Source organism: Clarias gariepinus, chromosome 17 (genome assembly GCF_024256425.1).
Source record: "Clarias gariepinus isolate MV-2021 ecotype Netherlands chromosome 17, CGAR_prim_01v2, whole genome shotgun sequence".
NCBI lineage: Eukaryota > Metazoa > Chordata > Actinopteri > Siluriformes > Clariidae > Clarias > Clarias gariepinus.
The window spans coordinates 12,588,276-12,701,684 of NC_071116.1; the positions used below are offsets into that span (position 1 = coordinate 12,588,276).

The 113,409-nt window shown below is 37.4% G+C and overlaps 4 protein-coding genes across 19 annotated transcripts; 2 read left to right on the forward strand and 2 right to left on the reverse strand.

Moving 5' to 3' along the window:
• Positions 1–10,028: 10,028 nt before the first annotated feature.
• Positions 10,029–15,166, forward strand: rfc3 (replication factor C (activator 1) 3). Its single transcript, XM_053476382.1, has 9 exons — positions 10,029–10,203; positions 11,432–11,569; positions 11,722–11,789; positions 11,892–11,989; positions 12,183–12,364; positions 13,081–13,217; positions 13,414–13,512; positions 14,728–14,797; positions 14,904–15,166. Exons 1-9 carry the CDS (start codon positions 10,117–10,119, stop codon positions 15,093–15,095), a joined length of 1,071 nt encoding a protein of 356 aa, XP_053332357.1. The 5' UTR covers positions 10,029–10,116; the 3' UTR covers positions 15,096–15,166.
• Positions 15,167–15,267: 101 nt separating this feature from the next.
• kl (klotho) lies at positions 15,268–27,097 on the reverse strand. The gene is made up of 5 exons (XM_053476381.1): positions 26,345–27,097; positions 21,995–22,505; positions 20,068–20,336; positions 17,028–18,150; positions 15,268–16,626 (listed from the first exon to the last, which is right to left on the reverse strand). Exons 1-5 carry the CDS (start codon positions 27,083–27,085, stop codon positions 16,301–16,303), a joined length of 2,970 nt encoding a protein of 989 aa, XP_053332356.1. The 5' UTR covers positions 27,086–27,097; the 3' UTR covers positions 15,268–16,300.
• A 9,906-nt stretch (positions 27,098–37,003) lies between these two features.
• zar1l (zygote arrest 1-like) lies at positions 37,004–38,731 on the forward strand. Its single transcript, XM_053476150.1, has 4 exons — positions 37,004–37,642; positions 37,739–37,831; positions 38,255–38,329; positions 38,487–38,731. Exons 1-4 carry the CDS (start codon positions 37,010–37,012, stop codon positions 38,628–38,630), a joined length of 945 nt encoding a protein of 314 aa, XP_053332125.1. The 5' UTR covers positions 37,004–37,009; the 3' UTR covers positions 38,631–38,731.
• A 1,534-nt stretch (positions 38,732–40,265) lies between these two features.
• fryb (furry homolog b (Drosophila)) lies at positions 40,266–112,213 on the reverse strand. 16 transcript variants are annotated; one of them, XM_053515864.1, is made up of 63 exons: positions 112,135–112,213; positions 109,947–110,008; positions 92,018–92,208; positions 89,147–89,200; positions 87,192–87,331; positions 86,870–86,960; positions 86,669–86,748; positions 86,463–86,543; positions 83,079–83,247; positions 82,755–82,847; positions 81,957–82,055; positions 81,233–81,334; positions 79,721–79,824; positions 79,484–79,592; positions 79,218–79,304; positions 78,648–78,819; positions 77,865–77,997; positions 76,162–76,269; positions 74,199–74,433; positions 72,645–72,818; positions 72,417–72,503; positions 71,838–72,097; positions 71,070–71,259; positions 70,743–70,870; positions 70,175–70,232; positions 69,990–70,081; positions 69,709–69,881; positions 69,071–69,231; positions 68,414–68,524; positions 67,934–68,088; positions 67,674–67,773; positions 67,348–67,519; positions 66,997–67,253; positions 66,482–66,628; positions 66,140–66,308; positions 65,954–66,041; positions 65,706–65,788; positions 62,648–62,798; positions 61,081–61,184; positions 59,641–59,826; positions 57,979–58,180; positions 57,346–57,500; positions 56,747–56,934; positions 56,569–56,663; positions 55,710–56,320; positions 54,878–54,975; positions 54,603–54,779; positions 53,299–53,439; positions 52,351–52,533; positions 51,091–51,255; positions 49,994–50,068; positions 49,659–49,826; positions 48,744–48,944; positions 48,504–48,647; positions 47,828–47,991; positions 46,844–47,066; positions 46,234–46,383; positions 45,974–46,072; positions 45,768–45,851; positions 42,976–42,993; positions 42,672–42,782; positions 42,280–42,479; positions 40,266–41,804 (listed from the first exon to the last, which is right to left on the reverse strand). In XM_053515864.1, exons 3-63 carry the CDS (start codon positions 92,132–92,134, stop codon positions 41,546–41,548), a joined length of 8,931 nt encoding a protein of 2,976 aa, XP_053371839.1. In that variant the 5' UTR covers positions 92,135–92,208; positions 109,947–110,008; positions 112,135–112,213; the 3' UTR covers positions 40,266–41,545. The 16 variants fall into 16 exon arrangements, with proteins under 16 accessions (XP_053371839.1, XP_053371835.1, XP_053371833.1 ...); XM_053515860.1 differs by lacking the exons at positions 109,947–110,008; positions 112,135–112,213 and adding an exon at positions 105,935–106,411 and having other exon boundaries at positions 57,349–57,470; positions 70,743–70,867; XM_053515858.1 differs by lacking the exons at positions 109,947–110,008; positions 112,135–112,213 and adding an exon at positions 105,935–106,411 and having other exon boundaries at positions 57,346–57,470; positions 70,743–70,867.
• Positions 112,214–113,409: the final 1,196 nt, after the last annotated feature.

Below are 113,409 nucleotides of genomic sequence, written 5' to 3' on the forward strand. Positions count from 1 at the left end.
TGCCTAATGCACATTCACGCAGATGAGCAGGGACCCTGGGCATCTTTCTTTGGGTGTTTTTCACAGTCAGTAGACAAGTCTCTTTAGTGTCCTGCGTTTTTAAAACTGTGACCTTAAATGCCTACTTTCTGTAAGTTGTTAAGGTCTTGACAACCATTCCACAGGTGCATGTTAATCAATTGATTATGGTTAATTGAACATGCTTTATTCATTTAAAATGTATTTAAAAATAGAACATGAACGTTCTGCACAATAAAAAGATAAATATCAGAAACCACCAGAATTAACTGTGGTACAGGACTTCTGATTAGTGCTAGTATGTCTTGTACATTTCATGCCTGAACTATAACCATACAGAGGTACAGTAATGTGCACAGCGCCCCCTGTTGGTATGGTCATGTGTAGTTCTGGTTGTAGAGGGGCTTACCAGAATAGAAAGTAGGTCTGCTGTGAAAGAGATGAAGTCAGAAAGAGTCTAATGACTCTGAACAGACAAGTCCTCAAAGGAAGCACAAAAAATATTATTATTCAAAAGAAACTTAGTTAATCTAACATTTGAACCACTATTATAAAAGCTCAAGAAGACAGAGCTAAATGGATCAGAATTTAACATTAGCTCAAGTTCACCTCCAAGGAGGTTTAACTCAAACTTGAAAATGAGTAATAAAAAAACATATTACATCTATAATTACCTCTGTATTAGTTTGAATATATGTCCCGGTGAGGTTTTAGAATTATAACAGAGTCCTCCACCCAAACAGCACGATGGTATAAAATACTGTTCTGTAAAGTAACCTAAACACATGTTTTCAGGGAAGTTTAATTAATCCCACGAATAAGAGCTACAGCCTCAAATCAAACCCAAAAAAACAAAGGGAAAGCCAACTGAGCTTTAACAGTCAATGAAATGTAACTACATAACCAAAGAACATTTAGCGCACCTGGTCGGATTTTACACAAAATTGTATTATGCAGCTAGTTATTCGCACATACTCTAGCTACAGTACCACATGAGTTTACCATCATGCATGCTCTGAATGCTCACACACATGGTCCTGAATATTACATTCATGCACTTATTAAATTTTTATTATTCAATTACTATCATTAGTACCTGTCGTGGATGGAAAAAGAGTTTGTAGAAATAATTATAATGTTAAAGTTAAAAAATGAGCCTGTCAGCTTTAATGTAATCATTGATATTATTATTTCAGGTTTAAGCCTCGTATTGTACATGCCTTACTGCAACAAAGATGAATTTAAATTTTTCATTTGTAATTTCACAAAATGTTGTTCGGTGTAACAACATTATATCTTATTGGTTTCCACTGGACTGGTGGCTAAATACTATTGTACAAAATTAACCTTCTTATGGAGGGATTTAAAATCTATTGTCATTTCATCTTATTACAATTAAAGAAAAAAGGAAAATATAGAAAGGTTTATGATTAAATTTATGATGACCTTGTTTAAACTAAGTTGTATTTCTTTCATTGTCAGGTAATTACACTCCCTGTTTTGTAATCAAAGAATGAATTACAGATGAGAAATGAGAAAACAGTAGATCGGATAAAAATTAAGTTTGTCTTTGTTAAAATTCACTTATACCAGTTGCATGCTGTTATTTCAGTGGCGAAAATATTAACTAATCCCAGTTAAATATTCAGTTTAGTTTTTTAAATTAATATCTATTGGTGCAGGTGTTTGTTTTCATTAAGATATTAGTAGCTTATTTTGAAGTAAATTACTAAATCCGACACATAAATGTTATATATGTGTATGTATGTATATATACATAATGTATATATGTAAACAGTATTGTTGTAGAATGTAGAAAATAAATCACTAAACAAAAACCCAAAACTTTTGAACGGTAGTGTATACAGATATAAAATCTGAGACTGGTTTTATATCCTCCAATGTATAAAATTTATAGATATCATTGAAAGAGTTAGTTCTGACCAATGTACAGACAAAACCTTTCTTTTATTTATATACAATAGATGTAACTCCTAACCAAATGCATTTATTTAAACATAAATCTCCATGTGTTGCTAACAATATTAAACAAAATTTCATACAGTGATATTGGAATGATCCTTTTCTAACATGACACATTTATAGTTTTTATAGAATTTGTCAGAAAACCTTTCATACCATCTTAACTTATTTATCTGCTTAATATCTACAGTAGATCATATCCTGCATTTTAGTTAAATGTCTTGGTACAGTACTTAGTGTGATGTATTGTTCTGTTAAAAAATAGTACTGTGGTGTCTGTACCACCATCAACAATGACTTAACCAGGACAGGAAACAAAAACATTACCAAAAATAAGTGTAATATAACGTTTTTGCAGTGCAAAGACTCTCACTTGGTCCACCTTGCATGTAATGCCACCCTTCTTAACCTCAGGGCTTGTAATCTCCTGTTTCCACCATGTCAGAGGGTAAAGAGCCCTGTTCTTTTCTTGATCTTCTTCTTTTTAGCCTGGTGTTATGCATACTTTTGCGTTTCTGACAGATGATGAATCGTCCGTGCAGCCCAGGGGAAATACTACCAACATTCTTATTACTGTTATTATCATTATCACCCTGTCCTGATCCTGACCCTTCATATGAACTGTAACTGTCTGTATGCTTAGCTCTGACATGATCATTGGCAGCTTTCTTGATTCATTACTGTCTGAGAAAACCATTGAGCCTGGTTTGTATTTTATAATGCGCAGAAGTGGTCGTGAAATTTCTGCAACAAACTTTCTTGCGTCATAATGTTTGCTAAAGTGCCAGAGTGATTTAGAACCCATAGTCTGGACATAAAGTTAGATGAATGGGGGCATATCTTGCTTTTTGTAGATGGCAAGAGACTGATCCTGGAACAATCCTGGAATTTGTTGTAATTAGTAGAGTCACTACAGAGCCCCTAAAGCCATACATCCTACAAGTTCAAAGTTAGTTCTCACATTAAAGCTACAAAACACCTTTCAAATGAGAGAAGTTTATTTAAGGATCAATTAATTTTTTCCCATACGATTTTGGAAACCTGTAAAAACAAAAGGAAAAAAAGATTTTCGAAAAAGTTTTTTGCATTTCCTTTAATCCCAAGTTCAACATAAGCATATTGTAAAAAGCTAAATTTACATTCTGTTGGAGCTCTTATTAGACATTCTGCTTGCAATTTTATTTAAAAATTAACAGCAAAAATTAACCAATGTAAAAACCTCACTCCGCATTCAGCATCACCAGTATACCTAATCGTCTGTCATAATCTGCACCCGATTCTCACTGGTTCATGGCTGTAGTTAGATGTTTTCTTAGGATTGAATAATTTATACCAAACATTTATCTGAAACCAGTCAGGTACTAGGACTGGACTGAAAATAAGGACCAAAAAAAGGCCCTCAGGAAGCCTGGAGAATTATTCCTCAAGATTACAATACTGTACATGAAAGTCTGACTGTTTGAGCCAAATACGAAAAAAGGAGTGGTATTATGACTGTTTAAAATGAAAAAAAAAAAAGTAATAATGCAATATGAAATAATAATATGCAACAAAATGCAATACATGCCTAGTCAACACTCATACATGAAAGTACATTTTAACAATGACAATGATATTAGTGCCATGTAAGAAAGAATGAGAATTGGTTACCTTAATCCTTAACAGCCCAGTGAGGTGATATGAAGAAGGCCAACCAGGCAGAAACCTTTACATTCAAATATCATTTTGTACATGCAGGGTTTCTGAAACTATCTGTGCTAAAGCAGTCACTTGGACTGTCTGTAAATACCTCTGTAGATAGGTGGAAACTCTTTCAGGTAAAGAAGCAGAGTCTCCTTAAGCAGAGAGACAAGGAAAGATGGGGTGGTGATGCTAATTCATGTATGTTCTGATGTTCATAGGCGCACAGTTATGCGAGTCAAGCAAGCGAAATGATAACATGTATTTATTAGAATGTTTTTGTAGCAGTATTTATATGGAATTAGTATCAGGGCAAACATTTCACATGCTGTAACTATGCATAGTGTTGAAAACTGCTCACTTTCCTAAAATGAAATCAGTTTCTAGTTTGCAATAATCACAACTGCAAAAAAAAAAAAAGTTTCAAAGCATTTGAAGGGCAGATAACCAGAAAATTAAAAAGAGAGTTTATTAAAGAAAAGATTATTAAGGAGAGATTCTTTTAATCTGTTCACTGTTTAATGCAAATTAAAGTTTATCCATTTTAACTAAAGGACACCGAAACACTAGCTGTCTAAAAGCAACTAATATTAACTGAATTTAAATTGCAATAAATAAATAGTTAAAATATTAAACAGGGTGAAACATTCTGACCATACTTACACAGCTGTGTTTTTTTAACTTACTTCTCATTTGACCTACATGATCTTTGTAGAAAGCACAGGCCAGTAAAAATATTTTGGTAAAAGATATTTATGCTTCGTCACAACTCTTACTATGTTAAATATGATCCAGACTCTATATGATTCTAAATGATTCAGACTGTTGAAATTCCTCTGCAGAAGCCTTCCTCGGCCTGAAAAGCATTCCTCTGATGCTTGGGCCTTAAAACAACACACACTAAGAGATTTAGTAGCAGCAGATGTTGACCAATTTTTTTTCAAGGATTTCTAAAAAATGTCCATTACACAGTAATTCCTTACACACTACGTATAACACACTTTAGAGTTATTATCTGCTGAAAAACTTTACTGTTTATTAGAACGATGATATGAATAATATCACTTTCACTTTATCTGATGGTTCTCCACCACACCACTCACATACATACAGAGAGAGAGAGAGAATACCTGCCCTACATTATGCATGCTACAGTATTACAACCTGCTGCAACATGTATTGTAAGCGATACATAGGAATTATCCTGCATGCATTAGTACACGTCTAACAATCTGCATTGCACTTCAACAAATCTCTTGGTCGTTTATTTTATTTCAGTCTATTTTAAAATAACATTTACATATACCACTTTCAGTCCCACAAATTCTGCTTCATTTATGCTATAAATGCTACACCATAACATAAGAGAAGAACCTTGAAAAAAAAAAAACTCCTTGAATGTAAATGCATTTACGTAATTCAAGGCCATAACTTTCAAGCAACCAGTCAATCTGTTATAATAATAATAAACTATAAAATATATATCTTTTCTAGTTTTGTCAGGTTGGATGCTAAACGTTGGTAAACAGCCATTTTTGGGTCTCTCCAGAGATGCTCAATTGGGTTTAAGTCAGGGCTCTGGCTGGGCCATTCAAGAAGAGTCACAGAGTTGTTGTGAAGCCACTCCTCCATTATTTCAACTGTGTGCTTAGGGTCATTGTCTTGTTGGAAGGTAAACCTTCGGCCCAGTCTGAGGTCCTGAGCATTCTGGAGAAGGTTTTCATCCAGGATATCCCTGTACTTGGAATTCATCTTTCCCTCAATTGCAACCAGTCGTCCAGTCCCTGCAGCTAAAAAACACCCTGCTACCACCATGCTCCACTGTTTGGAATGTATTGGACAGGTGATGAGCAGTGCCTGTTTTCTCCACACATACCGCATGGAATTAAGCCCAAAAAGTTCTAACTTGGTCTCATCAGACCAGAGGATCTTAATTCTCACCATCTTGGAGTCCTTCAGGTGTTTTTAAATGTGTCTTGCACTAAGGAGAGGGTTCTGTCGGGCCACTCTGCCATAAAGCCCCGACTGGTGGAGTCCTGCAGTGATGTTGACTTTTTATAACTTTCTCCAATCTCCCGACTGCATCTCTGGAGCTCAGCCACAGTGATCTTTGGGTTCTTTTTTACCTTTCTCACCAAGACTTTTCTCCCCGATAGCTCAGTTGGGCCGGACAGCCAGCTCTAGGAAGGGTTCTGGTCGTCCCAAACGTCTTTCCTTTAAGGATTGTGGAGGCCACTGTGCTCTTAGGAACCTTAAGTGCCGGAGAAGTTTTTTGTAACCTTGGCCAGATCTGTGCCTTTCTGTCTCTGAGCTTTTCAGGGAGTTCCTTTGACCTCATGATTCTCATTTGCTCTGACATGCATTGTGAGCTGTAAGGTCTTACAGTATATAGACAGGTGTGTGGCTTTCCTAATCAAATCCAATCAGTATAATCAAACACAGCTGGACTCAAATGAAGATGTAGAACCATCTCAAGGATGAACAGAAGAAATGGACAGCACCTGAGTTAAATATATGAGTATCACAGGAAAGGGTCTAAGTACTTATACTCAGTTTTTCTTTTTTTAATAAATCTGCAAAAATGTCAACAATTCTGTGCATTTCTGTCAATATAGGGTTCTGTGTGTACATTAATGAGGAAAAAAATGAATTTAAATGATTTTAGCAAATGGCTGCAATATAACAGAGTGAAAAATTTAAGGGGGTCTGAATACGTTCTGTGCCCACTGTAGCTTTTAACTTAAAAGCTACCTGTTATGCAAAAGTCACTTTTTAGTTATTTGTAAGCATTCAAATGAGTCTTTCCTGACAAATAATATAAAATAAGAATTAGATAAGAATATAAAATAATAAATATCATTATTTATAAGAATATAAAATTCCTACCTGTTTATTCTTTTTTCCATATTTTTATTAGCTGGGGTTTAAACAAGCCAATTTGATTGTTTGCCTAATGTGACATCATATTAGAAGAGCCCCTCCCCAACTTGTTGCTCAATACCCTGCTGTTATTTTAAAACTGCAGTTTTACATAGAGTATATGATGAAAAAAATATATATTATTTCTGCTTATACTTGATTGTACTGTAGAATAAACTCATGCTTAATGTTCTCTACTGGTAGGTAAGCTCATACTTATGTGAATTGGTTATCATTTGTTTTGTATACATTAATCCTGTATATAGTGCCTATACTGTGCGCAGTGTGTAGTCTGGTATGTCTTGTTTTGACTCTGAACAGCAAAAGGTGATGAGTTATAGACAAAAATGCATTGTTGGAAAGGTCACTGTAATGGTGAAGTGTTATCTGTGCATAGACAAACACTTCGTCACCCTCTCAGTTGCTTAGCTCATTGCCAGGTGAGGTGTTGTGGACTGAACCGTGACTTAAACCCACATGAATATTTCTGCTCTCTTGTTTCAGCTGGCCCTGAAAAAAAGAGCGTATGTACTGTAGTACTGTGCCTCCCACTGAGAAGGTGACAGGTGTGTAAAGTAGTGATAAAACAGTCTATAGTAGTAGGTTTAAACGTTGTAAAACTACACGAAAAGTAGTTAAACAAAGCATGATCACAGGACTTCAACATTAGGGCTATAACTACTTTTTGATTTACTTTAACTGATTTAGTTAAAATACTATATATAATGTAAGCTCTGGGCAGTTATGGATAAGTACTTCTACACAGCAAATTTCCTAATGTTGAATTAACACTCAGGTCTATTTGGATTCATATGAACTCTGAAAGTATTAAATCAACACTGGGGATATTACTTTTTACTGCGAACAGAAAAAGGTTCTAGAAAAACCACTACTCAGGGCAAATACATAGCATGCAGATATGTGTGGTCATGAATATATAGTTTTGTTTTCTCCATCAGTACCAATGCATTACCCTGCAAACATCTTTACATTTTAATCAAGTATAATAAAATTGAAAAAGATATCCTTATGCATATATAAATATTAAATAAATCAATCATGAAAGTGTGTGACTATGACCAGAGAATGCTCAGTGAGATGAATGATGCAGGAAAAAAGTTTTAATGTAAGTTAATAATATTTTACTTTTCTAAAATTCTCATTTTCTATTTTTTCCTTCTATAATAAATCACACAGCATATACAAATACTTCGGGTTCTGGGCTTGAGCTCAGCTCTCTCTCTCTCTCTCTCTCTCTCTTACTTTTATTGCAGTTCTGCTACCATGCTCTTCCTTTTATTGTTTCCCTGCTCACTTCAAAAGACAGACCCTAATTAGTTACATTGTAATGATCTTTCCCACTTTCCTCCTTCTCACTCCAGTCACACAGCAGTGCTTGACTACACCCCATCACCACAAGTTTGCCTTTACATGTTTTTCTCAAGTTGGAATGGGTTTCCTATGGGTTCTTTGGTTTCCTCCCACCTCCCATAAAGTTCAGTTAGTAGTTTGGTGACAGTAAATTGCCCCTAGGTGTGAGTATGGGCATAGTACAGTACACAAGCATTCCATCTAGGGTGTATTTCTCCTTCCGAATGTCTTCGGAAAACAGCCAAATAGATTTGACCCCAAAATTCACAATGTATGCATTATATGAACACTCCAGCTGTGTCTGGGCAAAGATCAATGTAACTTGGTTCCACTTAAAAAAGGTGGTCTCGATCATGGTATTGTGTACTTGGGCACAGCTTGAATCAAATATGAATTTACTAAATATAGCATCCTCTATTCTTATCCTCAGAACTCCACAGTCATAACTGATATAGTAGTGAGCCACGCAAGAGGGGCGCTGTTGATGTTTTATCAATAATTTTAGACACAGGGTGAAGGATTAGTTTGTTGTACTCTTGCTCTCTTTGTGTTTATTAGCAGCTTCAAGTAGGAACACACTGCCATCTACTGTATTTAAATACAGACGTGTACGCTGGTATAAAACAGGGTTTGTGAAAGCTTGCCAGCTAGTGAGGAGGGAGGAGGTACTGTAAGAATCATTCCCAGGTATGGTACGAATTTATCATTCACCTATTGTGAAAGCGGCGTAAATATCAAATTATTGTGTTTGTAGCCATACAGATAATTAATACACTTTAACTGTGCAAAAACAGTACAACCGTTTTTGCATTTAGTAAATATTTCAGGAGTACAAAAATGGTGTGACTGTACAGTATGATAAAATAGTTTTTTAAATCATGCTAAAATAGAACCATTATATTAATTATATATATTAATCTACATTTTAGTGAAATTTAAATCATTTTATTGAAGCTACAAGCTGTGCAAAAGTATTAATTGCTTTGAATGCATTTTTTGTAGACTGTAGCAGCTAAGAAAAAGGACTCCAGCATTAATAGAGTACAAGTTTGTGTCACTTAATATACAACTTACATATTTTCATCTTATTCTCTTCTGACGAAATGCAGACTGAGAAAACCTAAAAATGGTTGGAAAATGCTTAATAAGAACCAGAACATAAATGTTTCCAGTCCCTGTGTTAGGATTTATGCATTTGGGGTAGTTCATTTAAAGCTACAGACACTGAAACAGCAGTATACAGAATACAGAGTTGTATTTGAGCTGGGAAATTAACAGACACATTTTGGAGGCCTTATGACTTATGCAAACCTGTGTTTTATTATTCACTCATAGTCCACTTAAATACGAATATCTGCACACAAACTTATTTAGGTAGTTGTTTAATCAGCCAAGCACATGACAGCAGCACTGTGCACTGGGCATGTCAAAAGCTTCAGTTAATGTGATTTCAGTGACGTTAACCATGGCATGGTTGTTGGTGCCATATTATCTTGTTTAAGTATTTCAGAAACTGCTGACAGATCAGCAATTTTTGAAACACTTAAGCAGAAACTTAAACACTTATTTGGCACTAACATCCATGCCATGGGTAAAGTCACAGAGATCAAACTTTTCCCCCCATTCTGATTAGTGGAAAAATGTGCAGGTGTACAGATACTTACCTTATCTGTAGCTTAAATTATATTATCTGCATTCCTATTAGAAGCATTTTGTAACAATGCAAATATTTAGTCTGTGGTGCTATGATTATAGAGAGTTGTTTATGTTCTTTAAGAAACAAATCATATTCTATTCTATTCTTTAAATCAGCTCCGCTCTATTAAGCTAAAATGTAATTCTATTGTATTCTGATAAAATTTTATTACATTCTATTTTTACAAATGTATTCCATTCTACAATAAATATTTGTGTTATATAAAATATCTTTCTTGTTTTCATATGTAAATAATCATAAAGATGTTTAGAATTAACTGAACAGACATGGCTTGTTGCCTTATTACAAAACGCTATTTTGTGTCCCACGGCGCTTTCCATACCGTTCTTGTGACGTCTGTGCGCGCGCGGATTTGTTGGATTTCGCGGGAGTCGCGCGCAGACAGAGCTGCTTAAAATTGTGTTTATTTTATTATTTTTTAAAACAACATGAGTTTGTGGGTTGATAAGTACAGACCCACATCTCTGGGGAAGCTGGACTATCACAAAGAACAAGCAAATCAGCTAAAGAATCTGGTAACGACTGCGTGAAGCCCATTATATTTAATTTAACCAGTTAGCTGATGTGTTAGCCAGCCTGTGTGTGTGTGTGTGTGCGTGCGTGCGTGCGTGTGTGTGTGTGTATTAGCCAGCCTGTGTGTGTGTGTGTGTGTGTGTGTGTGTGTGTGTGTGTGTGTGTGTGTGTGTGTGTGTGTATTAGCCAGCCTGTGTGTGTGTGTGTGTGTGTGTGTGTGTGTGTGTATTAGCCAGCCTGTGTGTGTGTGTGTGTGTGTGTGTGTGTATTAGCCAGCCTGTGTGTGTGTGTGTGTGTGTGTGTGTGTATTAGCCAGCCTGTGTGTGTGTGTGTGTGTGTGTGTGTGTGTGTGTGTGTATTAGCCAGCCTGTGTGTGTGTGTGTGTGTGTGTGTGTGTGTATTAGCCAGCCTGTGTGTGTGTGTGTGTGTGTGTGTGTGTGTGTATTAGCCAGCCTGTGTGTGTGTGTGTGTGTGTATTAGCCAGCCTGTGTGTGTGTATTAGCCAGCCTGTGTGTGTGTATTAGCCAGCCTGTGTGTGTGTATTAGCCAGCCTGTGTGTGTATTAGCCAGCCTGTGTGTGTATTAGCCAGCCTGTGTGTGTGTGTGTGTATTAGCCAGCCTGGGGATGATATCAGATTAAAGCCCTGCAACCCTGTCAATATTCCTAACTGTGAGGTAACTAGATTGCTGTTATACAAGTGTTTTGCGGTATTTTCTCACATTAATAATCTCACTGGACTGGACCCTCTGTTTAAACTCCAGCTGTCATATTAACACAGAAGGCGTGTGCGACTTGAGCATGGACTGTGTATTGGAACCAAAAATATAACTACCTGAGAAACACACACTCTTATACTTCCTTATTGTTTTGTAATACCAAATTACGCCGTGAATCTACAAAAATATGCACACAATTTTCCACATTGAATTGAGCACATATGTACTTTTTATACCTTGAAAAGATCTTGGAAACTCGATTTTCAAAAGCAAGTTATATATATATATATATATATATATATATATATATGAAATATCTGTCAAATATCTTGCCTGAAATGGCAAGATTTCCAATTAGCCTTTGTTTAAAGAACTGCATTTTTGTTCTCTAAGAACAAGAACTATGAGTTCAATATCAAAGTATTATAGTATCAGCTATAGAGTACAAAATGTTTCCATGTGCATATTGTTGCAAATGTATAAAAGTGTTTTCTTTCTGTAATGTTTATTTAGGTACAATGTGGCGACTTCCCGCATCTGCTTGTTTATGGCCCATCTGGTGCTGGCAAAAAGACACGAATTATGTGTCTCCTCCGTGAGCTGTATGGTGCTGGGGTGGAAAAGCTCCGGATTGAACACCAGTCCATTGTCGTAAGCACTTGTCCTTATTCTCTGAAAACAAAATATTAGTATTAAATGATTGAGGAAGTAACCAGGGATCTGTAAGTAAGCAAAAATTAAATACATAATTTCAGTGCAGGTTTCTGATTATTGCATTGATAAAATAACATTTTCCTGTATAGGCGCCATCGAAAAAAAAGATTGAAATCAACACAATTGCCAGTAACTACCATTTGGAGGTGAATCCAAGGTAAGCTGCCATGTACTGTACACAGTGTGCCAATATTTTTACCAACCCACCATTTTCATGGTTCAACTGGTGCCTGACCCACTGATGTGTCTGGTTTTGTAGTGATGCTGGGAACAGTGACCGTGTCGTCATCCAAGAGCTGATCAAGACAGTCGCTCAGTCACAGCAGATACAGTCCAGCACACAGAGAGAGTTCAAAGGTCAGAATGGAGTTTCGTTTTGATTGTAAAACAGAGAGTTATATATGCATGGGTTTTGGCTGTACAAATGTTTTATTTATTTTTGATAAGCTGTGATATCCGTGCCTTAATATCTAAAAAGGTTGATAATAGGTTTTTTTAAGTGTAATTTTTTATAAGTGAAGAATCTCTCATGTGCTGCTCACGACTGCAGTGGTGCTGCTGACGGAGGTGGACCGGCTCACCAAAGACGCCCAGCATGCCTTGCGTCGTACCATGGAGAAGTACATGTCCACCTGTCGCCTCATCTTGTGTTGCAACTCCACCTCTAAAGTGATCTCTCCCATCAGAAGCAGGTGCCTGGCTGTGAGAGTGCCCCTGCCCAGCACTGAGGAGGTACTACACCAACCCCTCTGACCATGAGAAATGATACAGGCTATTATCTTATTTGGAAAACCAGACAGGGTAGACTGACCAGCTGAAAGGTTGAACTAGAGTGAAATCAGTCTGATGAATATGCATCAGCATGATTAAATTTAATTCCAGTTAAAGTACATATGCAGCTTATTGACACTTTATCATTTTTGAGAGGCCATAAAAACTGAATTAAACAACATTGACACGTGCCTATATAAAAAGTTGGCCCCAAACAAAAGCTATTCCATATTAACTTATGATACATGTTGCTTAAATTTGTTAATCGGTGATTCCATGCGGAGGCCATGTTTACCGTGGGGTTGGTGGAGTAAGCATGATTCAAAATGGTACGATTGAACCATACTGATACACTAAATATAGCACATCTGCTAAACTTTAAAGTAAAAAGTTCAATGCTGAGTGTCCAAATTCACAAAGAGGTACAAAAATTTTTATTATTCTTAGCCAATTTGAGTCCAAATGTTACATTCATAATGCTCAAAACAACCTTTTCCCCCATCGTTAAGTTAACAGTATTTGACCGATTACATTATCCCTAGTCATTAATATAACCCAGTGCATTTAAATTTCAGCACATTATGCAGATACAGCACACTGGAGCCTAGAACACAGCTCGGCGGTCTGAAAGGTTTTGTGTATGTAAATTCTCAGCTTATCGTCATTATATTTTTCAGGTTTGCAGTGTTCTGATGAGCGTGTGCAAAAAGGAAGGGCTACTTCTCCCAATTGAGCTGGCCAAACAGATATCCGAGAAATCTGGCCGCAACCTGCGCAAAGCTCTTCTCATGTGTGAGGCGTGTCGAGTGCAACAGTAAGTTAGGGCCAGTGCCTGTGACAAATCAAGACAGGATGTAGCTCTTTGATATAAAAACGATTTATGTTTATATATTTCTCAAAATATATATTTTGAATAAACTGTGTTTATGTATTTTTTTTCTTTTTTGCTTTGTATAAACAATACTTGTTACAGGCAAAAGCAACTGATCTCCTTCTGCACCTCTCCTCAGGTCTTCTTTCTCTCCAGATCAAGACATACCTGAAACAGACTGGGAAGTGTACCTCAGAGAGACGGCTAACGCCATCGTCAACCAGCAGAGCCCGCAGAGGTTAGTGCTGTATGTTTAGGTGGGATGTCTCTGTATTGTTGTAACTTGCGATCATAAACCAAATACAAATATTGTGTGTTAATGTATCCAGGGTGAACAAATAATAAATTCACTCGCTAGCTCTCCATACAAGTAAAATTTGCAAAGCCAGGTAACTGCATTACTACAGACAAAAAGGAAACAAGCTAATGATTCATGATTGCACTGAACACCAAAAACAATAATGGCTCACATTTTGCTGTTCTGTCCTCACAGTGCACATCAAGGATTTTAATCACAACAGTTTTAAAACTTTTGTCCATCTGTGCATAATAATTATCTAAAAAATGTTCTACCACTAGCTAGGTCATTTCTTGTCAATGTAACTACCATTCCACATGAAAACCACATGCTATAAGAAAATGTTCACTGTATTCAGTAAGAAATTGTTTTATTTTCTTTCCCTGGTTACTCCCACTTGTTCATCAGGGAACTAGAAATAAATAATTCCTAGCTCTTGGATCTAACTGTTTCCTGTTAGCATCACCTGTGGCATAGCTGCAGTCTAGTAAAAGTATATAAATCAATTGCAGTGAATAGTATTACATATTATTGTCAGTGTAAAATGTTACACATAGAAGTATAGGTAGGATACTTTTAACCTCATGAGAACTCTACTGTTGTGTACATTCATTCATCTCCTTACTGTTTGTCTTTATTAGCTCCCAATTACTGTATGGGTTTGAGCAGTAGCTGATTTCATTTAAGGATAAAGACAGAATTTTCACTAGAATACATTAAACCAGTTGGAAATGTAAGCGATTTAAAGTGATCTTGTGTTTATTGCAAGCATTAATGTTCTGTCTTTGTCATCTAATGTTCAATTGCCAAAGAGAAAAATATAGCGGGGTTACATTTATCTGCACTATACTTTACTACATTTAGAGGTTGTTGAGCCCCTGACTGTTGTAATAGAGAATAGGTGGTTGTTAAGAAACTCATGAATAAAAAAAAATGCACAGTTGTATTTTGCCATAATTTAGTATATCGTAATATATGATGATGTTCTGACAGCAACATTAGGTGGCAGCATAGCACACAGTGGAAAGCGCTATCCATCCACATGAATGGCTAATGTTGCTTTAATGGACAGTTGCTTTTGCTGTGTTGAATGTTTATCTTTTTTATGTATATTATGTAATTAACTTAACCCTTAAAGTTTTAATTTCTTTCAAGACTTTTGGAGGTTCGAGCAAGACTTTATGAACTGCTAACTCACTGTATTCCAGCAGAAATCATCATGAAGGTATAGTCTCAGTGCATTGTGCTCACTAGTTCTGCTTAAATCCACCTAAGATCATTTTCTTCAAGCAGGTAGATTTGCAGTCATCTTGTGTCTGTTTTCTGTGTAGGGGCTTGTGACTGAGCTGCTCAGTAACTGTGATGGTCATTTGAAACCTGAGGTGGCTCAAATGGCAGCCTATTACGAACACAGGCTACAGTTGGGCAACAAGGCCATCTACCACCTGGAGGCATTTGTGGCAAAGTTCATGGCAATCTATAAGAAGTTTATGGAAGACGGACTCGACAATTTCATGTTCTGATTTCTCTGTAATGTAACAAATATCTGCTACTTTTCTTTGTAATAAACATAAACTTTTAGATTTTTCCTGGATTCATGTTTGTGTTCAATTAATTAATGTTTGTCAATAAAGAATATATTTTGGACACACAAGTTGTTAAAATTGGCCCTGGACAGATTGAGTGGATAAAGTGAAAACATTTTAGTCCAGTCTTTTCGTCTTGCCCTGAAAATGTGAATTTCGACATGAATCCATGTTTTTTTTTCTACTTTTAGTGGAGTGCAGGTCTTTATTATTTTGTTTTTATATAATTTTCACTAAATATATAATAAGACAAATACAACATATTTTTCATGTAATAAAGTACAGATATTCAGGTCAACAGATATAATTAATAAAGTGCAGCATGTTTTCTCTTTAAAATACACCAGCTATGACACAAAGACCAGTCCAAGAGAAAAGGGCAGAAATTAAGGGCAGTAGTGGTGGTGTTTTTTTGTTAAGTAGTCTGCAAACCTAGTGGCAGAACATCTGTGACATAATAAACACTTGCACTAATCAGCCATAACATTAAAATGCTAAACATTATACTTAACATGGGGCCTGCATGAATCGGACTTGTTTGTCCAGGTCATTCCATGGAGATTCGATCAGATTGAGATCTTGGAAATTTAGAGGCTGAACCACCAACCTTGAACTTTTTTCCTGCTTAAGCCTCGTGTGGCAGTTTGGGATGCACTGAATGTTCTGATACCTTTCTTTCATAGCCAGCATTGATCTTTCAGCAATTTGGGCTACACTAGCTTTTCTGTGGGATGGACCAGACAGGTTGGCCTTTGGTCCTCACAGGGTGTTATAAGCATTGGGTGCTCATGATCCTGTCACCAGTTTACTGATATATAATTGAAAATGTTATTCAGTTCACCTGGTGGTGGTGTAAAGGTGTTGTAGCTGATGGGTGCATGTCAGGTACTGGGCACTGGATTAGCTTGCAATACTTCCATCTGTTAGTTGTATATATACATACACCAATCAAAGAATTCTACATGTGTGTACACAAATATTCAACTGTAAAATACAAACAATAACAAGCTTCACATTTAAATCGGGGTTCATTTAAGTGCATATTTCTAATTCAGCAGCCAGCAATTGTGTAGCAGTAGCTGAAAATAAGTAGAACTAACACATCCTCCTAAAATCTACTAACCCAAATCAGAAACTTTAGGTTATTTAGGTCTTTTCATGCTGTAGTATATAATAACACCCATAGTAATGAGCATGGCAGAAGCAACCAAAGAGATAAAGCCCACAACAGGGCGCTTAGCCAGCACGTGACACACAGGTGAGTGTTCAGGCATGCGAGGACAGTGTTTCTGGGGGCTACCAGGGCCTGGGAACCCATTATTGTCAATAAGTTTTCTGTAGTGGGTTAGAGATGATTTTACTATGTCCTCCTCCTGCACATGGCCATACATGCCAAAGCCAGGGTCATGCCGGTCATTAAATGCATAGGCAAAGTAGCCTTTCAGATTGACCCCATCCAGTGTATATGCTGAAAAATGAAAAAGTTGAGAAATTACTGAGCATGGTTATATTGATGTAGCTGGATTGTTTTCAAATAACCAAGATAAGAAATCTACTAATACATAGTTAAGCAAATATTTTTCCTAAATAGGTCATGTGTCATTGTGAAATAGGTCTGTGAGGCTCACATCAATGTTCTGTTCTTCACTGAAGTTCAGTGAACTAAGCCTGTACTGTGTAATGATGCTGTGTAATGATTAATTGGCTTTGGTGGTATTTGTCTTCTGTGTACTCTAATACAGTACAATTGAGTGAACCTTCAATCATCAAACTAAGCCTTAAAAAGTAAAAACATATATTCTACTTCAATACACATTACACGATGAATATCTAATATTGGCAAACATTTCAAAGTAGAAGAGATCTTACCTTTTAAAGCCTCATTGATATAGTTGTACAGATAGTAAACCCGGAGACTGTCCTTGAATCTGGCTACGTCTTCCTGGACACCATTAGCCATGACATAAATGGGTACACTTTTGTAATGTGAAGCAACCCAATTGAGGGCTTTGCGTAGACCCCAAGGAACCACTGGAGAGTTACGCCTTGGAGACATTATCCAGGTTACATCTGATATTAGTTGTACTTCTAATGTGTCCTTGAACAAGTACTTATCCTCCACTTCGTCATACACCATAGAGGTTGTGAAATGACTGAGGGCAAAGAAGTCATAGGTGCCTTTGACTAGTTGTTGATCCTCTTCACTGAATGAGGGTAAATGGTAATTGAACAGGTCTATAGTGTTTCGCTGCTGAAGCCACTGGCGCATTACTGGTGGATAGTCTCCACTGCCAAATATGGGTTCGGCAAACCAACCCACACGGAGATCCAAAACTCGCTTCGCAGGAGCCATGTCTTCTCGGTTAAAAGAGAATGCAGGTTCAACCCAGTCCATATGAAGCACCAAAGAGGCTTTACCACCTTGTGACTGGCGAAACTCACTGTCATATACACGCCAGGCTAGTGCATGAGCGCGAAGCAACTGATGTCCGACTGCATAGCCAAGGTCTTCATCATTGGGTTCGTTTAGTGTGATCCACAGCTTAACATGATCCCCAAGCCTTTGAAAACACAACCTAGCATAAGCAGCAAAGGCCTGCACTGTCTCTTCATTTTGCCAACCTCTGTTGGTCTCCAGTGGCGCAGGCAGACTGGAGAGTTTTCCAGTGTGGTGCCAAAGAGTGACCACTGGGGTGATGTTGGCCCTCCGGAGCTCACTAACAAAGCAGTGGTAATAGCTTAGCAAGGTGTTGTTAGCTTCTGATACATGGCCTGTAGGGACTATAGAGGACCAGTTGAGAGAAAAATGGAAATGGGAAACATGCATGTACTGAATATCTGATACTTGTTGACGGATCGCAGCAAAATCAGCACAGTGGCGTTTTCTGTGCATGGGGACTTCCACACCCTCCAACTTTTTCAGTTTTCCATTATTGGAGATGTTCCAGATGTAGACACTTGAGTCAACAAACTGCATAGGTGTGGTCTCCACCTGTTCATATATATACACATTGTCAAACCTCCTTAGCATATTCAATGGCATGTAATAATAATAATAATAATAATAATAATAATAAATCAAAAATTAAGGACCTGCCAATATCTGAATTTACATAAGATCATAAGATCACTGATAGAAAAAAGTGTAACATTAAATAAAGGTCTGTTATGGGGGTATTTTACAGACATGGTCTGGGTCACTGCAAATCAATGCACTTTTTCTGCCTGATCACCTTTATCTTAAGATAAAAGATTTATGTGTCCTCTTCCAAGAAGACATCTCAATGTACAAATTTACCAGGCACAAGGACTCAGTGATAAGTAAGTTTGATAAATATGAAAAATATGTAAATAATATGGTGTGGTCTTAACAAAAGGGGCTGGTATTGGTGTGTATGAGAATGTATAGGTTTGCTAACAAACTGCCAGAAATACAGAATAAAAAAAATAACTAGTGGAAAGATTTCCCAGAAGAGGCCTTGGTGTAACGCCCATGATTCTGGAAAGAGATGTTCAGCAAGCAGGTGTGCACCTTCAATTTGGGAAAACGTAATTGTGAAAAAGATATTGTGTTGGAAATCAAAAGTTTTTAACTAATATTAATATTATAGACTGTATAGGTCAGCGCTGCACCAAAGAAATTCATAACATTATAGAATTTTTTAATACAATTGATAGAACTCTTCAGCTAACTACAAGGCCTTGATGGATCAAGTGTCCTGTGTTAAACGTGCTCTGTATAGTATATAGTATATATATGTACAGTATATAGTGCTCTAAAAACAATAGAATTTATATACATGATGTATTTTATAGGACTTTGGCAGTGAAATGTGGTCACAGGTGAATGCTCCAGGATCATGCATGGAAGACTGGGTTCTGCTTTCTGACCTTTGAATCTTCCTACTCACAAAGTGTAATGACAAACAGGGTCAGTAAGGTGAATTTGGCAAACAGCATACTACAGGTGTCTGCATTTACAGTGAGTACTTTAGGTAGAAATAAAGTTTAGCCTGCCTCAGTAGTATTTTATATGCTCACTTTATATAACAGTCATAAATTAGGATTTTTTTTTGTTAATGACGCATAAATATAAACATTTTGGGGCATACATACTGTTAATTTAGGGGTTTTTTTGTTTGCAAGAGTAATCATATCTGTAGATTTGAAAGAAAAGTATTCAATATATGAATGTATATTATATAAGGATACCTGATAAGATTATAAGTGTATGTAAATGAGTTAGACAAATGATGTCTAAAATATTTAAATATTTGAAACGTTATGCATGCAAATCAATTCTGATACTGCCACTTGTAGGTAAACAAATGTGGTTCTATACCTGATTAATAGTTAAACTATTCTCAATCATTTTTGCAGTGTTTTTTTGCATGAGCATTAACCACCACCACAATCATAAACACCACCATTATGGAACACTGTTGTCCTGCAGTGTACTTGGTCTGCATTTCAGCAGTTTGTTCTACTGTGGCTCATCTAGGCTAGCTTTCACTCTCAATGCATCAATGAGCTTGACACTGAATCATGACTCAGTCCATGACCCTTAACCTAGTAATGAACAGATTACAGTTTTAATTTTAATTCATCATATTATGCAAAAGAAACATGTGCGTAGAAGCAAAACATTAAGTGGTCTCCTTTAAGGTACACCTAATCTAAATTAGTAATAGTTATAGTAAATAATCATTAGAAATAGTATGTGTAAATAAAGATATTTTTGTTTAAAGGTAAAAAAAAAAAAAAAAAAGGTGCCCCAGAAAACGCACTAATAAATCCTTAAGGGTTATTTGTTATAATAAAGGCATGATGGGTGAGCATACCTTTATGTTACCTCTGGTTTTAAAAGTAATTTGTTTTAACAGCTCAAATAAATAACATGGTTCTATACCTGTATGGAGTTCGCAGCCACTCCCCACGTGAAACCACAAGGAAAAACTCCAACAAGAGGCCTGTTCTCTGGGAGCTGGGGGAAGCCGTTCTTCTCGATCAGTTTACTGTAAAACATGGCTGAAGTCTTTGGCTCTCTCGTCAGGTGATCAGACTTAAAGTCTACATAGTAAAGTCCACGCCGTATTCCATACTCCCGATACCATTCAAAGCCATCGAGCAATGACCAGGCAGTGTATCCAAACACATTCACTTTGTCCAGTCGAATTGCTGAGAAAAGTCAGTAAGAAGGAGAAAGCACACCAGTATGTGTTCATTAATTAACTTGTAAATACACTGTTATATTTTATAGGACTGATCAAGTATACTAAGACATCAGCTATGACTGTTCATGTGTCTCTACTTGAAGTAGGTTTGTGTATGAAATTCATGTCTAAAACAAGGGTGGCATCGGGACTAGACGAGAAGAAAACCGTGAAAGATCTGAATATGAATTTGGTATGGGCTTTTTTTGGTATGGGCTTTTTAAAATATATTATTATTATTATATTTTTTTATCAATAATTAAACACAGTCAACACAGATAATTATATCAACACAGTCAACATTATGCATATAGGCACAAAACTGTACATTTACCGACTTAGATTATTAATACAGTGGTCCTAAAAGTCCTGAAATGTTTTAATGTTCAATTTTAATTTGCCAAACCCAATGACACAAAACTTCCTGTTAGTGATCATAATTTACTACAGCTAGTGGCTTCTCTATGCCAACATGAAAAGGGTTTTATTTGACCGCCTTCATTGGATTGACTAAAACACAGGAGAATGGAAACGTCCTCAGGGAAGACTCAGGAGAGCTCTAAAAAGGAGCTCAGGGCAGATCTGAGGAAGAGGATGGTAGATTTACACAAGACAGGAAAGTCTCTTGGAATTATTTCTAAATAACAGCAGATTAATAAATAAGTTATGATGTAGCCAAGATCTCAAAGAGGACCCAACCTGTCACTAACAAGCTAATAAGAAACTGGTTGGTAAAGTCAGAAACAGGAATTCCAATGTCACTGTCTACACTCAAGCAAGTTTTATATTGGCATGCACTAAAAGGCTGCAATCCAGCAAAGGAGAAAAAGACTTCCTGAGAAACGTTTGTACTGGTTTGCTCCCAGTGGAACTGGTGCATTGCACAAAGAGAATGGAATAATAAAAAGGAGGACTCCCTTCGAATCCTTCAGCATAACCATAACAATGACTCCAAACACATTAAAGCTAGTTGTGGAATTGAAAAGACAGACTACCATAAAGCTTTTGAAGCTGTAAACCTAATGGAAATGTGTAGATCATGCTTAAAAGTTAGTTCTATGCCAGGAAATGATACCTGTGAAGCTTGTGCATGGCTGCCAAAAGCATCTGCTAAAGATGAAACTTGAGCAATGAACAGATATTAGGTGTGATGTGCAGTATGTATATTTTTGATTTTAGATTGGTTTGTGCACCAATTCTTGGGATTTAATTCTAGTAAAGAAATAAGGCGTACAATCATTCTGCCTCAGAGAAAGACCAGTTTAATATTGCCATGCCATTTATCTTCATGATGATCGTGTGTTATGTATGTAGTTTTGTCCACAACTGTGAATGTAAAGCAACATAAATCATAGCAGTAATTTTGCTACTGTAGGTAGAATGTCAAAACCTTGACATCCTATGTCTCTCAACAGCTTTTTATCCAAGTGGAACCTTATAATAGTGCTTTGCAAGATGTTGACTGATCAATGTGGTCTTTTTTTTTTAGTTCACCTAGTGCCAGACTGAATCATTAAAGTGGAAATTTAATACTCCCTTTTTTTTTACTTTTCGGATCCCAAAAACTGGAATAAAGAGCCGTGTGTAGATTATTAAACTAAGTTTCCGCTTCGCTTCACCCACCTTTCAATGTCTCCGCTATGAAACGCTTAAGGTAATACATGTGCTTGGCATCCTTTGTTTTGGTATTGCCGTTGACAAACCAGCCACTTTCCACCACAAAGATGGGAGGCTTGTTGTACTCTGAGTAAACCCAGAAGAGCAGCATGCGTAGATCCAGATCCTCTGTCTGCCCAAAGCGCAGGCTGTCATTAATCAGCTGGAAACTGAGAGCAGGACCATGAGACAGAGCAAAGAAATCAGCAGTGCCATTAACATACTCCCTCTCTGCCTTTGTAAATGATGGGAGCCTGTGTGTGAGGTTGCGCTTCATGCATGGTGGGTAATCGCCATCTACAAACAGAGGATGAGCAAACCAGCCTAGCACGAATTCCAACGAGCACTGACAAGCCCTCCGGCTCTCCTGCCTTGTCCTGCTTGGTTTGATCCAGTGGGAAGCCAGTGCTATGGACACTCTTCCTCCCTGATGGGCACGATAGCGCTCATCATATACATGCCATGCTGCGGCATGAGCCTGGTGCAGAAAAGAGAAATGCAAATTGGTCAAAAGACAATTTATCAAAATTTATGGGGTATGGCATTCTAATAAAGAAATACTGTATGTGGTTTCACAGAGTGCTAATTGGGCATAAGACAAATTATTGTCCTAAATTTCACAATACCAGGTACTGATAAGATGAGTTTGCTGTTCATATCATGTATCTTAAAATTTCCATTTAATATTCATTAGGAGCTCAGGTCACGGCAGCAGCGGTAGCATAACAAAGCATTGTATTTAAATGGGAACATACCTGGCTCAAAGAAATTGTACTCAATAGTCCAAAAAGTTCAGCTAATAAGTGAGAAGCATTATAGTGTATGGATAGAGCCACGTCAAATAGCCGCGGCCGTGTGAATGGCGTGCGAATGGCGTACGGCTACCCTATAGACGGCGTAGTCCCCCCTCTCTCTACTGCCAGAAAGGCGTGTCAAGATTTTACAGTAAACACGCCCATTCAAGCCCTATTTGTTCATTTACCTAATTCCACCACTAGATGGCGCTTTGTTCACAAGCTAGCAATTTAGCTGCGCTAAGTTGCAATCACGTGATTTTAACAATTTTTTTTATAAAATTTGTTTGGGGTAGTTTACAGTTTATTTCCCAGTTTAGTTTTTTATTTGCCGTTTTGAAAATTACTAGCAGCACCAGCAGCGGTCAGATGTAACTTTAGATAACTTAATAATCTGTTTACCAAGTCTGGAGTTAACATTACAGCTTACTGTCAGTGTCACAAACTCACAGTGTCACTCCTCCTTTCCTCAAAAACATTCCAAAAACGTCGAAAAATATTATTAATGTCCCAATTAGAAAAGCAATTTCCCAATTAGGAAAGAGTGTTTGTGCTCTCTGAAAATATCTTTAGATTCTGACTGCGTGTTGTCTGGATAAATTCAGCATTTATTACCTTAGGTAAGAGTTAATCTGCAGGTTATTTCGGTGAATATAATGTGATGCAGTTCATGAAGGACACAAGCTGAGGATAGATGTACAGGAGCTAGCGAGCTAAGCGCTCATAACCGGGTTTATATTTTACCCACTTTGGCCGTGAGTTTGCACGGTAGCGCGAGCACTTAGTTACCGAGCTGGATTAAAACTCTGAAGTGTTTATCAGTTAAGGAGTGAGGGGAGGTGTTTGTGTGGGGGGAGGTGTGTGTGTGTATGTGTGGGTGGGGGGGCTTCAGGACACGGTAAGTTATAGTTTGGCTTCAGAGATGAACTAATGCTCATATACGAGAGTTTTATCGCTTAACTTATTTGTATGAAAAGTGCATTAAGTAAATTCTCGGTTAATTTAATGCAGACAATAATACAGACAGACAGTGGCTAACGCTAACAAAGTTCAATGGTTAACATTAGCGCAGTTTATTTACATTCCAGAATTCCCACAAACAGTATTTTTTCACACTCAGTGGTGTAGGTTTACTAATATATTTTATTTTTATTACAACTAGATATTCTGTAAAGTTTATTTATCTTTGTCTTCACTAAATTCTCCTGTTGTCTTTAATCAGAGCTCCGCTGTGGAGGATGGGATCAGACGGGTGACGGCTGGCCTTTTGGAGCTACTGGAGGGAGCTGTAGTAGGAATACCGTCACAGTACAACAGCTTTAGAATGATGTTTGGTCAGGTCTATATTCTAAACATAGAATTGCAAAACGTCTGATACTTTGGGGAAAACAAAGACTTAAACTGTTCCATCTTTAATAGTTTTTAAAATTGATATTTTAATATAAAAGAACGAGATAGATGTATGTGTGTATACTTAGAAAGAAATTATACCTAAACGGGCTGTTATACACTGTTGCTAAATATTTTTACAATGTCCATAATTTACAGTAGTGTACTATAGTAATATTTAGTAGTTACTATACATGCATTTTAAACAGAATCATGCTAAAATGTTCTCCGCAAGAAAAAAATCCTGAATGTAGTCCTATTACAATATTATAGCAGGCTGGAGCTAATCCGCAAATCCTGTGTAGGGTTGCATGGGGCCTGGAGCCAGCAAGATCACAGCACAAGGCAAGGGACACCCTGGATGGTGTGCCAACTCATCACTGGGCACAGGCACACACTCTCAATCATATACGTACCACAGGCAATTTGGAAACCACAGTTGAAATACTATGCATGTTCTTGGACTCTGTGTGTGTGTGGTTGCACCAAAAATAAACTAATTTCAAATTAGCAATAATTGCTAAAAATAGAATGATTTGGTCTATTGTAAATTTGTAATATAAATTACAAGATAATCCTGACCAAATTTAAGAATTTTTTGACTTGCTAAAATGTATTTTTCTTTACAGTGAAGTATTACATATTATACTAATACAGTATTATCACCATAATGCCATATTATTTAAATAGGTTTTTAAAGACAACTGCCTTTAATGTTTGAAAGTAAGCTATACTGGTATGTCATGTGTCTATTAGCAAAGTCCAATGGATCTTGGTCATAGATGTGAGTAGACCATTACAATATACATTACTCAGCACTTACGCTGCTTAGAAACTCCAAAGTGTCCCACTATAGGTTGTTTAGTAATCAGTGTGTCTTGAAATGCTATTTACAGTACATGCATCAACAAATATAATTAACTGGTAAATTAAGATATTGACTCTGCACTGATTCTTTTCTTAAATATGCTTACTTATTTTAAAAAGTACATATAAATATAAAGCACACATAATATTTTGTCTGACCACTTTTGATTAAGTTGTGCAATGTGGTGGCCAGTTCATGTGTGAAAATGATTCCTCATGCCACTCTTTCATGATTTGATTACTGGTTTTGGGGACAAATAAAATGCATTAGTGATAACCTGGTCATTCAGTACATTCAGGTCGTCAGCGGACTTAATTTTATTCCCACACATTGCTTTGTCTATATCTAACAAACTGAAGCCACCCCAAATCATCACACTGCCTCCAGAGGCTTGGACAATGGGCAGTAAGATGGGAGCATCACTTTATGGGAGCATCACTTCCCTCCTTACCCTGATGCACGCATAGGGTCAATCTGGACTCATCACACTACATTTTTCTTTTTCACTTGCTCCAACGTCCAATCTTTTTGCTGCCTAGCACATTAAAGCTTTATCTGATTAGTTTTACTAGCAAGTGGTTTTCTTATGGCCACAGAGCTGTTCATCCCCAAATCTCTGAATTCTCGTCACATTGTGTGTGTGTGTGTGTGTGTGTGTGTGTGTGTGTACATGCTCTTATTTCCATTATTGATTATAATATTTTCAAGATTATATCATAGCTGTTTATTTATTTATTTATCTCTAATCACACACACACACACATAGAGAGAGTCAGCCAAAAATACAACATACTTAGAGAAAAGAAAAATAGTATGCCGTATATTATATTAATATGATATTACTAACATTATCACATTATTATCATAACATTATTATATGGATCAACGTATAATGTATAGCAATAAAATTAGTAATAAAATATTTATAAAAGTTTTCCTTTTCCTGAAGTGTGTATACTGTTTCAAATTACTGTGTACAGTATATATACATATAAATATATATCTAAATATTTTTCTGACAACATTTATTCAGTGAAGATGATGGACCCAGGTGTTGAGCGTTTCTTAACCCAGTGCTACTTTTCACGTGACTGACAACAGAGGTCTGAATTCAGTTTATGGTTCAACAGCTGTGATCTTTTTTTATTGTACTGAAAAAGGAACCTCTCTAGTGAGTGCATCTCTATAGTGATGAGCACAGCATCCACAGATGATCTTTCATACTGATTTTGTACTGCAGTGTGTATTTTATTGCGTGTGTATTACCTTTAAAAGATTATGCCCAACCTTAAAAGGCATATCTGGGTCGTTTTTAATGCCAGGTGCCACAACTCCGGTACCATATCCGTGCCAGGCTACTACAAACGGGTTGTCCATTGTGATCCAGTACTTCACATCTGCGCCGAAGGTTTGGAAACAGAAATCTGCGTAGTCCCTGAACAGATCCACGAGCACCGGGTCGCTCCAGCCACCGTAGGCGTTTTGCAGGCTCTCCGGTAGATCCCAGTGATACAGAGTCACCACGGGCTCCACTCGGATCCTCTTCAGTCCACGGATGAGACTCTGGTAATATTCAACTCCCTTGTCGTTGTAAGTACTCCTCGTGCCGTTAGAGAAAATGCGCGGCCAGGACAGAGAGAAGCGGTAGTGCGTGACACCGAGCTGCTGGAGCGCGCGCAGGTCTCCCGCCAGGTTGTGATAGCTGTCGCTCCCCACGTCCCCGGTGACCACCCGGCTCCCGGCGCGTGTGAACGTGTCCCACACCGACTTGCCCTTGCCGTCCTTTTGCCACGCGCCCTCCACTTGATAAGCGGCAGTGCCCACGGCCCATATGAAGTTCTCAGGGAACGTGTCGTACAGGAAGGCTTTATCCTCTGGATAGGGCAGTTTGCCGAACCTGTCCCATGTGCGCATCCCGGCGCCGGTTCCCGCCAGAGTCTGTTTCCAAAAAGCGCACGCGCCGAGACACAGACACAGAAAGCGCATTGCGCTCCGGACCAACGCCATTCAAACAACACCTGCAGGATCAGCCAAGCGCAAACTCTCAGAGTTAATGTTCGCTCTGAGCTCTAATATGTGTGTGTGCGCGCGCAGGCTTTTCTCCCGCTGGTGAAGCTGTCAATCATTAACCTGTCCGCGCGCTCAGAAAGCGCAGGGAGAGTTCACTGGCCGACACCACATCCCTGCAGGCGGCATTTAAACAGCTAATGAAGTAATTACTAGGCATTGCTGCAAACAAACAAGCCATTTTGATCATTAACCGTAGCACTACTGCCAAAATAGATATGTCGCATTCATTTAATACGGTAATAAAGTCTTTACGGTGCTACTGGTCTGCGTGTACACATCCGTCTAACGCATAAATAAACAAAAGATTAAAAAAAATAACAGTCCAAAGACATGCAGAATAAGCTAATTGGCGTTCCCTTATTGCCCCTGTATGGATTGACACCTTGTCCAGGCGTACCCCACCTCGTCCCTTGTGGGGAAGTTTCCTGGAATAGGCTCCAGGGCCTCATAACCCTGTATGCAGTGAGAGAGTAAAAAAAAATATAGCATTTGTAAAGTGTACCAAAAATTATTAACAACTGAAAATACATGTGATTATATATATATATATATATATATATATATATATATATATATATATAGGTACATATTGGGCGGCACTGTGGCATCGTCGCTCGCACCTGATTCCCGCCTCGGGGTCTGTGTGCATGAGTGTGAGTGAGTGAGTGAGTGAGTGAGCCAGGGAGTGAGTGAGCTACATTGTGTTGTATTTCGATTTTTAAACCTGATAACACAATTTACATTTCTGCAGTGGCCGAGAAATGCAAAACAAAATAACAAAAACAAAAACAAAATAACAAATGCAAAAGCAAAATAACAAAAGTGAAAAACTAAATTTATTTTGTTTTTGTTTTTTTTGTTTTGTTTTTGAATTTGTAATTTGTTATTCTGTTTTCAGCAAAAATACAGGTTTCTTAATTTGTTATTGTTATTAAAATACTTGTTAAAAAATGGTAATTTTGTTTTCATTTTTGAAAATTTGTTTAGCATTTCTCGGCCACCGTACATCTCCATTTCCGCATAAATTGTAAAAATAATAATTGCACCTTAACAATTTTATACAGAGCCTGGGTTTATCTTGGTCCCTTTCCAAATGCCAAAAAAGGCTACTGGTTGTTTTTGCACCTCTATGCTAAATTAAACCATACTGTAGACAAATGATTAAAATCATATTTAATTATTATTTTTTAAATTTAAAATAAAGGTAGGATATGGTTTAAGGTTTTGTAGAAAGCATAGCCCTCAGCAACTGTAACAAGTCTGAATTCATTCATCCATCTTCAGTAACTCTTTTATCCTGGTTAGGGTTGTTGTTCTCGCCACACGAAATATTACACCTGTTATAGTAATAAATAAATAAAATAAATAAATAATATAGTTTCTATGTCGCAAGCTGATGTTGTATTCTTAGGCCAAATAAAGCAGGAAAGATTAACACTGTTGCATGTATAAAAAATAAAGGTCATAAACATCATGTTTCCGTTCATGATTTTATTAGACAGCTGAAGAGGAAAAGCTTGTTATCAGGGCAATAGGGTCATCTAACATTAGTATAGGCATTAGTAATGCGAACACCTGGGAGATGAGTGTGTATAATCTAATAGAGTATGGTGAATTGGCTATTATGAGTAATATTTGTCTACAGCGTTATCCACACAAGGTAAAGGCCAAGCAAACACTGGAAAAGAAATCATACAATAGTTTATTTCCATAGACTCTGCCCTTGTGTCATTAAGGAAATACAGTACGAGACTTTCTGATCAATGTATCAATACAGAATATGTCAAGACACAATCATCGTATTGTCACAACTGTCTTTCAGGTTTCTGCTGCTGGGCTGCTGATCTTAAAAAATAATGCAATTTCAAATAGTGTCATAAACAATCAGGTATTTAGACATTTACTCGTAATCAGAATTGTGAATTAAAGATAACATTCCTCATGATGTGTGGTGTAATTGGTGGCTAAGTGGGTAAAGATTTGGGCTACTAATCAGTAGTCAAAAAGCATGAGAGGGAGAGAGAGATATATATAGATGTATAGAGTATAGCTGTAATTTACAGCACTTTAGGGGTTTGTTTGCTTGTGAAAACTTTGATGTCTTTAAAAAGCTCTTCACCGAAATAGAACCTTTTAATACTAAGATTATTACTTTGCAGGAGTTTAAATGATCAACATGCCCTAATTGTGGATGATTTCTTTTTTTGTAATTTTCTGTCTTGCTCAGCCAAGACAGTGACAGTCTCAGTCAAGTGGAAAAATAAAAAGTAAAATAAAATTCTTTAACTGGGGTGACTACTCGGAGTCAACCACAATACAGTAAGTTCATTACACCCTTCTGGTCTATATGAGAAAGTGCACGTGTTTATTTCTCTAAATTTATGGGTTTTCAATTCTATTTTCTAGCAGGAAAAAAAAACAGAGAGAGAGCATTATGTTGATGAAAACCAGCTGACCCCAAATGGCCATTACTTTAGGTATAGTTCATATCCTATGGGATGTCTTGGTCATTCATTCATTAAGTTGGTTACACAACATTGTCAGTGTGAATTACTGTATTTTGTTTCATTGATTATTTACTTCCTTCAGGCTTCCGCTCATGTCAATAGAAAACCCAAGAGTCATTGTTAATGTTTAACAATTTGTCTGCCAGTAGAAAAAGAAAATATACTTTTATATTAGGTCATTTTAGATTAAAGCTACATTCATATTTTTTAACAAATATACATACCAAGGCTTTTTAAAGGTTATAAGAGCGGTAGTCCAGTTTTAGGACACACCTTAGCTGCTTTTCGCTGTGTACACAAAAAATTTATTTCTGCTGCTAAGTTTAAATTACAATATTGTAGATACACCCTTCTATGATAACAATATAACCTTTAGTATGACTGAGCGCATGCAGTAGGGTGCCTTTGGCTTCACTACATTGACACAGTGCTATGTAATTGCATTTGCATTTAAATCTCAAGCAATTAAAGCTCATAGAAGCTACCCTTTTTACCACTCACAGTTCCATACCTGAGTGATATTTGTTCTCTTCAATTGTAGTCAAGATCTGTGTAACATTAATTGCAGTACAGCAACAACAACAGGATCATGTCGATGTTGTTGATTACAGCGATTGATGATGGGGGACGCAGGTGACAAATCACACACAATCACTAAAAATGATATTTAAGCAAGTGAAAATATTCTGAATGTAGTCATAAGTGTCCAGTATTTCTTTATTTTTTATAAGATCAATATAAACGTATGACCTAAGATAAATAGCACACAGACAACCATAAAGGTGAAAGTTAACAGTGTTAACCACTGAACCACAGTAACCTGCTTTGTTCTGCGTTGATAGAGGTTATTGTAAGGAGCTCTTTATGAAAATTTTACATTATAGATGCATTATCTTTATTTTTCTTACGTCCTGTCTCACTAATTTCAAGTGCCACTTGTGTTACTGTAAACTACAAAACAAACCTTTATAATAAAGCTTGTGTTGAATACATTTTCCCTCTGTGACTGTCAATATTAATATGTTATTTAGCAGTTGGCAACATGTGAATTATCAAACATAAAGTAACTATAACTGTACTTATTTTATTCGTAACAATGGTCAGCGTCGCAAAGCAGCTTTACAGAATCAAACAAAAATTATGGAAATCTGTGAGAAATGTGAGGAAAAAATATATATACATACATATATATCTGCACATGATAAAACAGAAAGGCCATCCAAAGTTAATGTGTGATTAGAAAGCTTACTTCTAGCTGCATGTGGTCCTAGTACCAGTACTTCTGTCTTGTCAGGATTAATATAAGATATAATATATTCATCCCACAGAAAGGAAATTTCTTAGTTACAGCAACAAATAAAATGTACAATTAGAAAGTAGGGACTGTACAGTGTATAATTTAAAAAATGCACTAGGTTCAACAAATTTGCACAAGGGTTTCCAGTTTCTATTGCAAATAATTGCTCATGGGCAATATAACACAGTTTCAAATGGTGTTTCTATTCCACTTACGAATGATGGAGGCCACTGTGCTCATTGGGACCTTCAAAGCAGCAGAATTTTTCCTGTAACCTTCCCCAGATTTTTTCCCCAGAGACAATGTCTCGGAGGTCTACAGACAATTCCTGTAACTTCATGCTTGGTTTGTGCTCTGACATGAACTGTTAACTGTGGGACATTACTGTATATAGACAGGTGTGTGCCTTTCCAAATCAATCAGTCCAATCAACTGAATTTACCACAGGTGGACTCCAATTAAGCTGCAGAAACATCTCGAGATGATCAGGGGGAAACAGGGTGCATCTGAGCTCAATTTTGAGCTTCATGGCAAAGGCTGTGAATACTTATGTACATGTGCTTTCTCAATGTTTTGTTATTAATAAATTTGAATTTAATTCATTTTAGAATAAGCTTGTGACAAAAACAAAATGTGGAAAAAGTGATGCGCTGTGAATACTTTCCGGATGCACTGTAGATGGCTGAGGCTACAACAAAGTCAAAGGTCTTTAGTAGCGCTCCCCTCACTCCAAAAGACCTCCTCAGCAGAAAGAGTATGGTCTGTCCTTTATTTCAAATTGTGTGTGTTAAGCAGAAGTTAATAAGCATCCAGTCTTTTATGTCCTTCACATATTGCTCAACTTTACTAAGCTGATTTTTCTCATCTGGTTTAGCTGAGACATATAACTGTGTGTCATCAGCATAGCAGTGAAAACTAATACCATATTTATGAATTATTCAATTAAAGCAATTGCATAAAGAAGCTTTACATAATCAAAATTATAAAAGTTTGTATGAAATGTGAATTCAATTCAATTCAATTCAATTTTATTTGTATAGCGCTTTTAACAATTTACGTTGTCACAAAGCAGCTTTACACAATCAAAAGAATTAAGTTGTGTATAAAATTATCAGATTGTCCCTGATAAGCAAGCCGAAGCTGACGGTGGCAAGAAAAAACCTCCCTGAGATGGCAATATGAAGATACCTTGAGAGGAACCAGACTCAACAGGGAACCCATCCTCATTTGGATGATAAAAGATCGCAGGGATTGAACTGCCATAATACTGTGTGTTAGGAGGCTAGAAGTTTAATATAACAGTTGATATCTTTAGGTTAAAATAGAGTTATGATTACAGCTAATGTTGCCCAGAGAAGGCATGTAAAAAGAAAGTAGCAGTGGGTCTAAAACCATATCCTGTGGAACACCAAACTCCACTTAAGAACATGCAGAATAGTCACCACCAAAATCTACAAACTGATAATGATATGTCAGATAGGCTCTGAGCTAGGAGAGGGCTGTTCCCTTAATTCCTACTACATTTTCTAAACTATGAAGGAGAATACTATGAACAATGGCGTCAAAAGCTGCACTGTGCTGTGCTGTGCTGTGATGAGGCCGAAATCCTAATTGATGCATTTCATGTATGCTATTCCTGTGTAGATATGAACATAGCTGCTAGACTTCTACCTTTCCTAAGATCTTAGAGATTAAAGGTGGAAGGTAAGAAAAAAGAAAAAATCCATAGATGTGATAACCTGGTCATTCAGTAAATTCAGGTCATCAGCTGATTTCATTTGCTTACCACATATCGTTGTTGCGCCTAGACCTGACCAACTGAAGCAATGCCAGGTTATATCCCTGCTTCCAGAGACTTGTACAGTGGTCACTAGCTTAGTCTACTAATATCCTAGTCTCACCAACAAGTGGTAAAACACAGCTGTTTGGTCCCAATACCTATAATATAGGCGGCACAGTGGTGTAGTGAATAGACAATGAGGAGTGAGTAATGATTTATAATGTGGATTTTTTTTAAAGATACAACTTTACTAGCATTTAAGTGATCTTGATCACAGGCATTCATAATTTTTTTTTTCTGTCCACATTTCTTCCACGAGGTTGACAGTTCAGCACTATCCTTCGAGGTTTTAATAATCCCATGGATGGTTCTTAACCCAATTCCAGCAATTTTAATGTTTTCTTTGCTTGAACCTATAATTTAACCCTTCTGAAAAGCACCTTTTTTTGGCCAGTCAATGTATGTCTGCTTTAAGACCCATATGATTATAATACAAGACTACAATAACCACATTATGTGAATAATTTCATGCAGGCCACACACTACTTTTGTATATAAGAAGTTACATTGGAAGGATACATTTGTAAGCAAAATAATTTTTGTGTTGCTGTTTATCAAAGGTAAAACTTGGTAAAAATGTATTATTGTAATTACAGGACCAGTTGCATTAGAGGCTACACACATGCAAGACTTCATTTTGGATTCTTCTCCAAGTTAACACTTCGGTAGATTTTTTGCAAAATGTTTGTTAGACTGCATCGTTTAGATTAGAGATAAAAAAAATTCATTTATATGTACAGTTACTGTATATACAGTATTCTGTGGGAACGGATAATAAAAACATGCATGCCATTTTTTTATTTAAATAACTGTTATACACATGCCAAAAATATAAAATTGACTGAAAACAATTTTTTTGGTCAATCCTGATACGCTTACTTGGTTATCTTTATCAGTATTGCAATTTTTACAACTAATAAAGCTTTAAAATAAATGCATGTTTGACAGTATAGGAAAGTCAGATAATTTTATTTAGCTATCAATAATAAAATATTATGACCCCTACAAATGTAGCACTAAAGAAGTTCACAATTGTTAAAATAATCAAAAATCATGAAAATATATTGTCCATTCATTCACCTTTGAAGCACAAAATTCACTTGCAAATTACATCCATATATTGAAGCCAAAGTGTTTTACTGTGTGTGCAGTGATGTCGAAGCCTTAAACAATTGAAATGCTGGGAGTGAGAACTGGTCGACAGCTGTCAGATTCTTGTAAGTTAACTTGGTAACTTACACGTCCCATGAATGTAGTTTGTCTTTTAATTAAGATGTACTGGTTGATGGGATGCCATCCATAAAGCCTATTCCTACACTGACACGTCACCTGCACAGCCGATCCTCTTATTTCACCTAGGCTACTACTGGCTCATTAAGCTGGGGGTTATAAAACAGACAACATACTGTATCTTCATTGCTGCTTTCTCTGTTTAACTTTGTTAAGGAAAGCACCACGAACAATCATGTTTTATTACTATTCCATTACCTGTCTAGGATGAGGTAGGATTCAGGCCTAGCAAAGTGCAAGGGGAGTGGTCTCTGGGTCTAATGCCAGACTGCTGAAACACCATTTTGGGCATATATTAGATAGACAGTCTGGCATCACAGCTAACACTGGTGGCAACAACCGTCTTGGGGCACAGCAGACGATCACCAATAGGGGACACAGCATGGGAGCACAGCCTCTGCAAGCAGTTGTGGTCACTTTTGCTCAGAAGTGTGGCTCCGGTTGTTATCAATAGAGAACTTTGTCTGTTTGTTCCACCTGCTTCAATCATCAGTCTTCACATCACATTTTTTTGATGAGTTTGAGAAGAGGGAGCGGGATACAAACTCGATCAAAAATATGGTGACTATAAGTTAATTACCATATGTTGGTGTGATCTGAACACCTGTGGCAGTGGGGGAGTGGCGACAGACGGAGGATATTCATGGAAGCCCTAAGTTATAAACCTACACACAGTTTACCCAGGTATGATGACCGCTTATATGATGAATCAGAACAACAGTCATGTTAATGTCTTATCTGGGTGACAGAGCAGCCCTATCCATGAACAATGCCTCTCTCTTCATATGTAGGGGATAGAAAAAAGCATCACTAAAGACTGATTGTTCCATTTTAAGCCTGCTGGTATACCATGTACTACTCATCTTCCAGTCATAAGAAGGTAACAATGCCTTACATACTGATATTGGCTACACACTACTTGGTTGCAGTGACTGTTGTGAGCGCAGGACTGCCATAAGTACAAAAGAATTGAAATGGTATAACAGACATTGAGTAAAACCAGCCTCTTCCGGTTTGGAAGAGGTCTGGCTACACACTACTGTTTTACATAACCCTATGGAAAGCCATGACAAAGTTGGGTTCAAGATCAGTATCAGCTCTGATCAACAGACTTTGATCAAGTCCCCACAGCATCAAGCCTTGTCTAATGTCCTTGCAGCTAACCCTCAGTCAGAGCCAGCATGCCAAGCTGATCACTCCATACTCTTCAACAATGACAACAACAGAACAGGGAGGTCTTCTCCAGCAATAAAGCAAATGTCCACTTGATATAATTTATCAGTTATAAGTATGATGGACAAGAGATTGCTGTCAGATTCATGCATTTTTGGATCAAAATCTGACATTAAGAGAAAGTACCAGAGGCACAACCACAGAGGAATCTCTGTGCTGTCAAACACTGGGAAGATCTTAGCTTGGCTACCACTTGGACGGCTATATGTTCATGTTGAAGCAAATGACTTGATCCGAGAAAGCCATTGTGAACCAAAAAGTCACTACATGGCACTATCAAGAAAAATGTCATGAGCAACATCTACCTGTTTAAGATGTGTTTGTAGATCTGACCAAGACCTCTGGAAAGGCTCTGGAAAGTTTTCCAGAAAACAGATTGTAAACAGTTTCATTCAGACCTTCCATGATAACGCGCTGGCTCCAATAACTTAGTTTTTCTGTGCCAAAGAGTATGAATTGAAGTGGTGGATAGGTCATTCACTTTTTAGCATATTTTTAATTATGCTTTACACAGGATTCAATCATTGTAAGGGACAGTATCTATATATTTTTGAGCGGATGAAAATGAATCCAAGATGCACAGTGTTCTGCTTCACATCCTGATTGCTGATGACTGTGATTTGTTGGCCTTTACCCTACAGATCAGGTCAAGGTTCAATGCCACCCAGACAGGTTATATTTTTAAGGCATATACTGTATTATGAAACATTTTAAAGTATTCATTAGATTATGAAAAGTAATGTCAAATGATTATATATTTTTTTACGATCAGTGTATCAATTCAATGTAATCAGTGATACTATTATCTTAGTTTGACGCCCTAAGAAATAAACTTATACTACTTTAGTGCTGTTATTACAGCAGTGAAAATATTAATTAATCTCAGTAAAAATCTTCAGTTTCTATTTTCTAATTACCATCTATTGATGCAGATATTTGTTTACATTTAGCAAGTAGCTTATTAGTAGTTTATTTTAAAGTAGATCCGCCACATAACTGTTCAAACATTGATTTCACTCAAGATTTTAATTTCACTTATGGTGCAGGTTAAACTTCAGGCAGATATACAAGTAGTGCCCAAGTGTCATCCGGCCACAATTTGACGCATGCGCAGAACGCTGTCAAAACTTGTGGTTTATAATCTGGCACATAACTTCTCATAACTTAATTAGCTGCAATTCATTTATGGTGCAGGATTAAATTCAGGCAAATACCGAAAGACTGGCAAAGTTTCATTACATTTGGCTTATTCATACATATAGAGGATATTCAGTTTGAATAGATATTCTTATCATCACGTGCTCATATGGCGTCTTCTTTTAAAAAGACTTACACACAAGAATCCACTAATCTGTGCTTGCTTTAGGTTTTTAATTTTAAACAGAAGTGTGTGAGTTGTGTGAGACTGTACTGGCCTGGTGTCTCATCTGTTCCTCACAAAAATCGTGAACAAAACAGAGCTACGTACATCGTGACACCGGGGTATAAAATAATGGCTCATTTACCCCATCAAGTGCACTATAAATTCATTAAGGGGACATTTGGAATGGAGCCCGTGTTATTAGGCCTGGCTCATTACACGCCTCACACCTGCTGCCAATCTCCTCATCAGCTCATCACAGTCCCAGTCCACTTCCGCCCGCACGTGAGCGCTTGAGGGGGAAGCAATAAATAAGGATCTCTGTCAGCCCTGCATGTACTGTACGTCCACCGCGATGGAAGCCTTGACATTTTCTGCCTATAACTTCAGCGGCTATCCGGGTTATTTTCCGTTTTACCATGGGAACGCTAAATTCAAGCCCCAGAACTGGAACAAAAAGGGCGGTTTTGGGGTCATGCCCGAGCTCCCTGAGTATTTTGAAATCTACAAGCGCGCTCAGCTAAAAGCTATCTTGTCTCAGGTGAACCCGAATCTGACTCCACGCCTGCGCAAAGCCAACACCAAAGAGTTCGGGGTTCAGGTGAATCCGAAGGTGAACGCCACGGTGCAGTGCTCTCTCGGACCCAAGACGCTGTTTTATCGCGAAGACAAGTGGGACTCCCCGAAGACGAGCAGTCCGCAGAGACCGAGCCTCCCCAGCACTCCCGTGAACAATGTGCGCTTCTCCCGGCCCGTTGCCATTTACTCGCCCGTGTTTGACCGCAGGTTTTTCTCCATGCCAGCCCGCGCTGATGACCTGGACAGGGATGCGACGCAGGGCGGCTCTGAGGAGGAAGACCGCGCAGAGGAAACGGAGGCGCGCGACACCGAGGGCGGAAATGCGCGCGCAAAGGAGCGCCAGTGCCCTGCCTTCCAGAGTCGCGCGCCCACAAAGTTTAACTTCCAGGTAGGTTGAGGGTTTTTTTTGTTTGTTTTTTTTTAAACTGCTTTCTAAAATTGAAATGCTATTTAAGGTTTTTTTTTGTTTTTTTGTGCCGACTAGTTTCTGGAGCAGAAGTATGGGTATTACCACTGCAGTAAGTGCAACATCCGCTGGGAGAGCGCGTACGTCTGGTGCATCTCTGGAACTTGCAAGGTAGTTCATGTTACTTGGTCTAGACCCGAAATCTGCTCCAATCCATGTATCAACACTCAACTGCATGCATAGTCTTGGATATACACGCACCATGATGTGCATGCAAAGGCATCTCGAAACGAAGGAAATTCTTTTAATATAGCCGTGTTCTCCTGGGTGCTGAATTTATTTATTTTAAACTTGGGGGATGGGGGTGTGCTTGCAGTATTTGCTGCATACCCCAGTGCATAGGGAGAAGTTCTGTACATGATGCCATGAAAAAGAATCTCCAAGACCTGCCGTCCAGCATGCACTTTAGTCCTAATGCATTTGCAACAGGATATGAATCCAGTTTTGCCAAGCATCAAGTGTTTGCATATTGGCATTAAGTCTGTCTCTGGCCTATAAATACATGTAAAAATTTTGTGCTCTACATTCCATCAGGTTTACTTCAAGCAGCACTGCAGGAAATGCCAGACTGGACTGAACCCATATAGAGTGGAGTCAATTCAGTGTCAGGTTGGGTCATGCTTGTTTTAAGCTTTCTTTGATTTGCAAAACTTCTTAATTGACTCTGCTTAAAATGTAGCCTTTTATTATAATTTTACAATTTCAGTGATTCTACAAGCAACCCCAGCAGCTTTTCTGTTGGGCTAATTTTATTTTATTTACTCAGGTATGTGCACGGACACGATGCTGCTGTGAGCGGAAGCAGAGGCACATTGACATTCGGCGTCCTCATCGCCAGAACCTGTGTGGCCGCTGCAAGGGCAAAAGGCTGTCCTGTGACACCACCTACAGCTTCAAATATATAGTCTGATTGTCTCTATGATCTTTTTATAATGTTGATGAATTAACTTTTTTTTTTTTTTTTGTATTGTGTATATGTATTAAACTCAATAAAAAGGTACTGCAGCATTATCATGTCTCGTCTTAATGTTTTAATACTATGTCAAGACCAAAAAAAACATGGTATAGAGGGACTTTTTAATAATATAAACATAAACTGTTCTAAGTAATTGGGGAGAAACCAGAATGTCTTGTGTTGGGTTTTGTCCCCCCCACCTCTCTGCATGGTCTATCTAGAGCTAAATTAGCACATGCGTGAGGCTGCCAAATCCTGAGTCTTGTGATAACTGAACATTAGGGAAGGACAAACTTGGTTTGACTTGAGTATGATAACGTACAAGACATCTGAGGCTGAGCACTCATTTGGTGGGATGGATCAGGTCCTCTCTCATCAGGGGTTCACTTAATGATCCTCATTTTGGAGCTTGGACAGATACAGTAGCATTGAGTTATCCTGCATAAACAAACTGTGTGGTTGGGTGGCTTCATGTCTCGTTGAGGAAACACAGCTTTCTATTGTTGCCTAGAGGGAGATTGCAGTAATATGCAGTTAACATGGGACACTTTCCAGACCACATCAGTAATCAGGGTGTTTCCACAACCAGCCACCCAAAATCAGGTACTCTATATACTGTATGTGCTTTCATACACCCCACAACCACCAAGTTGCCACTGTTGGGCCCTTGAGCAAGGCCCTCAGATGTATACTCAGCAAAAAAGAAACGTCCTCTGACTTTCAACTGTTTTTACTTTCAGTAAACTTATTGTGTAAATATTTGTATGAACACTAAAAGAGTCAACACCAGTCTGAGCACTGATGGAGGGATTGTGTGTTCCTGGTGTGACTCGGGCAGTTGTTGTGGCCATCCTGTACCTGTCACGCAGGTGTGATATTCGGATGTACCGATCCTGTGCAGGTGTTGTTACACGTGGTCTTCCACTGCGAGGATGATCAGCTGTCCTTCCTGTCTCCCTGTAGCGCTGTCTTAGGCGTCTCACAGTGCGGACATGGCAGTTTATTGCCCTAGCCACATCAGCAGTCCTCATGCCTCCCTGCATCATGCCTAATGCACGTACACGCAGATGAGCAGGGACCCTGGGCATCTTTCTTTGAGTGTTTTTCACAGTCGGTAGACAAGTCTCTTTAGTGTCCTGTGTTTTTAGAACTGTGACCTTAAATGCTTACTTTCTGTAAGCTGTTAAGGTCTTAACAACCATTCCACAGGTGCATGTTAATTAATTGATTATGGTTATTTGAACATGCATGGAAAACATTGTTTAAACCCCTTACAATGAAGATCTGTAAAGTTATTTGAATTTTTACAACATTTTATATTGTTAAAATACACAGTCCTGGAAAATGGACGTTTCTTTTTTTGCTGAGTATATAATGAGGTAAAAAATAAAATAAAAGGAAGTTGCTCTGGATAAGAGCGTCTGCCAGAGCGTCAGCGTAGATTTAATGTAATGGAAGAGCCTGCTGATAACACGGGTGGAGCTTATATGGTCTATACCGGCTATGTTGCATTTTAAATTCAAACAATTTGTAAAAAATGACTGTCAAGTTTAAATATATGTAATTACATTTATTGAATTTGCACTTACGCTCATCAGGAGACCTACACAATTGCTGAAATTAAGTATTGGTAATGACTTGTGACTAAAAAGTAGTGTTATGATTCATATGATGCAGGTGACAAATTGTTTATTAGCTAATTTGTTTATTTTTTTTACATGACACTGGACGGCACGAAACATAATTACATCACAAAAGCTGTAAAAGTAACTATATACACAGTGTAAAATCCCTAATCTAAGACTTTTTCTCCCTAAGGAAAACAATGTACAATCTCTGCTGGCATGCACATTTTTGAACACAAAACAACGGACCCGCATGAGAAGAGCTCCCTTTTGGACTTTGTACAAATATTTGTGTGTTTTGTTTTAAGTTAATTTAACTGGTTTAAATAAATCATAAGAACAACAATGCATGCTCGGCAGTTTTTAACGACACGTTATAGAACAATTTCTTATGGTAAAAATGCATGTTAATATATCTTGACAATACAACTGACCAAGAGGCAAGTCTGTATACAGTAGAAAGCGACACATTTAAAAAATAAAGGGCCTAATAGTGCCACTAACTTTAACCAACACTCGAATACGTTGATATTTACCAGCTTACTGGTTTTTGTTTTGTTTGTATGGCAGCTAAATGTCAGCATGCCTGTGTGTGCGTGCATATAAATATTAATTTCAGTGTTAAATAGTGATGAACAGGCTCATAAACACAGTTACAAAAAGAAAGGGCTCTCTAGTGTGTGTAATTCACAGACCATTCTAAAACAGTATCAATAGAAGGCATCCAGTTCAGTTTATCCTTCATTGCACATTTCCCAATGAACAATATACAGCGCAGTCACATTTAGTACAAGTTCCAATCAGCTTTGCTGTTTCCTTATAAAAAAAACGCAGCATTGTCATCAGTAGCAAACACAATCTAGTCTTCCTTTGTGATGTTTGATGTTGAAAGCTCAACATAGTGCAATTACATAAACATATAAAAATGTGACAGCGTGACTTAATCTGAAGCGTCGCACAGTAGCAGTTCTGTTTCTCCAGAATTGCTACACATTTGAGAGCCTGAAGACAAGCTCACTCTCAGGACCCCCTTCTTCCTATTCAGTGCAATCAGTGGCAATTCTCGGATTTTTCCTAAGTAGTGGCCAAGTTTGTAGGACAGAGCCGTGAGAGGGCTGCAGCACTCCCACACAGCGCAGTAAGTACGGCCTGGATCGGGTGGGGGCAGTAATGAATGAGTGAGGGAGAGGGGGCGAGTGTCTAAGGGGGGATCCAGCGCTGCTTTGGGGTGCTGCACACTTCCTGTCAGAGACTCACTGCTGAAGCGCTGGAGTCCGGGAGGCATGATGAGATTAGCCGGGAATCCTGAGCGCGCCGGATCATATCCCGGATCTCACTGTTGAGCTCCATCAGCTCGGAGCTGACCAGCCCCATGTCCTGCTCAGAGCCCACCAGGGCAAACATTCCCGTCTGGCCAAGAGACTGGTGGCGGAAGTGGATGTTCAGCAGAGTTTGGACTTCATCCTCTGAACTACTGCCAAAGATGTCACTTGGCCAGAGCTGTCTGTAGAAAGAAAGGAAAAAGACAATATATAAATGTATTATATTTCCTGAGTTCAGGACGCTAGTACTGAGAGTATATTAATAATGCACTTACACAAAATTACATTTTTGGTTTTGTTAATAAACAGCTATTTGTAACCATGCATTGTTTTAATATGTAGGTGCTTGAAGATGTGTCTAAACGGTTTATGGATGTTTTCATTTAAAATAAGTGTGTGTATATGAATGGCATTTTTATGTAAATAGCACTATACACTGTTGAAATTCATATATTCAGGTTCTCTAATGAGAAAGCTGAAGCTCACGGTTCCAAGACAAGCCCCTGACAAATACAGAAATGTCTGATAGATGTGGAGATATTGGAAAATGGAGACATTTAGATGGTAACCCCCCAAAAATTGATAATTTTACAAAAACCTCTATTATATTAATCTTATGTTTTCTTTTATGTCTGTGTGTGTGAGTGTGTGCTCAACCTGCACTGGCGGATGTGACAGATGGCTGTGGTATACTGCCTGTTCTTTAGGCACTCGAGCAAAGCTTGCACTGCTGCCTCAGAGCTGGTAAAACTGGGCTGAATTCTGGGTTGTTGTTGGCTCTCCTGATTATTTACTACTCCTGCTGCCAATCGCAGGCTGACTTTCAGCTCGCCGAGCTCACGGGACATGTTCAACAGCTGTTTGGCAGAATAAGATATCAAATTGGGTATAAGTCAAAGTGCTACTTGTAAACTGTCGCTTGATAATCACATATCCTTAACAGTTATCTGCACTATGTCTGAACAGATGTACTGTTCAGCATTAAATTCAACATGCACATTTGATGTATGCTAGAAACATATACAGTAGTTTAGAAATGGTCACAGTACCTCTGGCACAGCACTGATAGCACTGACTTTACTAATCAGTTTGCAGTAGCACTGAAATAGGAGCAGGAGCTGAAAGTGTAGTTTGTACATACGCTGACACAATTCCATTTGCTAAAGAGAAAATAAGATACAGAAATACCAAATGTAATACAGAATCAGACATGCACAATATTTGTTCACATATTCTGAATAAAAATCAATGTCAATATCAAATAAACTGCGGTGTATTTGGTGTACACAGTCTTTAACAGACTGGGAATGTTAACACTGCATATGAGTGAACTTGATCTTGTTGTGGACTTACAGCCAGTGTTTCCATTTGCTGCATGTAAAGCATGTCAGAAGACAAGTTGAAATTGAGAGAGGAGAAATACAAGGTGTTAATAAAAGAGCATGCAAACAACAAGATTTAACCCAGCAGTATAAACTTATCTTGTGATTAGAAAGATAAAAGGACGCAGGTGGTAAAGGAGAGAAGAGGCACAGATGCCCTCAAAGTAGAAACAAGGGTATAGCATTATTTACTGTAACAAGATGTTAACACTCTGTTCGTAGCTGAATTTGTGGCATTCTTGTGTTATCTGCTCGTTCCATAATCAGCTCACAAAGACTTGAAGATTAAAAAGCACAACAAAAAAAAACCCACAACTGACTATAACTATCATATTGAATATCATTAATATTGTACTTATAGATATGCTGCTACTTATGTTAGTAGAGTGGAACCTTGTATTATGAGCATCATATTCCAAAACGCTAATCAAAGCAAATTTCCCCATAAGAAATAAAGGAAACACAAATTATTTGTTCCACAGCCCAAAAAATTACTAAATATAAAGTAAAAATAAAACAAATTAACCTGCACTTTACCTTAAAAAAAAAGTAAAAATAAATCCCGACAGGAAATTGTTTCCGTTTATGCACGCAGGCGCTGTGTGGGTGTATTTGTGTATGTGTGTGTGAAGTAAGAGGAGGAATCAGCCTTCTCATCTTACACAGTAAACTTTTTTTCTCTCTTATTTGAATTTCACACACACACACATACACACACACATACACACACACACACACACACTAAGGAAAGACTGTTTTGTCGGAAAATTAGCAAGGAACATCACTAATAACACTCGCGTGAGTGATTCACTAACATAATCACTGCTGTAAAGTATGTGGGGGTGTAAAGGTAAGAGTGTGTCAAATTACGCACACACAAATGTCACACACGACAAAGAGGGAGAAAATGGATCTTTAACCTCTCTAATGAGACTTAGTACTTTACAGACGCACACATGTTATAAGAAACAGTACACGCGCTGTACACGCGCTGTACACACGCGCTTACAAACACAAAATAAAATATTTTATTTGTTTTACACACACACACATGGTCACAGTGTTATAGTAAACAGTAAACATGTGCACGGATGTTGATTATACCAGTAAGAGACGCGCACTAAGACCCAGCTGGGGAGACGATTACCCACAATTCCGCAGCACAAGAGAGAGAAAAATCATTGGCTTTGTTGTGATCACATGATGCTCGGCATCTTGTTAAAACAAGAAGCACATGCATGATATATAATACTTGGTACGCGTAAACCAAGACTTGTTCGTTTTTCAAGTAAAAATTTATTAAAAATCTTTGCTCATCTTGCGGAACACTGGTAATACGCATGACTCGCAATCCGAAGTTTCACTGTACTGTTAGTTTTAATTCCACAATCCACTGACACTCAGAATAAAACATTTCCTTTTCAGGCTTCTCATGTTTTTTTTCATGCCATCACAGGGAAAATGTTCTTATCACTATGTGTCAGCTTCAATTCTAGATCTACATCTGAATTTTTGTAAAGGTGCTTGGTTTAAACAAATAAAACTGAATACTTTGATACAGTAATTTGCGTGTGGGCTAAGTAAGTAGAAATTCAGTTGTATGTGGATCATAGATGATTCATTTGCATAGTCAATACTAAATAAGTGGCTTAACCATTTTTATAGATTTTACAGAAATTCAAAAAGGCAGCACATTAGGCTAGTTTTATGAATTTTCTCATCCTCTTCATTTCTCCGTTTTTAATAACAATTAAAATTAAGCGCAGGGATAGTGGGGGATAGAAACATATACAGCATACATGTAATTTTCATTGCATCTAGTTCTGGTAGTTCTGATCAGTTATGATGGATGGCATTAGTCTCATGTTCGTATGTGGAAATACACACTGCCTGCCTAAAAAAAAGTTTGGCCATTGATCTTTCACCTTTAACTTTGATTACGACACATAAAGTGGTTGCCAGTTCATTTGTAAAAAAGATTTTTCACGCTCCCGTAACCACACTTTCACAGTTGAGTCCTGGAATATACCTGCGCCATGAGGTAAGAAAAACCCATTAGAACCTGGTACATTCAGGTTGTCAGCTGAGTTAATTTTATTGCCATATAATGTTGCTAAGCCTAGACCTGATCAACTAAAGCAACCCCAGATCATAACAGTGCCTCCAGAGGCTTGTACAGTGGGCACAATGCATTATGGGAGAATCGCTCCATGCAATCCCTTCTTACCCTGATGCACTTGAAAAAAATCGATCGAAATTATTCAGACCACATGAGCTTTTTTCATCAAGACTAATCTTTTTGCATAAAGACATGTGGTTTACACAGGTGTTTAGCCTCAAAGCTTTGAGTTTACTTCAAATTGTATGCATATGGAAATCCTTCTTTCCTATTCAACACCGCTATGGTTTTTACTGTTGATTTATGACCATGCAACTTCACCAAGTTTTTAAGTAATCTCCACTGATGATTTTTTCAACAACATTTCTTTAACAAAGTTGATGGTTCAGCATTCCAGATTTTTGATAAAAGTTTTAGTTATTTCAAAGCTCCTTAGTTGTTTTCTTTGCTTAAGGTAGCCCAGTAATCTGACCCTTCTAAAATTATGCCTTTTTTGGCCAGGCAGTATATAAATGCTGTGGTACTTTGATGTATGGAACAAAACTGTTTGCTGATTATGTGTGTTTATGTGTGTTATGTGTGAAAATATTCTTGACTGGTCTAAGACCCGAGTGAAAAAAGCTCATAAGGGATATCTTGCAAACCTTCTCTTCTGTGTCTCCAGGTTGGCATGTTATCACTCCATCATCAGGACACCTGGGAAACGTGGACTTACAATTGTGAAGCCACTAAAGGAGACAGACATTAACGGGTCAAAGTAAAGTTAAAAAAATAAGAGCCCTACAATTGTTAAGCTAATTACACTTTTCTAGAAAAGTGTGGTTTGACCTAGTGCGTGGTTTCAACTTACTGTGATGGCTGCATCTTCTCTGCTATTGTAAGTGTCCAGATATTCCTGCAGCTCCAGTACACTAAACTTCAGAGTCTCCAAAAGTCCACAGGATATTAACTACAAACCAAAAAGGGTCAACCAATACGAGGAAAAAAAAAATAAAAATAAAAAATGCTGTACTTTATTTTCTGAGAATAATATGTCATGTTTATTACACAATGATAGACACAATATTAGAAAGTCAGACAATGTATCCAATCCTGTCTTCTGATACTTACCGTATCAGCATCGACAAAAAGTGTGGGGCAATCTGAACATGTACTCAGCATCTGAGATGACCTCATGAACTTTGCCCCAATGCCCTTTAAACCATTTCCAAGGTAGCCAGCTGCCTCACAGGTTAAGGTACAAAACTTGTCCTGGATGTTCTAAAGACAGAAATTTTCATGTAAAGATAACTGATCACCCACCATGCAATTCAGTGCAAAACTGTCTGACTTCTGGAGCCCACTAGAGGGCGCCAGAGATTATTAAACGTATTTGCACCTTTATTTATTTTTAAAATGTATTTATTCATCCTCGGTAAACCCATTTTTCTAATTAAAGTTGCAGTGGATTAAGAGCCTGTCCAAGGAACACTGGATGGAAGGGAGGAAGACACCTTGATGGGACACCAGATCATAAACATATATACATGTAGGGGTGATAACTTCTAACCCCATTTTGACTGACCATATAGTATGACAGCCCCTGGAATGGGAAATACTAACACACTTTGTCTGACACAACTGCTGCTCCAATTTTGTTTTTAAAGCATACAGTACTTTATTTCAGATCTCTATTTTGTGATATGAGCACATGATATAGCAGCTGTGTGAGTCATAGTACCTGGAACAGGGAGTAGAAAATGCTGAAGGTATACACAGCACATGAGCCGTCTGTGTCACTCAGCAGCTGATTGATATGTGTGCGCCATGCCTCCTCAGCATCATCGCACACTGCAGGCTGGAATGCAGCTAAGATGGCGGAAAAGAAGGGTGACGGGGGTGGAGGAAAACCCAGCTCATCCAAATCATCCCTTTCCTCTCCATAACTATAACTATAGCTAGACCTGAGGATAAAAAGTATAACAATATAAAAATGCATCACCAAACTGAGAAAGATGGCTGCAACATTCTTCTTAGTCATGTTTATTACTCAAATAATATAGGTTCCCTGGTTGGAGTAATCACTTTTAATTAATTTCTCGTTAAGCACATAGAGCTTCAGCCAGAAAGGCTTCTCCACTAGCTGTAGTTCTATAGGTACAATGACTTTGGTGACTGATCTACTTACTGTAGATCTTTGGAATACAGTAGATGTCAAAATTCTTTACATTATGCATTAGTTTGGTATCTAAAGAACAACAGAGGAGCACTGTTTCAGACTGAAAATAATAACTTAGTCACAAGTTTTTCTGATTGCTTGTAACCTGTGTTAAACCATTTCTATCCTGACTTAGTGCTATGCCCCAGGATAACAATGTCCCCATTCTGAGCTTAGTGGTTTGATAAGAATGAAAATTACACAATTCACTGAGGACCTGTAGAACATTTTGAACTGAGCTGTCAGACATCGCTCTCCCACCACCTTTAAAATATCGGTTGAGGTTTTAACTTTAGAAAGCAATGTGGTAATTTCTTCATTACAGCTCCAGAGATCCATAGAATCATTACCAAGAACCGCTGAACCTGCTCTGTTGGATTTTCCTTTTGTATGACAGATTGAACAGCTGACAATTGAAATATTCAGCAGCTACAATACAAATATCATTATTAATTACTTATTTTAACAAAGGCAAGTTTTGTAGAATGCAGGATCATATCAGCATACCCATGCATGAAGCTTGGGTCTAGTTCCAGCTCTGATCGATCAGGTTCAGGTGGAATATCCAAAGTAAAGCTGGAGCCACAATCAAACCCCGGAGGCAGCTCGCTCACGCAAAATGACAAGTCGTCCTCGTGCACATTACTGCCGCCTTCATCTTCAGGTAGTGGCTATGGAAGAATGCACAATGTGGACTCAATAAATTCTGCCTAATTATTTTACTTTAGCCCTTATTTTATGTTTACTCATTAGCAATAGATCTCATATTGCTCATTTCCACTTTTTTTTGTCAAAAAGATTTGTCCATAACCCTTGTTATGTATAAGTTTAGTTTAGTAATACAGTGGAACTTTGGATTACGAGCATAATTTGTTCTGGCTTGTATTTTAAAACACTCATAAAATTTTCCCATAAGAAATATTGGAAACTTAAATTACTCGTTCTACAGACCAAAAAATAAATACATAAAAATAATTTATACAAAATATAAAGTAAAAATAAAAAAATCTTTCACACACACACACGCACGCGCGCACACATTAACGGAAAGACTGTTTTGTCGGAAAAAAAATTAGCAAGGAACATCGCTAATGACACTATATGCATTTTGAGAAATGTAATTATAATCAAAATCATCATTTTATTAATTTGATAGCAGAAAAAAAAGGAAAATGTATCTCACAGGTGGAATGATTGTGTCATCTGGAAAAGACATTCCAATGCCTGGTGTGGTTGCATTCAGAGAGTTTGGGTCAGCAGATGTGTCATAGGAGGTGGACAAAGAGTCAGTATGATTGGTGTCCTCTGAAGGAGACAGGTTCATTGTCTGAAAGGGAGAGAAATCTATAATAAGAAACTGTTAAATGTAGACTAGCAAAAATAAACTTGATTTAAACAACATTGCGGGAACTGTGTGCCATACGAGTTGTGAGTGGTGTGAGATGCTCTGGCTGGTGGAGTTGGACTCTTCCTCGGATGAGTCGTCTGAGTCGTGCTGTGGATCAAGTGGCCCGAGGCTGGGTGTGCTGTCTGAGTGCTGGCTTTCCTCCAGTAGCTCTGTCAGGTCTGTGCTGTCCAGAGAGCGCCGCCGTACTCCCCAGTTAAAGTTGTCCAAGCTCTCACCCTGCAACACACATGTCCATAGATATACCTAAGTGTTTTGAAAGACTGACTGTAACTGGCTGTTTAAACACTCACCCGACAGTGTTTTATCCCACATGCTAAAGAATTAAACACATGCAGGTTGTATTTTTATTTTAAATGGGACTGCTGAGGAATTTGTTAAAATTTGAGACCTCCATATAAAACCACACTGTAATGTCTAGGACAACTTTTAACTTGGCCACAAGACACATTAAACATGCACTGACATTTGTGACAAGAATTCCAATTGAATAAATTTTAATAGTCTATTGATAAGATCGACTACAACCCTGACTATAACACACACATGCACAGAGTGTTTCTATGCACCTACAGCAGACAGGCCGCTGTCATTCTCTAGGACAATCACTGGCACACACATGCTTACCTGCAATTCCTGGACAGCACAGGAGAAAAAGAGAGACAATGTTATCCACACATCAAAAAACCCCAATGATAAAGCAAACCATGTTAGAGTTTGTTAATACACCACAAGGGAAAGAGAGAGTAACATAGGTACTGCAGAAATGGCAAGTTTTGTTAGAAAGTATAATAAGATATAAGCACAGGTAATTACAGTGTTCTATAACTTTATGCTGAATATTATCAAACTCTTGTCAAAATCTGTTTATGAAAAACTGAAATTACCAACCATTAGACTTCTGTGATATACAGTATGTACATACGTATTTACCTCTCCATCTTCCAGCTCCACGTCAAGGAAGTCAAAGTCCCTAAAGACTCGAAACTGCTGCTCAGAGGCAGTGTCATCTAAAGTGTCTTCTCGTGTGCCATCTTCTGAGGATACCTGGCTGGGCTGGCGTTCCATCAGTTCCAGATCTCCACAGGAGGAGAAGATCACCTGGGAGGGAAAACACTGGACTCAGTTAAATCATTTTCTTTTTCATGGGATTATTTCAAGTGTTAGTTTCAGAAATGACCCTCATTATTGCCTAAATCAGGTGCCGCCATAATAGACACAGCTTTGATTTACAGCAGTTTATGAAAGTGGCTAAAGCAATTACTTACAGATGGGTTCTTGCTAAGGCCGACCTCCTGGCCACACAGAGACAGCACGTTCACCAGCTTCTCCCGTGTTCGCTTCTGAGAACACAAAGGACACAGTTATAAGTCTGCTTTAGAAGTAGACCTAATGTACTAATTTAAAAACAGCTTCCAAAGCAATATAGTAAATATGTATACAGTAAGTCTCTGACTTATGAACATTCAAGTTATGAATTTTCACAATTACAAATGGACCGCGGATCTACGAACATAGGTGCAAACAAATCTCAGAAATAGGTCACATGTATTGTACCAAAAATAGACATTGCAGTGCACCAGATACCAATATTTTATTATATAAATATATAATATAAAATAAATATGAATATTATTATATACAATATTTTCAGTGTGTAAGTGAACGTATAAAATGTTGAAAGTTTTGTTTATTGTTTGTGTGTGCATGTGGGGTTTGCGGAAGAAATTAGTCAGCCTCACAGGTTTCACAGTGAATCAGTCCGGGAGCATAATGATAGAAAATGGCTGTCCTGTAAAGCTGTCCTGATGGTAAATACTGTAATTTTAATTTCGGAAAATCCTTAACAAGACAGAATGGTGTCCATTCAAGTGCAGAAACAGAAAGATTGGAAAAGTAACCACTACGGCAAAACTGCAAAAACTTACAGTGAATTACGATAAACCCTACTTACGGCCACCACATGAAAACTACGTTCACTTCGCGTAGTTGAGATAGGGGTGTAAGACTCACTTTGTCGGACTTACAAACGAAATGGAACGAACTTGTTCGTAATACTTACTGTATTGTAATCCAATCCCAAAACAGCGCTTGAAAAATTATTTTAAAATCAATAATTATTAACATGTCTTTTTGTGTCTTTAAGCTATTGAGTGTAATACCAACACAATTTGCTTATGCTGTGGCTTTAATTTTTCTAATCTGATCAAATGCCTGATTATAATTTTTAAATTGGTACTGAACATTAAAATTTTTAATATATTTTTATAATTTTTTTAAAAAGTATACGTGATCTTAATCAGCAAAAAAACGAAAGGTGCTCAGAAGTCAGGAAACCTGTATGACACTAATATCTGTGTCTCACCTGTGAAGACTGTGGCTTCTTCCAGCTAACAGGCACCAAGACAGGGTTGGAGCTTGAGCCAGATGAAGTGGACGAGGTGCTACGGGTCACTGCAATGGCACGTGCTTTCCCATCTCTACCTCCTCTACCCTGCAGTTCATCATATCTACGTCCAATCACCGGTGTCTACATAGACATAAACATGCACAGACAAACACAGACATATAACTGGACTGCTGGTGTGGTTTTTGGTAACAATGAATGTTAGTAAAGCAGAGCGTTGAAAAATGAACAAGCTTGCTTTATGAGGGTTTTCCAACGGGCTGTTTTTATTTTTGTTCTGAGCAAAATGCATTATACAATTCCATAAACTGACTGAATATTAGATATCCTAAGGAAGTCATGCTCAGTCTAAATGTGAACACAATGTCCTCAAACTGAACAGAGATACTCAGTATCAGCAGTCTTAAGCCTTTGTGTAGATAAGCATTTTACCTCCATGTGAAAAAAACAGCACCGTCCATCTGGACCGGATATTACTGCTTTCATTAGACTATGTAAGTGCCCCAGATTGTGCTTTGGGAAATAGAGTGCTTCCTGCGTTCAGTACAAAGCACAAATGTGCAAAAAGCACTGTACATTACATGCTCTTAAGGCCCTAAACTGTAGGGATTTTTTTGCGAAAAAAATTACTAAAATCTACAGTATATCGATGGCTCAGTGGTGCAGATCAAAAAAACACTATGAATAACTCTGTGCAAGTTGTTCTGCTCTCCCCATGTCTTTAGATCTTTGTTTTCCAAGTCAAAAATAATCTACTGTATGTGAGGTTCTTCTTTCCAAACACAGATCTAACATCTGGACACATTTGTCACTAAATTGTTCAATGTTCCTAATGAACATTAACTTGTTTAAATTCAATTTGTTTAAATAATTCGTCTGAAACTGTTATTTCAAACACTGTTATAGTGTTCAATTAGAAGGTATGGAGCCCTTTTTTTATCTGTGTCTAAATAATAGACTATTACACCTATTGTTCACCTTTAAATAAAATGAATCAAATTCTTCACTTATTTAAAATGCAGCCTTGCGGGAGAGCCAAAACTCAAGAATGATATAGAGACATTTTTGTTTTCAGTTTTATTCATCATCATTATACCATCACTCAGAAACTGCTGTTCTTATATCATATTTTGTGGGAATATTGATTGCTGATTTATAATCAATTATATGCACACCAGTAAAGAACTTTGAATACAGGTAAAACTGTCCTACACTTACCTCAGAGATATCAAAGTGAAATTCCAGTGTTTTGCCAGGCAGGGCTTTGGATGAGCCATCCCACATCATGCGGCTCACCTCCAGGTTGGCCAAATCTCCGTGAGCATAGGATGGTAAGGACAAACTTGCTGAGCGAGACACCACTAGCTTCAGCACATTCAGGGCCTCCTTCCAGTGAGCAGTCTGAAACACACGCACATTAATCATATACCATATGTGCCCTGAACTTTTATAGTATTATAAACTGTAATTAAAATGGTCATAACTGGAATGTTTGCTTTTCAATGACACAATATGTCTAACATATGAAAGTGCAAAAATATTTCTTTTGACACGAAAGACACAAAAGCCTAAATTAAATATAAGAACAGACATTTGTTGGCTAGATAGGTATTCACCTGCACATTTTGGCCATAATTAAAGCTACTAGATTTCTGCTATTTGTCTTTATTTCTATAGCTTTGAACATTTCGATACTGCTCATTCTTCTTGGCAAAAAATTCAATCTGTGTCAGATTGAATTTAGACCACTAGTGAACACAGAGCAAAATGACTAATTTTACATACTAACATATTTGTCTTGGTTTTGAATAATTCTGATATAGAATTTCTGTCATCAATGAAAAGCAGTTATGTAAAAAAATATAGTTTTGGTCTCATCAGACCAGAGATCCCTTTTTCACATTTACTTACTACTTAGGTATCCATCCTGCCTTTTGGCATTTCAGCATCCATAAGGATCAATGGAGTGTGGATTGCATTATATAGATTTTTGAATATTTAGATATTATGGGCTATTTAATAAGAAACATAATCCCAGTTTGTTTCTGTTCCATGATGATAAAATGTAATATTTTTAGGTACATGAAAATAACTACATAGCTACAAAAGTACATAGCTTCAGTATATATCGTATGTATTGTTTGATAAACTCAGGATACAACCTACATGCACAAACTTCTCGATGGTTTTGAGCACCTCCACATTAAAGGCTTTGACCTGGATAGCTGCCAAGTCCATGTGACTTAGCAGGCTGTAGATGATCTGCAGCAGCGGCTGTTGCATGCTGGGTAAACCTTTATCCAATAACTACGAGAGAGAGAGAGAGAGAGAGAGAGAGAGAGAGAGAGAGAGAGAGAGAGAGAGAGAGAGAGAGAGAGAGAGAAGATCACCATCAATTGACAGTATGACTTATTCATAATCATCTTATTTTATCTACAGCAATTTTGGCCAGGGGTAGCTCAGTGGTTAAGGCATTGGACTACGGTTCGGAAGATCCCAGGTTCAAACCCCACAACCTTCAAGTTGCCACTCTTGGGCCCTTGAGCAAGTCCCTTAACCCTCAACTGCTCGGATGTGTAATAAGATAAAAAAAAACAAGTCAGTCGCTTTGGATAAGAGCGTCTGCTAAATGTAAAAGTAATTTTTGTTCCGATTTGTACGCCCACTTATTTATGCGAATATTTATTATTTGGGATGTGGTAGAATTTGAGCTTAGCAGCATGAAACTGCTCCTGAAAAATCAGAAAAAAAAGTCTGACTTGATCTGACCCAATTTTGATAAATTTTTAATCTGAATGAAAAAGGTGGTTAAACCTTTAATAATCTATTCAAAATGCAAACATTTGCCATTTAAACACTTGATCTGATATTTTTTCCCTTGTCAGTATAAATATATTTTTTCCATGCATGTCTGCCTCATACAGTGACATTAGGTGATGGGAGTTTCTCTAAAGAAAATGTTGCTTTCGTTCCTGTTCAGGCTTACAACACAAGTCACCCAGTCAATGCCTCTTTCTCAGCCAGAGACACAGAAAAAGGGAACTGACTTGCTTACAATTATCAAAAAGTAAAGACATCCAACCAATCACAGATGAAATAGAATTATTGTGATCAATCATATAACAGGAAGAGGTTTTTTTTTTTTGTTGAAGATGGGAAACTCTTTCTTCTGTTATATACTGTATCTGGCTGATTAAATAGTGAGTAGAGGCACTTCACACATGTCAAAATAATTATATTCTGATTAAAAGCTTTGTGCCTGTAAACACATATTGATGGATCGGTGTCCATGTAAACAAATACATTGCAATCTCCAATCAGAATGATTTGAATTGCTTTGAAGAAATGTTGTCAAAGTAAGTGTAGCTAATGAATGTGTATATCCTTACATTTTTGGAACCATTAAACAGGCTTTGATCAAACCGAGTCCATTAAAAATTAAGAAATGGTATTAAATGTGAGACACTGACCTCAGCCATGTATGTGACCATGCCGAGGGTGATATCAGAGAAGGCCTCATGCAGGTAGCGACAAACCACACTGACCCAGGAGAACGAGTCTCTGGTGTAAGACCGGGTTTTATACAGAGTCATCACATGAGCCAAGTGAGACAGCTTTGCATTCTTCTCCTTCTCCTCCAGACATACCTACAGCAAAAGGAATGGCACATGTATAAAACATTTTTTTTTTCTGAAAACTATATGGTTTTTTTGGCTTTAAAATAGACAAGTTTGAATGAAGGAACCTGTGCTATCCTCTCTGCACTCTCTTTGCAAAACTGCGTTGGGGAGTCAAAGTGCTGCACGAGATTAGGCAGCAGACAAAGGACATTCAGAGGGAACCCTATGGCAGAGATATACAAAAAGAGGAAAATCATAGATAGTTAGAAGACAAAAGTCATTCTGCAACCTACTGTACCTCAGTGTTGACATCACAAAGTAACAGCAGTATTAACAAATATGTTGCAAAATAACAATGGCTGCATCAGTGTTCTTAACAAGCACCTTTTTTATTTCAGTCATTGTTATAGTCATAAAGTTTAAGACACAACCTGTAATGAACCTTATTTAGAAGCTTCTGGTGTGTGTGTGTGTGTGTGCGTGTGTGTGTGTGTGTGTGTGTGTGTGTGTCTGTGTGTGTGTGCATTAAAACCAATCATGGCTTAGCATTCTGGCTGTAACAATCGTAGAAGACAGGTTCTCTGTCTGTAATACGTCATTAATCTCCATAAAGTTGAGCCCAGTGAAAAGGCATCAAGCACAAAAACAAGCACCAGTTTGTCCCACTGTAGAAGGGAGACTAATAATTATCCTCACTGCTAGCAATGATAGTTTTATTACTCCATATGTTCTGTCTGGGACAGAATAATCATTTAAACCTTTTTTTAGCAAAACATTAGTTCATTAGTACAGTAGTTTCGATTTTCGCCTTTTCTTTCTGTGCACATTAAGTTTTATGCGTGTGCTCTTACAAATAATGTTTTGTGATGCTACCAACTAGCATAAATATGACACATAAGAAGTTATTTTATTGAGTATACCAGAATATCATTTAAATAAATAGTACAAGTTGTTCACCTATAGCCTGGGATATATCCACAACAGGTACTCGAGAGACTGGTGTAAGCTGACAGAAGAGCTGCAGTGTAAGGTCATTGGTGGCTGGTGAGGTAAAGCCTTTAAGTAAGAGCTGCTGCAGGCCAGAGAAACCACTCCACCTGAGCTGAGCCTGAAGCTTGTCAAGGCGCTCACGGTTCTCGGGTTGTTCGAGGGGTACCCGTGCCAATAGCTTGTGCATCAACCGGAGCGCCATTTGGTACTCAAACTCGAAGTCTGATTCCATGAGAGACACGGCCACCCAGAAGACTGTGGCTAATAGGTTGGCAGGGTGACTGGCATGGCTTAGCTCCGCTGGGTTGACAAGACCATCTACGCGAGCAGATGTGGACGAGGCAGTTCGAGCCGAGCGATCTAAGCCTTGTTGGGTGCAGGCCTGAATGCGGTCCAGGGTGGCACTGCGCGGAGGGTCAGAAGATGAATGTTCACCACTTTCCCCAAACTTTTTGGGCACTGAATAACTCCGTTGATGTCTGTTGCGCTCTGCTGTGTCCTGTGTCACGTTGAGCTGGCCTGTGCTCTTGCGGTTGCAGCCGAGCTTTCCACTCACAAGGAAGTCTGGGGATGAGCATCTGTGATAAGAGAATATGGATGAATATGTGAAATAATATGATGTCTAAGAGTAGATAGATTTTAAGGATCTATTTCTTTGATTTTTAAGGTAAACAACAATGTTAACCCAAGCAAGCAAAAACAAAATGCATTTAACACTTTCATACCAAGTTCTACATTTTAATTAAGACATTTTTAGTAACTGCACCATCATGCAGCTCTTTCAGTAATGATAAATTTGTTCACTGTGTTACTGCTTAATCCTCACCTAGTCAATGCTGCCATCAGGTCACTGTTTTTGAGGCATTCAGCCAAATTATCCACCACAGACTCCAGAGTGAGCAGCACCTCCATCACATAACCCTGACGGCGCAATCAATGAACCGAGAATGAATATTCACAAATAAAAGACACCCAAACACACACACAGTAACATATGTACACACCTGTACCTCATCACCATGCTCTCCCACCACTTCGACCAGTCGTGACAGCAGGTCTGAGACAGCGTGGGCGGATAGTGGCTGTCTGAGGGCTCTGAACATTTGAAAGGAGCGACCAGCGTAGTGGCGTGATGAGCTGCATAGAGCCGTCTGCAGAGCCACGTCACTCAACTGCTGTTCCAGGTGGAAGTCTTAAGAAGGTGAAAAAGTGTGATTCAAAGATTAGAGATTTTTCATCAAAGTTAAAATTATAAATAAAAAACATGTTTTTTATATGCTTTATTTATTGTTCAATATGTTTATGTAAGTGATATGAGACAGCTTCTAAAAAGTGATGCTGTTTTACCAGCTTTGTGTTTCTGTATCAGGTTAAGATTAGCCCTCTCTCATTAGCCACTCTTTCACTCGCTTTGAATATTTATCCCATCTACACAGCAGCAGTGATAAAGAAACTGAGCCAAATTTTTTTTAAACATTAGTCTAATACATCTATAATCTGCATCAAGGACCATAAGTGTGTTACACACAAGCAAACTGTTTGTACGGAATAAAAGTGACTGACTGACTGCAGAGTTTTATTTGAGTTGAAGCAAATTAACAACTACCTGATTTGGACTCTTTGAACACGGACATCACATGACGCAGGAAGTTGGTGAGCTGCTCTGCACTCTTGGAGTTAGGGTTCTTCGGTGTGATGTCCTCATGGCACCACAGAGGTCCGAAAGCCCTGAGTAATGACAGGACAGCACTCCATGCACTGTGTCACCATAAAACCACCACCAAAATCAGACAATTAATTGAGAGACTGGTTTATGATTCCTCACATGACCCTGCTTACAGTGGACCTGTAGATGAATTAAAGTGTGATAAATCTGTCCTTTACATGAGATTAGCTTTTTAGACTTGTAATAACCTGACATACTTTATTTTAACAGCAGATGTTGTTGGAAATAGATTTTTTTGCAAAAAAATAAAAAATAAAATTGGAAATAGATGTGATCCCAAGATATAGGGCATTTCACTCCACAATAAACCAAGCACACATGTGTGTAATTGGAAGGTCCCAGGTTTAAATCCCACCTCCACTAAGTTGCCCCTGCCCAGTTAAGCCCTTGAGCAAGGCCCTTAATCCTGTTTAATGAGAATGTAGGTTGGTGTGGATGAGGGCGTCTGCCAAATGCCGTAAATGTAATGTAAATGTAAACCTTGGCCCTATAGTGTATCTTGTGAAATACCTGGTTGTGAGGAACTCAATGAGTTTGTTGGTCTTCTCCTCAGACTCATTTGGAGACTCCTCCAGATCCTCAAGTTCAGCTGTGATTTGAGGAAGGTTCCCCATGCTGCCCCCGAGGCTTACACTAGAGGATGTGGAGGAGGAGCTGAGACCCGAATCTGCCACAGGAGATGCCTGCCACTCCCGAAGAAAGTCCAGACCACCTGAATTAGGGAAGGAAGAAATTATGGCTGCATCATAACACAAGCATCAGTCGTCTCATAGTTATGATTTTACTTTTTGTTCCTATATTTTCATAACGCTTATCTCTAACAGTCTATTTATTTCATATAATCAGAGACATGGCAGGTATTGATTAAATCTGATATTCTTGATGATAACATAATTCATTTTGGAATGAAATGAAAATACCAGATACTTGTCTTTCCCTAAAACATTCTTCACTATGTTTTTTTTTTTGTTTCCCGTATTTATTGCACTTTCTAATTTGGTGGTTTACATGATTATTATTCATGTATATTTATGTGCCTGACATTATTATGTACTGTATTATTATGTACATTATTATGTACTGTATTTCTAATTTTGCCTCTTTGTCAATGTGTCAACCACACTAGGAGGAGAAACTGCATCAAAAACAAGTGGAATAAAAATTTAGATAATAAAAAGAGATGGAGAGAGAGATAGAAAGAGAGAGAGAGAAAGAGGTTGCTCCATCCGTTAGACAGGGATGGCACAGTTTATCTGCTGCAGTATGAGCAGGACTACCCTCTGAATTTGTCCTTTCTTCTTATCTGTTCTTACAGGATTTTTTTTTTTTGTTTCTTTTCTACTTTCTGTCTGTCGTCCTTATCACTATATTGTTAAATCTACTGTTACTGCTATTTTTGTTGCTTTACTGTCAAAATCTTCCTTCATACTTTGGCGATAGGCTACTATTTCTTAATACGGTCATGCCAGAGAAGCATATTTTAACCAAACTTAACTAAACTGAGGGAGTAACAGAAACCTAACTTTATTAGAATAGAAGAAGAAAAGAATATTCAATTATTTGTCACATGTACTTTACAGCACAGTGAAATGTCTTCTTCGCATATCCCAAGTAGGAAACTGGGGTCAGAGCGCAGGGTCAGCCAGCTTACAGCGCCCCTGGAGCATATAGGGTTAAGGGCCTTGCTCAAGGGCTCAACAGTGGCAACTTGGCGATGCTGGGGCTCGAACCCCCGACCTTCCAATCAGTAACCCACAGCCTTAACCGACTGAGCCACCACTGCCCCATTAGCCTATATGTTTACCTCGTTTTGTCTTCCTGAAATACCCCAGAAGGCTTGGATTTTATTATTAAGGCTTTTCTTGATGTCTAGGCGCGTGTGTCTTTCAGATTTCTGTGCGGTGCTTAATTACATCCCTCTTTCCCTCTCTCAGACATTAAGGGCAAGTAACATTACACTCTGTAACTTTCTAGTCAAGCTGATCCTTTTCTATAAAACACCTTCACCACACAGTGGGCTAAGAACTAACGATGACTCTCTTCCATCTATGGATGGGACCTAATCATTTTTAGGCTTTTACATCTTAAATATAACCATTTTTACAATAATTCAGTCATGCTATTTGCAATTTTATAATGACTCTATACTATGGTAGTATTTAAGAAAGTCACCTGTATGCAGGTATTCAGGCTGGAAACTGGATTTAATAGTAAGAGTTTTGTTGTCGCCGATCTCCCTGGTAACAAGCAACACAGAGGCAATGACTTGGAAGTTGTTGTTGCAAGAGAGAGCGATGAGCAGATGCAGGAGCAGCCGCTTGCTGTGCTCAAAAACTTCAGGGCGGTAGTGATCCAAACCTAAAAAAACAGCGTAAGGCCCAATTAAATCGACCAAATAAAGTAGTTATTATTAGCAACCCCTTCATATACTCAGTACACACACGCAGTTGCAACCTGAATGGCATCCTTTTAGTCACTTTATTATTATTTAATTTTTATTTATTTTTATTATTGGGAAACTTTTTTTTTATGTCTTGACAGTAATGAGCTTAATGGATCAAACTATTTAGTCTACTGAAAACATTTATGAATAAAAATTATATATTTCGAATATTATACTTTAAATAAGGCCAAAACAATAAAAACAATAACAAGGCTTCCTGATTATTTAAAAATACTTCTGTATTTAGGTATGTGCAGTATCATATGTGGGAAATTGTAACTGCAATGTAAAAAAAAAAAAAAAACATAAAAAAAAGACCCTGTGAATAATTAACAGGAACATGAATAGTGAAATCTATTTGAATCAAATTTAAAATATTGAAAGTATACACTTTAAGGTGTAATTTTCTGCATTAATATTTTAAGCTACACGTATACATTAGACTTAAAAGCATGTGTTAAAATTGTAGTAATCTCAAATAAACACTCGTAAAAACTGAAATGTATTCAATTAAAGAGACCTGAAAAATACCACAAGAACTTAACAATTAAACTAATTTTAATTTAACTAAACTAAAAAAATCTTTTTTTTTGCTTTAATTTATATTAGACACTTGTAATCCTTGTGAATGCAGATGAAAAGTATTTTCATGCTTTTATCCACGTGATAAACATGCCTACAATAGCTTAGACTGTTGATAAAATATCAGAGGAAGAGTTCTCCAAAAATCTGTCAACTAGAACGCAATGAAGACAGCAGGTGATGATGACACAAAGAGTTTGAGAGATAAGCTATGAGTTATGGCATTTCACTCCCCTCCCTGTTGTTCCATCATAGAGATTTTTCACATTTTTAGCATTACTGCACTGTGTTATAATGCCTTTCTGCAAGCTGCAATTACAGCTGGGAATGTAGTCTCAAATGTTTTTTAACACAGAGGATGTCATTGGAGACACACCTTGACAGGGGTGCGTATATATTTAGTGCACACACACACACACACACACACACACACACTGCATACAACCCTAAACACTACTCACTTACATACTTGGTATCCAGATGTATCCTAATATGTATCTATATTTTAACAGTTTTAAATCAGGTATCTTACAAAGAAGGGAAAAGAATGAAGAAAGGCAGCAGGTATAAGAGTTGAGAGGCATTACCGAGAAAGAGGGCATGCAGCAGAAGGGGTAAATGTAGAGCCCAGTCCTCTCGCACACTGTGGTCCACCACCATCTCTGTCATGAAGATCACTGCTATATTACACCTACCAACATATATAAACACACAAATGAGTCCACGTGGTAGAGTGAAATGCCCATTTTCTTGGGATCACAGCAACAAAAACATTGAAAACCCTAATAAAACATATTTAATATGCAATATCTAAAAGGTTTTCATTGCCATGAGCACACTTTTGGTAAAAACGTGTTATGAATGTTAAGCTGTGTGGTTAAGGGTGCACATTTTTATCAGCTGTGCTTATTGTATTACTCAGTTAATTTTTTATAGTATTCATAGCATAAAGAAATACAGAATATGACATTTCTCTTGGAGAACCAGCCAAGTGCCAAACAACTCTACAAGAACAAAGCTCTCAGATGTTCCTATAGTCACATACAGTATACCTACAGTATTATAAGATGAAGATGCAACAAAAGCTGATAAAAAGTGAATGCTTTTAGCACTGCTCCCTAGGCACTAAGTAAACACTGACTGTTATAACTGGACTGATAAACACAAACACACACACACACACACACACACACATTATCACACAGCTTAACTCAACTACCTCAAAATATTGGGACTGGACTGACTAATCAACACAAGTTCAGACACACTGACCTACACCACCAAATTATCGTACATACCAACCTGTAAAGGCTTCACTGTTTATCTTTTGCACAATGATCATTACTGGACTAATTTTTGCACTAATTCCTCAATTCTTGCTGCTGTTTTTAAAGAATATTTATGTTTATCCACTACCTCAACACCATATTTTATGTTCTGTTATGTCGTGGTTGCGCACTGTCACTTTGTTGTTGCTCTTGTTTGCACATTTGCACGTGCACTTTATGTTGTCTGTAAAAATGTTATACTTAGCTAGTTAGTTTTTGTTAATTTATGTTGTAATTTATGTTAGGTCTCTCTGTCCTGTCTCTGCTAGCCAGCTAACTAGGCCTCTTGGTTAGCTAGTTTAGTGTCTCTGTTAAATTATGTTGTAAATTTATGTTGCATGTAGCACCTTGGTCCTGGAGGAACGTTGTTTGGTTTCACTGTGTACTAACTGTATATGGTTGTAATGACAATAAAGCCTACTTGAACTTGAACTTGAACTTATAAGTCTACTGCAAAATCTCATGGATGTTATAAAAACAGATCTGGGTTGGTACTAAGAACATCATGCACTCTGCACTGGTAAAGACTTATCTGTTTGTATTTTAATAATAAAGCACATTTATGGAGAAACTAAAAGAAATCATCCATGTTCACAGCTCAGACCTGAGCAACGCTAACATTACATTTACATTTAGGTATTTGGCAGATTTACAAAAATGCTTCAAAGTTTCTGTCCCAGGGTAGATCCTTACACTGGATTACTATTTTACTAACCAAGTACCATCAGTCAACCCAACACCGGTTTGATCCGACCCTGCATTGTAATTGTATTTTTGTATGCTGTGTTAGGTTAGTATGTTTATTAGACTCAGGAGAAGACCTTACCTGTGAAGAGGCCCTCGTGGTGTGATGGTTTCAGGCAAATAGTCCACTAGCGGAGCCCAGCACCCTCCATTAATTGGCATAGGCAAAGGCTGGGGCCGGTTACTCTCCAAAACACTGAGTAGCCAGCCAGCATATGGGGGAAGAGGATCATCTGTACACAGAGGGCATTAAATATAGCTTAATTCTATTCATAAATTGTAAAAAAAATTATCTGATTATGTTTGGACCCATACATTAATAACTTTCACCAATCATTGCTCCAAATAATAATTATTGGGTTCAAACGGCCTTTACATATTTAAAGGAGGTCTTTAAGAATTTGCCAAATAATACATCTTAGAGAAGATTGCATCATATTTCATTAAAACTGTTAATAAACAATATCAATCTATTGTTTTTATCTGCTAAAATAAAAGCAAAATAAGCAACCTGGTTAACTTAAAAACTATAACAGTTAATACTGGGTGTTCTCCTATTTTAAAATAATGCCAGCTAATTCACAATTCACAATTCACTGTACAAAATGCCATTAGCAGGGCTATAGTGGTTAAGAAAGGTGGGTAAACTATGAATTATATTATCAAAGTATAACGGACCATGAAATAGTGGTTAGAAACATTAGGAATGTTGTGAGGGGGGAAAAATGAACTGAAGCTCATTAATTAAAATTTACTGGTAAACAACAGCATGAAACAAATAAACACAGTAAAGTTCATGAAGAACTAAACAATATATTATGAATTTTAATGAGAAAATATATTTTTTTATAAAAACTAAATGTCACATCACTACCTGGCTATTTATTTTATATGATTATATATTATAATATAATAATAATAATTCAGTAGAGGTGTGATTTGTGTCTTTTACGGGCACCAGCAAGAGTTGGCTTACCATTTTCACGAGGCAAAATCATTGTATACCCATGTAGTCAAACTTTTAAGTGACCAACTGGCTGACCCAAGAAATGATGTGATAGTTCACTATAGTAAGACGGTACCAAAAATGGTGATTAAGCAGCACAATATAAAACCCACTATGGTTTTAGCTGACGAAACAATATGAATAATCCTAATTGTTAAAGGTTGTTCTAGGAATAACTATGGAAGATTTTATAGCTGCTTTAACGCTAATCAGTAGTGGGTAAAAAATATTTTAGAAATTTAGGAGGTGCATAAAGGCCATTAACGTGTTTGTAGCCTTCAATACAGTCCTGTACACTAGTCCTCCAAAGCATGTGTGCATCAGTAGCATAGTATATCTACAATGGTCTGTCTGAGCAGACACGCAAGGTATGCAGGCCAAACACCTGTCAAACACACCTATCATAGACACATACCTACATGCTTACACACATAGGGGTATGTGATTACATCAGGAGTTAATTTGTTCCACATTTGGACTGGCACCTATTAGATTGGCTCTACCACTTCTTTTGTCACTATAAAACTCTGTAAATATATTTTCTCTAATATTTAATGCTATCTCCCTGCTATTATTTATAAAAATCAAAAATTAAAAGGAAAAAAAGTGCTACCTTTTCATTCTTTCATCGGACACAAGTGTCATGACCTGGAAATTTTTACTTCTGCCGAATAGCTATTTTTTCCTGAAGAGCATGAATGCTTCTTAAGGAAACCAAACAGCAGCTCTTGCTCAAGCAGGCACACTGGGATTTCTTTTTTAAGACTTAAAAAAGCAGAAAAGCAGAAAACAAGCTTCTGCAAGCTCAACAAGCTCAGTTTTTACAAAACAATAATCTTTAATAATTAGATTTTGTTTGAATTGTCTGTGTGCCCCTGTGCCATGCAAAGGGTTTCAACAAGATATTTTGGTTACGGTTTATTAGTGTACAATAAACAGGGGTCCAGTTTAATTCTTTTAAATATGCAATTTTTAAATTAGTAAAATATTCAAGCTTTCTGGATTAAAATAAATATACGCACAAGAAGTACCTAACTGTGAGCTAACAGAAGTGGGTTATATTATTACTGTAAATTATGTTATTCAATTCTTGATTTAATATTTGGTTTTATAATGTACAATAAATGCATAAATGACAGATCATTTTTCGTATTATGAAAAGAGCAGATCTTTTTTATATGTGCCCCTAACCTGTCAGAGCAGCTCCCTCTGCTTCAGGATCTCCTGATATCCAAATTAAACTCTGGGATTAAATTTTATATACCCAAGCTTTAGAGAGTTTTGTGGAATGGCAGTAATTCATGAGTGCTTGATTAAGTGAAAATGGTGAGGGATGATAATGTAACATTCAAAGCATCATATTATCTATAGTGGTGCAACATATTTATAACATATTTACATATTTATTCATATCCTGCAGGATACTTTCACTTTACTATTTTTCACCAGTCGTGCAATATATATTTTACTTACTAATCATCTCATAAGATGTACAAAATATTTTTTTATCAGTCTTGACTGTGCAAAATATTTTAAGAAATGTACTGTACAATTATTGTGCTCATTTTTATTAGCATTTTTTTCTATCAGTTAAAACAGAGGGTCAATTTTCTTTCTGAATTTGCAATAACATTGTGTGTTTTTGAATGGTAATAAAGTACTTATTTATTCATATATTAATTTATTTATCATTTAAATTTCTAAAAGATGATTATATAAATAATTCCATATGTCTACTATTTAGTAATAAGCAGTTATAACTTTCAAGATACATGAGTTCCTGGTTTTGGTTTTAATGTGAAGATTTTCTTATGCATGACCAAGACTAGATTCTTCTAGTACTGCTTTGTCTGTTATCTCATGGCAATAGCTCATGATAATTACTAGGCTAACCTGCATCTGTGACTAATTGCCTTTGGCTCTCCACTGTTTCAAGGAGATAGAACATTAGTCATACACACCTAATAACAGATGAAATGCCTTTTACTTTGAATATGTAATTTAGGCATTTCTGACTAAAGTACAACCAACAAGTAGGACAATCAGTAGTACCTAAAATTGGTTAAATCTTAAAAATGACAGATAAAAGATGAGGATTAATATAAGATAATGATAATAATGATAATATACTGACTTTTCTCCTCATCATAGGAGCCTCCAGAGCTGTTACTGTATCGTGACTCAAGTCGGTTATGAGCCCGTGCAGCTTTACTAAACCTACAGACACGCAAAAACAAACACAGGCAAACGTCAGCATTGGCAACGCATATACAAAGCACAAATGTACTGAAAATGGATTTTCGAGAAGTAATATGAAACTGTATACTAAAAGTTACTATTTACGTATGAGAACCTCAATCCTTTAACAATAGACACAATTACCTCTCCTCATTCTCTCTGGCAATTTTCTCTTCAGCATCTTGGATGTTTTCCTGCCCCGCTACAACAGTGTTGCTGCTGGAGGTTGTCCCTTCATGAACCAGACAACAAAGCAAATTTCAGATTCACAAAAAACAGACCATAATCATCACTTAATGATAAACAGTCGTATTTCTTGACTGTTGTCACCTGATGCCACAGCGGAGATCTTACTGCTGGCTGCAAAGCGATAGAAGGGTGGGTTATCACAGTGCAGCACTACAGGATTAACAGGGTCAGTCTGCTGAAGTTCGAACAGGAGCTCCTCCATGGTCTGAATGGTGTTGTTACGACACAGATAGATCACTACTTTCTTAATCTAGAGATGGACAGAAAACACAAGCTTGTAAGACATGACCAGTTTGACATTGTAATCTTTGTGTCTAGGGCTAAACAATGTACCAATATACACGAAAGCTCCATTAAATAAAATGAAACATTCTGAACAAATAAAAAATACATCGTAGACATTAAGAGACAGTGTGTCCTTACATAAGGTAGTAGTGTGGTGTCACTGCTAACGCCACACAGGCTAATAAGAAACTGCAGTGTGATTCTCAGATTGTTGCTCCATTTTTCATTGGTCACTAGAGCATTCCATGCATTTTCCATCTCTGGACCTGGAAGCTCATCACCATACTTAGGAGGAAACACAAAGTAAAATGGATTTATAAATTGATGCAAAATAGACAACACAAAATCAAGTAGGTCTGAAGGCTTAGGACTGAAAGGCACAGTTGACTACTGCTCACCACATTTTGTTTGAGATAAAAAAGACCAATTTGTTTTTTTTCTAAAAGTAGAATAATAAAAAAAAATTGTATAATAATTGTTTAACTGAAGACGACATTTTAGACTTTAAGGAAGTGAAAAAAACTTTTGGCAGTTATCCACAAAATCAGTGGCCCCTTACGGACATGATACAAGAAACCCAGGGAACTTTAAGACAATATCAGCTGTATAAGCGTATAAACCATCCTATTTATTATTGTGCTACTGAGTTGTACCTTGGCAGTCATGTACATGAGGTTGTTAAGAATGAGAGAGGTGGCCTGCAAGGATCCCCAGCCACTGCCTCTGAGTGGGTGTGAAAGACCCATGCCATCTGCATGCTTTTGCCCCTCCTCCTCTGGTGTGCAGGGACTGGACGCCGGGGGTAACAGTCCTGTGTCTACCAGCTCTATGTTACTCAGCCAAGGCAGCAGGTAGGTAAGCATTATCTGCCTACCATTGGGATGAGTGGTAGGAAACCTTTGGCTGACCTCTATGCATATGTCAAGAAAAGAAAAAAAAAGAGTTGTCAGATGCATGCTCCCTCTTCCTCAAAATGTAAACAAACAAGCATGCAAACACAGTACCTGAGAAAAGGGGGAGAGTGAGCTCTGGGTACATGCAGGCAAGCTGGTTTGAAAGCTGTGAGAGGGACACACTGTAAAGAGGAGGCAAAGGCCCGTGGGTTCCATACAAGATGTTCCCTGACTTTTGGCCCACAATTCTTGTCGAGTACACAGATAGCTTTGCTTCCAAAACCTACAAGAGAAAAACAGTGAGAAAAATCAATTGGACATATTCAAATGTAATATAATTAAATGTCATAGTAAATCATGAAAACAGTCATTTCATATTATGTTTTAAGTATTATATACTGTACTATGAGACAATTACTAAGGAAAATGACTTATACCTGCATTAGCTGCATGGAGATCTCATAGATCTCTCTGCTGGTGTCAGAGGATTTAAATAGGACTAGGTTCAGCAAGGTAACAAGGTCACATGGATAGTTTCTAAAAGAAGAAAAAAAGACTCCCTTTCAAATTTTGGATTGTGTAAAATTCACTTAATTTTATTTTCTACTATTAATATAATTCTCCTAAGTATCTGCAAATGTTGATTGGTCATTTTTTTTTTACACCCTAGAAAAGTCAGGTATTATATTTTTACTACCTGCTACCACACACTGTGGCGATGGCCTTAAAGCAGCCCGAGGCCAGCTGGTAAGAGCCGGTAAAGCAGCGATCCACTGCCCAATTAAACAAGTTTGACTGATCTGGGTTCAGTTCCAGCAGAAGAATGACCACCTCACAGCCCAGTCGATGCACCTGAAACAACATGTTTTAATTGATTTTATCCTTGTGTTCATAGATATCCATTAATTTACAGTGACATATTGTTGTTTTCAGTAGCAGCTGATCAATACTGAAATATTTCTACATAAATAAGGCTTTATTTATATAAGTAATTGATTTCTAAACAATGTGGGTAAACATATCTTGCAGATTAAATAATTACTATACCATTTCACTAGATTTTTCACAAATTTTACCATTGTTACTTGAATCTAAAATATCTTTTTGGTTTTGACTGCTTTTGATTATGATTTCTCCCATAATAATCAGATAAAAAATATAGCAAACACAGTCTTACCCGCAGATCATGGCACCCAAGGATATTGTCTAGCCACTTGTAGAGATAGCCGTCAGTGGACAAACCCACATTATCAAAGACAGGTCCACAACACAATACGGCAGACATGGCCTGGAAGGAAAATACACAACAATCACAATGATAGGGCCATGTTAGGTCTTAATATATTTACTATTTTTTTCCTCATTCACCTACCATATAATAAATTATACTGTGCACTAACAATGTCAAAAAAATACTATTTAGGTAGGATTACGATACATTTTTACACTTCACTATAGTATAGTAGTTACAGTATAATATCTTATGCTATAGCACAATGTACTCTCTTTACCATCCTCATCCAAACTAATAGCTTTTAAGGCACTGTTTATGGCTGTCGAGAATTTCACTGCAATGAAAACATTAACAAGCTTTTGCCTTCCCTGCACCTAACCCAATAATGTCTCAGCAATGCCATGTGTCTTGTTATTTAGACAAACTATTTGAGCTAAGCATGTCTGTTGTAGCTCGGGGGGCAAAGCTAATTGACAGAAAAATGACAATGTGTAATGAAGAAAGTATTTTTTAAATTAATGGTATAGGACAGGGAACAACACTCCTACACTACCATGTTTAGAGTTTTAGTAGTAAAAAGGATTTGGTAATTTAATGCACCTTTAAAGCACAGTATTGGTAGCGTGTAATCTGGTGATTGCGGTCACTGTAGCGGTCAAGTGGAGTAAACATGACGCTGAAGGGACCTGCCCACTGGCTAAACAGAATGAAGAGATGATGCCGCAGACTCTGCTGAGGAAAGAGGAATCGCCTGTGGTGCACTAAAAAGAGAGAGTGATGGAGAGAATTTGTCATCATATAAATGCACCCTCTAATTTGAATGCACATACTATAATTATTATTTATTTTTCATTATTACCTATTATTACCTATTATTATTATTATTATTAAATGGAGGAAATTCTAGAAAGTATAAATTGTCTAAGAAGAGTTTTTTTTTATTGGATCAGAGAGGTATATATCAAAATATATAGCAAAACTAAATTTTTAATAATGATTGTAAAAATATTTTGGGGCTTGTCAACTATCTTGATAACAGAATGAATTTCTGTTTGAAACTGCTTGAAAAAATCATTCAGAATATGCAACTTCTATTAGTTTTGAATAGTAAATAAGTAGTTTTCCCAATCATTACTAAAAAATTATTAAATAAAACAATAAGATATTAATTTTCCACACCAATTCAGTTATACAGAATCACTGAACACACAAACCAGATAGACAGATGCTGTATATACCTGGCACACATTGGATAAGGTTGGCCACCATGCCACTGAAATGAGCTCTAATATCCTTTAGGATCTCCAACTCTTTATCGTTCTCTGCCTCCAGAAGCATACGTGTCAGATCCACATACTCCAGGAAAAGGGCACCCAAAGCCAGAGAATCCCTCTCTAATGCACCATTAGTGCTGTAAAGTGAAATGTGTTGTTTAAAGTTAAATCTTTGTTCAACCTTCAACCTTAATTAGAGAACCTGCATCACTGGGGGCAGTTCAGTGAGTGTACGTGCAGCTCACCTGTCACTGATGACCCCTGAATCAGCCAGCAGTTCGAAAATACGAAGCAGCTGCAGCCTCAGCAGATCTCTCCTTTCCCGACGTTTCTTATTCTTTGTAAAGAAGAGGAAATAAAAATATTTACACACAGGATAACAGCTGCCCACTGGTAAAAAAAAAAAAAATGTGATTTTAATCAAAATTACCTCTGGTCTTCTCTCTAAGGCTTCTTTCATGAGTGGATGAAGCTCCTCCACTAGCTCCCTAAACAAATGCAGCAGCAATATAAGACAAAGTTGAAAATATATTAGCATACATATTATCATTAATTTATAACACATTAATAATTACCTGATAGCATATGTTTTTTTTAACTTCTTTCAAAAAATAAATAATGCCAAAGAAAAACATAGCGAATATTGTGCCTAAAGTTCATACCCGAACCCCCCTACCACAAAAAAAAAAAAAAAACACATTTTGCTAGGGAAAAATGCATTTGATGTCATGGTTTTACGAATGCCCAGAGTGCCATGACAACTATCTGTTTATAAGTAAATAATACTCACGCATGCTCTTACTGAATGCATGCTTCACAAGCAGTCCTACAAACAAATAAGTTTTTGTCCCCTAATGTAAATCATAATTAATGACAGCTCTAATTTAAGGTCTCTGTAATTCTAGTGCAACCTTGTCAGTTTAAAGCACTTATGTTCTCAGGACTCCTGAGACTCCTAAATGTTTCATGGCTGTCCTATAAGCTGTTTTGGGTGTTACCTGAAGACGAGCGAGTTCGTTCGGCCAAAGCCGAGCACCAGAGACTCAGTGATCTCAATGCTCTCGAGCCGCATGAGAGGAACCAACTGCTTGAGGAGCCAGGCAACTGATGGAGTTCCAATCACCTGCTGACACACATATATACACACACAGAAACATGAATTGTCCATACTATTTTGATCATATACATTTAATGCGTATTAAAACTCAACATAACTTGACTTGACAAAATGGTCTTTAATGCCTTGGATGTTTTAAATTCCTACTCAATAAGGAGTTTTCAAAAATCTTAAGGGTGAGAGAATGCTTTCAGTGCAAAACATGTACCTTGTTATCATAAGTGATGCTGCCATCAGGAGTGGTAGCCATAATCTCAGGGGTGGAGGCTCTCAGGTGTCCCGGGCTCATGATACTCGGTTTGGCTACACCCAGACACAGGATTAAGTAGTTCCTCCACAGGGTCACATAGCTATCAGCGGGTCCGGCTGTGCTTGTCTTTTTGGCATACACTGGACTACTGCAGGGCACATAAGTAAAAAATAATGTTCAGTTTGATTTTTTTTATTTTATTAAATCGTAACTTGTTGAATCAACAGATTTGGATTTGCCTTTTACATTTTCTTGTTTCTTGTTATTTTATTTCTTGTACACTGCTTTTTATTAATTTTTTAACAATTATTAAAACAACATATGCACAAAACAATGTATTGCTACTACATGCTACTATAAATACAAATGTGTTACCAGGTTAAATTGTACAACAACAGATCTGGCGCTTGTCAAAACATTTTGAATTCCAATTAATTCTTTTAAGAAGTGTGTGGGGAAAAAATGGTGTGTGGTCAGATATATTTCTCTTCAATCAAAAATTATAACATCACGACTTTCCTGAACTAAATAATAAATACAACCTTACATTTTAAACTGACATCTTACAATCAAAAAAGGTTGTTGCTAAAATAGTTTTTTTTTTTTTTTTATTAGACATGAACCATTAGAGGGCTTAACTGTACAGGTTACTTAACCAAAAACAGAATAAAAATATAATCAAGTTTACATTTATTAAACTGGCATTTTGATTGTTTCCTAACTCACTTGGGGTCCACTAGGGGCATGAGCAGCTGTAGGCGTGTGAAAGCATATGGCCAGGCGTAGCTCAGTGCCATGGGACAGTGTTTTGGTAGGTGTTCCTGCCGGAGAAAACTATAGAGACACAGAACCCAAGGGTCCTTTACTGACTGGGCAAAAATCCACACATGAGAGGGGCTTTTCACGTCATAGTGGCTGTTGACCAAACGTGCATTCCACTCCACCAGCCACTGTAGGTCTACATGGTGACTTAGTGGCAGAGTGGCCTGAAGATACAAAAAGTAAGAGAAAGCAAATCATTAGCATTATACAACATAACAAAAGTGAGTCATATTGGATAGGCTGAAAACTGAAGTGCTCAGAAAATACTACAGTGTAGCTATACAGATGCCCAGGGTCACTTAAATTACGTGTGTGTGCGTTTCTGTGGTCATTTGTACGAACTGTGATCAAGGTACAGTAAGTATGACATCTATTACTAAATATGAAACTACATTAAAAAACTACAGAGTTGAAACAAGCTCTTGAAAATACATACCTATAAACACAAATGTGTTATCAAAGAAATGAAATAAAACTGCTTACGGAATCAGACACAGCCACATGGACAAAGCTATCCAGAACTATGGGGCTAAGCTGGTCCATCACCTCGATCATTGGCTTATCGTCATCCTGAAAGCAGAATATGAGACATACGATAATCATTAAAGTGGTTCAATCACAACGTAACCTACTGGAAACCATAAATTAATTTTTCGTTATAGTTTTGTCACCCATAATTGTAAATATTCATGAGGTTGAGACAAATGTTACCTCTGCCTGGCCAATTGCAGTGAACAGTAAGCGGATCTCTCGCAGCACAGTCACAGCAAGTTTGCGTGTGCTTGTTTGGCAAGAACAGAGAAGAAGGAGGGCCAAACCCTCAACAGCGTGCAGCACTGTGGAGTGTGGGCTGCGATCCACTGGCAACCTGGAGCTCCCACCACCCTGAGTATGCACATTTATTACCATACACATGTATACTTCCTTTTTTTTTTACTATTCACTAAGGACATTTGGGTCCGAGATCAAAAGATGAATATGAGATTAGGACAACTTAAAAAACCCTTCAATTTTAAGTAAGCAAAATTATTGGACCAGACACTGCCCACTGACACCACTAAACTGGTGCATTATTTTTGGTGCTGCTTGTACAGCCTTGTAACAGCCTTGTAACATGGATTCTTTTACTTGTTTTTTTGTTTTGGGGGATTTCTCCCTTCAGTCTCCTCTTCAGGAGGCGAAGTCGATGTGCACTTTTCCAAAAGCAGCCATGCAAGCCCAAGACATGACACAAACTCCACTGTCCTTAACCAGTGAGCTTGTATGTTTTAGATCATAAGCAGCTCCTAGTATTTTTCATATTTTGCCCTTTCCAGTACTTTGGTAGAGAATGCTTGTTTCAGATTTTAAGTACTCATCTCATTATTTCTTTGTGAATTTCAGTTTTGCTTTGTCATAATTACTGCTGCTGTGGTGTGCATCTTGTGGTTTTGTAATGGTCTCTATAGTTCTACTCTAAAAGTCTTCTTTAAGCGGTATGGTGTGACACCATCACTCTGTCCTGTGGAGGTTGTTAATGCCACTGAAATATCACTAACTATTGTTTTGGTTTTTTACAATTTTCTGTCATAAACTGCTGTTTACTTTGGCTGACCTGTCTGATGTCTGGTTGTATTACTGCACTGGTTTAATTTTTCCTGTTGTATTGACTATGGCCAATGTATACCATGACTTAACCTCTGTTTCAGCTTTAAAATGGTTTGCGTTTCTCCTAAAGACAACTCTTTGGTATTCATGTTGGTTTTTAATATTTCTTAGGCAATTCTAATCCTTTGTACCATATTGATCTTTTGTTTGATCTCAAACCAAATGCATAGAAAGAAAGAACTAATGTTACATACAAAGAGCTAATTATTACATAGATTTTTTACATACTACTATTTAAAACAAATACATTATACTTTGAAGAAAATTAAGCTTTTAAATAAAACCAAATGAATGGGATGGGATATTAACACCTGTGGTCCATTAACACCTTTTAAAACATTTGCAGGTAAATTAGCATTTTGATACCATGCAGTGTTCTTTGTGTTGTATTATCAGAGTGAAGTACTATTTAATGTTAAAAGTGTTTGCTGTACCTTTGTAAAGAAGAAAGGTTTTTGCAATAAGATGTATTTAAAGTTACATGTTAGAAAAAATGTTTGCTTTATAGGCTTTATATGGGAAATTCCTTGTAGCTGTAATGTACTGGCAGTGTGAATATGTTTAATGTTGGATTTGCACTGTATGATGTAATGTTATCACTGATCTTTGCAGTTTTACCTCTCCTGGGCGCTTGCCTGGAGCCTGCAGTGCCAGTCTCCACTGGGTGAGCAGCTGCAGCAGCAATTTTACTGATGTGTCCTGCAGTCCTTGTTGTGTGTCTTGCACCTCCCTCAACAGAAAGTTTGTGTAACCAAACAGAACGTCCTCTCGCCAATCAGAGAAGTCCAGCAACAGACTCTGGAGGGAGTTCTGGGCAATTAGACGAAGCTCAATGTCCATGTGTACTGTCAACCTAAACAACACACACACACACACACGCAACAAGGAAGGAAAAAAAATTGCACCCTGAAAGCCACTGCACTGATTGGTTGTTTTTTTGAGTGGGGGGGGGACAAACACGCTAAATTCACAAGAACGATAGAGACGGTCAGAGCAGATGCCAGTGATGCAGACCCAGCTGAAGAGAAATGCCATCAAATTCTTATAAAGCAAACCCCTTTCCAGCCACTACTATGTTGTATACCACATTATCTATGTACAGTATGTTGCCCTTTTAAGAGTTGCCACCCCTCCCCAGTGTGTGTGTGGTGCGGAGCTGTGTGTGTGTGTGTGTGTGTGTGAAGGAGAGAATGGAGTAGGAGCTCAGCTGCGCTGCTCACCCCCGAAACGCTTATTTTGTATTATAATTTTGTGACGCTAAAAGAGGCAGATGAAGGTTTTGTGCTGAATGTTATTCTTGGATCTGAGGTTTTTTTTCTCGGCTGTCCGGCGCAAAGCGTCAAACCATATTTAAGCAACCACTTTGATTTCAAACACAAGAAAGGCAACAGCTTAATTATGCAAAGGTGTTCCTTCAATTAAAAACAACTAGTTTGAGATTTATATACTAGTTTGAGATTTATGAGATGGATGCTAAATTTAAAAGGTTTTAACACCACATAACATTTACACATTAACAATGATTATCAATTACATTCCAGTAAATTGGGGACAGGATCATGGGCACCCAAGGCTCATTATGCCTGTTGGGAGCAAAAGCCAACCTATCTGTCTGGTCCGAATACACAGAAAAGCCAGTGCAGTCCAACTCGAAGAAAAAAGTCCATAATGATAGAATGATAGCCTTACCCAGCCCTACTATACAATACTAGGGAAAATGTTTAGTTTTGTCATGTTGTGGCTGATGGGTTTATATGTGTGTGTGTGTGTGTGTCACACTAAATGATTTAAACAAACACCCTCTATTATGGCTGAAATTGTATTTAATAAAATAATAAAAATGTTTTGAAACCAGATAACATACACCCTGCGGTGAAAATAGTCAGTCTGTAGTTTTCGTTTGTTTCTGTAATACAAATTGGCTGCCATCTTGTTACTCTTGTTACTTACTTGCACAGTAAACATGCTAGTCAAACCAAGCTCATAAAGTCCTAGGTCTTCATGCACTGACATCACACAACATATTGTGAAGTACTGTATACATTTTACACTTTTAATAGAATAAATCATAGGATAAAATAAAAAACTAGAAAATTATTAAGAACGAAACAGAACCCGTGGGATGTCAAATGAACATAATTTCACACTTAGATATATGATAAGAAGGTATAACCGCTATTATAGTGAAACACCTATAAAGTAAATAATGACTAGGTTGTCTATTATGTTTGAATACATGAGCTTGCAATAATCATTCATTCAGTAATTATCTATCAAACTGTTCCCCAAGCTGTGTGCTCACTCACCGTCTCTTTTTCTATACCTCCCCTGTGTCTACTGCCATAATACATATATAGTTTATTTATAGTTCATATATATATATATATATATATATATATATATATATATATACACAGTAAGAAAACTATTCTTTTTTATTACTTATATTGCTTTTGCTGTGGTTGCAATATGTAGTGTCGTAGTGTCTCTGGTGACTGCCCTATGCTGCTTTAATATTTATAGCCTTTTAAAGCCTGTCGTAAGTATCCTTTGGGTGCAGATCTGCTGATTGGGCTCTCACCTAGCGAGTAGATCAATAAGTTCAGGTTTTGACATGCCGTCTGGAAGGATGCGGGGAATGGCCGCCACACACGTCCTGAACAGGTCAATCTTCGGTTTCCTCTCACCACTAAGAGAGAAAGAGTGAGAGAGAGAGAGAGAGAGAGAGAGAGGTCTACAGATGACTCATGATGCCTTGCTGTAAGTTTCTTTGTCTCCCTCACATTCACACACACAGGTAAATACCAGGCCATGAAAGATGACACTTTGACTTTTAAAAGCTATTTAACCATGCCATGAAGCTTGATCTAGCCAGGCTGAAACAAGAGCACTGGAAAACACCCACACAACTTTAATCTGCTGCTAAAAAGTACCTTAAAAAAAGTTGTAATCTTCCGATATAAACACAAAAGGACAATTAGAACTGTGTATTCACTTTACCCATTTGTGTTAGGTTGCTTGCAACAAATAGGATATTTAGGCTGCTTTCACACTAGGAATGATTGATTTGCACTGGGAATGATTGACCCCGACCACACCACACCACTCCGCTCGCGCTGAGCAGCATTTACATTAAGAAAATTGTTCTGTATCCGAGTACAATTCCGTATTTTAACTCTCTGGTACAGCAGGTGGCAGTATGCGCATAGTTGGTTTTGTGAGCCACCTATAAACACAAAGAGATCAATGATGTCAACTTTTGTGCTATGCTTTATATGTGACTAGGTCAGGTATTAAGTCACAGAGGGTAGTTTTTTTTCCTATGACCAACTGAGTGCAGTAGGTAAAATGTATGATATTTTAAAGCATTTTAATGGACACTATCCAAGCTGGTTAACCCTGTCATGGCAGAAAAACAAGAAACTTTCCACTATAAATCTGTGCTGCTAATTAAGTTATTTTACAGGTAGCAGGGAAATCCTGGTGTCAAAGGGTTATATCTTTCTTCTCAGATAGGTGTTGTAAAAAATTTAATTTCAATGTTTTTTTTGTTGTTGTTTTTTTTTGCTGAGGCCCTCCTCTTAAACAAATTCTCACTGACCATATCGCAGCAACTGGACAGGATACAGTAAAAAACATGCCATTAAAATGGAGCTTACTGAACCAGAAATCTGACAATATGCATAATCCAAATCACCCAGAGTGTCACTTTTTACCTGGTTTGGTGTGATAGGTCACATAATACTGAGATTTTAGAAGAAATGTTAAAAGCAACTCTCTCTCATGTCTCCCTACAGTACATTATCATATTTCATTGTGTAGGTCAGAAGGTGAGACTGGCGCGTGTTGTACTTACACACACACAAACACACACACGCACACACACACACACACACACACACACACACACACACACACACACACACACGCACACACACACACGCACACACACACACACACAGATGTTCTAAATAGAGGTGGAGTTCTGTGTACAGGTGCAGTTAGCGTTCATATTTCTTGCAGTGCCTGAGTGTGCTGTACGGTCAAGACACCTTTTCAAGAAACATGAGCATGATACCACGTACGTAAAAAGACAATATTACGCAAATGTACCAAACTTTGGGGTCAAGTGTGTACCTGTCCAGGCCAGAGACCCTTAGTGTTAGGTCTGGTTTATGTTTAGTCTTTAATGTGGTGTAATGACATTATGTTTGTTTATACCATTAACATTTCATGTTTGTTATGACAACTGCAATGACACTAGGGACTACAGGTGAAACTTACGTTATCATGTCCTCTGGTTCTTTGTTGAGCATCTGTACATTGGTTAGCATCATACAGCGGCCCACCTCCTTATCCAGGTGCCTCAGGATGTTATCAATGGCCTTCCTCACCTGTGAGTAGTACAGTGCCATACCTGAGAGAGAAACATAAGGAAAAGATAATATATATGGTTAACATATAAAAAACACTCCTGATTTACAGCTTTTATGTTTACTTATTAAAATCACTATCAGACCTTATTCTGTGCTTTTTTTTTTTTCTTCAACTTAAATAGTAAATTCCACAAAAATTTACAGTTTTACAACCAAAACACCACTGATAGGGCAATGCGACATATGAAAACAAATATATAAATTATACAACAAGATATAAAAAATGATCAGCAGCTTTATAAAAACCTATTATGTAGCTGCGCTACACATTATCAAGGAGGGCATCAAGAGAAAAATGGAGCTATTTTCAGTTTTGTTTTTAAAGTAGCCGGTGTCAAGAGGAATCATAAATTAAGGTTAAGTCTTTTCTAAATGTTTTGATAATGTTTATATGCAGAAATATGATTATAGTAATGGAAAATTGGGAATATTGTTAATATTTTGTGTGGCTAAAACATATTACCTGCATTTATACTAGTTCCCATGAGAAAATCATTTCACAGCACGAAATTTCCCCTTAAGAAATCACCTCCAGAACGAATTAAATTTGGATGCCGAGGGACCACTGAATTTCAATATACCGTACAGACGCAAACCCCAATAGTCCATTGAATATGGACTAACCACTTACCAATGAGCTTAGCCTGCTCTTCTGTTAGAGTCTTGCTCAGGTAGGTCTTCTTCTTCTTCAGGGTGTTTCCTGAGGGCAATGTAGCGCCAGTGTTGGGCATGGGCGGCTCCCCATCCTTCTGTTGCAGACTGTCTGCTATGACCAAGAATGCTCTGAGAGCAATGTTCATTCTCTGCATAACACAAGCATCCACAGTGACACTCAATTTCAACTTCAGTTTCAATAGGTTTTTAATATATTCACAGTTAGTTTAACAGATTAAACCTGTAACAGCTATTGTCAAAACTGACCCTTTCTGTATCTGGTTGTAAAATAAAAATCTAATTTAAATCTAACCATAGATTAGAATAACCATCTATAGAATAAACTGGTCATTAGTGTTACTGGGGAAACAGTGTGAAAATAAAACAGATTTTTTGCAATAATAAATGTTAACATGTTACAATGTGTTCTTGATTAAAGATTTATTTGAGTTGAACTTTAAGGTTTTTTTTTTTTTAATGATTTTAAGTACCTATAAGATTTAACTTAAGATAATTTTAAAAAATGAGATTTCATGCAACATTTTACCTCAGGATTGAGACTAAATGCCTTAGCTGATTTTCCAACACTGAGTAGGTCACAGATAATTTCCTTCATGGCAAAATCCAGTCTTTCCTGTTGTAGAAAGAAATAGAGGAGTTACAGTAGATTTATCATAACCACATCATCATATGTCAAGACTTCGGCAGTCTTGTAAATGTAACAGGTGTGAGGTAAAGAAAGACCTAAATGAGACATTTTTACATATTTGTCATACTATACAGATTGTGTGCATGGATTTGTAAAAGTCACACCTGTGCAATAAACTGAATTATTTTGACAAAGATGTTGAGAGGCATGTCTCGAGGGACAACACTTCTGGACCCCTTAGGAAACAGGGTGGAAATGATGGAGGTCAGACGGCTGAGAGGAAAGAATGAAAACATCATTACTTCCAACTGATTGTTACCCATGTCCAAATTTATCTTCATTATAATTGTCATCAAAAGCATGTAAAGTTGCATAAAATCATACTTTAAAAAAACTATTACCTCTGTGTGGCAGTGTTGCTCTCACACTTGATCCTGATCATGTAGACCCATAATAGCCGATACAATGACTCCAGAGCTACACGAGCCATTTTCTGATCCTTGTTCTGGGAAAAACAAAGATCACATTAAAACTGTCATTTCAGTCATTGTGTTGTATTGTTATCATAATTAATATTATACTTTAAATTATTATATTTATTTAAATTGCTATGGTATGGGTATTATTTATAATATAACTGTTTTACAAATCCATCCACCCATATATTATAACTGATGATCTCAGTTTTTATTAGAAAATCTAGCATTGTCTGAGCCTTCAAAAATGATAAATGTGATATATACTCTATATATATATATATATATATATATATATAACACAGATGGAACTGTCTTCCATGGGATAATATTGGAAGTTGATTAAACGTCAACAACCCCAAGCTCTATGGTCTGCATTCCTGCAAATCCAAACATTTTATTCAGCATGGTTCCCTTTTTATTTTTCAGCTTCACTCTCTTGCTTAGTCCCCTACTTTTATAGCAAAATCCCCTTACTGTCTAAAAATGAATTAATTCATTTCATAACCTTGTAAACAAAAAAAGATGAAAAACATAACAACTTAACTTCTCAAATTTGCAAATCCCTTCAGCATACACAGAACAGACACAATAATAGACACAGCTTTAGACACATACACAGCTTTTTTTTTTTTCTTCTTTTTATTAAGAAATTATTTAATGTGTTAATATGCAACTCTTGAGTTATGGTGAACCAGTACTCGCTGTAGTCTCAGATTCCTGCTCTTGGCTGACAAGTGTGGAACTTTATGGGGTCTCCTGCCAAATTCACGGTTCATGTGTTCTGTATTCTGAGATGTTTTATTCAACACCCTGGTTTTAAACAGTGGTTAATTTAGTTACTATAGTTCAAAACCAGTCTGGCTACCTTCATCTGACCTCTCTTATCAACAAGGTATTTCTGCCTGTAGAAGTGCCACTTAATTGATGTTTTTTTGTATTTAAACTCTGCAGATTGTTGTGAGTGAACAATTCCCGGGGAATAAGCAGTTTCCGAAATACTCAAATCAGCCTGTCTGGCACCAAACTCTGAGATAACACTTTCCCTATTCTGATGTTTATTGTAAACACTAACTAAACTAACTGTTCTCTATTTGCAAGATTTTATAAATTAAGCTGCTGTCTTATAAAAGGCTATTGCATGTACAGTACTGTATAAGCAGGTGGTTACTGGGATTTCTAATAAAGGGTAAACTCCTCTAATGAAGAGTCTACATCATTACCCTCTTACCTATACACATAAATAAAATCAAATAATAAAAACTTTTAGGCTTATAAATCATAAGGAGGAACAGTCTATTGATCCAGTAAGTGCTCTCTTCACACTCCTGCTAGACTGTAGAATCTAAATAGAAACTAATATTTAACACAATGTGATTTATTTATTTTTTTATTCTGCTCATCTCTAGTTTAAGCTAGTTTAATTTAAAATCCCACCTTGAGATTGGACAGGCAGTTGTTGAGGAAGACATGCCATCTGTTAAGAAACACCTGCTTCTGACTGACACACAGCAAACATGTTACTAACGGATACAAAGCCTGCAAAAGACACAAATCCAGAGAAGTTAGTGAGGCACCATTTTCATGAATAACATAAGTTTTATATATATATATATATATACATATATATATATATATATATATATATATATATATAATTTTTTTTTTTTATTTATTAATTTTTTTTTGTTGTAATCACTGTTGTCACAATACTTTTTGAGATTTAGATCAGCCTACATACCTTTGTGGGTTTGCATGTAGATTACTAAGAAAACCCTTTAAAAATAACATTCTGCACAATGAACAGATGGCAAACTGGCTAAGACATTACAAATACTATCTCTACTATCTCTTGTCACAGCCCATTTTCTGTCTGATAAGGCAGCTCTAATTAAAGATTTACCGCGAGGGGAATGACTTGGGGAATATCAGGCTAACAAGTAATGACAAGGAAATCACTCACGGACGTATCCTTTACACTCACCCACGTGAGCTACGGTGTGGGTGCTTATGACAAAATGCTCCACCTCGGTATGTGTGGTGGTCAGCTAACTCTAGGACATGCTGTGCAAAACAGCGGCCGCAAGCATGCCAGCTATGAGACAGGGTATGTGAGACAATTCCCCCCGCTCGAAGTGCAGACGAAGACTGAATTACTCACCAGAGAATGCTTCTTCCTGGAAGAAAGGTCCAGGGTTGTGTCATACAGACTCTCCACAAAGTTCCGCAAACATGGCACATTTACCTCATTCTTCACGCTCTAAAGAGGGATGCAATACAAAGACATTCTCCATTTACAGCCCTGAGATCAATGATTGGCATTATCATATTTCCATTCAGAGTGTCTTGGTGTCAAAAATAGGTATGGAATGATATAAAAAATTCAAGGTATGACAACCTAACAACCTAATATCAGTTATCAGAGAGGGTGATGAAACAGCAAAAAACTAACTAATTTATTATTTGTTTTTTTATATTGGTTGTTTTTAAACATACAAAACAATTTAAATGATTTTGGAGAACAGGAGAATATTTTTTTTATATTATTTGCCTGTGTAATAATAATAAAGTAAGTTTAAAGTAACAGATTTTTCAGGAAAAATAAAACTGTTTTATGTTAAGGTTTTTATGGTTGTGATACTGTATGGATTTTGAATGAAATTATTACTGTAATATTAACACAGTGAGATACACTGCATATGCAATATTAGCTAAACAGATACTAACGCAAAAATAATCAGTAAAACAGTTCAGTAATGGTGATTGCATTATAGTTTTCTTCAGCTAAAGTAAAAATCAGCATCTTAAAGTTACTGTGTGTCAGGTTCAGCAACTTTATTCCAGTAACTCACTGCAATAGCTCAGCAGTAACCCTTTATAGTCATTTCATACCGTAATAATAATATTGAGAAAATGAACAGACCTCAGCCAAGCCCATGTAAGAGATTTGAGAACTTACAGCTGCCACTGGGACCAATATCTCCACGAAGAGACCAGCCAGACAGTGCTTAATGTCTTTATCCTTCACCTCTAAAAAGTACTGGGCACATTCCTGCAAAAGTAATTGCACACAGACAATTATTTGTGCAAATAGTTTTTTCTGAGTTTTTTCTTTCTACCGTTAAGTTACAGCATGCCATTACACTTATAAGTTGCAAATCATTTCTAAATTAGTGCAAAGACATTATGGACAAATACTAGAGAGTAAATGTAAGGTTAATAATTCTAACATTGTGCCATAACAGAACAATCATAACCACACTGCTGAGAAAAATCACTGCACCTGCATGAACTGGAATGAAGCTTCAAAGTCTTCCACTGGGTACATCTTAATGCGGAAGAACTTGACTCCCATTATTAGACTTATGATGCTCTTGACTACATAAGGGCTTTGTTCCTTCTGCCTGAGCTCCTTCAGCTCTGAGATAAACTTCTTTCTCACTGTTGGAAACCTAAGAGACAGAAATAAAGGAGAGATGGAAATCATACATAGAGCAAGAGAAAAATCAGACAAAAAAAGTTTAAGTGTAATCCTTACCAATGCATTTGTGTAAAACATTTACTTTTATGGTAATCTGTATATAAAAATCACTTTCTTTCTGATATCCATGTCTGTTCTTAAGCTGTAAACTCTCTGACCTACCGAAAAGTGTGTTTGGTCAATAGATATTTGGTAGACAGAGGTAAGATTACTAAAATGCACACAAAAAGGATATTCAGGGACAACAGGACAACCCTTAACACATAAGTTGCTGCATCAGTAGAAATCCACAACAATAGAGTAATTTTCAGTAATTATTTCGTCCATGTGTGTGTGTGCGCGCGCACATGTGTGTGTGTGCGCGTCTGTTTGCCTAAGTGTGTGAAGCTTGATTGCTATGACACAGAGAGATCTTGAGCTCTATATTTAGAAAGGCATCTGGAATGGGAGAAATGGGAGGAGAACTTCACTCTCTCTGTCTCTCTGACTTTCTCTTTCTTCAGTTAAGCGCTGACACAAACTACTTTTCCCTCACACATAAGCGGAAATGAGGGCCTTATTGTCAGTGGATGTACTCTATACCAGTTCGAACCCAGACAAAAACTAATAACAGAGTTTTGTAATCTAGACCACCATAGCTGCATTCTTCGTAGGCAACGTCTTAAAACACTTAACAAGTCATTAATTAAGGAAGCAGTGTCTTTAACATCACAGGACAACACAGAACTCAGAGACTCTGCTAAAACAGGTTTTCTGCTTATGATTGATTTAACATTATCAGAATTATATTTTGACACAGTCTCTATCATAAGATTTCCCAACACAGAGTGACGAAATACAGCCACTAGAGTCTGCATAAAAAACAGCTCAGGGTGAAGGAACACAAATGCCAGCAGGAAGTCTTTCAGCAAGTCTTTCAGTGCGAAGGATGACTACACGTGATTATTACTACACGCCTATTCCAATTATTAACTTTTAGCTAATCATAATAATTATTACAAAAATTTTATACAAATGTGTAATAATGGTAAAAGTAAATTTTCTCCCTGTTAAAATTGGACAACTAGAACATAGTACATAAAAACTGAAGACGTTATTTGTAAATACAGTGGAACCTCGGATTACGAGCTTAATTCGTTCCGGAAGTGGGCTCGTATTCCAAAACATTCGTAAACCAAATTTTATTTTCCCATAGGAAATAATAGAAACTTAAATTATTTGTTCTACAGCCCAAAAAAATAAATACATAAATATAATTAATACAAAATATAAAGTAAAAATAAAACAAATTAACCTGTACTTTATCTTAAAAAAATGTAAAATTAAACCCCGACAGATAAGGGTTTTCGTTTGTGCATGCAGAGTGTATGTGTGTAAAATGTGCGCGCGCGTGCACACACACACACACACACACACATTAACGGATAGACCGTTTTTAAAACCATTCAAAAATTAGCAAGGAACATTCCTAGTCACACTCACGTGAGCGCATACTAACAGGATCACTGCTGTAAGTAAAACAACAACAACAAAAAACAAATTAAACAGCTCCTCACCTTTGAAAACAATCGCGACAGAGAGATGTTTGTGTGTTTATTTGGCAACCTGAGAGGAGGGGGGATGAAGGGGGGCTCGCTCGCGATTACGGCCCCTTTCTCTCAGGTTGCCAAACAAACACACAAATTCTCTGCCTTACACAGACTCAAACACACACTCTCAAAAACACTGCAGGCACTAAGACCCAGCAGGGGAGACAATGGGTCTCGGCTTTACAGTGCTCCTTCTCTCAGGTTGCCAAATAAACACACAAACTTCCCTCTGTCGCGACTGTTTTCAAAGGTGAGGAGCTGTTTTGTTGTTGTTGTTGTTGTTGTTTTACTTTACAGTAGTAATCCCGTTAGTATGCACTCACGCGAGTGTGACTAGCGATGTTCCTTGCTCATTTTTAAACGGTTTTAAAAACGGTCTCTCCGTTAATGTGTCACACATCTCACACACACACACACACACACAGCGAGTGTGTGTATTCACCCAGCAGGAGAGACGATTACCTACAATCCTGCTGCAAGAGAGAGAAAAACCGTTGGCTCACTTGTGATGACGTAACGCTCGGTGTTAAAACAAGAAGCGCATGCGTGTAACATGATAGTCGGTGCTCGTTAACTAAGACAATGCTCGTTTTTCAAGTAAAAAATTTTTTAAAATTGTTGCTCGTCTTGCAAAACACTCGTAAACCACGTTACTCGTAATCCGAGGTTCCACTGTAAATCTTCTTAGTATCACCCTGAATAATTCCTGATTTACTGTATTCACAAATTAGCAATATACAGCATCAGGCAAAAATGTGTACACACTTCAGGAAAAGAAAAACTTTTAATAAAAAATTTATTGCAATTCAGTATGTTGTGTGTATATATATATATATCATGTGATAATATTATCCGTATAATATACATCATATTTCTTTTTCCTGAAGTGTGTAAACACATTTCCTGTCTTTTAGCTTAGAGTCTTGTCCTTTATTAATACCAACATAATAAATAATGACTGTAGTTGTGCTTTGACAAACAACGGCACTCTATAAATACTAGTCATTATGTGTGTCCATTAAATTTTCTGTAATGACATTAGACACTCTGTGTTTACATGCCTTATGGAATAACTGATTTATCATTATATATTCTCAGTAACATCAAACTTAGCTGCTGGGTGAATTTTGACTTTCTTTATATCATTGTGTAAAGCTTATTTACATGTTACAGTTTTTATATTACACTAAAATAAACTACACTTAAAACAACAACAACAACTAAAGAACGAAAATTTCTAAAGAAATTTTAAGTGTGCCTCTGCGATGGCCGGGTCACTTCTAATGAGTGTGAACACCATCCAGTGCGTGGTGGAGCCTTCCGTTGCATCACAGTCTTGGCCGTGATGTCACAGCCGAGGCCAGTCCCAATGTTAAGTTTATGGGACTTTTTGGGGCGTTTTTTGGGGGGATTTTGGAAGCGTCGTCTGACGACCCCCCACCAAAAGTCATAGCATACGTGTGGGTCGTTTTGAAACTGTGGGATGAGAAACTGTCCAAAGTTTTAGGGATATAATAAATGGATTGCACAATGATTTTTAGGGAAGAAGAGTAATAAGGGGAGAAGAGTAATAAGTGTGCGCCGGCATAATACCTACCTGGACTGAGCCACCACCCCAACCACCTCAGCATAAAGATCAGCCACAAGGTGCATGTTGGATGTGTTGGGTCCTGTGTATCTGTGGCACAGATCATTTTATTTGAGGCTTACACACAATTGACACATTTTACCTACAGTTTATAATCCATCGCCATATATTGTTTAACTATACCAAAAAAAATTTGCAATACATAAGATCTTTACCCTTCTTTATATTTGAAGTGCTTAAAGGCCAGGTTAATGACTTCTTGAATGGGGCCATCCAGGAGAGGGTGAAGCGGGATCTAAAGCCACAGTGACAGTGACACAACCGGTTAAGAAAACTTCTCAAATAAACATCATCTCAATTTGCTAAAAACTTTAATTGTAACCAAATATTTTAAGATTAAGACATATGTAACTTACCTGTTTTAATACTTCAATTAATACCAGAGAAAATATAAAGTCTATTGCTAAATCTCTTCTTTCCAACAGATAATCCTTTTGTTGTTCATCACTGAGTCAAGACAGACAAGAAACATTTATCAAAAATAGTATTAAAGACATCAGGAAAAGGCTGATTTTAAATTAAGGTAAGCCTAGTTTTAGCACTGGTGGCTAAGAAACAATTCACAAAAATCAAAACTTACATAATATTTATTATAATCTTAAATTTGTGGCTTGTAAATGATTAGTTGACAAGAATAATGTAACTTCCTAGCAAAATACCAAATAATGGAGAGCTTACTTTTTGGACTTAGTGTTGGCTCGTGGTCGGTACTCATGAGACTCGTCCTCTAGGCCATTCTGTCTCTTGTACCAGTCAAACAGCGTGCGCAGGATTGAGGGAAGGCAGTATTCAGCCAAAGAACTCATAGTGCTTATCACCTAGGAGAGGGAGGTTTTCTCAAGTTATTACTTTTCTCAAATATAATTTTTTTGTCTTATTTTTAAATAGCACAAGGTCAAAAAGCTACATTCACCTGAACTTTTTTACTCATTATAATTGACTACATTCTTGATTTGTGTAACTCTATGAAGGCTGAAAATTTTAAGCTGGAGTTTGAGCTAAAGTGGGAAAGTCACGTTCCAGACTAAGTGGTGTGGATGGGCGAAACCAAACACAGGATGGGAGGAGTAACTGCATGTGGTTGCTGAGCAAACCCCACCACCCCAAACACACACACACACACACTCACACACGTATTTGAAAAGGTCATGTGGCTACATAAACATAGTTGTAAGATCATCACTTAGGAGCATCAGAGATACAGACATGAGCCGGGTCTTACAGGAATAGGGGTTTATTTAATTAATAAAGGGAAGACTTAGATGAAAGATAAGGAATTAGGGTAGAAAAAATCCCAGGAAACTCGGGGCACAATGCATACTTTAGATTGGCTGCCAACCCATTATTGTGCAAAGGCACACACTTCAAATCAAACACTATAATTCTAAACATATTTCTCTGAAGAAGCCAATTACTGCGTATGTATTTGGACAATGGGAGAAAACTGAATTTTTTTGGTTGTGCTTTTTGGTTTGTCCAAAACAAATCCTCCCCACCCTGGAGATATGTCTGTCATTTCTGTGGCAGTTACTTAAATGATCGGGTTGCCAGCTTGATGCCTGATTTTCATTCACACACTAAGCACAGGAAGAACGTGGACACTCCATGCGCACAGACCTGAGGCAGGAATCGAATACTGACCCTGGAGGTGCACGGCAACAGTGCTAACCATTATGCCACTTCACTTCTGGAAACCCACCAAGCAGGGAAGAACATTTAAAAGATTCAAACCACTAAGCCACCATTCCATCTTAATTCGACAACTGTTTAGATGGTCAGAAACAACCCAGAAACAATGATGGCACAGACCTATTATGACCTTGAAACTGCTTAAACTTCAGTGTCATTGTTTATAGTGAAGCAAATTTTTTATTGGCATGGACTAAAATAAACTCTAGGAAATTGTTTTATTTTTTTATTTTATGGAATTTTCCCCAATTTTCTCCCTAATTTAGTCTTGTCCAATTCCTCCCAGTCACTAGGGGGCTCCCACATTAAGGCTACTACTACCGGTCGGGTGGGCTGAAGACTATCACGTGCTTCCTCAATCTTTTCGAACTGCTCTCTCACGCACTTGGAGGACAGCGCTATCCGCTCCATCCGCTTATGTGAGTTCACAGACGCCCCACACTGTGACGCGTTCACAGTTCACAGAAGCTTACTGATGGCTATGAAATGCATCTGGTAAAGATTAACCACTAAAGGACATTTAACCAAATATTAGGTGTGCTGTATGTACGTATATTGTTGTTCCTGTATGTATCATTTTACCCCTGAAAATGGCAAAAGAAACTAAAACTTGTGCATTAAATTGTTGGGGTTTCTTTTAAAACCTAATATTTCCTAATAAAGATTTATGTTGTATAATCAATCAAGAAGAACAATTAAAAAATATAATTGAAAGCCCAATATTGCTTTAACTTTCATATTCATGTAGAGTACATGTAAACGCCTCATGACAACTGTATGTCCCAAATTCTAATGTACTAAATAAATTTTTTTCAGAGTTAGTCAAAATAATTAGAAACAAACCACCTTAGATACAACTGCAACTGCAACTTTTAATTGTGTTAAAAGTGTTTGTGAAAATCAGGATCCCTTTCCATATTAATAATCTAAACATATTGATGTACCTGATCAAACTGGTGGTCTTCTCCCCTCTGCAGAGATTTGGTAAGCAGCTTTTCCTGCAAAAAGAAGTAAGAAATCTTTTAAAACCCACAGAAAAAAAAAACTTTGTTGGTTCATGTATCCTGGTTTAAACTGGTCAAGTCAGGTTCCCTGGAAAAGGCTGACACTTGACCCAGTGCCTGAGACCACCCTACTTTCCTACTCGCAGAGGTGCCAGGTCCCATGGCACAATGTACTTGTCCCCCTGCTGTGTAAAGTGTTTTATACTGTCTATCCAAAATTACCAGGTCCTCACCTTACGGGCAGGCCAAGACAGAACACTTGTCCAGTTTAAGCTGTTTAGTGATCGCCTTACTCTGGCCTATGTAACATTGCTGATTTCTGGTTGCTGATGCTGTCAAATCTTTAAATACATTCTTTTTTACATAAAAAGCTGCATAAGCATGTATATTGGTGTCAATTAAGCAGGTCTATTATCTATCCATCCATCTATTATTTCAGATATGATAGCATGTAAATGACAAATCAATTCAGCATCAGGAGACCAGAGAGAAAAGCGTGAACACAAACAATCAAATTAGTTTATGAGCAGTAAAGCACAACCAAAATCACCCAGGCCTATTTATGTTGTTTAGAGAAAGAAAATGAGAACAAAACCCTATTAGGACTGTCAACAGTCACATCTGTATCTGCTTTTGAAAACTGAAAGCCATGTACTGTATAGCAATAGCCAAGGCACGTCTAACTGTTCCTCATGTATATAAAGATCTGTCGCTTTTTCATATTGATTTCCATGATTAATGTTTGATCCTAAATCTTGGCTAAGATATATTGTGTAATAAAGTAAATAAATGTAGATTTTTTTTTGTTCTTTCGCTTACTTGCTGGTTTTCTACACACACACACACACACACACACACACACACACACACACACACACACACACACACAAATGTAACCCAAATGCAGTAATCTATTTTCTAAGAGACAGTAGAATCTATTAGCAACTCTGTAACCTACAGTACTTGACATACTGTATGTGATAAATTGTGATTCTATTTAACTAGACTGACCTAACAATTTTAGTCTTTAAGAGTAAGCTGCCTATTACAGAGATATCTGTTCAACAGCATAGTACTGATGTACACAGATATGCAAGACATAAATACTGTATTCAATAAACTGAATGCATTAAAATGACTTACCATTACAGAGACTCATATTTGTTTCCTGAAGTGAAAAAAATTTTGTTTCTATGTGAGTTGTTACTCTTAAAGCTGCTAAAGTCAAGTCAGAATGTATTAATAATATATTCTAGCTAAACCGTACTTGCTTACTGTAAAATTTTATGATATTTTGTTACATATATTTCATAAAATAATCAAAGGGTGTTTATTTACTTTTTTCATTTATATGTAAAGACACAAAATGCTATGATAGAAGCCAAAACTACTTTAGTGCTAACCCAACACGACAGCAGCTGAGCGTGTATTGCTGTGTGATTTATATATATATAATTATATCTATCTTGTTGCTGATGATGTTCTTTTGAGTTATAAGTGATTCTGAAGAATATGCAATGTCTATGGTTTAAAACAATAACATTTGTTCTGGGTCACACGTGTGTGTACGTATATATGTGCCAGAAGGAAAGTATTCACAAGTAACTCGACACCGAGTTAACACCTCTTCCTTGAGATATATGTAAGAGCACGCGAGGAAGTGTTTTAATTAAAGGATTTAGAGTGAGTCGGTTACATTCAAGCTTTGCCAGTCATCCGCCAGTGCACTGACATGCACTACCTGTTTTTCCAGACTACACATTTAAAAAAAAATCTCAAGTAGGAAAACACTTAAAGAGCTTTATAAACAAAAAGGCTCTTGCTACAGAAGTTTGTTCTTTTAAACCTGTCTCACCTTAAACAAATAATGTTGATTGACGGGTTGACAAAGTTTCGAACTAATTATCAGCTAGTTGTACAGTGGTTTCTATTTTTCTAATAACGCTAAACAATATATATTTTCTTATTCTCTCCATCTTATTTAATCAACAAATGATTAAAGTAATGACTTACTATTTAATACACAAGTGACAATGTACATAACGTAATAATAATTATACCACAGTGTTGGTGAGAAGGTGCTGATGGAACAATTTTCATTTCTTTTCTTAGCAAGACAAATCGCAGGTTTAAATCAATACACTTATTCTAATAATGACTTGTTTTATTTCCATAGTAACAAGTCTTTTACAAGCACCTTTGACAAAACTGAAAATTAAAAAGTTGTAAATTGTTTGAACATGTGGTGTAATTTGACAAAGAAACTATCATTCATGTACTACATACTTGTATTCATATTCAAAGATTAAATTTAATTCGATGTAACATTTGAACAACAAGAACTTTTTAAATTTCTAACGGTCAGTAAGTTACATGAATATGCTGTGGGAGAGTCTTTAGGAAAGATGACCTTGCCCTCAGTTACCAGTTTCTCTTTAACTTGACTAGCTGCATTTTTTGTTTGTTTGTTTTAAAAGATTATCTCAAAGAGAAAGGGAAAAAAGTGAGTCTGATGAGTAAACGACTTGTCTAGCAGACATTCCACAACTCCAAATGTAAATGTAGCTAAAAATACAACATGTTTTAATTTAATTAATACATCTGTACAGCTGTTAGTGAAAAATATCAACTTTGGGTGCTAAGTGTAAGTAATGATGTGGGTAACTGATTTTGACTGCAACATAACCTTGAACGTGCACTAATATACACCAAATTTACATATCAGGTTAAACTGTGCTAGAAGTTATATTTAATAATCACAAAACCCAATTAATTCATACTGTATGTGAATTGAAGTAGCTGAAGATTTACCAATGGCTCTGCCATAATGATGCGTATCTTGCGCTCTGACAGCAGGGTGAAGTTGGCAAAGAGGCTCTTGAGCACAAACTCGCCCGGCTTGCTCTCAGGGTCCACGGTGAGCGGCATGATGGCTGGCAGTCCTTTTTTCTCACCCTGACTGCTGCTTACTTGCGGAAGAGGGGGCTTGCCTAGAGGAGATGCTGACAACACAAACACACAAAAACAAGTTAAAATATTTTGTTTCTAGTTTAATGATTATCTAAATTATTTTAATAAATTTTGACTTGGAAAACAAACAAGTCTTGGTTCACGAGTACCGAGTATCATGTACTGTATCACGCATGCGCTGTTTGTTTTGAGACCGAGCGTCACGTGATCACCACTGAGCCAATGGTTTTTCTCTCTCTTGTGCTGCGGGATTGTGGATAATCGCCCCCTCTGCTGGGTCTTAGTGCGCGTCTTGTATAATCAACATCGGTGCGCGCGTTTCTGTTTACTACTACTGTATACCACTGTGACCATGTGTGTGTGGGTAAAACATATTTTATTTGTATGCGTGTTTTTATAGCGCGCGCGTAAAGAAAAAGCAAGTCTCATTAGAGACCATTTTCTCTTTCTGTATCAGCCTGCTCTTTGTGTCTGTAGTGTGTCGCTTTATTAAGTGCCATTAGAGAGATTTCTTGTTTATTTTTTCCATAAAACAGTGTTTCTAATGTGTGCGCGCGTGTGTGTGAAAAGAGTGGAGGAAGGGTAACTGTGTAAGACGAGAAGGGGGAGAGGGGGAGAGGCTCCTTACTTTAGCTTCACACACACACACGCACACACGCGCACACACACACACACACACACACAGTGCCTGCGCGCACGAAACACTTATCTGTCTTGATTTATTTGTAACTTTTTTATAAGGTAAAGTGCAGGTTAATGTGTTTTATTTTTACTTTATATTTTGTATTAATTATTTTTATGTATTTATTTTTTGGGGCTGTGGAAAAATAATTTCAGTTACCATTATTTCTTATGGGAAAATTCGATTTGGTTTACGAGTGTTTTGAAATGGGAGCCTGCTTCCGGAACGAATTATGCTCGTAATCCAAGGTTACCATCAGTTTTGGTTGTTATGACATGGAGCTTTTGAGATCACAAAGCACTTTTACATTTATTATTTAATATACTTCCAGCTCAGATTTATACACTATGTATTTCAACATAAAAATACAAACAACATTGATATGTCTTTATACAGTAGGTACTGTATGTAGTCATAATGTATGTAGAATAAACAAATATACGATTTTAAAACAAAAAGGAAAATAACAGGGAAAAAAAGCATTTGGACACTATATTTAACCCATTAAGTCCGAATGAACTCAAATTTAAATTTAAATTTAGTTTTGAGTATAATACACAGAGTATGATACGCATGCATGTTTTATATGATGGCACCTTTTGTAGAAGATAAACTGCATCATGATTTACTGAAGCACATAGGGGTTATGAAAATGCATTATGGGTAATAAATGTTGTTTGTTTTCTTGGATAAGAAAAACAATGACTTTCATTGTTTATAATGACACAGATTATGATATGGCTGCTGTGTTGCAAGCCAAGCCTCAGTGGGTAAGAGAAGATGAAGGATTTGGTAAGTTTGCATGATTCGAAAATCACTTGAAAATTTACCGATATTATAAGAGACACTATTGCCACAAGCCATGGGTAAAGACTAACCTGGCTGATGATGCAAAGCATAAGTAATTTCTAAGAAGAAGTGGTTCATCTCTGGAACAGACCACGATTATAAATCCATAATTGCTAAAATATTAGACCGATGCTAAAAAGAATAATAATAATAAAAAAATAATAATAAAATTTTGAAACCCTGTGGGATCAGTAATTAAACACTAATAGAAATAACCACATTTCTGTAAAGGCCAATTTAATTCTGGCTTTATAATATGCGGAATGTTTAAAACTGAGTAAAGTTTATAAAATACAAAATAAAGTACGATTTTCTGGCTTCATTAGTGGTCAGAGATAGCAGCTGGCATTTTATTTTAGGGACGATGGTGTCACTGGAAGTGGCTGGAAGGTTAGGAAGCCCCACTCTGGTGGCTGAGGAAGCTCATGACATATGTGACAGCATAAATATGTCTTGGCCGCTGCACACAGCACAAGACTCTTACAAGAATAAATCTCATTTTCCTTTAATTAAAATTAGAGCAATTCTTTGTATTTTTTTTTTTTATCACTGATTAGGGATATAATTTAATTGGAAGGAATAGCACTGTTATTAACAAATTTGCACAACAATGAAAACCCCAGTCTCCAAATCCCAAATCAGTCTGCAAATCTCAATACTGAACTAAAACATTAGTCAAATATTTACTTTTAATTAAGTTATGAAAGCAAGATAACACAAGTCTTTAACAGGTAATAAAATAAATTCTTATTTTATAATACTACATTACTCTACTAATTAAAACAACATGAGCAGCATAAAAACTACTCATCAGTATTTTCAGTGAATGATACTAAATGCTAATCTTTTGCTTAGAAGAATAGTATAGTATGGTAGTTCACTATGAGGCCATCAACTGGAGTAACAGTCACTTAAACACGTGGATGAGAGACATGATTTATGTAGATATTTATGACATAAATATACTGCTTGATTGTAAATAGATTGGGAGGCCCTTCGGCTGCTGAAAATATGGCTGAATGTGGTGGAAATAGCTTGAGTGACACTTACTGTATGAGTCACTGTGGATGACTTTTAAGCAGAAATAAAACTGTAAATAATAACATTTAGCGAAGCTGTTTTCATTTACCAATGTCTTAAGACAACCTTAAGACAACGCTGTAATAATAATGCATTTATAAAAGTCCATTAATTGCAGTACGTACAGCCATATCAAGGTTGCTAGGACTGTATTTAGAACTTGTTGTGTTTTGATAGCTCAAGACTGGAGCCTTAAGTCTAATAACAGGCTTTATTTCTCACTAATGAGCTTAAGGAAATGACACGGGAATGTAATGTAGGTTGAAAGCCCAGAAGAGGCAGACAGGAGGAGGGTCATAGAGCAGGGTGCAGCTCAGTCAGAATTGCGAAATCTTTTGCCTGATTTATCCTTTTGGCCAACGCAACAAAGTATGTCCAGAATGTATCCTCCCTCGACAGAACCTACTAAACAAAAACTCACACTCACTACCAATGTACAATTTTCCTCTGCATTTAAAAAAAAAGGGAAAAACACATGGAAATTAAATGTACACCATTAATATACTGTCCAACCAATATCACCTACCCAGCCCCTTAATAAAGTTGATAAAGCTGGCCCGGCTCCAGCGCACTGGTGTCACCTCCATACTGTCCCTGTTCCAATAATCCCAAACGGTCTAGCCGACTATCTCCATATCATCTCCCGCTGTATCTCTTCCAGGAACCTCCATAAAAGTGATCCTAGGAGTCCTATATCATGTCAGCGTCCATGTTGCCTTCATCTGGAGGCCCACTCCAGATTGGGAGTGTCTGATCAGTCTGATTATGTGAAAGCTACAAAAGACCCTAGCCTGCTGGGTTATGGGGATGTAAACGGAAAACAGCCTTCCTGTGTGAATCCTCACAGCCATGTGTGATAGCAGCGAGCCCTCTCTGAGGAGAAGGTCAGGCTGGAATTTCAGCAAAGCCCAAAGAGAGAGGAGGGAGGGCTGACATGGAGCTAAATTTAACCTTAGCACTCATACATTCACATACACACATATGTACACAAATACATCCACACTCTTTTATCCTGTCTACATACATTCTATTAATCTCTTTAAACAACAATTTAAACAAGCATGCAAATACACTACTGAAACAACAACACTGATATCGGTTTATCTGTCAGGAAGCCATTTTGCATGCATATTTATGTTTTTGTTAATCATAATGTTTAGACATATGTTATATGTTCAGAAATGACAGAACTAACAAACGTGTTTTTGGGTACATCACAAACAAAACATTCCTGGTACATACCACACACACACACACACACACACACACACACACACACACACACACACACACACACACAGGATGAAAGCAGAGCTAGAGAGAGCAGGAGAGAGAGAGAGAGGTGAGTATTACAGTATGTCAGCACAGATGTATCATTGTGAGTGACAGCTAGTGAAATGTATCGGTAAGGATTAGCTTGTGAAAATGAGCTTGCTTTGGAGAAATGTGTTTTTTAAAACCACAGTGTTTTTCTCCTTTTGGAGTTTTAATGCTATTACACCTGATTTAATATAAGCATTATGAATTTTTCATTAAGCAGTCCACTGAACGTAACGTCCATATACACAGTCATATCGACTTGTGAGTTGTGTACCAAATGATATAACATGACACACGATATCATTACACCCTGAACACAAACCCACCACCACACATCCTGAGATATAAGCAAGATTATGTTACACTCTGTAAATGTAATTTGATTTACTTCTGCTACAATATGATCTGGACCTGTGCTTGTCGCCATGGGAACCCCAGAAAACTGTAATATTATCAGCTACTGCCAAAGTTGCTATAATTATTATTTATATTGTAATACTCTACAAGGGTGAGAAATTACTGTACAATGATCCATCTGCACAGTGGTAATTTGTACAGTTATTTTGTAATGCGCAAATTTAATCTAAACCATAACATACATCATAACAGTACATACACCAATCAGCTATAAAATTACATTAGACCCAGTACTGTGTAGTTTCCTCTTGTGCTGCAGCAGGTCTCTTGGGTGCTGTCAGTGGCAAGGTGGGACCTCCAGGATTTTTGACTTGTTTGCATCCCAAGACAGCTTGATTTGATTTGGATCTAAGGAGTTTCTACACCAGGTCGCCGGCCTTGAGACCTTCGCCTGTCATGATTCTTTTTAAAGGTAAAGTGCTGATTAATTTGTTTAATTTTTACATTTATTGTTATTTTTACTTATAATGAATCATCTGAGTTTCCATTATTTCTTATGAAGAAACCTTGATAAACGAGTGCTTTGAATTACAAGCACACTTCCGGAACAAATTATGCGCACAATCCAATGTGTAACTGTAAATAAATCATAATCAATGCTATTGTTATGGCTGATCTGTGTATTTGCCCAATGTGCCTAATAGTTCAAAAGTCAGACAATGATCTTTAAATAAATCTGTGTCAATTGCAAATAGTCCCAGAATATTATTTTATGAAAGAAAGTGCTTGAAAAAGCCTAAGACATATAATCTAAATATTCACTGTCCACACTAAGCCCATAACAAACAATGAAGGTCTGAATTTTAGCAGTTAAGTGCAGCAGCGCAGATCACAAAACAACAAAACCTCAAAGCTCACAACCAAGACAACCAAGATACAGCCTATAATTTGTACGAGTACACTCATGAAGACACTTTTATTCAAAGTGGTTTACAATTTAGAGTGGATATAGTGCAAACAGTTAAGAGTTATGGGTCTTACTTAAGGGTGCTACAGCGATATCGTAGTGGTGCTAGGATCTTCTGAGCAGAAAGCCACAGCCATGCACACTAAGCTACTACTGGTGGAAATACAATACTTATAGATGAAAAATTTATACAAACAGCTTTTGAACATCTTTAAAGCATAATTCTGCTAGCTGTGAATCAGCATGCAGACTTTAAAACAGACTTTTTTGACATATGCTACACCAATTTTAGTGGGTTCGAAAAACTACAGTACAGTATCAAATCAGTTAAGTTCTTCTCTTAGAGATCAGGTACAATATACCCAAATTGCTGAGTATCCAAGCACAGAGACTCTTGTCTCACTAACATTTCCCTCACCTTCTCAAGACCACACTTGTTCACTGACTACACTGTGATTCTTTGAAGGTTGCTGCTTGTTTGTTCTGTACAATATAAGAAAGAAAGTTGAACAGAGGCACTGTGTGAAGTGCTGTCCCATCTCTCCAGGGCTCCCAGTTTGTTCCTGTGCTCAGGTTTTTGTTAGTGTGGAGTTGTGTATGTTCTCCCCCAGGGTGTGAATAAGTGTGCACTTTGGCCTGCGATGCCCTGGGGTCCATTCAGAGGTGACATGTAGTCCTGTAGCCCTGACCAGGATAAAGAGGACACTAAAGTTCTGTTGGAACATATGAGACAGTTCCTTGGCCAGTCATTTACATCTTGACACCTCACTTGCAAGTCTGTTTGTATAAAAAGTGTACATCAAATGAAAATGTGTAAATATTAATGTAATGCATTCTTCCTCTCTGCATGAATCAGGGTTTTGCAGATGGTTTTCTCTGTGGCACAGTGACAGGTTTACTTTACACTAATAGCTGAGAGCTGAACAGCAGGAATAAGAGGACTGGACAGCTTAAGGACAAAAGCATATTTAGAAGTGTGCATATGTCTCCATATGTCTCTATAATCATCATATAGCATTTTTACAGCACAGAACTGGTGAGGTCTGTGGGAGAACAAAACCTGACAGCATGATTGACTATAGTGCTGCACACTTAATCACATGGAAATTAAAATCTCAGTATTATAATCACAAAAATGGTGCAGTTTATTACATGTAACGTACACAGAGCCAGTAATTCATGTAAAGATTTGACTGATGTACACTAAACATGACCTATGGACTCAGAAATTTAGGATAAAATTCTCCAATCAAAAGTCTCATTTATTAATGCATTGATTGTTTTAAACTAGTACTGTGTGTGTGGTTTTGGAGACCAAGAAAGGCAAATTTGTGCCTTTTGAATTTTTACATAAATAATTAACATGAAGGATAAATTAAGGCTAATTGGCGTTCCCAAATTGCCCGTGTGTGTGTGTGTGTGTGTGTGTGTGTGTGTGTGTGTGTGTTTTGTGCCCAAAGTGTCCAGGAGAGGGTCCAGGACCTCTGCCACAGTGTACAGGATAAGCAGTATAAAAGATGAACGAATTAATAAATGAATGGATGAATGCACCTGCAGGCATCCTAATGAATCAGTTACCTGCTAAGACATAAGAAATCACAGATGTTTTCACATATGACTTGGAGAAGGTAGCCATACAGTATTGTGAAAGATATTTTAAAAACTAATATCCATGGAACCAGAAATATAAGTTGCCTTCATGCAATTACGTCAAGCGTAATTATTTGCTTTAAGTTGATATAAATCAGTTTGAATACTAAAAGGTACATTTAATAGTTAAATATTGTCACGATCGCGATATGTCAAAATAATTGCAAATTGAATTTTGAATCAAATTGTTCTGCCCTTACACTGTACAAATGTACCAAGTACCAATGCTGAGTATTTACCCACATATTAGGAATTTATATTATAGCCTGTACAAGGTTATAATAGTATCTTGTCCTCATGGAGAACGATTAGACCAGTTAGTAACTGTTTTAAAGACATAACTGTCAAGATAAATGATAGCGAATCAATTCTGAACGACCCCCCTCCCCCTAACGTACACACACAACTGCAACAATCCCCATCTCGCGAACTCCTGCACTATAATTTTCTAGCAGATTATATTATGAACACATTTAATGATGAGTTATTCCAGAAGTCATTCCTTTCACTCTAGAGAACATGCAACTTTATTTCAGTGAAGAAGTGTGGCAAAACTGTATTATGCCTGAACAACATTTCTTCTGCCCCAGTCACAGCTCTCCACTGCACTGAATCTGGAGACAACATTACTGTCCTATTTCGGCCTGTTATACTAAATCATTCATTCATCTGTGGTAAACGATTTATCTGCTCCAGAGTCGCAAACAAACATAGGGGAACCTTCACTATGGGAACCACAAGGCAAACGCTCAAACCGTGACACATTTTCATACTCATTTACACCTAGAGCTAATTTACCATAGCCAACCCCCTCACTGCATATTGAGAGAAAACACGAGAACCTTGAGGGAAATAACATGGGCATGACGAGCGGTAAGACCAAGTCTTACAAAAATCTGAGTTTAGCAGTAAGCCAGCGATCCTTGGCCTGTTAGGCAGCAGCCCACTTTCTCACCCTGACAGAAAAAAAATCCAAAAACAAAACACAATGTAAAATACCCCCAAAAAGATTTTAATAATGACTGATGGTTTTATAATATTATTATTACTCAGAAACTTTAGTTTATTAGAAGTAAAATCTTGTGAGGCTACAGGTCTGAGTTTTATATTTTTAGCTGCTCAAGGTTTTCCCAATAATTTTACAAACCAATTAGTAATTATAATCACCTGGGATGCATCCCTGTTGATTTATATGTTTATTGCTTTGATTATATGTCAGTGTTTGCTGAGAGAAAGAAAGAGAGATTGAAGCATGATTTGCTGAGTGGTTAACAACACTGATATCTGTTCACCTGCTCTCCTCCCCAAGTTGTTGTGGGAGGACAAAGCACTTGAGTTATTAGCAGATTAACTTTATTAACTGTTAGGGTTAAAGAGAAACTTGTTGGCTGTTGTATGAGTATAACATTACCGCTCAAGTGAAAAGATCAGTGTCTGAGCTGATGATGGAGAGAAATTGGATACCATCACATTTACTTTGCTATTCATAACCACTCATATCAGCTGTAAAAGAAGGGAGCTCAAATTCATATAAATGACCCAGCATTTTCTTATTATACAAGTAAAATATACAAACTAATAGCATCTTAATAAACAAATAACCTTTATATTAAGTCGAACTTGCAGTGACCATAGGACTACTCTGAAAGTCCAGATTGAACTCACACACACACACACACACACGTCCTAATTCTCATTCTAATGATTTGACATGTACAGCATATGTGTGTGTCTGTATGAAGACAAGTACAAGTCATTAATCTTCACTTAGAGCATAAAGGATAAAACAGATAATAAAGAAGGAGGCAATTTAGAGCCAGGAACACAGAAGAGAAAGAGACACAGACGAGGCATAGTGTGTACTCACGGCTGCTCCAGGATTTCAGAAAGGACTTGATGCTGATCTCAAAGAACCCCGAGTCCTGCTGACTTGTCATGTCTGCTCTGTCTCTGCAGCAAGGCAGGGATTACAGGGATAAAGGAGATGCAGCGGTGATAGAAAGAGACGCCTTTCTAGCTCATCCTGGGTCAACAATGAGCATCAACAACACACTGTCTCTCTCTGCCTATCATGCACACACACAAACACACACCTATTTCATCTCATCCCCTATATCTTCATCCCGCCCTGCTTTAAGAGGATTGGCTAAGAGGCCCTATCATTTAAACAGTATTGTCCAGAGGGACACATAGAGTGGGGGAGAAAGAGATTAAAAGGAGAGAGAAAGAGAGAGAGAGAGTGAGAGAGAGAGAGAGAGAGAGAGAGAGAGAGAGATAATTGCATCCTAGGCTGTTAGTACATTAGGCACAGGGAGAGACATCCTGAGGCATCATATAGACAATCCACTTCCTCCACCCTTAACACATCAGACTGTGCTCTTTATGTCTTTGGGCTGTACAATCTAATTCTACAGTGGAGTGATCGAACTAATTAAAAACACAATTATAAGTACTGAACACAAACAGATGAACATGACTCATCAGGAAATATGACTACAAAAGCATTTACGAAAGCTACAATGTCTCTGAAAGAGGCAACCACAGGAATAATATTCAGTTGTTCAGGCAACGTCACCCATGATAGCGCCTTAGCATCAGATCAGATGTTTTTTTTTCACACTTAGCTAGCTATATGCTTCAGATTCAACCTGACTCTCCATGCCACTGTGCAACGATTCATGAAAAGACAAACTTTAACACACAATGACCTTTTGCAGCAAGAGATGGCCACTCATATAAAAAAGTTTGCAAGGTTTCAAAAAAAAAAAAAAAAGCTAAAAAAATGGGTTCAAAAATCAACATAACTCTATGGTATGTTTAGTGATGAAAATCCAATACTAGCACATCAGCAAATCTTAGGTAGGTGTCACGGGTGCTGTGAGGACACTGATTAGTCAGAGATTTTCAGATTCACACAGCAGTTAAGCATAAGTATAAACATTTCAATACCCAGAAATTACTGGGACTATTGACAGCAGTGTTTTATTTCTTTCAATCTCACTACATCACAAATCCACTTGAATTGTGTATATGTTAAAAGTATGTAATTCTTCAAAAACAGCTGTAGCATAGACCGCATGCGCTTTGGCTGGAAATACACTACTGTTCAAAAGTTTTAGAACACTTGCAATTTATTATTATTTTTTTTTTGTGATTTATTTTCTACATTCTACAACAATACTGGGGATTTCAAAACTATAAAATAACACATATGGGATTAGGTAATTACATAACAACAAGAAAAACAACAGTTAGTTGTTATTTTAAGACACAGAGGTCAGCCTTTCTGTAATAGTTCTTGTAAGAACAGTATTGTCAAGTGCATTTGCAAAATCCATCAAGCACCATAATAAAACTGGCCAGTAATAAAGATCATCCCAGGAAAGCGAGACCAAAACCTACCTCTGCCGCAGACCAGAAGTTCATTTAGAGTTATCAGCCTGAAAAATTACCAATTAACAGCACCTCAGATTAGAGGCGTTATGAAGTCTTTACAGAGCATAAGTAGCATAAACATCTCAATATTAACTGTTCAAAGGAGATTAATGCATTTTTTGGACGCCTTCAGCATTCCTTTACAATGTAGAAAGAAATAAAAATCAGGAACCATCATAGAGTTAGAAAGTGTTCTAAAACTTTTGAACGGTAGTGTATATCCGGTGTACAGCTTTGTGCAGTTTGTAGTACCGCTTTGGCATTTGTAAACTCTAGCTTGGCTCAAGGCATCAAATGAAGCAAGGAAGCAAGAAAAGTCAGTAAATAGCACATTATGCAATTATTCCCATAAACATTATGTATTAAAAATACTGTATGATTGACAGTATGATACTATTTAAGCTTTTAAGTTGTTATAGTAACAGAACTATATGATGTACCAAAAAAAAAAAAAGGATTTGATCACCGAACCAGCATACTCCAGTTCTGACTTTCCAGACACACTTGGTGGCTGGAACAAATGAAATACGGTGTGTACAGTGCACTGCTTGCTGATGAATATCAGTACTGGTATTCATTCAACACTCACATGGAATGTGATCTTATCAGTCAGGGGAGAATGACCGACAAGCCGACTTACAAGTTCTGGTACAAATGATTTCCATGTGAAAGCGGTTAGTCTTTGAGTCAAAGACAAGCACTTGGTAGATATCAAAACCAATCTTCTCTATTCTTTTTATCTTTATAAATATGCTTGTTTTTTTGTGCCTTCCCCCACTCACTATCAGACCAGGAAGGCCAGAAATAGATAAAAGGAGCAATTATAAGTAAATTAGCCTTGATGATTGCCTTTAACCGGCACTAGGGGCAGACATTATCAGAGCTGCCCTGCAAACTCTGTAACTCCTTAACCCTTCATGCTGGATAAACTTTTGACCAGTTTAACTGGCTTCAGATTTACATTAAGTTCATTACACAGAAAATAACACAAAGGAGGCCATACTGTAAAACAAAAATAATGCACAACATTTATACCACATGATTTGCAGATGATGACAATGTCTATTAAGTAATGTACAAAAAGTTTATAGTTAGATTATCTCTTTCTCCCACTCTCTCTCTCTCTGGCTGAGCTGTCTGGGGGGCACAAGGGGAACCTATACAATACTGAACATAATGTTTAACAGGTTTAATGTTATGGCTGATCAGTGAAATTTAAAGATTTGTGGCATTACACTGACTAGATTTTTGTATATCATTTACCATAAACTATATGTTTGTATCTAACATTTTGCACAATGTGTTTAAAATCAAGAAAAACATGTTCTATGTGTTTTATATGGAGCAGCTGTATTACAGTATTACAACTGTATTATTCTATGTGTATGATCTGTTGTTATGAAACTAATACTGTATTAGAGCAGGCACATTGAGGCTAACCTCATGTTACAGTTCATACCACTGTGTGAACTGTGCTGCAAAATAATGTACACATTATAACCAATTAGATTCAAGCATTCAAGTATAGTTGATACTGGAGTATGATACTATATAACCTTACTTCTAGATGACATAACCTAAGTAATGAAAAAGTTTGTGGGTTTGGCATGAAGATGTTTAGAACACTTATTTAATATTTAATCTTTAAGAAAACATAAAAACCTATAAAAACACAACATTTTCGGTTAACCATTTACTGTTCATATAGAAAAAGAACAGATAATAAATGTTAGGAATATTTATTTGATGGCAGTGTTTACACTGGCCAAACATACAGAATGACTCGACAGTTTTTTGTTGCTTTCTTTATTGGTCTCTGCTACTGCTGATTTGTCCTAGCTGGCTTTGAGCTATCCCAGCTGTTTCCACAGCAGCTGCAGACACATTTATTTGGGTCTTTCAATCTCAAAAATATAACAAGTTGTATTTAATTCAGTCATATGCTTGGTTATGGGGTTATGCAGTTATACAGTGTTTTACACTTTTGCCAAAAAATAACTATGGTAAAGTAAAGTTTCTTTACTTCTGATTACTAATTCTTAACGTGGAATGTCTTAGAGAGTTCCAGGCGTTCTAACAAAAAGCCAGCTGTTCACATCTGACAGTGGGAATGTGCTAACGTACTGTACAGTACTCACTAGAAAAGCTACTGAGTGCTGGATGTTTTACATGGACCGAGCTGAATAATGAAAAATCAGAGACTTTTAGCGTAGAATGATGAGAAATGATGCCTGTGAAATGAAATTCATGAATAGCAACAAATCAGTCAATCAAGTAGATTAATGCACACTTACAGTATTGAGATTAAATACTGTCACTTAAAAACAGAAAACAAAGCTTCAAACTCTGCTCTGGACCCACAGCTCTCGAGAGGAATTCCCTTTGACAAAGACGCTCTTCAGTGAGTTAACACTGAGGCTTCTATGTGAATTCCTAAACTCAGACGTTTCACACACCTGTCTGAATCGAGCATTGAAAAGCCACTCAGCTGAGAGACCTACACCCGAATTACAGAGATCAAGTGAGGAACAGTGATTTATTTTTCATCATATAGATTATTCAAATATAATGCTAATTCATTTATTTCAAACCCTAAACAGTAACAGTAATGAATGTTAATAGTGCAGAATTTTGACAGTTTTTTGCATCTGTAGTGTATCTGAGATGACCACAGACAACCATACAAGGAAAAAAATTACAGTTGTTGAGGCTGCTTATTAACATTTTAGTAAACACATTACAACAAAGAGGGTTTTGTAGACTTCTAAAAGTTACATACATCACTGGTGTCTCTTGTGCCTGACTAATCATCAGCCCTTATTGTTAGGTTTTTATAAACTCTGAATAACTAAGTTTTTTTCTGTATTTCTTCTCCACCTTTTTCATTTGTGTCAAATACCTTGTTTACTGCACAAAATGATATGATTCAAATGGTCAACTTTTCTTGTTGGCTGCTTCATTCCTTTGGACACCGATGCTCTTTATGTGACCGAACGTATCCTTTAGCCATCTGACCATAAGCATTTTGCAGCAAAATCTTTTTATAAGACTGTTCTGGCATCAGCCCCTTTAACTCAAATTACGAGGAAAATAGTAACAATGTTTTATACAGCTGGTCTAGCAACAGAATGTGAAACTTGAATGGCAATTTACTAAGCTTTCATTACTCCGCAATGACATCACCATGTTTTGTCATACCAGAGTTTCACATATTTAACACAGTTTCCTCAGACAGAGGCAGACTGAAAGGTTGTATGTGTGGTTCTGGAAAGATATTTAGCCTCAAGTAAGAACAGGATAGAACAGGTTTAGAAGACAGTACAGACTTAATTCAAAGCCTGAGTGATTTGGGATTCGGTATAAGGCTAGAACTCCAGGGTACACTTTACAACATACAGTAGTACACAATACACACTACCTGGTGTATCTTCTCGGATAATGGTTGGTCTTTTCTTTGGCTGGATCTTTCGGAATTTCCCTTTAAAATCTCCAGGTGTGAACATGTCCATAGGGAGGCTGGCCATCTGGACCAGAACGATGCTGTCCTGGTTCTGGTTTTCGCAGGAGTTTGTGTTGCTTGGCACCGCATCCTCGTTAGGCATATCCGATACCAGGGTGACTGAGCGCAACTGTGTTCACTTCCTTAACAGCATGGATACAGCAATCTGGCACCACTTATTTTCAGGCTTCCTTCACTTTCTTGCCTTCTCTGATCCCTTGTTGTCTTTAGTATATGCCCACAGAAGTGGTCTTCTTCTTTCTTGTCCTATCGTGTCAGTAGCATTTGCCTTTTTTTTAAAGTCAGTGCGCTGGTGGATATGCCAAGTGAAAGAGCGAAGCCTTAATGTTTGTCAGACAAGCATGTGCGTTGGAGTCTGTGCAGTCGCTGGTGGAGGCTGTTTAGCCTGTTACAGTAACACTGCTGAATGAGGCAGGTGTAGGGTTACTCAATTCAGACCCGCCTCTTTTCACGGACACAGAAAGAGGGCGGGATGGGTGTGAAGTGCGGAAGGGAGTGTAACGGGGGTGTGAAAATGAAGCAGGTTTTTCTGTGATTTCAATCATTCTTGCTTGTTACACAAATACTTGTGTTTAAAAAAAGAATGAGCGACTGAATATCTTCATGTAGCCATATTCTGGTTTGGAGTAAAACACACATTTTATGCCACATAGCAATTATGAGAAATTGTATATGTGTGTGCTGTTCCTATAACATTCAAGGCACCACATCCCTGGGTGTTTCTCTCAAATGCTTTTTTAAAAAAAAACATGCTGTTTATATGTTTTTCCTTTGGCGATTTGTAAAACCCCTGACTGTAATGTGAATATTTAAACTATATTCAATGTTTTAAACCTGGCTGCAGTGGAAAAAGTAGACAGTAGCATACTGACATAGAGATGTTTTACAGAAGAAGAAAAAACTGTTAATGGTAGTCTCAATAATAAGGTGTGCATTTTAGGCATAGCAAGCTAATAAATATCCTTCTGTCCTATGACCTGCAGACTTCACTGAGTAAGTAGGTGAAGTAATTTTTTTTAGAAAAGCACAGAAAGAAGAGTCTTTATTATTTTCCATGTTATCCTGAACCAGCTGGAAAGAGGAAGAGAGGGAGACAACATGACAGATAAGGAGACCAAAGGAAAATGAGAGCGAGAGAAGCTGACCACACTTACAGGACGTCGAAATACCTCATTCGCCTGTTCTTGACATCTAACTATAAAGACCTGATCTGACCAAGAGATCCTGATTCATTAGCTACTTTATAACACATATATATTCACATTTAATTTTGTGCCAGTAGGATCGTTTCTAGACAACCTAAGGCAACAATAATATTGATCAATTGCTCAGTTTCTAAAAGTGAGATCTCTGACACAGTCTTCTTGCTCCATACTCCTTAAGTAACTGCTTTGTCCACCCTGACACATTACAGTGAAAAACACTTAATCTTACAAACACACACACACACACACACACACACACATAGACGAGACTCGGGCACACCCACTCATTAGTGCTAACCAGTAAACAACTATGGAAGTCGTCTCTAATCCTACTCCTCCCTTTCTCCCCCACCCACCACCACAAACACGCACAAACATAAACAATACACACACTGCATCTAAAACCATGTTACATAACATGAACAAAACCTACACACATCCTGTGATTCATCCACACAGTTTAATTGATTGCTGTTCACCTAATAGACTATTATAGACTAATAGAAATTATTTATTAAACATGGTTTCAGCACAAGCACGCACGCACACACACACATATACACACACACACATTCCAATGAAAGCAAGCCAAAGGCATTTTACACTGTTACATTTACACATGCAGACAGAGTTAGAGGTGAAGATTTTTCCAGAACATTTCTCCAACTTAGCGCTCAGACAACACTTGAAACGTGTTGTTTTGATTGATTGAGTGATTCACTCGCCTTTTACTTATACCTTGTATTTCGAAATAATTCTTTTTATGCTTTGGTATGTAGGCTGCCAATCTATTTCCAGACATTTCCTATGCAATCACAGCGCTGGTGGGAACAGCCATCCCCAGCCCATTAGCCTAGATGAGCTGCTACTGCAATTGCTGTGTGTGTGAGGGTAGAAACTCTACTGCAATCAGGAACTGAGATTGACGTTCCATAAAAGTCTCTCCTAAATAAGTGATTTCTGTGGATATCTCATTATCGGTGGACAGAGGCAGTAGCTCAGCGGTTAAGGTTTTGTGATACTAACTGGTGATTGTGATTTTGAATCCTAGTATCACTAAGCTGCCAATGTTGGCTTCCTGATCAAGAAAGGCCCTTAAACTTATTTCTGTTTCTGCTGTTGTTCCCTCAAGATAAAAGCATCAGCCAAATGAGGTAAATACAGATTATCACAACACTCCCTTAAACAGTAGATTGCTTTCCCAACTGCGTTTTCAGTCTTTCCTTGCTCTAACACATCTACTTCAATTTATTTAATTATTTCATTGTCAATTATTTAGCTGAAGGATCTATATATTAGGAGCAAACTGTACAGAACAGATGGGACTTCAGAAGGAGGGCTGGAAACTTGTGCTCTCAAGAAGTAAGAAGTAATATTCTGCCCTCTAGTGGCCTATTGTGCGGTCCTCTCATTCCTGCTGGTCAACAACAGTACAGTCCATGTGCGGACACTCGGCCATCAGACCCACAGATGCTTTATAAACATCCAGTTCCAGTTTATTGCACTTTAATTAAACTCCACTCTTCGGAGAAGGTTTTACACTGAGTAATGCCAGTGAGTAAGTCAGGCACTGATGATGGTGAGTAGGCCCGGGGCTGAGACTGCATTCCAGGTGTTCAGTGGGGCTGCGGTGAGAGTTATGTGCAGGTCACTCAAGTTATTCCACTCGACAAAACCTGTCTTTATGAACCTTAGTTTGCGCACATTGTCATTGTTTGCGCAAACCTTAGCTTGCGCAAACCTGTTCTATCAAGGTTTGCAAACCTTGATAGAACAGTTTTGGGGTTCCTATTTCCATCAAAGTGAACTCATAAGGCTACTGTTTACAAAGACATTTTATACAGTTGTAAAGTGTATTTTTTATTTATTATTGCTTAATCCTAATCAAGGTCACAATAAATCCCGAGCCTGTTCAGCTGTCCAATATATAAGTGAAATGCAATTTAATACAATAAAACTATGGTAAAGAGTTTTTTTTTGGACTTTAACTTTTAAAATGTTTAGCGTACAGCGGAAAGGCAACAATTAATTAGACAGTCTGCATATGGGTTATAATGTTTTGTAAGTGAAACCAAGTACTGCCAGACACTATCACATACCAAGTCAACAAAAGAAGGTGAGAAAGAAAGCAAGGGAGAGTAGGAAAAACACTGGTAGACAGGGCATGGCTCTTCATTCATGGTTAATAATTGAGGTTTATTCTCTTAGGACTTACAAAGATTCAGTCATCCCTACAGGCGCACAAAGTGGAGAAAAGATGGAAATATGCAGCCACCTCCAAATATAATGGAACAGCAAGGCTAGGTTTTGCTATGCGCTATACATTTTGTGTTTAAGATAGAAATACTGTATAAACATGAGACCATACATCAGAATTTGTGTTGAAATTAATAAAACAACAGGAAGACCTGAGAGCTATATATAGAAGTAAAACAGGCCACTTTGAAGCTGTAAAATTTATTGCAGCTATCGCACACAAGCACTGAGCAAGGACACCAGTTTGGGAACCATGGGGATAGAATAGAATAGAATAAAATAGAATAGAATAGAATAGAATGTTTTGAAAAAAGAAAGAGAAACCACAAGTGTGCTAATAACCAGACATAAGACTGATCAGCCAAAGAAAACAAAAGGAGTTAATGACAGGAACACTGTCAGAACTATGATGAAACCCCCCCAAAACAGCAACCAGTGACATCACTAACCTCCACAGGGCACCTGATCTTTGCTTCCATATGTGGATCTTCCCCAATCTTTTGTCACAAAGCTGAAATCATTCAAAAGAACAGAATATTAAGGTCCATAAAGACAAGGTTTACCAAGGTTAAGATAGAAGATCTGATCATCTTCTGGATCAACTGAATCCCCACAGCCACACCCTGAATCTAGTAGACAACCTTGACACAAGATTGGATTATTATTATTATAACAATAAATGACTTGAGTGATATCTTGAATGAGAAGTAGAAAGTGCATATGCATGTATAATGGTCAGGTGTCCACAAAATATTTACCCATATAGTATGTATGGGGACCAGAGAGAAACTTAAATATGTTAGTGCATGGACTCCTCATCAACAATTACAGTTGGACAAATTTGCCAGGTAGTTTTTACTTTAAAAAGGGTTTAATAAGGTCTCAGATAAAACATCTTATAAATGTAAAGCATCTTATAAAATAAAGCATATTGCCTGTAGGGTGCAAGAGGTAGCTCAGTGGTTAAGGTGTTGAACTACTAAACGGAAGGGTCAGGTTCAAACACCAACACTACGACCCCCTTACCCTTCAACTGCTCAGATGTATAATGAAATAAAAAAAGCCACTCTGGATAAGGGTGTCTGCCAGCTGCTGTAAATGAAAAGCAACACTCAAGCCTAAAATACTGAAAAAATACATCTTGGTCTGCCTGAAGGAATGTCTTTCCAACTGGTAATTTGTGTGCCTTTTTTTTATTTCAAGGGGTAAGGGGGTCGTAGTGTTGGGGTTTGAACCTGACCCTTCCGTTTAGTAGTTCAACACCTTAACCACTGAGCTACCTCTTGCACCCTACTGGCAAGATGCTTTATTTTATAAGATGCTTTTGTCTAAATCAGTCAATAACTGTAAAAAAAAAGACAAAGCTGACAAAGAAAGTGTGATCAGAGAAGCTGGAATACACCGGAATGCTTGACTGAGCAAATGACACACACCGTATATTCATGTGGGATATGAGTAAGCTCTATGAGTTCACTGTGTATAATGCACACATGAGATCATGATTATATAGGGTTATAGGCTATTTTCAATAATAGGACCTGGGCACTACCCATAACCCTTAATACTTAAGTGACACAGATCCGTCCGGGCAGCACAGCATAGGTCAATGAAGATGTAAAACAAATATGAGCTTATATGGAAGCTTGCCGGAGGCTTCAGACATCAAACTGTGCATCTGAGTTTCCAGATATGTCAGAACGAATGTCATCATTATTTTTATAACGTATATATTTTACCACTACCAGCATATAAAAATGATGTCGCAAAAACTGTCAAAATGAGCACATTATTATTGTTGTTGTGGTAAAGAAAAACAACAGAAAACAACCAGAAAAACACATGATCATGTGAATCTGTGCTATTTCTTTGCCTACGTGACCTAATTTCAAATCTTTTGCTTAGTCATGTTTGTATAGTTGATAAAAAAAATTAAGTAAAATTCAGTCCATCATATTTCTTAAACTAGTTTGTGCTGGAAAAAAAAGGTTATGCCACTCATGCTGCACAATCCTGAGCCCATTTATATGTTTATAAATAAAAATAAATTAATTAATACAAAAAATATTTTAAATACTGCAAAAATAAATAATAATAATAATGGGTAAAATACCATTATTTGCCAAGAGTTTACGAGCTATGTTCTATGAATAGTGTACGGAGCAGAGGATGGAATGATGTACACGATAAATGGTTTTAACATTTTACAGGCTGTATTAATGTATTTTTCAGACTACTACTTGATTAAAACCGTGAACAGGAATGATAAAATGACGTTTTCATCACGGCGAGCAGAGTTTCATGTTATTGTAAGTGTTAGAGAGAACGCGCCATTTTAAACCCTGGTGGGTGCGCGTGAACAGCAGCGGCTTTGTTGACATCACAGCATCACAGCATCACTTCGACAGCATTTCCTTATTCAGATTCAGTGTATCTATATGAGCGATATTATTTTCCACAGAACACACTCGTCTTCCAACATTACTAACAAATGTAATAATAATAATAATAATCCTTCGTTTCTTGCGGTCACATTGATGGCATCCTGCAGGCCAGCCTCAAAGCCGAGCCTTACCGCTATATCTAACCAAAACACACCTAATAAAACAAAATAACGCGGTTTAAAAGACGTCCCAGTACCTTACGTCCTCGTTAACGTCTTATTAAATTGCCATTTCTTTCTTCAGAATAAGCGCTGAGTCCTGCTTTTCTTCTTCTTCTGTTAGACGTCTTCTTGCCCTCAGCGTTTCTCCATCGACTGTCAGAAAGAGACAGAGGCTGAGGAGAGCTCGGCCCCGCCCTTGGCAACCAATTAGAATTCAGAATTCCATAGAGCTGCTTGCTGATTGGATAGGCATCACGTCATGCAGACTCGGTCCACCGCTGCACCTGGACTGTAGGGATGCTGATGGGGAGAGCACAACATTCATAACCACCAAGCAGACGGCATTTTATCCAACCAAACCGAGGTGAATATGCAAAAAAGGCATTTTAGTACCTAATTACCTCCTTAATTAAGGAAACATATACTATATAGCCAAAATCCATTTTCTATGCTGCGGTGTGCTGGGGTGGTAGCATGAAAGTTTCAGATATGAAGAGATTTAACAAACTGATCAGAAAAGCTGGCTCTGTGGTGGCCTAGGACCTGGACAACATGGAAACTGTGGCTGAAAGGAGAACATTGTCCAGACCACTCCACAATGTGGTGGACGAACTGAGAAGTACCTTTAGTCACAGACTCATCAGCTTAAAGTGTTCCACTGAACACCACAGAAAATCCTTCCTTCCCACTGCCATCAGACTCTACAACTCCTCCCTCAGTCACACACCCACACAGTAATCCGTGCAATAGCCTGCTGCTTCAGTGCTCAGTGCATTATTTTTGCTATAATGTGCAACAGTCTACTATGTGCAATACTGTGCAATGTTCTTACTAGGTGTTAAAACATTTTTATGTGCAATATCATTTGTTGTTCTCTAAATGGGTGCTAAATCACTTTATTACTTGCAATAACTTATGTGCAATTGTCTTCATGTGCAATATTATCACTACTTGGTTATTTAATATTACTTAATAGTATTTAATTACTAATAATTTTCTAAAGTGCAATAAGTTATACTAAACTTCCACTTATGTCAGTAGTCTTTCACTCAGCTGCGGGATTTACAAATAGATAGATATTGTGCGTAGCATAATCTGTATATTGTATTGTGGTTGTTTCTTTCTACAGATTTTATTCAGATTTATTTAGATTTATTCTATTTTATTTACTTTTATCCAATATTGTTTTTTGTGTCTCTGTGTCTTTGTGTGTTATGGCAGTCATCACATAAGCAATTTCCTGCGGGATCAATAAAGTTTTCTGATTCTGAAAGTTTGTGGACATCTAACTACACAGTATGGACAAAAAT

What these genes read in the sequence shown, in the direction of transcription:
- rfc3 (XM_053476382.1), top strand. Translation starts at nt 10,117, where the DNA reads ATGAGTTTGTGGGTTGATAAGTACAGACCCACATCTCTGGGGAAGCTG. An exon ending in AACCAGCAGAGCCCGCAGAG is followed by an intron (nt 13,513 to 14,727) that starts GTTAGTGCTGTA and finishes ATTTCTTTCAAG; the next exon opens with ACTTTTGGAGGTTCGAGCAA. An exon ending in CAGCAGAAATCATCATGAAG is followed by an intron (nt 14,798 to 14,903) that starts GTATAGTCTCAG and finishes TTTTCTGTGTAG; the next exon opens with GGGCTTGTGACTGAGCTGCT.
- kl (XM_053476381.1), bottom strand. Translation starts at nt 27,085, where the DNA reads ATGGCGTTGGTCCGGAGCGCAATGCGCTTTCTGTGTCTGTGTCTCGGC. An exon ending in TTGGGCATAATCTTTTAAAG is followed by an intron (nt 22,506 to 26,344) that starts GTAATACACACG and finishes TTTCTGCACCAG; the next exon opens with GCTCATGCCGCAGCATGGCA. An exon ending in TATCAATGAGGCTTTAAAAG is followed by an intron (nt 16,627 to 17,027) that starts GTAAGATCTCTT and finishes TTCATTTTTCAG; the next exon opens with CATATACACTGGATGGGGTC.
- zar1l (XM_053476150.1), top strand. Translation starts at nt 37,010, where the DNA reads ATGTACTGTACGTCCACCGCGATGGAAGCCTTGACATTTTCTGCCTAT. An exon ending in GCATCTCTGGAACTTGCAAG is followed by an intron (nt 37,832 to 38,254) that starts GTAGTTCATGTT and finishes ACATTCCATCAG; the next exon opens with GTTTACTTCAAGCAGCACTG. An exon ending in TGGAGTCAATTCAGTGTCAG is followed by an intron (nt 38,330 to 38,486) that starts GTTGGGTCATGC and finishes TTATTTACTCAG; the next exon opens with GTATGTGCACGGACACGATG.
- fryb (XM_053515850.1), bottom strand. Translation starts at nt 106,118, where the DNA reads ATGCCTAACGAGGATGCGGTGCCAAGCAACACAAACTCCTGCGAAAAC. An exon ending in TAATTGAAGTATTAAAACAG is followed by an intron (nt 86,749 to 86,869) that starts GTAAGTTACATA and finishes CTGTGGCTTTAG; the next exon opens with ATCCCGCTTCACCCTCTCCT. An exon ending in CCAGGAAGAAGCATTCTCTG is followed by an intron (nt 81,335 to 81,956) that starts GTGAGTAATTCA and finishes TGTCTTTTGCAG; the next exon opens with GCTTTGTATCCGTTAGTAAC.